This window comes from Ciconia boyciana, chromosome 1 (assembly GCF_034638445.1).
Source record: "Ciconia boyciana chromosome 1, ASM3463844v1, whole genome shotgun sequence".
Lineage (NCBI taxonomy): Eukaryota > Metazoa > Chordata > Aves > Ciconiiformes > Ciconiidae > Ciconia > Ciconia boyciana.
The window spans coordinates 143241477-143385655 of record NC_132934.1 but is presented as its reverse complement, the minus strand read 5'-3'; the positions used below and the strand labels follow the sequence as shown (position 1 = coordinate 143385655).

Genomic DNA, 144179 nt, shown 5'->3' with positions numbered 1-144179 from the left:
TTTCCAGTAGGTCTTGCTCTGTGTAAAAAGGCACAACCGTCCTCAAACAGAAATAGAAAAACCTTGCAATAGTGCTAAACCCACGGATGCTACTATTTTTCATGAGATGTTTATAGAAATACTTTTGTGTTTTGATTAACGCTCTGAGACAGAGAACAGCAGCTTTCTTAATGGAAGAAATATTGTTTATTCTTTACTTTTATTTCCTCATTTTGTCCTTAACTAAATAATAAAGCAATGTAGTATTTCAGTGATGTACCTAATAAGCAATCTAAAATTAATTATCTCTTCCTTTCTCCTTTCCTTAAATAGTTCCTCATTTCCTGATTTAGGTTTCTGTAGAGATATGTATTTAGATTGATTTTTTATAAAAAACTATACCTAAGGATTTTATCATTTACATTTTCTATTAAGTTGTAAAATTTATATAAACTTATATATACATATCACTATCCAAAAAAAGTAAGAGCTGAATGTGTCCAGGTCAGGTGAAAATTAAGAGACTTTCCAAATCTGAGCGTTGTCAGCTGTAAGACCACAGGGTCCCCACTGCACTTCAGCTCCAGTAAAGGGCATTCTACCACCACATGCCGAAGCTGAGGATGCTCTTGAAACAGAGAATCCCCTACCCAAAGGTGTTGAGTAGGAAAGGAGACAGGCATGGACGGGCCACCGTCTTGACCAGAGATAAAGTCCATCCAGAAAGTTAACTCAGAAGCGCCTTTAATTTGTGACAGAGTCTATTTCCATTCTCACTCCTGTCCTTGCTGGAAGTTAGCATAAATGTAATGGAAAGCCATATAAACTTCAGATTGTCTGGAATTCCAGGAGCTGCTTTTGCAAACCAAGCGGTCTCACCCCTCATTTCTGGGGCACGGACCCAGTCCATGTAATAAACTGTGACCCAAAACTAAGCAAAACAAGGAAATCAAGGCGGAAATAGACAAATGAGAAGTGATCATTTTTATTTCAAGCGTCATCAGTAATAAATGTATCTACATATGTGCATATACATAACATCTCTTCAAACTCACAATTACAAATCCTGTTGGTGCAAACAGTAATGTAATAGATATTACAGAGAATGTTTTAAGAAATTGAACCATTATAATTGGTAAAAAACCAGCAAAATGCAGGTAAAGAATAAGGTTTGCTTGTGCTTTTAAATTAAAAAAATAAACTTTTTACACATGGAAAACCAAAATCAAGCCTTCCTCAGCAAGGGCCATTATTCAAAGGACAAAGTATTCTGGGCGACAAGTGCCATCTGCTACTATTACAGCAAGAGATGGAAAAATGTAGTCCCTTTCTACATTGAAAGAGCTTATTCTCCTCTCATTATGCTCAAAGGTGATGATAATTTAGCATTTTTCAGCCTGTCCTCTGTCACAGCACAAAAACACTGCCTACTTGTTGAAAGGGAAATCCAGCACAGGTTTCCAGCAGAACAGCTCTGGTGGGAGGAGGATGAGGCTGGTAGGTGGCTGTAGGGCTGTATGTTAGGATAAAAAAGTGTGAAGATACCATGTCAGAACTGAAATCAAGCGGTAGACACCATCCAGCTGATTATGAGAGCAACGTCTACACTCTTGCAACATTAATACAATGAAAATATTAAGAGAAAAGTAAACGGACTTCACAGTTCAAGCATCTGTTCTACTCATAAAACTGTAGCGCAAAGAGAAATGAAGTTACAGTACCAGTGCAGGCATCACAGGAATGTAAGACACAGGTTATTCACAGGCTTTAGTCAACTAACAGATATCTTAAAAATGGCAAATTAGGAAATACATCTTACTACATAGCTGAAGATGTTATTTAATAAAATATTCATTAAACACATTGATACATGCCCACACTGGGTCACATCGGGTTGTTAAGGCACATCACTATAAATTTAGTAGTGTGCGTCTGAGCTTCTCTTCAAGCCTGCACCAAAGAGTGACTGCCACAATACAGCATGTCCTGAAGTCACGGTCTAGCTCTACACTTCATCTCCTCGCCAGACACTGGATAGCCCCTGTCAGGGTAGACTCTTCTGTCTGCAAAGTGTCTCCATGTGAGAAATGCATCACAAGGGCCTGGCATTCCCAGACTTACCTGTGGTTTGCAAGTTCCCAAAGGATTTGCCTGCCATCCATACATCCATTCATGCTATACTATCCACTAATTTCTTGTTCCAGCTATTATTGAGGTGTCCTGCAAAACTTTTCTCACCTCCCGAAGCGAAGCTACCACCAGTACACCCCACCCAGGATGCTGTCTTTCAGTTAGCCCTCTCCTTGCTGAATCTCAAGAGGCTTTTAGTTATTTTTACAGTTATCACAAGAACCACTTGATTTCTCTAATCATCTAGAGGACCGAACTGTGTAGAATAAGTTTAGTTTGCCTAGTTGACATTCATAAAAATAGCAGTAGCATACCCACAAGCTTATCCAGGAATGACTCCTTTTTGGTATGTACAGAGGTTCTTTGGAGTGCTGATTCTTTCACTTTTTTTAATGAAATCTGCTGAACCAAAGGCACGCATTGCATAGCTATATATTTCAACCATATACCATGAGCATATTTTTTCTCATGAGTGGCAGTCTGCCTTTTAATTTAGCAACATTTTATATAGAACACACATTACACGTTATTAATAAACATTAGTTTTAAGGTCTGTGTACCTCATCAGTCGTTGCCAAATCACTTAAAAAAAAAAAAGAGTACTTGGCTACATGGGCTGAAGAGTGACAAAGGTGGCTGGATGTCATCCTAGCTACATCACTTACTTGGCTGCTACTGTCTGCAGCCTGAAGAAGGAATTAAACCATTTATAGAATCATAGAACAGAATCATAGAATCATTTAGGTTGGAAAAGACATTCAAGATCATTGAGTCCAACCATTAACCCAGCATTGCCAAGTCCACCACTAAACCATGTCCCTTAGCACCACATCTACATGGCTTTTAAATACCTCCAGGGATGAGGACTCAACCAGTTCCCTGGGCAGCCTGATCCATTTATTAATGCATATATGTATCCTCAGAACCAAAGCCTTTGCTAACAGAAATTGGCACCGCTCCACTGAAGTCAGCTGAATGTTTGTAACAAATGAACAGCTCCTCCACAGCAAGCAAAATTTTGCCTTCCTTTATGTATCATCCCACATGCCCATAGGATTTTGCCTACGTGATTAAAAGAGAATGACTCACAATAGCAGCTACAGTGTCTTCCAAGCCTGTTCCCACCTCCTCGGTTGTGCTCTACCTTCCAGCTGACCTTATTAGTAAAGCCAGAAGTAAGAGAAGAAACCCTTGGCTGATCAAAACAGTAATACTGGTTCATAATACTGTCACATGTTTATCCCTGGAATCCGCAGCACCTCCAACACAGTTAAATGGATTTGGTGTCAATGTCTTGGGACAGGAACGGTCAAATATTTAATTCCTAAAGGAAGTAGGTTCATAGAAGTTCTGGAATAAATACATTAGATAAACTATCTATATCCAGTTAATTCACCTGAGTACGCTGTACAATTTTAAAAAGGGAATTGTCATGTGAATTTGATACACAATACAGGATCTTGCTGCTTCATACATAATTTAGCTTCAGAACTAAGAGATCTTTCATAAACTCACCTAAAAAGCATGTTTTCTCTTCTCTTCCACCTTTAATTTAAAATCTCTCCAGGCTTGTAAGCCCACATGAGAGAAAAAATTAAAGTCACCTCAGAAATCTCCAAAATAGCAGTTTATACATTCAAATATGTAAGTGTCTGGGGTTTTTTCCTAGGCTCAAAGTGTTTTTCATCATGATTTGACATATCTTCAAATAAAAAAATCAACTGAGGTATACAAATGTGGCTTTCCATGAGTTTAATAAGGAGGGGAGGCAGTGAGTCTGTGTACTAACGTGAGAGAATCAAAGTTTGAACCCCTGACAACAGATGCACTGCAACTCTCATTTATTTTGGATTTACACTGAAAATAAATACGCTTGATAGCTTAGGCTTGTAATTTTGGAATAAACTTGGGTGTACACTGAAATGTCAGAATAAAGCGGGTCCACTATCACCTTATGAAACTTCCCTGCTCTCACCAGCGCCTGCCCACCATCCCGTACGGCAGGCAGGTGTCGTGGCACAACTCCAAGCACTGAGGAGAAGGCTTTTTCTACCTGGGAAAAAAAAAGCACAATGGCCTTTTGCATTAAGTGCCTTTTTCTCCAGTTAGTATTCTGTTCTCCACCTAAATATAAACTGTGAGTAGCCTAGGCATGAGATGACAGGTTTGATGCTGAAGCGTGCAGTTCCCATGGGATTGTTTTTCTCTTCAAAGCAGTTCACATTCAAGCCAGGCGGTACCTGAAAATCCTACTATACCAACTACCTGTATGGACATTATAGTGAGTGTAACAGGCTTTGTACAGCTGAAGACAAACACAAAGTAAGATAAAAATTGGACAAGATTATGGAAAACATTATACTGCACAAGAGTATGCCCAGCATGATTATATTATAGTCAGAGAGATGTAACTGAATTAATTTCCAGTTCCTAGAAATGTGCTAGAGTCCCCACAGAGGTGTAAGAATTAAACAGGCTATAAGTACATTACGATTTTTGTCTTCAACCTTCAGGCTACTATTATCTTTGATGGCTTCATTCTCCACGCACATACCAGCACAGCTGTCATTCTGCTCTAGTGATGCACTGCCACGTACCACTTCAGCTCCAGACCACGCCATACCCACAAGTGTTGTGTAGGAGCTGTAGGTATAAAATGTAAGGATGGCCAGGGCTACTGAGAACAGACCCCCCCACTCTGACTCAGTCCCAGTTCTGCACCTCCATCTTTTTGGTTTACCTGGCTAGCACACATTAAGAGTTGAGGGAGAGAGTGCATTACAACAAGCAAGCCAGTGCTCATTCCAGTAGAAGACTCTCAAGAGTACATGGTTCATAGGATCATACGATCCTAGAATAATTCAAGTTGGAAGGGACCTCAGGAGGTCTGTAGTCCAATCTACTGCTCAGAGCAGGGCCAGCTTTGAGGTCGGACCACGTTGCTCAAGGGGTCTTGAAAACATCCAAGGATGGAGACTACACAACTTCTCTGGGCAATCTGCCTGACTGTACTCATAGGAAAAAAGGTTTTCCTCACATCCAGTCCAAACCTCCCTTGCTTCAATTTATGACCATTGTCTCTTATCCTCTCCCAATGCACCACTGTTAAGAGCTCAGCTCCATCTCGTTGGTGACCTCTTCTAGGCACGGCAGGCAGTGGTACTATTAGGTGCCCCCAAAAGCCATCCCTTCTCCAGGCTGACCCAGCCCAGCTTCCTCAGCCGCTCTTCACAGGGCAAGTGCTCCAGCCCCTACTGCTCCCTCTACTGAGCCCCCTCCAGTTTGTCCACGTCTGTCCTGTGCTGGACATGGTGCCAAAACCGAACATAGTATCTAGAGGTGGTCTAACAAGTGCCGTGTAGAGGGGGATAATCCCTTCCCTCAATCTGTGGGCTATGTTTCTGTTCATCCAGCCCCGGAGGCTGTTGGTCACCTTTGCCTCCAGGGCACACAGCTGGCTCACATTCAGCTCACCGCCCATCACCACCCCAGGGCTTCTTCCACAGAGCTGCTCCCCAGCCCATCCATCCCCAGCTGGTGGTGTGGCAGAGGCTCTTCCCACCATGGTGCAGGACCTGACATTTCACTTTGCTGAGTTTCATGAGTTTCCTGTTGGCCCATTCTCCCAGCCTGCCTAGGTCTCCCTGAATGACAGCTCTGCCCTTGGGTCTACTGGCTAGTGCCCCCAGTTTGGCATCACCTGCAAACATGAGAACAGTACACTCTGGCACCTTCTACAGGTTGAGAGACAGAGGAAAAGCAAGTGTTGGAGACTATCCTATATGTTGTCACTGAACTGCTAGGTGGCTTTAACAAGTCACCGGATCCCCCCATAGCTTTCTTTCTCCACACATATAATGTGGATGGCAAATCTAGAATGCTCCAGGCAGTACCCTAAGAGCCTTGGAAGAAAATTTCTATCCGGATTTTGGTATCATTAATTGTTATCGTCATTATTGCTACTTGCTTCCTGAGGTCACATGTTTGTTCCCTAGCAGAGGTTAATAGGAATTTACAGGGAATACTCTGATATGTCCTTGTAAAGATGCATCAGAAAGGTTTAACTTCGTCTCACTTCACAGATTGGCAGTGCTCAGCTTCCTGCAAATCCTACGCTCTTTTGTGCCAGAATCCTCCAACTGAGGTGAATACTCAGGCTACAGTGGCCTGAGGGCAGAGGTTGATAGGTGCAGTAATGTGCCCTCTCTCTGCTTCATTGCATCAATGAATAAATGCATATCCCTTAGCTCTTAACTCACGTTACAGTTCGATTATGCTATGTCAGTCACTAGAAACATATACTAATGAGTGTCTTTCTGTATGCTCACAGTGTCTTCCTTTTACCTTCACCGATACCAAGACTTCATTGAACTCCCACTTAGTTATAGTCCCTATTAAGCGTGTCAGAATGGTCTTACAGCAGAAAATAAAAACAAGTCATTAGGATGGAGATGATTGTAAACTTAGTTTTAAGCCCATTTATATATACATATCTCACAAGGGCAGTGACGATAGTATGTTCAGAAGTACATTAATTGAAAGAGCTATATAAGAAACGTGTCCTGCAAGTTAGGTAACTATGTCATATATATTTTGGATGAAGACCACAACTTAATGAAGACCTTGTTCAATTTTTGCTGTAGGTATCATGATCAGTTTGTTGAGTATTCATTTAATAGGGTTCACAGCACATGCAACTCACCACTGAAATGGATACTGAATAGCAAATAAAATTTTCTTCATGTCTCCAGGTTTACGCCAATATGCAATAAATATGGAAGAGACTATTTATACAAAAGGCTTTTTTTTTTCCCCAGCCCTTGGTATATACATTCCCCTGTTCCACGCAAACCCAAACGTTCTCTCAGGCAGGCTTTATATAAAACACCATAATACCCAAAAAGCATCATAATCATGTAGCAGGTTTCACTGTGCGTAAGTTTTAGCACGCATAACTTCAGGGGCTTTCTTTCCTCCTTTGCGCTTCAAGACACAAGTACAAAAGATTTATTACATGAAAGATTTGTACTTTTGTAAGAAGGTGTTGGCTATTACTGTTTTAGCCAAAATACTACAATTCTGCTATCTTCTCTCTGAGATGCTTTTCCTCACATATATTTCTTGGTCATAATAGGTTAATTACCTAATAGGCTTCTTCCCTAGTACATGAGGGCTTTGTCTCTTTGAGGTCAGTGGAAAAAACGAGACATAAAATCTATTTATTAATGTAGCCCTTAAAACCTGAACTCATTTTTTTTTCAAAGTGAATAGAGTGTTAGCATTTTCTTTATAAGAATGATTCATTTATAATTTCAGTGTACAATATCACTCGTGTTTGATCACAAAGTCCTCAAGGAATCATCTGCAACACTATCTTGTTTTAAAGTAAATGCATATTGGGCAATAATAGAGCCAGGTTTCAAGGATGAAGGAATAAAATCATCCATGTAAAGAGTCTCAGCTCATTCTAGAGATGCAGATTTCTAATTCGATCACATAGATTGTACATATGTATGTGGACATATACACACACACATGTATATGTGTGTATATATATGTATATACACTTTCTGTAAAGGAAAGTGGCAATTTTTGTCCTGTGAGCTTAGCATTTTACTCCACATTAGCTGTACTTTTTAAAATTTGAATACTCTGAAGTCTCTCTTCTTCCATCTTGATGTAACGTTCTTCCTTCTTTTCCCATTCCTTTCTCTTTCTTAATCAGTCACAATCAATTTGTTTCCACATCTTGTTCTCAACCGTAATCTAATTCATAATATGTTCTACAAAGACACTCTGAATGTCACCTTATTGGTATCTTTTACATATGATTTGATTTAATTTAATGAGGACTCGTGAAAAAGCCAGCAAGAATCTTAAGGATTCCAAAGTGGTACATCAAAACATTCAAAATAAGGACGTAATTCTCAGCAGCAGCCAGTGTTATGAGCCCCTCCAAGCTGAAGCTCAAATTTTCTCATTTGGGTAAAATTTTGAAAGCTATCGGAGTGCCTCTAATGAGAGCAGATGCTGCTGTACAACTATATGAACCATATTAGCTATGCATATTAAAAGCAGCACGCTAAAATAAAAAAAAAGGCTTTTTTAAAGGATATTTACTAGAAAAACCTAGCTTAATGTAGAAAAACAAATAAGCCAGTGTGTGCTGCTTTCCAATACACTCATCATTTTGTCAGCCCACTTCAGGAAAATCAATTCGTGCAGTTTGTCTACAAACCGCGTTATGTACTAAATAGTCACAGTTCAGAGGATTACCACTTAGGAGAAAAAGGAGAAAACACTCACGCATCAAAGAAAAACTAGGGAAAAAGTCATCTGTTGAGAAATGGCAGCAGAACTTTTCCATACATTTTAATGTCCAGTTCCAGCCATGAAGCCCTGCCGGAGCAGGGGAGGGAGCACGCCAGGCGAGTGCCGAATGGTACGTACGTACCCGATGTGTGCGCAGAGCCTGCCCTTTGGGTGAAGGGCAGACACTCCTGTTCTTTAGAACTCCATTACAACAGCACCATAATACAATGTTCGTATTAACATTACCCACGCAAGATCATTATTCTAGCAAAGAAAGAAGAAAAGAGATGGCCTGCTCATGCTGCAGGTTTAATACAGTTGTTACAGTGACACTGTGTTCCCTAACACTGCCCTCAAATTTGTCATTTAAAGGGCCCTGCCAGTTTCAAGTGTTATAATCATGGCATAAATCATACACTTAATCCCCGCAATCCCACCTCCAAGCTGTTTATAAACATACAAATCATACTGGGTGCTTGCCACATTACCAATAATCGAAGGGTCACAGATTTTAAGGCCACGAGGAACGACTACGGAATCGTCATGCCTGACCTCTTGCGTAAAACAGACAGTAGAAAATCACTCCTACATCGAGCCCTCCACTAAATGGGGCTGGAGCCGTGTAGGGCAGATCTACGTGTCCTGCCTGACAGCAGCCTGAAGGTTACTCCACTTTACACTCACCTGGAGGGGAAAAAGTACAGCTGAGCACTCGTCTGACACAAGGACATCTCGAGGATGCGGCACAGGCCATCCTTGGACCTTGGCTAACCTTTCGTCTCTGCGGAGACCCTCCTACGCTGGAATGATCTTCAATGCTCATTTTAAGCCTGTTGTTTTAGGGAAATGGTGTGAGATGCACAGGAGGCATACCATGAAGCCACTGACTCTTATTAATCCATTTTATGAGGAAGGAACTAGAAAACAAGCAAAGCTGTGATGTTCATTGCCCAGTTACGCTTAGGTGCCACTTCCAGAAAATATTTAATAAACCTTCAGGGAATTTGCCTGAATAGGGATTGAGTAAAGAATGACTTATCCAGAAACATACTGCATGTTTAAGTCAGATGTGACAGGGTTTCTGGGACCATGCCTCGCAGTAGGAATAAATCCATAAAAATCATTACACTTCTGCTGATGAAGCAGTGGTAACTTCTTCACAGTCTTTTTCACACAAAAACACAAAGCTTTGAAATATCCTTTCACAAAATGCTTGAATAGCCTATTAAATTGCTGTTGGATTAATAACACACTTTCAGCCTATGGCATTATCAATTTTTGCAATACGGTAAAGATTTCTCTTGGCTCAGGTAGGAACATGATAACAAGTGGTCTTTGCCTTGAACAAAGGTACTACTCACGATGTTATAACCCATCTTATGGCAAAAAATACTTACAGGTGATCTGTATCTACCTGATGCTATTGTACTCTGTATCGCAGTCGCAGATATTTCAGATATCACCTCTGAAACACTACCATATATGAAGAGAGAGCAAGCTGGTGAAAATTGTTGAGTGGGGGCAGGAGCACCTAATAACACTAAATAGAAATAAAATCATCACCAAACTTCTGAGCAAGTAAATAAATATTAAAAAAAAGGTTTGTAGGCACTCCACTGTAACCGATTTGCCCTTGTTTACTGTTTTAATAGTTCTCTCAACTTCAGTAACATCCTGCTGTTTTAAATTCACATGCAAATCTGTCAATATCTTTCTGACTCCGTCGAAACCAACTGCAAAATTCCACACTGACCTCAGCAAGGCCAGGATTTCATCCTCTTATATCAGGCGTCGCAGCAATAGGAAAGGTGGGTTTCATATCTTTAGGGTTTTGCGTTTGTTAATACACAATAATGAACACACATAGTATCGATCCAAAGCTAGCGAATCTGTGACTTCAACTATAAATCAAATATGATATTGCTAATCATTGCTCCGCTTATTTTTCAGTTGTGCTAGGCTGGAAAATACCCATAAGTGTTTATACAAATGCATATATACATAGTTATATACAAACACATATATATTTACCTTATTTAGAATAAAAGCTGTTAGGAAAAAAAAATATTTTCCATACCTTGTCTCCCAGAAACTATATGTTTAAAATAATAATGAGCCAGCTGGAAACACTAATGGTCAGACAATAACTGAATGGACTGTTTCACCCTTTCTGCAAATATTAAGCCGATTAACGTTAGTTATGATGAGTACTATAAAATACGTTTGGTCATATCAACACTTCAGGCATTTAATCACAGGCATACATATCTGTCAATATGTAAAGTTTCTTGAAAACCATTTTAATTTGCCACGTTCCATCCAGTTCTATAACTAACAGTTTGAAATACTGGTTTACTGCAAAATAATTAAGACGAAATGGCAAAGCCTCTATAACCGTATCACCCGCTAGCTCCTGCCAGCTGGGAGAGGGGCAGAAGGTGCGCACCGCTGTTAATTCGGAAGGAACATGTGACACAACCTGACACGTCAAAGTGTGAAGAGGCTTTTGCCGCTTAGGTAAAAACAAGTGTGCTGCCTGGAGAAACGGCAAAAAAAATTAAAGAAGACAACCTGGAGGTTATTTTATTTCTACATAATTAAACGCGTAAGGAAAACAGAGCCATGGCCATTTTTAAATGCCTTTCAGAGCTGCCCCCTCCTCCTCCCTTCTTCCCTTGCTGTTCAGAGCTGTTGAGTAACAGACATTTCAGAGGGTGCACGGGGGAAGTAAACAAATGCATTGCTACTGTAGTTGCAGGGCAAGGAAACACTGATGTCACTGCTGCTATAATCACATTAGGAGGGTGCGTTAACGGTAATGTCATGTTTGATCAACTAGTCGGGTCAAAAGCCCTTCGAAATACCATCTGAACAGAAGCACAAACCAAAATGGCAAGAGAATTGACTTCCGAACAGTTTCCTTCCAGATGCAGACCCCTGTTGCAAAGGTGAGCTTTCGGTCACCAGCGCTCAATGTCAAATCATCCTGAATCACAAGATTACACTTTACGCTTGGCTAGGTCCCCGTTCCCCCCCTTTAAACCCAAATTTGATTTTCCTCTTATTCCCCACTGCGTACACCCGAATACATCCCCCCCTGGGGTAACCCACGCAGCTAGAGTTTGCTCCGATTCCTGACAGCTTGTCTGTCAAGGACAGGAACATTTACAGCCCAAGCATTTAGGACCATTTTTCTTTCAGTGGGTCTTTTTCACTTCAAACACAATGTGTTGCTGTCTCTCCGCTTTAGCGCACGGTGTTCAATACAACCAAACGATACGAGCAGAAATAGCCAACGACAAATTCTTTCAGGTGGGAAAACGGCTGGGCAGGATACGTCCCCTGTAGCGTCCCAGCGCGCTCGGCACGTACACGTTCATCAGTCGCGTACTTTGTTATCAACATTTTCTGACATTGCCAGGCTTGGGCATGTGTTTAACCCCGGAGCGTTAACCCTTTTGCGGGGAGTAGCGTGTAGGAAATGCAGCGTCGGTGAGACCAGACAAGGACCGCTGCCATCCAGAACTTCCCATGCACGTTTTCCTGCCATCTCCCCCACCTCCTTCCACCAACCTGCCCCTGGGAAGGAGAAACTCATCCCGCTTCGCATCCCCTCCCCGAAGTCTGCCTGCTGGTGCCCGCCGCATACCCGACATCTTCCCCTTCATTTTCCGTTACTTCCCCCATTTGCCCCCGGACTGAGCAGGCGTTGCCTTCCCCCATCCCCTGGGCTCACCTTTCCGCTCTGCCTGGCGGCGCAGCCACCGCCTGCATACCAATGTGGGGCCGCAAAGGCAGCGCGGCGGCCGCCCGCCGCCCCTCCCGCACCCGCACCCGCGCCCGGCCCCGGCCCCGGCCCCGGCCCCAGCGCCTCCCGCGGGGCGCGCTGCCTCTTGCGGGCTGACACCTCGACAAACGCGAAGCGGGGGGACACGGGCACGGGGACAGGCACGATGTACCCCGGCCAGCAGGACGGCTCCTGCTTGTCCCCTGGGGACACGCATGCATGCGCGCAGCAGGCACTTGGGCACGCACATCTGCCGGGCTGGGCGTGCGGTGTGTGCGCGGCTCGGGGCGCCTGTGCCACATCCGTGTGCGGGTGTGTGTGCGTGTGCGGGCGGGTGTGTGTGTGTGCGTGCGAGGGGAGCGGAGCGGAGCGGGGCGGGAGGGACGGACGGAGGGAGGGAGGCAGCTCCGCCGCACCCGCGCATCCCCCGCGCCGCGGAGAGCGGAGACTCACCGGGTCACCCTGGTCTCTGAAGGTCAAGCTCAGGTTGGTTTCTTGATTGCAGTTGTCCTCCGGGCTCTTTCGGCTCGGCTCTTCCCTCTCTTCTTTTCTTTTTTTTTTTTTCTTCTTTTTTTCCTCTTTTTTTTCCTTCCCCTTCCCCTGCTCCGGCCGCGGTGGCGGCGGCTGCCGCCCGGCGGGGCTCCCGCTGCCGCTGCCGCTCCCGGCCCCGCGGGGTGAATCCCGGCTCCTAAGCCCTGGCCCCGCGGCGCCGCTCAGATCCCATGGTCGCAATCCACATCGCGGCAGATGTACCACAGAATCACGTAGAGGATCAGCAGGATGGCGAAGATGAACAAAGCCACCAGGATAGCCTTGGTCACCGGAGAGATGAGGGACTGCATGTCACCCGCGGGCCGCCGCCGAGGACAGACGACTCGGGAACTACACGGGGGCAGCGAGCGCGGACGGATCCCGCGGCCCCGCCGCCGCCCCCGCCGCCGCCGCCGCCAGCGACCCGGCGGGCACCGGCGGCTGGCGCCGAGCCGGTGGCGGTGTGCCGGGGGCTGCCTCCCTCAGCGCCCCCGCTGCGGCGCTCCGGCGGGCGCGGCGGCTCCCCGGCGGGCGGGACGGGGCGGCGCGCACGGACACCGCGGCGCCGCGGGGCGCCCGGCCATGGGCACCGCGGCCCCCGCCGCGGCTTCAAGCCCGCCCTGCGGCGGCGGCGGCGGCGGCGGCGGCGGGGAGGGGCCGGGCGCCGGCAAACTTAGGCGCGGGGGCGGCCCATGGGGGACAGGTGTCAAGCGCCCGGCTGCCCTGCAGGTCTCCGACGAAAGCCATCCACGGGGGAGGGAAAGTTGCGGGTGGGACGCGGCGGGCGCCGCCGCCCCCGGCCCCGGGGGGACCGTGCGGGGGCAGGGGGAGCCGCGGGCAGCGCGGCCGCCGCAGACTGGGACCGCGCCGGCCGGAGTGTTCCGCCCAGCCGAGGTTTTCCCTCTCTTCGCCGCCGCTCCCACCTCCCTCCTCCTCCTCCGCCGCCGCCGCCGCCGCCTCCTGCGCTCCCGCCCGCCCCCCGCCGCCGCCGCGCCGCCGCCCGGGTGCGTGCTGTGGTTGTGACTGCGGGGTGGTGCGAAGGACCGGGATCTCCTTTCCCCGTCCACCCTGTCCCGCCGTCCTCACTGCCCACTGGAGCCCGGGTGCCGAGGAGGACGGCTGAGGCTTGTCCCCGTTTCCTAGGCGGAAAGGTCACCCCCCCCCCCCCCCCGAAATTAAAAGGCTTTCTTTATTCTGGCAGGTCGGGCCGGGTCACAACCTGCCCAGAACCCCCCAGTGGCTCTGTGGCCTTTAGTATATGCACCAAAGGCACCACAGGACAGATAGCGCAAAAACAGGACGGGAAGATGGACATCACATGAAAGACCGTCGCTTGCGTACTCACCCCCTAACAGCAGCTCCGGTGCAGCTTGCAACTCCCCCCAGACTTCTGTAGTGCTAGAGGTGTCCACGCAGCGAGTGTCACGTCCCGCGCACGCCTGCCTTGGCACTCACCGCCTGAAGTGTGTCCAGACGTCTGCCTGCCGGCCTCACACAGCAGGCCAGGACCAGGCTCCCTGGCAAGGAACGAGGTGCCCCAAGACCAGCCCTGTGCTGGGAGGCAACCGGAGATGCGGGCACCCTTGCCTCAGGTCACCCATGCAGATGGCCGGCAAGAGCACGCTCGGTGGGACACAGGCCTCTTGTACGGCCTGAACCGCTTCTGGTGCAATGCGAGGAGTTGTCACCTTGGATCTCTAGTGGGGACGGAGCCAGGTGCATCTTCACAGAAGGGGCTAATTGGATTTCAGTTCTGGGTGCAACCATATCAAAAATACAGAAACACTGAAGAAAGTCGTGGAACTGTGTAAGATAGGGCTGAAAGAAACCTTGAGATATCATCCCCCCGAGAAGGACAAGAGCAACTTTATCAAGAGGGAGAAGGAAAGATTAAAACTTCAATATATATAAACTGGATAAACGATGGATAATCAAGTTGGAGAGGAAGAAGGTAAGATAATGCTATATAGGTATTGCAGCCATAAACACCCTAGAGGAAAAAATCTTATTAATGCTGAGCATGGGTATTTAAGAAAGGGCAATGGAAAGAAAATATGAAAGAGAAACACTAGGCTGTTAAATAAGGAGACTTCTGACACAGTGAAATATCTAAAGGGTATGAGATAATATCCCAAGAGAATGTGTTGCAGGACACATGACTTGACTTTCTGAAAAACCTCAGCTTTTTTGTGCAGGAGGAATGGTCAGCTCCTTAGGGATACCCACCGTGCTGCCTCTGCCTCTGTCTCTAGTGTTTTAGTTCCTCATCTGCAATATGCAGATGACTGTATTTCCTTTCTTTTCCTTTTGGTGTGACCACCTTACACTGCGAGATTTTCACATCTTGGCTGGAGCTGTAATGCTACCGAGGTACAAGCATCAAGTTCATAAAATGCAGCTTGGACTCCAAACAACAACTTTGCTCGTTGGTTTATCCTCCCCATTTCAAAGGAGAGCTATATTCTGGAGGCAGGCGGCTAGGTGCTTATGTCAGATTCTTTGAGATGTCAAAACCATCATATTTTTTCTAATCCTCTTGCTGGACATTAGTGTTTCCTTTGTAGGAAGGTGTAATTCCACGTAGGCTAGTTGTTCAGCTGATTCTCACACTCGAGCATTCGTGCATTGCCATCCATGTTCCTTGGCTTGTCAGCTCTCAAGAAAGTGGTACCAAAGCTAGCAGTGTCAGACACAGCAGTAGCAATGGCATGACGCTGTACCGAGTGATGTCTGATACCTCCGTACTTGTCAGCATGAGAAGCAAAATAGTGCACCATCGTTTCTGAGCCCAAAATGTGACTGATTGTGTAACGTGTGCAATCTGTTCTGAACAGGTTTTGAATTCTGCTTGTTTAATTTGCATGTACTTATGCACAAGGGCATCCCTGAGTAATTAAAAATATATAGCCTCTCCGTGTTTGATGTTCTGTCACTGGCAGAGTCTGAGCCAACACAGAAATCACAAGTTAAAAAGCAAATATATTGCCAAAGCTGTCCTTAGTTGAGAAAGCTGATTTAAACAAGGAAGTAAACATAAAAACCATCTTAGTTTTCAGATGTCTTATTACTAAGTAGTGGGGAAGAAGGAAATCAATCTTTGCCAAGTGAAGAGAGATAACAGCGACAGAAAAATCATTTTAAGTTCCACCTTGTAAGCTGATATTAAATTAAACAGGAATACTAATACATGTAGCTTTTAGTTTTCCCTTTCTCAATTCCCTTTGAAAATGTGTTGCAGCAAGTATACGTTTGCACGGAAGAACACGCAGAAAAGATGGGTGAAAAGACCCACAATCACAAGCTAATGCAGGCAGCTTTAAATGCCCAAATTAAACTCCATGCTAATGTACCGAATGCTTATGCGACATAGATGGCACAAGGAGACCGGGCTGTTTCTTGTGAAGTTCACAGGCAACCTTAGCCAATATGAAATTATCACTGCTCCCTCTGGGCTGTCCAGTCCTCCTGCCAGGGTGTTTATTCAGACCAGCTAGAACCTATTGAAAGGCAGGGTCGGTTTTATATTCCCAGGCTTGGCCAGTTTATGTCACCACAGATTCTGCTAATGGGGATAAATCCTGCCAACTCATGGCACATCCCTGGTCTGGGAGGGATCCGAAGCCATCGAGTCCCTGGGAGTGGGCTGCGGTGTTTGAGAAGGGAACAAGCAGTGGTCTGTGGTGGTGGGCAAGGCTTGTGCCAACAGAGTTGGCTGCTTGGAGAAGTCGTATCTATTAATCCGCTCTCACCGTAAACCTGAGACTGGCAGCAATGCAAACTCAACGTATTTCCCTCTTGCAGTGAAGACAGGGGCAGATGAGGCAGAAGTCTGATGAGTTCAGGTTGAAATAAATAACATTTTTTAATTCCTTTACCAATGAAAACATCCAGCCACCCTAATCCCTTTCTTTTTTAGGGCAGTTGCTTTTGCATTTAACTTCAGGGGTGTCAGTGAAAGGCTTGTGATTGACGCTGGTGTTAGCTGGAGGTGATTCCAGTCCAGAAAGTCAAACACAGACTGATCATTCTAAACATGATCTTTCATTGCATGTCTGGTTTTCAATGGTTTCACAGGAATTTCAGATGCAAAAAAAATGTAAGGAGATATATTTTGGTTTATTAGAATGATTTTGAGAGTCACAGAACAATTCCCTGGAGAACAAGTGTCAGAACCATGTCTAAGATGCCCAGTGAATGCACATGGCCAACTGTTCCTGGAATGTATCTGCACTAAAGAGGGCCACACATGTTAGAAATACTAAAGGCAACTGTCAACAAGCTAGCTTGAGTATGGCAATTTGTCTGGCATTGCTGCATGGTGCTCAATGCATATTAATTTAGCCCAACTCTCCCTCTATTGTCTTAAAAATACATATATTCAGTATTTTTTGCTGTAGAAGTTTTATTACTGACTTCAACAAAACCAGAATTTTACCTAATTACAAGAAAGTACAATGAAATTAGTGAAAATTGGAGTCTAAAATAATAAAAGAGTTCTTGACTACGAGCAGAGTCATGGGAAAATACGTTGTTTAAAGAACTGATATGTTTCAGAGCCTTCCACCTCTATAGCATCTTTCAAATCATTTCCAAGCCAGAAGTGACCACGAGTTGATGGAACGACTGCGTGGCAGCTCACTCTGTAGCTTTAGTGATTTTCTGAGTGGATGTATGTCTGTATCATAAAAACACTGATGCAAGTGGCACTAATTAGATTCAACAAATCCATACATTGCATGTCAGGCCTCAAATACTGCTTTTAAGACCAAAATGTGCTGCTGCCGAGGCAGTATCTGTTCTGTGAAGTAGAAGAGATTTATCAGTCATCTCACGTTTCACGATGCTGGGCACAGCATAAAAGCCTGGGCAGACATGAACATGCGGCAATCACGCAAACAAAACAAATCTCCGTCTCAAAAGACGGAGCCAGAAAACAAGCTCAGAGTTATCAGTGATGTTAATTAACGGACCTCCCTCCGGTCAGCTATTTGGATGACCCAAAGTCATGAGAAAACTCAAAATATAAGAGTTCATAGTCCACCTGCATTATTCAGAAGATGCAGGGGATCTAAGGGGCTGTAAAGGGGGTGTAAAACTTTACAGTTTGGAAAGATTCACAGCAAGGAGAGGTATTGAGTAATGGTCATTTGAGGGGGGGGGGGGAACTCATTGGACACAATAAAGAACAGATTAAATGGGCCCTCGGCACAACACAGTTTTGGAAAAAAAGATGTTCTTTACAGAATACTCAAGAGCAGAAATGCAGGAAGGAGACAGGAGTTACATGTTGTCATGCTGCATCATGTCAGTAATACCCTCCTGGGGTACTGGAGTTCCACTTTCCAGGTTAGTGTGTGGGAAAAAAAAGGCAAGAAAACACAACTAAAACAACTCAAGGCTGTAAGAATGGATCTTTATCAAATCAAAGCCTCAAATGGGGACGGAAAATCAGGTAGCTCTACTTTCCCAGACTCTCTTGAAGCTGAGGACACAAGCCCTCCTACCTTTCCGTGGGAGATGACAAAAGAGGATGGCCAATTCTGTTTGCCTTTGGGTTTACTCAGAGGCCCCCCAGGCATCTTGCTTACGGCACTTGGCTTATGGCACAGGCAATTACATTTGGGGTGCTGTTTGTGCTATTGCCGCACACATTTACTGCCAGGGCTGCCCTTGCGCTTCTCCTGATTCAAACCTGACACCCCTCCCAGGAAAAGAGGGAAGATGGTTCATGTGGTGGTGCAGGAACTAGGGCGGCCTGTCCACAGGGACCATGTTTGCTCTTTTTCCCAGGCTGAATTTCATCCCGTACCTAGCTAAGGCTATGGTTGATGCCAGCTGGATTTATTCTTGATGTCATTGTCTGCCAGAGCGGCTCATGGCGTTACTAACAGACCACGAGAGCAAGTTATATGGCCCTGCGGTTACCGGGGGGTTGAGACTCAGGGAAGTTCAGTGCCACTCCTGCCTGTAGCACTGATTCACTGTCCAAGTTTGGGTAATTTACTTAATTCTGCTGTCCAGGAAGAGTAGAAAGTGGATACAATTGCATTGCTGTATTGTTGTGAATGTAACTTTGCTAAATAGTGCATGTTCTTGAGTATCAGCCCTTTTCAGATTTCAGCCACCTGTTATTGGAGCTCAGTGAGGAGGAACATGTGGTTTGACAGATATGCTTCCCTGACGAAAAAAGTCAAGCTGTTTAGAGAATGAAGGTACTCTTCAAATTGCCACTTGCGCAAACCCCAGCTGCACTTTTGTTCTTCAATTTTATCTATACGAATTTGAAAACATGGAATAAGCTCAGCAAGCGAGTTAAGGAAAAGGAGGGGCAAAGGAGGTGTCTGACCTAATCATCCATCAGCGCTTTTGATACTTGTCTTTCAGATCAGAGGACAGAGGAGAGCTTATGTTAGGCACTTGGCCATCCAAAGAGGTAGTTAATATGGCTCAGCTATATTTCCATCAGATTTCAAAAGATAAGTATTTTCATGCCTTCTCGTTCCTACCTGGTACAATGGTGGAGAAGTCTATAAATAAAAATTTTTCTGTTTGACTCTTTTCAGATATGCTAACCTGTCTTTCGTCCTTTAGTGCAGGAAGAGAGAACAAAGTCAATTAACTAGACCCTTCTCTTCCCTTCCCTTCCCTTCCCTTCCCTTCCCTTCCCTTCCCTTCCCTTCCCTTCCCTTCCCTTCCCTTCCCTTCCCTTCCCTTCCCTTCCCTTCCCTTCCCTTCCCTTCCCTTCCCTTCCCTTCCCTTCCATTCCCTTCCCTTCCCAACTTAACTCATCCTATATGCTCCTACACGAGCATTCTACCATTACGTTGGGTTACGGATTTTTTATTTGCACTGAAGTATAAACTGTCCTTTTATACCACACATTTGGAATGAAAAATCTCTACTGGGAACCAAAACCAGAGGCGAGCTATTTGCAAAACATCTAGGAATTGCCCAGCATCATATTGAGGAGTTCAGTGGAAGAGCTGCAGGGCAAAGCTTGCTGTTCTTGCGTGCACCTTTAGAGAACCACTTCTGGGGTAAAGATTTGGACATTGGACATCAAAACACATTCCATTCAATTTAAAATCATTTTCTCTAGCCAGCAGCCACACAACAGGACTTCAGGACTAATAGCCCCACTCACCTGTACCACGAGATAAACAGTTTTGCTGTGATGGAGATTGGCTCCAACAATCAAGCTGTCATTTAGAGAGCAAAAAGATGTCCTGAACAAAAATGATAGCTCATGTGCAATGTGAAAGAGATTGATATGACCACCAGAAAGCTCTATTGTGGGTCTATTTAAAAGATGAAGAGAGATATGTTCTGCAGGGAGTGAACTAGTTTTGTCTTCCATCTATCTCTTGCTAATAGTAAAGAGAAGTTAGACATGGTCACTGTTAAACGCTGTTACCCTTTAATTGCACTCATATTTTCTTCTACAGAATTCTTCATTTTGCAAGAGTCGCACGTTTATGTTTTACTTGCTCCTCTGTTTCTGTGCAATAAAAAGTCAAACTGGCCAGCTAAGGGAGATGAATCCTAAGCTTGCTCAAGGAGCAGATAAGTACCTCTGGTTTTGCTGGGTGCTTGCAATACATCGTACTGTCTGCTCTGCGTAGCAGAGTGCTGTTGATGTTCCCTCATCAGGGCCCCCATTGTTTTGAGCATTTTTGCTAACAGATAGCAAAAGGCAGTCTGTGTTTGAAGTATAGTCAGAGGAAAGCTGAAATGTGCGTGTAACAAATAAGGCATTGGGGAAAGTAGGTCAGGGCTGGTCATGACAGAACCACTTGTTTAAACAAATGTGCGGGATTACCAGGTTTTGAACAGATCAGTCCTGAGGGAAGCATGTAACTCAGCTGAGAAGCTTTGTTTATCACGGCATCTCATGGTCCTCGCAAAGCACCTACATTTAAGAGCAGATGCGCAGCCATTGTCAGGATGAGGTCTTAATGAAGCTTAATAGGAGGAGACTATTATTAAATAGGAGACTCAATTTATTCAGAGCAAATAAAAGTTTGGTTTTAAGAAATACAATGAATTCAGCTAATTTAATTTATTCCCATAATTATTAGTAGAAATTTCTAACATCCTATAACCCATTGTGAGACTGGGAGAAAATATTTTTTTGGTGATATATAGAAGCCCTTCAGATTCCAGTCTGACCCAAGTATAGCACTTAGAATGCCTGATCTGTCTTTAAGGATTGTGTTAATATTCCTCTTCATTGCTATAGGCTGCACTGTGCTGCAGTAGGGGTGTGTTTTCTGAAATAGATATTCAAAAAGAAACCATATTGGGATACACTGTACAAGCACTGAGCACTTTTCCAAAAGGATAGACAAAGTAGTCAAGAGAAGTGTACTTACGTTCTCTTCAAAGCACCACGTCCGAATCAGGTAAATGAAAGAAAGAGAGTGGTGCAGCAGGATCAGTAACAGATCAGGATTTAGGCTGTGTGAATACTATTCTTTTTCTTATCAAGACCACACTGATTTCCTTCTGAGCCCTGAGCACCTGCACTAGCTGTCTTCTCAGGCTCTCCCTTTGCAAGAGCTCTGGGCGTGTGGGTCAGATGCAAGCTGAGGAGCTACAGCCAGAAGGTTCATGTGCCTGCAGCCACCTGAGAAGCAGCATCCTGCCATTCCTCACCAGCGTTTTGTGAAACAAGCACATTTTGCTGCACAACAGAGCTTGTCACCCACATTTTGACAAAGCTAGTCACAATAGCTTGACACTTTTAATTGAACTTTATGGAAATCTCAGTAGTTAAGATTGATTTTCTGTCTTTTCACCACACTGTACTTTAGCAAAATACTGAATCATGGATAAGAGTACATTCTCGCCCGTTCAGGGGCATGGACACTGGGAAGCTAGAGAGGAATTAGGAGGGCATGTAGTGGATAGCTGAGCATTTGCTGCTGGAAAAACTTCTCATGAAAAACACGCACCTCCTAAAAGCAAGTTCTCAATGGAGAAATTTCAGATTTGGAGGAGCTTTTTGTTTTACACTGGGAAGACTGGCATGCTGCTTCTGCGATGCCTAGCTAGATGAACCTTACCAGCTGTGTTCTATGCCTACAGGACTTGATCAGAGGCTCACCATGTGGCACCAAGTGCTTCAGCTCTCCACCGTCTTGACCCTTCTCCTGCTTGCTCCTCTCAGGTATCTAGGCGAACAAGGTAAGACTGCCATAACCTTCATTCTCTCTCTTGAAGCTTAAATCAGACCTATGCTCATCTGTTTGTGCAATGTCACCTTGAAGTTCACATCTATTTGTGTAACGTCACCTTGAAGTTCAATGGGCAGAGGTAGGATGCACCAGAATCAGGGGCGGTTTCCTGCTCTGCTGCAGGCTCCCTGGATAGCACTAAAGTCACTTAGCCTGAAGGCGTAAAATAGGGATAATAATAACTCCCTCCATTAGAGTTAGGGGTCTAGGGATAAGTACAGTAGAGGCTATGAGTACCCATATATGACAGAGAATGCAGCATATCCATACCATAGATATATAGTATCATCAGAAAGAGGAACAGATTCATAGAGCAGAACTTGAAAACTGCGTACACATGCTGTAGTCATTAAGGCCATCCTGAAGGCAGGTGAGGGGAAGTTAAAAATAAGATGTCCTCCTGAAACTCTGGCTTTTTATGCCCTCTGCATCTGAAACAGGTTGTGGAAGCTACAGCTGCAGCCACCGGAACCAGTGCCTGTTGCCCAGTATGACCAGAACAATCCTGGTCCATGGTGTCAGTGTCAAGAAGGAAAGATCAGATTCTAACCTGTGACAGCTTTCTTATGTCAGCAGCAGGTTTGGGATGGTTCCTGTGGGAAAAATTAAAAGCTTAAAAGATCATCCTGATCACGAAACACTCCTCTGGGGAAATGTGCAGAGCAGAAGAATATGGAAGTGAGGGAGAAACCTTCAGTGTTGGGGAGAAACACTCTTCTTACATTGCAGCAGTCCGTACTAGTAGGAAAAGTTTTCTTTTTTCTTTTTATGTCGGTGAAGCAAATCTGGAGTAGTGTGTAAAATGAAAGCCCGCTAAATAATGAGGCCAACTGATTTCAACACAGAAATGAAGTTGCTAGTTCTCATGTCTCACAGGCACTGCATATTATTTATTTTAGCACAAGGTGCTAAATGGCATTTACCTTGGGCACAAAAGAGTATGGTTTTAGAAAGTCTGAAAACGGAACAGACTTTCAGACTGTTCAGGTGTCTGTAAAAGGTTTTTTTGCAACACCTGGAACTAGACAGATGATATTCAAACAGAAAATAAAAAACCACCTTCCAGCATCATACCTCAATGGTCATGAAATTATCATATTTTTGTATCAAGGATAAATCTAGGAGATAGGCTAAGCTTTACTGAAATGGTCAGTTACAAAAGTGTCACGTTTGCCTTCATAAAAGATAAAACTAGCAGGGTTTAATCACAGCTGAATTGATTAAATTAAGTCAATAATTTCTCTTAAATAAGGCGTAGAGTCTAACAGGAACCAGTTCAGACTCTTTCCTTCCATATATATCTGGAAAATCTCTGCTAATTTCTGTTCATTCTGATAATTGTCTATATAACATTGTTTTCCTCTTTCCCATTTTGCCAACCACAGCCATTTATTTGGCAAAAATATTGACATTGCTGAGTTACTGCACATAATGAACAATTGGTGTAAGAACGAATAGCCATGAAAATATGTACCCATCATTCTGTCCTTTGCTTGTACAGTACTTTACACAGGGTTATCTTCATCCTTCCCCTTGTGTAGGAATTGGGAGAGCTACCCCAAAACTTTGTAAGAATGTATATGTTAAGTACGAAATCAAAACAAGAGTAGAAACTAGAACCAGAAAGCGGCAGAAAATCAGGTTACAAACATTTTGCCATTTCCATTTGTATTATGCCTTTGTGTCTGCATGGCCAATTTTTCAGCTGAATCCTACGCCATTAATGTCAGTGGACTTTTTTCATTAATGGAAGCGAGGTCAAGCACTTGCTGGAAGTTTCTGATTTTTATGTATTGCTCTTAAATTCTTTATCTGCTCTGCTTCCCTATTTCCATAACTATTTCTCTGTCGGTCTGGTTATTTATGTATGTTGACCCCAATGATGTAGCATTCGGCTACCTCCAAAGTTTGCAGCTTGATCTCAGTAATGTGTTAAGCTAATGAAAACCTAGTTGTACAGGCAGGTTGCTGAGTAATAGTAGTTTTGAAAGTATGTAATAAGCTTTCTAGTTGGATACAACTGAATTCTATCAAGAGGAGAGAGCTCTTGGCGGGGAAAAATACCTGCATAGTCCAGTACTAATAATTCCTAAGGGTGCCTGCTGGGTTGGTTTTTTCATTCATTTCTTCTTGTCTGAGAGCTCCACCTAATGGGGCCGAAAGGAAGGTATCAACCTTTCAGATTTTCCATTAACATCCCTCTTTTTATTTCTACGCCAGTGTTTGTGTGTCTTCAGGAGGGAGGGTGTGGGAAGGGGTGCATCGTTTGACTTTTGGAGGAAAGGACAATAGTGAACAGGAATTCTGTATTGCATTGTCTTCTATTTTAATAACGCAGAGTTTGAACATACTGCAATTTCTATGAAGGCAAATTTAATATAGATAAACTAAATGTCTCCCAATTTTTGCACTCAATTTGCTTAGCTACAAGATCTATTATCTTGCACAGACAGGGCTTCTTACCTGTGCATACCACTACTGCGTATCACTGCAGCACTTTTCACGGGTACAAAATACAGCCTGCGAGATCAGGGTCCAAATCTGCAGAGAAAATAAATTAGACCATAGGACTACTCTTATTCACACAAACTAATGGGAGAATGGTATTATTACCGCTCTGAGGACACTGGTGACAAAGCATTCCCAAAGATGAAATTTCCACAGTAGGTATTGCCACCTGCAAACATTCAGAAATAATGAATGCGTGTCCCTTCCCCCCTGCCCCTGCCAAAGTGATGTATGATCATAAAGATCATGAGTCTGCCTTTTATATTAAATTGATTCCAGATTTTCCATTTTTTATTTGTACCAAAATAATGTTTTCAAGCTTCTTTTTGCAACAAGGAGGGGTAGAAATTGCCTCTTTTTGCCATGAAAGCTGAGATCCTCACAGTAACCAAGGTCCTTTAGTATCCAAGACCTGAGGAACATGATGTAGAACACCGTTAGACTTGCAACCTGTAATAAACAAGGCAATTGTGTGTAATATTTTTAATATCATACTCACATTAGTGATGAGGTATTGTTTTGCCTCAGCACAGGGAGTTAAATCAAATGGAAGATGTAACAGGGCCAGCAAGAAAAGCAAAGCAACACAAATCCTTGAAAATGCAATGAGGATGCTGTTTGTTGGGGAATATACCCTTTTTGATACCTGGCAGACTAAGAACAATTTACTCTTCAAAGTCTAAATATAAGCCAAAGGAGGATGCTAGGCTAGAAGGAAGGCTGTGGGTGCTGACAGGTATCTAAGGAAATAGAGAAAAAATGCTATCAGCAGGCAGACAGTTTCTCCCAGTGTAGAGGGAGAGCAGCTGAGTCAGATGCTCTCTTTTCAAGGTTGTAATGAATGGCTGGAGGTCAGGTAAAGGGAAATATATCTAGACATTTCTGTTGGTTTTAAATACCGTATAGGTATTCCAGGACTCATACAGTAGTAGTATTATTGTATTGATATTGTTACAAATATTGTATCAGAAGCCCTGGTAAACTGCTTCAATTCAACAAGAAAACAAGCACTCCAATAAAATCCCTGCACGGCTCAGTAGAAAAGGTAAGGAGGCCACACTAGGGAAAATTCCAACTTCCGAGTGAAATTACTCGATTCTGGGGATGTATGAGAGGGAATGGACTGCAGAAAATGGTAGGCTCACATACTTGCCCTAAATAACATACCCTGCTGGGGTCACAATACTGGTTGGAGGGACCACTTGGGGTAACCCAGTAGGGGGTTTCTTACATTCCTGTTAAATCTTGTGGTTTGTACCTGTGGATAAGTGGATAAATAAGGCTTTGATCTAAAGGTGTTCCTTAGGTGTCTCTGTAAATTTGTACTGTTCTGGGAAACTAAAAAAATGACACATACGGCCATGCTTGCACTTTTAATGTGGTGAAGAAAAATCGTGAGGATGGGAGTCTCCCAGAACACCAATGCTCATGATTGCTTCATCCCTCAGGCTGGGGCTGGGAGCGGCTGCTTGGCTCAGCCTTCCCAGACCGAAAAGCTGTGAAGGAGCAAAAGGCTCCAAGGACTATGAGCTTTCTGCTTGGCAACGAGGCGTAGCTGATCCCTAGAAATGAGTAAGCTGACATCTACTTCTAGCAATACACAAATTTTGAACCATCCTGCACCTCCTCTGCAGCAGACCCAAACAAGCTAGAAGGGGGTTTGCCTTCAGTTTATCTGGTAGGAGTCTTGGTGACTGATCCCACAAATACTGCTCTTGTTTCAGGTCTGTATCATCCATCACCCAGGTATGTTGCTATTCAGCCCATACACGTTACTGAGTAAGATACTGGCCTGAGTGATATGTATCGCAAACATAAATATAAAGCTGATTATAAATGTTAGGGTTTAAATGAGATCTGTATTTTAAAAGTTTAAAAAAGTAAACATTTTTTAATAAAGATAAATCTTTAATCCTGTAACTTAAGTATAGCACATTGCATCTGAAAGGGATGGTTATTGGCCTAAACAGATTGACAGTGTTTCCTGAGGAAATTGATAGTTAAACTACGAAGTAATTACATAAAGTCTCTGTAACATCTCATGTTCCAGTTGTGGTACATCCTGATTTGTCAAGTTAAGACTTAAGAGAGATACTACAAATGCTAGTATTTCATTCATCAGTATTTGCTAGATTAAATGAAAACTGAAACACACTATGGGAAATACAATGCTTTTTTAAATAAAACTTTGATTGTATTAATTCAGCTACAACACATCTTGGACTGTGATAGTCTCATTTCTGGATTACTTTATTCCTTATATAGAGCAATAATGACTGGGCTTCACCTCATTAACTTTAGGTGTCTGTAGTGTTGTGACCGTGTCTGAAGCACATCTGAACGCCCTTTGCAATTAATGGAGGGAAATAGCCACTTTCTGGCGTACCATTCATTTCAGAGAGCAACCTTAGCATAAGATGAGTCACTTGGTAGAAGTATCTGTTTCAGTAAATGATAAATGGATTCTAGACAGCTAGTTCATATGTATATGTCCACCGTTGGTCTGATGAATCACACTCCTGATGCCTACACTAGACGTCCATATACACTTGGAAGAACAGCATGACCGTTTCAGGTGGCTGACTTCCAATTGAGTATAACTGAGAAGCCAAGGGATAAAGCAGTCTCTGCTTGGGAAGGAAAAAGCCACGAGAAGTCTGGAGAGAAGGGATGGTGAGTAAAATTTGCTGAGATTTACTTCTCAGTTGTTCCACGTCCCAACCCCATGAGTCCTACTGTCAGTGGCAGCTGGTCCATGAAGGACCGTGGTCAGGCTGATCCCTTTGCCCTGGCCCACAAGTTCCCCAAGACGCAACGGAGCTCACATCCCAACCCCCCTGTGGGGCTTCCCCTCAAGTGGAAGGTGGAGAGAAGTTTTTGTGGGAAAGGCAGTGTGGTTGACTGCGCTAAGATCCTGATTCAGTGCTCCAGCTGGGGTCCCATAGGGCATACGTTAGAAGTGGCAGATGATGCATAACTTGTTTCATGTGATTCCTGTCATAGCTCAATCCTCAACGTAGCTGATTTGCGCTGTGTTGTACACCTTGCTTTTCATGCGTTTTCCTGCTTCCCTCCTCTTCCCTGCCCCAGCTCCTCCTTCCCTCGGTGTTTGTTTTTCTCCACTGTACTGCATCGCTGCCTGGTCTATGCATCATTTATGCGGTAGCAGAGCCTTTTGGGGTTGTGCTGCGAGAGAGAGACAGCAACTGAAAAATGGGAATCAGCAGCGATTCAAAGGTACATGTTTTTCATGGATCTCAAAGAAAAGATGGTTTAAGGTGCACTGATCATTTTACCTGCTTTTGTTCTACCAAGGATCTAAAACCAGTAAATGCTGTAATCGTTACTTAAGAAAGAGGAAATTAATACAAGTGTGAAGTCAACTGAGTTGTAAAGATTAGACTCGTTCTTTCATCTTCACATAAATTGTTCATCCACTGTTGATTGACATGAAAGTTAGTTTAGCTGTACTTCTGCCCCTAAAGCTTCATCTATGCTAGTAAGTTAAATATGCACAAGATTATTCCCCAGCAGAGGCCAGCTGGCACTGAACGCCTGCACTCATTGAGCTTGCAGACACTGACAGCAGGGTGGGTACATGCACCCGGTGTGTTTGGACCGATCCGTGGCCAGTGCTGACCCTGAACCATGCCTGCAAATTCTTTGGGCACGTGGTCAGGCTAAAACCATGCCCTGAAACATTTAAAAAATTTAACAACCTAAGCGATGCCTTGAAACGTTCCTGAGGTGTGTGTAATGTGAGCAGCCCAGATGTGGCCTTGATGTCCAGCCCAGTGTGCCTGTCACCTGAATGCCCTGCTGCAGGCTTAGGCAGTAAAGGGGTGCTTGGCAGTAAGCAATCATGGGGAAAATAAAACTGTGTAGAAACTATGCTGAAAGCAATTGTTATTGTTACATTCTTAACCTTGGCATTCAGCTCATGAATTATCATGAACTCAAAATTTATGAAGGTTGAACCTTTATAAACAAGTGACACTTTAAACTGAAAAATATATTGTGAACGTTTCTTTTGTATTGATCAATTTTATAAAATCACCCAATTCTATAATAAAATTTATAAGCATTTGGGAATGTCTGCAACAAACTATGAACAACTGGTAGATTGCTCTGCCAATTCTTTATGACAAAGGTGGATGTTTGGAATTGCGTATCTGCTCGGATGAATATTATATATTTTTTGCATAAACTTAGAATTTGAATAATTTTATTATTAAACTGATTAAAAGTAACATTACTGCAACACACTTCTGTTAATTAATTTCTTATTCCTTCTAAGCCAATAGCTTTGTAGGCAGATCTTTTTTAATTGTTTGGGGAGTATCAACTATGCTGAAGACAAAAATTGTCTGCTGTGAGAAGTTAAATTATTTCCCTGGCTTAAGTCCAGAGACAATGTTGTAAGTTTGAAATATGCAGAAGAGTTGGTGAGATCTATGCACCACCCCTCTTTAATTGCACATTGTGAACATCTCTAGGGAGAGCTCCAAGGGTTTTGTACGTGATAGCAGGGGGAAGATAGTCTTACTAGTATCCCATGAGGACTGAAGAGGTGTTTTTGGAGCTATATGCTGTCTCTAACTGCCAAATCGGATTTATAGTATATTTCAGAAGGTCATCTATGAGCTTTGCTTAGCATGTATTAAAGAGTTCAAAGTAGGAAAATGCAAACAAATCACAGTAAAAAATGAAATAATTTTGGATAAAACTGAGGATTCTCCTGCTTCCTGCCAAATTAAAAGTTGAAAAGAGTATTGCTGCCTGGTCAAACGAAACATCTTTCATTTAGAACAAAAGGTTTCATTAGTTTCTGGGACATTTCTGGGGAAGACAAAGGGATTTTTATTAAAAATATAAGTAAAATTCAAAATCAGCAATTTAAGGTGCTATATTGCATGCATATTGACATTAGCTGGAACACTGAAGTCATTGAATGAATCAGGTAATTTGTCCTCGTGGGGATTATTAACATGCATAACGTTCTTCCCATGCTGCAGTGCAGGTTTTTGAAGTTTCTGAAATTTCAGGCCCACTCCCATCTATTTCTCTACCAGAAGCAAATCTGTTCTTTGATGCAAACCTCCATGATTCCCGAAATCGATGGTTCTTTTCCTGCCAGTGTAGCACATTATGAAACACCACCAAAGATCTCATTTACTACCGTTACCTTCAGAAGCATGTCTCCCACTGACTTTACTGGTAGCAAGATGAGGTGTTGCCACAGAATACAAAATTCTCTTATGAAAGCAAGATCTGTGCTGACTTCAATGGAAAATTTTCCTCCTAATGGAGCATAGGATTGAGCCCAATAAGATGATTTCAAGAGTGTGTTTTTCACCTTGATGAAAATAGAAATGATGGAATAGCTTTCCTTAGCTCTTCTTTTGTAAATAATTTCCTATACTGCAATGATATTTACTTTGGGAGTATAATTTAGTAAGCCAGAAATTGTGAAATGTAAATATTAGAGCCTAACAGTCTGATTTACTTTGAATGTACGACAGCAATCGCCTAAGCTCTTCCAACCTCCTAGATGCATCAGAAGTGCTCTTAATTAGACTTAGTCTTTAAAATAAAATAAACAAGTCTGTCTAGTTTTGTAGGGATATAATTTTAGTAGCTAGATGATTATTAGGTATTATTCATACTGTCATTCGTATCATTCTTAGCTTGGGGATAAGATCATGGGTTCACATTCTGTAGTTGTGCTTGATAGTTACTTGCTAATGTTACTGTTATGATTATTAATAGATCAGTAACAGATGCTGCTCTGTGCAGTAGTTGTATGGTGTTCTTAGAAGAGGCTTTTGAATAGAGAGACATGATGCAAATATTTCTTGTTCCTGCCTGAACATTAAAGAGAACAGCACAATTTTTGGGGGAAAAAAAAGACTGAGAATGGCTAGACCCTGGATGGTATACGTTCCTCTACTATAGAAGCCTGCAAGGTGAGAATTTCTTAGGAAACAAATGGGATTTCCGTAGTGGCTATAATAGATTTAGAGAAAAGTCAACAGCAAACACCGCTGGCAGACACGGAGAAAGGAGCCCAGGCAGTTTTGGCTGAGCCTGCCATCATGTCTCTCCCTCATCAGGGCACTCACCCAGTTGACTCCTGACTTGCATTTCCTAAACCCATTAGACACAGCCTTCAGCAGTGGTTTCTTTCCAGCTCCACGGCTTGATGCACCTGCTGGAGGTAGATCTTTTGACCTGCCGATCAGTCGTACGCAGCGTCTCAAGTCACAGAGCGAAGGGAGTGCTCCAGAGCCCAGCTCCCCGCTTTGGGCCCCGTCCCGGGTGGCACGTTCCCCAGCAGCAGCAGAGCCCCTTTCCCTCGCAGAAGGACACGATGCGGCAGGAGCCGCTCCTGCAGCAGTGCCTCCCTTCTTGGAGAGGAGAGTCCCCCAGGCTGCAGCTGCTTCGCTGCATGGAGTAGCTGCTGCATATGTTGGTGGTAATTCAGTTCTGCAGAAGACTTTGGTCTTAAGCAAACTAGTTTTGCAATGTAGGCACTAGGTCGAAACAGGAGATGGCTGTAGCTTTGATGCAGTAGATGACAACTGTCAACACAGAGGAGGGCTCGTGTTTCTGGGACTGTATTTCAGGGTCACAGGTTTTCAGCTTCGGCCCAGCTGGGCATTTTAGTTTTAATGCAAAAGCACTTAGATTCAATTAGGCCAAGCTATAGGAAATCATTAAGAGCTCAAAGATTTCCAAATTAGATCTAGCTGAAGGGTGAAACGTGCATTTTCACAGAGCAGGCACAGCGGCTGCCAGGGGAGGTCTGGCGGGGCCGTTCCAGCTCCCTGCTAGTAACTCCCTTCTGACAAGAGGAAAAAACGTTTAGCTGGCTTGAGGCATTATATAAGATCAAAAATAAGGTTAGAATGAAATTACAATTACAAAGTGCTAATTGAAGCACAGGCGCAGTGACTGCTAGAGCTAATTAGAAAGGGACAGGATGCCTGTGTACCAGTCTCTCACTCAGGATGGGATTTGCCCCAGTTCGGGTTCTTCGCATCCCTTGATTTCCACTCAAAGCAGCTACTGGCAGGTGGAGAGGTGTTTGGCTAATACAATTTCCAATCTTGGCATTTTAACTTAAAATACTTCAGGGAGAGGAGGGCTTACCAACATGCAGTATTCTTCCATGACAGATTACTCAGATTAAAACACTGCTTTATTCCAATTTAGTGCCAGGTGAACGAGAAATGTCCTGCAATTGTACATAGGCGCATCAGAGCTTGAATGCTTCCAAGACAAAAGAAACACAAAGCAAAAAGGTTGTTGGTCAGGCAACAATTAAAGAATATTAACAACAATATTAAGTAATTATTTCAGATGTATCCAGTATGGAAAATTAAGCTTCCCTTCTTTTTTATATACCTTTAGTAGTAGTATAATATACTTCGAACAACAAAATACAACCACTGCGAAACTCATTGTTACGTTTCTAAAGCTCTTTATGCTTTTATTTCTCTTATCATGCAGATACTGTAAAAGATAATCATATGCTATTATGGATGATTTATTCATATTTGTACAGTTCTTTAAAAAGGTAGGAAATGGCTGTGTTATCACTGCAATTTTTGGCTATTTTTACTATTCTTCTACATTTGTCAGTTTCGCATGGAGTAGAGCAAAGCCGCTTGCTAAATAACAACACTGCTCTCTATTAAAAGCAGGGAATGGGAGGAAGGAAAGATTGCATTAGAGGGCTAGCTACTGGGGAAAAAAGAAATCACAGCACAACTTCACCCACTATTATTTAGTTTGAAATAAAACTAAAATCCTTTACCATTCCTGGGCTTCAGTACTATGTATACTTACATAAGTATTATGTATACTTAGGTATGCACAAAACTGAAGCATGTGTTATGTGCCACTGCCTGAGAATGAGACCTAGAAAAATCAATGCATATTGACACTGACTTGGAAGGAGGTGAAAGTGGGAGGAATTTCACCCACTGGCATCATTAACTCTTCGAGCTTTCCAGTTCAGCGATGTGAAAAGTGTTAGAACAGTGTTAACGCACTAAATACTTGTTAACCATTTACACAATTTCTACCAACTCATTTTCTTCCACGTATCACAGGTCTATGTCATTTCTTTTAGCGTGTTACCCATAATTATAATTGATTTCCATGCCCCCTTTTAGAAATCATGCTTACAAAAATAAGGAACTGACTCTTATCCACTTGTTAAACTTATGTGATTTAGAGAGTGGAAATTGCTTTTAAAAGAGGTGCTAGGAATTCATGAGAGGGACGACTGAATGACAGAATGACATTGATACATTTGCCAATGCAGTTTTTATTTCCAATGGTACTTGTAAATATAAAATATTTATAAAACATTAAATCAATATCGTAAAGAAAAACTACCGTGCAGCTTAAGGAAAAATGAGAACAGCTTCTTCTATCAGAGGCTGATTTAACATAGCACCGGTCTGTTGCAGCTCTCCCCAGGAAAAGAACTGAATATAATGGTGTAGCGATGATATCGAGACATGAGCAGAATGAAGTTTTCTAGATATGTATCTTTAATGTAGGAGCCCAAGCCATAGACCAAACTGTGACTAGATTAGGAGCTGTATAGAGTTTGAAGACTGTTGCTTATCCAAAAAATTAGGAAATGTATATGCTAGAGGGGATACAGCAATGATATTAGACTCGAATAGACCTTTTTATGGAATGCCTTGTAAGACAAGTATTTGTAAGATACAGGTTTTTGACTGTGTTAGGCCAAAAAGAGATGACAAAGGAACAGGCAAGAGAGGGATGGTGGAAAGAACAAATGCTGCTTCTTGCAGGGGAAAGGGACCTTGCCTGCGTATGGCTTCATGCCTGAAGAGTGGGGAGAGTTGGCCCTAAGGGCACAGGCCCTTCTGAGTGCTTCTTCAAACTTAAAAGAATTTTAGGAGACTGTCTAAAAGAATGAAAAGAAAGGAATTTTTTCTTTAGCAAGTTTCTTTTAGGAAATTAAACAATGGTAGAAATTCAAGCATCATCAGAGTATCTCAGCATAATTAGTTGCCTCAAGACCTTCAGAATTTATTTGGTCACCTATCATATTTTCCAGAAAGATAGGAGAAAAACCAGGCTTCCTTAAGCCAAGTAAAGGAAATGTTAGGTAGAAGTGTAATTATGAACTTGATCATATTACTTTAAATATACATTGATTAAAAATATGTAAAGTTAGAACAGAAGATCAAAACAGGCCAACAAAATAAAACAAAAATACAGAATCACAGAATCACAGAATCGTATAGGTTGGAAAAGACCTTTAAGATCATCTAGTCCAACCGTAAACCTAACACTACCAAGACCACCACTATACCATGTCCCTAAGCATCTCATCCAAACGTCTTTTAAATACTTCCAGGGATGGCGACTCAACCACTTCCCTGCGCAGCCTGTTCCAATGCCTGATAACCCTTTCATTGAAGTAAAATTTCCTAATATCCAGTCTAAACCTCCCCTAGTGCAACTTGAGGCCATTTCCTCTCATCCTATCACTTGTTAGCTGGGAGAAGAGACTGACCCCCACCTCTCTACAACCTCCTTTCAGGTAGTTGTAGAGAGTGATAAGGTCTCCCCTCAGCCTCCTTTTCTCCAGGCTAAACAACCCCAGTTCCCTCAGCCGCTCCTCAGAAGACTTCTGCTCCAGACCCTTCACCAGCTTCGTTGCCCTTCTCTGGACACGCTCCAGCACCTCAATGTCTCTCTTGTAGTGAGGGGCCCAAAACTGAACACAGCATTCGAGGTGTGGCCTCACCAGTGCCGAGTACAGGGGCACGATCACTTCCCTAGTCCTGCTGGCCACGCTATGTTTGATACAAGCCAGGATGCCATTGGCCTTCTTGGCCCCCTGGGCACACTGCTGGCTCATATTCAGGCGGCTGTCAACCAACACCCCCAGGTCCTTCTCTGCCTGGCAGCTTTCCAGCCACTCTTCCCCAAGCCTGTAGTGTTGCATGGGGTTGCTGTGGCCCAAGTGCAGGACTTTGCACTTGGCCTTGTTGAACCTCATACAATTGATCTCGGCCCATCGATCCAGCCTGTCCAGGTCCTTCTGTAGAGCCTTCCTACCCTCCAGCAGATCAACACTTCTGCCCAACTTGGTGTCACCTGCAAACTTACCGAGGGTGCACTCGATCCCTTCGTCCAGATAATCGATAAAGATATTAAACAGAACTGGCCCCAACACAGAGCCCTGGGGAACACCGCTTGTGACTGGCCGCCAACTGGAGTAAACTCCATTCACCACCACTCTTTGGGCCCGGCCATCCAGCCAGTTCTATACCCAGCGAAGAGCACACCTGTCCAAGCCATGAGCAGCCAGTTTCTCCAGGAGAATGCTGTGGGAAACCGTGTCAAAGGCTTTACTGAAGTCTATATAAACAACATCCACTGCTCTTCCCTCATCCACTAGGCGGGTCACCTTGTCATAGAAGGAGATCAGGTTGGTCAAGCAGGATCTGCCTTTCCTGAACCCATGCTGGCTGGGCTTGATCCCTTGGTTATTCTCTACATGCCGTGTGATGGCACTCAGGATGATCTGCTCCATCACCTTCCCCGGTACCGAGGTCAGGCTGACAGGCCTGTAGTTCGCCGGGGCCTCCTTCCGGCCCTTCTTGAAGATGGGCATCACATTAGCTAATCTCCAGTCAGGGGAGACCTGGCTAACTGGGACCTCCCCAGTTAGCCAGGACTGCTGGCAAATGATGGAAAGGGGCTTGGTGAGCACTTCTGCCAGTTCCTTCAGTACTCTCGGGTGGATCTCATCAGGCCCCATAGACTTGTGAGTGTCTAAGTGGTGCAGCAGGTCACTAACCATTTCCCCCCGGATTATGGGGTCTCCATTCAGGTCCCCGTCCCTATCTTCCGACTTGGGGGGCTGGGTACCCAGAGAACAATTGGCCCTGCTATTAAAGACTGAGGCAAAGAAGGCATTAAGTACCTCAGCCTTTTCCTCATCCTTGGTCACTGTGTTCCCTCCCCCATCTACTAGGGGCTGGAGATTCTCCTTAGCTCTCCTTTTGCTGCTGATGTATTTGAAGAAGTATTTTTTGTTGTCTTTTACAGCAGCAGCCAGATTGAGCTCTAGCTCGGCTTTGGCCCTTCTAATTTTCTCCCTGCACAGCCTTGCTACACCTTTGTAGTCCTCCTGAGTTGCCTGCCCCTTCTTCCAGAGGTCACAGACTCTCCTCTTTTTCCTGAGTTCGAGCCAGAGCTCTCTAGTCAGCCAGGCCAGTCTTCTTCCCCGCCGGCTCGTCTTTCGGCACCTGGGGACAGCCCACTCTTGTGCCTTTAGGACTTCCTTCTTAAAGAATGTCCAGCCTTTCTGGACTCCTTTGCCCTTTAGGGCTGCCTCCCAGGGGACTCTGTTGACCAGTCTCCTAAACAGGCCAAAGTCTGCCCTCTGGAAGTCTAAGGTGGCAGTTTTGCTGACCCCCCTCGCTGCTTCTCCAGGTATCAAAAACTCTATCATTTCATGACCACTCTGCCCAAGGCGGCCTCCAGCCATCACATGGCTCACAAGTCCTTCTCTGTTTGTGAACAAGAGGTCCAGTGGGGCACCTTCCCTAGTTGGCTCACTCACCAGCTGTGTCAGGAAGCTATCTGCCACACACTCCAGGAACCTCCTAGGCTGTTTCCTCTCTGCTGTATTGTATTTCCAGCAGACACCTGGTAAGTTGAAGTCCCCCACAAGAACAAGGGCTAGCGATCGTGAGGCTTCTCCCAGCTGCTTATAGAATAGTTCGTCAGTCTCCTCATCCTGGTTGGGTGGTCTGTAACAGACTCCCACCACAATATCTGCCTTGTTGGCCTTCCCCCTGATTCTTACCCATAGACACTCCACCCTATCGTCACCATCATCAAGCTCTAGACTATCCAGACACTCCCTAATGTATAGGGCTACCCCGCCACCTCTCCTGCCTCGCCTATCCCTCCTGAAGAGTTTATAGCCATCCATCGCCGCACTCCAGTTGTGCGAGTCATCCCACCACGTTTCCGTGATGGCGACCATATCATAGTTTTCCTGATGTACAATGGCTTCCAACTCCTCCTGCGTATTGCCCATGCTGCGTGCATTGGTGTAGAGGCACTTCAGCTGGGCTGTCGTCCGTGTCTCCTTCATAGAAGAACACCCCTTGTGTGCTTTGAAGTGTTTCACTGGTGTTTCCCTCTTGGCTCCTATTGCCTCAGTATCCCCTAGCTCAACTCTGTTCGACTTCGGCTGTGCCCCAGCGTACCCTGCACATCTCAGAGACACAGGCTGAGTGCCCTCGCTAGCCCCCTCTCCCTCTAACCGTGGCACGTCGTCCCTCAGCTTCCGTCGGGCAAGCCTGATATTATCCCCGTCCCCCTTCGAGTCTAGTTTAAAGCTCTGTCGATGAGCCCCGCAAGTTCCTGAGCAAAGATTCTCTTCCCCCTTTGAGAAAGATGAATCCCATCAGACGCCAGCAAACCTGGTGCCAGGTAGGCCATCCCGTTGTCAAAAAAACCAAATCCGTGGCGATGACACCAGCCACGGAGCCATGAGTTGATAGATTGGGTGCCTCTGTTCCTTCTAGTGTCACTGCCCACAACTGGAAGGAGAGAGGAGAAAATAGCCTGGTGCTCCCGAGTCCCTTACTAGCCATCCCAAGGCCCTGAAGTCTCTTTTGATTGCCCTAGGACTTCGTGTTGCAGCTTCATCGCCCCCCACATGGAAGAGCAGTAGGGGGTAATAGTCCGAGGGCCGTACCAGGCTAGGGAGTATCCTCGTGATATCCTTCACCTGGGCCCCAGGGAGGCAGCAGACTTCCCTAAGAGGAGGGTCCGTCCGGCATATCAGACCCTCAGTTCCCCTCAGAAGGGAGTCACCCACAACTATAATCCGTCTTCTCTTCCTTGTGGAGGTGGTGTTAATACGAGAGGTACGTTCTTCTGACCTGGGCGACACCTCTGGCGTAGATGGACCGTCATCCCCATCCTCCATTGACTGGCCTTCCACCTCCAGGGCCTCATACCTGTTGTACAGAGGCACCTGGGGAGGCAAGGTGGGCAGGGAGGGCCTTCGCCTGCTGCCACGAGTGTGGACTCGCCTCCATTCACTCTCCTTTGAGCTGCTGCCTTCAGCCTGGTGGGGGGGGGGATACAGGATCCCCTTGATCGTGGGTTCTTACTGGCTGCTGCTGCTCCTGTTCCTGTCTCAGGGGGGGCAGAGCATGGCACCACCAGTCGATCTCTTTCTCAGCCTCCCTGATGCTCCTTAACCTTTCTACCTCCTCCCGTAGCTCTGCCACCATGCAGAGCAAATCGTCCACAATCATACAGGTAAATATGGTTTCTAATGTCCTCACATGTTTTTAAGAATTATAGATTTCCTTTTGGTCTTATCAGAAAATCAAAGAAAAACTAATTGTCTTAATCAATTTAATCACCACATTTATGAGTTAGGATTTTAAAGCTCTTTTTTTTTCTCATGCTCAAGCCAATAAACAAAAGGAACACAAGCTGGACGATAAGTTGACTTATGAATGCCAGTCACTTGGACGGCATGGGAGGATTTGGCTGTAAACACCAGGTAGTTTGTGGAGGTGAGCAAATGATTTTCTGAACCTAGTTCCTTTGTATCCTGTAGTAATCTCTTGCCAATCTCTTTTCCTATAGTTTTAATGCCACCCTAAATACTCTAAACAGTGTGCTCAGTATCTGTAGCAAGATCTTGGAGCATCATTCATTTTTCCGGTCTGATTTTTAACCAGACACAAAGCTTTCAACCTTTGACGAGGTTTTAATGAGTTACCCCTAGATGGCACTCTGTAAGGATACAACTAAAAACACAGCAGTAACTCTTCCTCCAACTCAGCTTTATGCGTTTTGCTAACCAGTTACTCCAAACTTGTTTTAAAATGAGGACAAAATTACAATTTCCTTCTTCAGCAGCAATAAGAGATAAAGACAAGGAAACAAAATAGTATTCCCAGTGCTTTGCACACCAAATTGGGTTGGAAAGTTCTGCTTCCGCGGTCAGTCGGGAGTAATCTTTGCTCATCATCATATGATCACTGATCATTCCTTTCTTTTTTTAATCTTTGTTTATTTACAGATGATCCCTTCTGAATAGTATCTCGCCACTGGCATAACTGCAACATTTATTGCTGAGCTGTTTTTGCTGCTGCAATCCCACAAGCTGGAGGGAAAGCCACTCACTAACAAAAGTTTCCTGCCGCTATTGTACGTCCTCGTTTCTTTGGAAATATAATATTAATAGAGAGAGATGCTTGATTTATTGTTTCTGACACTTCACCCCAGGAGGTTTTTTTCCCAGTGGCGACAGTGTTACATTTCTATGAATCCCCTCTCCTTCATTTTTCTATCATCCTCTGAATGCCTAGCTCTCAAGCGGCATGCCAAACCAACAAAATTCCAGTTTAGAGGATTAAAAGAGGATGTGGATTTTCCTGTTCAGCCTGATTTTTGAGCATAACCTCGAGCACCATGTGTGGGACTCCAAGTGCATCCTCATGCACACTTGGCTGCACCTCCTGGTGCCCAAAGACATACCCCGAGGACGCCAGCTGTTGGGGGACAGCAGGGCTGCAGGGGTGCGGTGCTGGCACAGCGCACTCAGTACTGCCCCGCAAAAGCCTCGCTCAGAAAAGTGTAGTCTGCAAGATCCCTTCATAGCTCATAAAACGCAGCTCGCTCGTGATTAGAGGTATGTAGCCAGACGTGGCGTGTAAACAGCAAGATGTCCAGAAATCTAGACTTTCTAGGCTTATTTTCATTAGCAGGTTCTGTAAACACAAAAGTGAATGGTTATGTCCAGTGTCTGCTCTATCTTTTATGCAATACAGGACACAGCAATTGAGAAGAAAAGGAAGGAAACAAAGCCTACTACCATTTCTAGGAAAAATCTAAACAAATCCTTGTTTGCAAATAACTTCACCCAGTAGTATTCTGGGGGCTCGAAAGAAATACAGCAGAACAGAAAGCAACAACTCTGACAATTTTTTGCCCTAATCTTGCAAAAAAGGTCTTAGAAGGAGAATCCTATTATGAAAGGGTGAAAGGTGGACGTAAGACTGATTTTTTTGGAGTTCAATTCACCGTCAACAAAGCATGGGAGTTTCACCAAAAACAGAAAAAAAATGCTGTCTCAAGGCCTGGGCAGGGTCTCGAGGACTCCAGAGAGCTGACCCATGTGCCTGCGACAGGTTCATGATGACGAGGTGCCTCACTCCGGGCCCTCTGACCAGAAGTCTACATTGCCCAGAGGACTGCAGGCTATTGTGGGCTATTCCGGGATGGATTTTTCATAGTTGTTTGCATCCGGCAAGGATAAGTCTTTCTAATTTCTCAATGAATTGCTAAGTATCTTTTAAACACTTTTCCACTAGCAGCTCCTGACACTGGGAACCACTAGGAATCATCAAAGGCTTTTGTCAAAATGGGGAAGAGGAGGAAAACAAAAGACAATAGCATTAAAGGTACACAGTTATACAGGCAAGGCCTTGAACTCAAACAAATGGAAAACAACCCACCCGAACAATACTGTAATTCTATAATCCCTCCCAGACATAAAGGTTGGCCCTCAGCTGTTCAAGTCAGTAAACAGGCTCTCAAGATCAAGCCACTGAAAACAAAGACTAGTGCAGTGATATGTTTAAAAGAATTGAAATATGCTTAAAAAATGGATGTTCCAGCTTGTGTATTGTACTTGATCAGCATATTTTTCCTCTTTATCACTTGCAGAAAGCCTGATTGCTGTCTCTTGAGAGGCAAATAATTTAGACTGTGTCTAGGAGAGCTGAGATCTAAGATAAATAGCTATCATCAGTGTGATAGAGCCTGAGACAGCATGGCGCATAAGAGTCAGGGAGCTTCATGATCACAGTCTGATTATTAGTTTGGAGACTTGTTCTATCTGTGCTAGCATAAGAACAAATTTCTATAAATATGTGGTAGAAAGAGTGCAATTTGTTCTTCATATAATACCTGTTTTATGCTCTAGTGGAGCCAACTGAGTCACTGAAGCATCAATGCACTGTTACAGTGCTGTTTTTAAAAAGTATTTCTACAGAATCTGAAATTGTGTATGCCTGTAATTATTTTATCATCAAAATCTGTGAGTGTATATTAATAACCTGCTTCTTGCAAACTGTAGCTGAAAACCAAGAGCTATTCTTTGAATTGCCAATGTAAGGTGCTCTCAAAAAATCAGGCTGCAGAGGTTTCAGGCTGGACTTTCCAAAACAGCGGAAAGATTTTCCCTTAGTTCCTCTGCATCTCAAGTGCTTCTTGGTTAAATGGGAAGGACACCATCTCCCTCTCCCACAGGAACGATGTGACAGTGAATTCATTCCGTCTCCTGAAGCACCTGTATCAAGGAACACAGGAGTCATGGAGAACACATACGTCATGTGAGCTAAGCTGGGATAGTGACCAGTAAACAAGGCAAGAGGCCTCCCACAGAACAGCGCGATGACAAAGAAGGAAGTAGCTGCTCAGGAAGTGAGCTCCATCCCTCCTGGGCACAGAGTGATGCACAGGACCAGTGGGAAAAAACCAATCTTTTTAAGACTTGCATCATGCTGCAGATTCACAAAGGCCACAAGCCAGTGTTTAACAGCTGCAAAAATGTGCACCCCTAGTATATCTTTACTTTTGAGACAGTAGTAGTTTTGTAACCTTACCAAAGTACCATTAAAAATTTGGTAAACATTATTGAAAACCTTTGTCTTATTCACACAGACAAGACAAAACAAAAACTGCAGTCTTCTTAAACTACAAAGATTAGCCTGATTAAAACAAACTTTAGCTTTTCAGCTGTGTTTATCCTGCAAGGCCAAAAATGAGCATTTTCCGCTGTTAGAAAGGTGCTCACAGCTTTGCACTGAAAAAGCTGTGCGCTGTCTTGTGCTACTCTGTCAGCATTAATATAAGTGTATGAAGACTTTGGATAGTTCCAAAGGAAAATGAGTGTTGCGGTTTAGCCCCAGCCAGCAACTAAGCACCACACAGCCGCTCGCTCACTCCCCCCTGGTGGGATGGGGGAGAGAATCGGAAGAGTAAAAGTGAGAAAACTCGTGGGTTGAGATAAAGACAGTTTAATAGGTAAAGCAAAAGCCGCACATACAAGCAAAGCAAAGCAAGGAATTAATTCACTCCTTCCCATGGGCAGGCAGGTGTTCAGCCATCTCCAGGAAAGCAGGGCTCCATCATGCGTAATGGTTACTCAGGAAGACAAACACCATCACTCTGAACATCCCCCCCTTCCTTCTTCTTCCCCCAGCTGTATATGCTAAGCATGACGTCATATGGTATGGAATAGCCCTTTGGCCAGTTGGGGTCAGCTGTCCCAGCTGTGTCCCCTCCCAACTTCTTGTGCACCTGGCAGAGGATGGGAAGCTGAAAAGTCCTGGGTTTAGTATAAGCACTACTTAATTCAGCTTATGACACTGTTTTCAGCACAAATGCAAACCATAGCCCCATACTAGCTACTATAAAGAAAATTAACTCTATCCCAGCCAAAACCAGCACAATGAGATAAAACACACTGAACATTTTTTAGCTACTTCCCAGCCCTTATCTATATGCTTTCCCATGGCGAGTGAGTAAGGGCCCCTTTTCTGTCTTGCATCAAGGACCAATGGAAATTACATTTTACAAAGAAGAAGAGAACAGCGACTGTGAGTGGCAGTACAACAGGAAACATCTATTATGTATAGCTCTGTCACGTTATTTGTGACATTAGAGATCCTGACCCAACCGCCTCCATCTCGTTTTCATTGACAAGGGACTCAGTACTAAAAGCACATAAAACACCATTTCTTTTATTGCTTTTGCTGACTAATGGCATGCAAAGGAGTATCGTTATTAGGTATTCTTACAAATGGCTGTATTGAACTGTAAGGAGGGAAATATTCATGCAGAGGACTTAGCATAATGCTCAGTGCTGCCTGTGCGCTCCCAATGAACTTCAGAGAGAATAAGGCACTTTGTGGTGCCACAGATGCCAATGTTCAAAGTACAAACATAAAATAAGCTTTGTCTACAAGGAGAAGCAGGCAAGTTCCTAACTCTACTTGGAATCTGCAGATCATACTTTTTTTCCTTTAGCTAGAAAGGCTTTCAGTGCCTTTCAAAGGTGAAGAGTGAGTGTAAAATAGCACCCTTTCTTCCTGGCATTACTTGATCTACAGAGAGCTCAAGTTCAAATGTCCTCCTCACAACACTCATATCCCAGGATTGCATCCTGGCCAGTGAGATATGCTCATGTGAGGTTCTCTTAACCTCTTTTGCTGAAGCTTATTTGAAATTTCACTGGATAAGATGGAGAATCAGAGCTAGAGCGATGCAGAAGCCTGCACACTGCATCTGCAGGAGGCATGTGGGGTCTCTTTTCTGAAGACAAGGAACTTTAATCATTCCATATGAAGAAGAAAAAAAAAAAACAAAAGTTCAAAATATGGCAATGAGAGTGTTACCATGAAAGGGTAGCCTCCTGCACACTGGTGAGAGTTTTGCAATGCAGGTTAGAAATGTTGGTTCAGCTTCCTTTGACTGGTCTTCTTCAAACTGTCTCATAAGGAAAGTCAGAGAAGGGAGCAATCACCAGGGCTTTTTCTTCTCAGGTTTCCAGCATATTAAAAAGCCGGTATGACAAATGCTCCATCTCTGGTAGAAAGCATTTTTCCTTTTCCTTCTGTTGGCCCACGCTTCCTTTGCTTTCCTGGCATATATTGAAAGTCCAGGACTGCCCTCCTACTTCAGTTCCTGGATCTCTCCCTGATTTCATCTAACAACTGCAGCATTTCTATGCCTCAGCTTCTCCATGCAAAACACTGTCTTGAGCTATCAGTAGCTGCAAAATAAAAAGAAAAGAATGAGGATACAGGAAGTTGGGAGAGTTGGCAGGGCTGTATGTCTGGACATTTTACTTCAAAGCATTATTAAAAAACTTGCCAGTCTGTCCAACTCATTGGTAGCACAAAGGAATACTCTGAAAAAGGTATTTTACATATGGAATATAAAGTGTGAGGCCAGTTGGGAGGAGGTATCATTGTATATTCTTAGCTAAAGATGAAGAAGGGAGGGAGAAAGAAAACACTGCTGGTAGACTTAGCAAACAATTAGCTATGACGACACTTAGAGTAGTAAGTTATATGGTTTGCAGTGGCCCAGATATGTTTTCTTCCTCTGGAACTACAACCATTTTTTAAAATTCGCCATGACTCCAGTCGGAAGCAGGTGGAGTTTGTAAGACTGGGAAAGCTAATTTTGGAAGAAAGAATTGTGAGTCTTTGGCATGAAGCCAGTTACAGTTTGGAAAGCAGAGGCTGAATTATGGAGTTTTTCTGCTGTTATTTTTTTCATTTAATCTCCAATGTGTAGAGCTGGATCAGGGCAGCTACCACTCAAAAATGCCCCTGAAAAGATGAACAGGACTGTATACACTCTTGCATGCTGATGTCAGCTTCCCCTGCTAAGTTTCTACTTTGCAGCTTCATCATAAAATTTCACACTGGGTTAAATTTTGGCATGATTCAGAAGGAGATGAGCCAGGAATTAATGAAAAGGAAGATTCAGCAACATGATAATGGGAAGCTAATGCTGCTGCTGGAGTGGGCATGAGGAGGGGAAGGGAAATGCTATCAGCAAAAGACATCTGCTGTTCTTCATTTCTTCATAGACCTATTCCTTGGAATTTCAGTTCCCCAAAGAGATCACTTGATCACTCCTGATCATTGTCAACAAGACCAGTTGCTTCAGTGATTTCCTTACAGTCTAGATACCAAAAAACTTGTGAGTTTGTTGAATACCAACTGCTACCTGGAACCAAGTTTTACTTCTGAAGTGGATTAAGTGATAATGCCAGATTCGAAGGCTGAATACAGAATAATTCATGTATCTGTAAGTTGGGCCCATCCATAACAAATGTTAGTAAAGCAGATCTCTTTCCCCAACCAAGAGAGGCATGCACCTCTGTTAAGCTCAGTCTAGCTACATCTCTGCTACAGCTGAATAGTATTAAAAAAATCTTATAAAAAAACCCAATAGTGCTTCCCTTGGCAATATACATTCATTACAGTGCTCGCACAGAACTCTGTGTGTCCTTTTGCTCTTTACTTGTTCTCCAAGGAGTTAGGATGAGTGTTAACATGACATCTCAGCTAGCTCAGCTGCTAGTCCCTTATTATAGGTTCTACACTGCAGCTGAGATGAGACTGCATGTCTTACTAAGCACTGGCCTTATGATGCACGATAGGAAAGTCATAACATTTGTATTTATGAAACAAGGAACAATATCATTATCTTGTCCTGGAGTTCTCTCATGACAAGATTTTGCTGTACAAAATTGTAACTATTATTTCCTCCCTCCATCACTCTTCCAAAGCCTTACCTAACAGGCCACTAAAGTGATTTGTATAAAGACTTGTTAACAGCTGTTCCCTTGCTATGATTTTCCCTTTAGGGCTGTGGAGTGTAATAACTTTCTGTAAAACAAAAGCAAATTAATCATGATTATTTTTCAATGCATCCTCACTCCTCGTACAAGCCATCATTAAGTATTTATCATGTAGGCCCTACAATCGCCAATGGTGACAAATGCAAAGACAATGAAGTCATCACCTAATTTTGAGGCCTGTTTACCTCTTCAGCTCAAGGAAAAATTATCTGGCTGTAAATAGAGGGGTTTTTTTCATTTTATACATAGGACAGGCAGTTGTAGCTGAATTACAACAAAGCCTCAGGGAGGATAGTATGTTAGACACAAACATGGGTTGTTTGTTCCCCCTAATGATGTTATAACACTTATGTATGTAGTAATACGAGGTAACAAGTGAACATTTCTGCATACCCGGTGCTAAAGCAAGAGTGTGTGCACAACTAGTGGTTTCCATCAGTCTTAAATACTCAGGCTCTGCCTATTCAGGTTGTTACAAACTACTCTGTACATGGTTATGTGACCTCTGTACAATGGCTGGCTGCTTTTTTTCCCCAGCAGAATGTCTCTGTTATGTTCAACATTCTTAAGCTTGTTTCCTGATTAGAAATCTAGCATCACCAGCTGTGGCTTCCTGATAACCTCAGCATGCTCCAGGGTCACTGAACAGGTCACATATACATTTTAGACAGCCACAGCTTACTAGCAAAATTCATGTCTATAATGCTTTTTTGCAGCTCCTTTTATTAATATCCATTTAATTACGGCCATGCTAATGGTGATCTCTTCAAGTTACAGAGTCCAGAGGCAGCCATGAGTACATAGTGTGACCACAAATGTAGGGGCCCTTCAAGATCTCCCTTGAAGAGATGTGGGAGAGAGGGGATTAGTCTCCTAGGTCTGTCTTTCCACTGCCCACTCTCTGAAAAGAGGTGCATTGGAAAGGAAACTGAAGCCACTCCTCACGTCATGGACTTGCCATGTCCCACCACTACGTCACAAGTCACCATCCACAGCTCCACACCTCTAGCTCAGCCACATCATGTGTCTCCACAAATGCCAGTCCCCATCGTGTGACTGGAGGCCCCTTCCTTCTCCACCAGAGACCCAGCACAGTCTTGTCATCATCTAACAGCAACTGGCTTGTACACAGACGATTCTCATGTGGGGTGGCTTAGCACCCACTACATCCAACTGCAAGATATCTGATGAGAGACAAGGATACAAGCAGCTCGCTAATCTTCTTTCTTTCAGGCTCCTGCTTCCAGTTTGATCATTTCTTCCACTCAGATGGAAACAAGATGAAACTTTGGAAGACTCAAGTGGTGTTGAATAGAGAAGCAGGGCAGGAGCACTGCCCAGAAGAGACACAATAGGAGGTGCCCTGGAATGGGGAGATGAGGAGGAGGACCTTTGCTCAGCTTCCTTTCTCCTTTCCATGAGGCTTCAGGTCCTCAAGATTTACCTCTATTGGACTAGTACCCTTAACAGGAAAAGTGAAGGACTTACTCCAGGAATTAGGTCACACACTCCAGCTTCCTGGCAATAAATAACGGAAAAGGATCTGAGTGAAGGTATCAGTCAACACATACATGTGTTTTCTTCCTTAAAGCCAGGAAGTCCAAAGTCTATTTTTTTCTACTAGCCTGCTCTTACAATTTTAAGTATCTTGGCACCTTCAGAAACACTGGGAGGTTATCTTTTCATTCCACTTGGCAGATTACAAATTTTATTGTAAAATTTTACTATTAAAATTGAAGGTTTCTTTTTGTTAGCTAGTGTTTATTGATTATAATTTCTGATTTTCCCCTGTTCATTCGACTCTAACACAGCTGTGTCTTTTGGTCAATATACACTTTCTAGTAGCTAATCAGCTTTTACTTCTTAAGTTCAGATTTTATCAAGACTGGCTTTAATATAATATGGTTATTTTCGGGAAAAAAAAAAAAGAGCGTAAACATTTCAACAAATATTTATACACCAAAACCAAACACTCCAAAATCAAATCCAAATTCATCTCAGCCATCCTGGGCACTATTAAATATTAATTACTTGGTGGCCATTAGGCCTGTTTTCATCTGGACTATGCACCTCTGCCCCATGTATCCTGGTGCTTTTACTCAGCCTAGAAGGCCTCTTGAGGTTATGTAGCTCAACAGTACAGTCATGAATGGGAGGGCTGCAAGTACCAGTGCAAACAGAACACTCAGTGGTGCACTGGTCCCATAACGGAGCTACAGAGAAAGCAAGAATATTTGCAGATCTTTCACTTATACCTCTCTCTTCTCAGTATTGTGGAACAATGAATTAGAGCAGCATGAATCTGGAGGGGTTCTGTTTGAAAAAACTTCACTGAAGTCAGAAGAAAACACACAGAAATTCAGATCTTAAAAGAGGAAACTTCTAGAAGAAGAGATATTCCTCTAAACAAAGCCCAAGCTAAGATGTCCTGTATCTGCAAATAAATAGGAGTAGGAAAAAACCTACCAGAAGTAAACCAGTTCTTAGTGAAAAACCTCCTGTAGGTAATCTTGCAAAGTCAGATCAGGTTTACTTTAATAAGGCATAAAAAGCCTTTTTCAAAGTCAATAGCATCTGGTTGAATAGGACCTACTAGGAGCCTTCATTGACACCTGCTGGCAGTTGGCAATGCAATGTGAGATGAAGGAATTCATAGTAATCATGGGAACTTTTAAAACCATGTCGTCCTTCTCAGAAATAACAAGGTATGCTTGAAGAAAAGTTAGAGGAGCAAACCTCTAAATGAATTATCCCTATTGACCCCTGCAGTCAAAGCCAAGCCCATCAGGGGATGTTTGGGAAAAAAAAAAAAGTCAGTCTTGAGGTTTTACCTATTCATTTAATTCTAAGAGACCAACCACTTTGCATCCTTTGGAGAACCTGGATGCTTCATGTCTGCCACATTACTCACATGAGGAGGAAAAAGTTTCCTATCTCCATACATCTCCATAAAAAGACCTTTATGGAGTACTTAAATGAGTAAGGACAGATGTTATTTTAAAAAGCAAGCAAGCATCTTCAGGGTGGGGTACATGTACACAAGGGAGAAAAAATCACAATTATGACAAACAGGAGATGGGTATGAATCACTGAAAGTTATGTGCTGGAAATTCAGATGGCATAAGCAAGAATTTGAAGCTTCCAGAATAGGGAAGCAAAGAATAATTATCAACATTTTAAGATTTCAAAGTAATTCATCAACATTTCTCTCTCCTGTATCATTTTTGAAGCAATCAAACCATATCAAGAACAAGTGGAGTTACCCTGTCCTTAAAAAGTCATGATGGTAGCTGAGATTGGCTATGGCTTCTTCCTAAAACAGTTGCTAGTTTTCATCCCTGAGCTGAGCAAAGCCTGAGGAAATTCTTGGTTATGAGATTCATTCTATTCGCAGACTGGGTAGTTCATTTATAACCACTGCTCTGCTCAGGCACTGGCTGTTCATTCTACTCCATGCAACTTTGCATGGAGTCTAGAGTGGATGTGACATGTAGTTTGCATAATTCAAAAATCTCTGTATATATTTTTTGTCTTAAACTTCAGCTCTTGGAATCATGTGCTTAAGGGAGACTCTCTAGCTTTTTTCTTAATTACAGTTCTCCATGTCAACAGCTGAAAACAGGAACCATGAATGTTTAGTACAGAATACAAATAAGACAAAATGCACTTAGAAAGATTTTAAGCCACTACCATAGTTTTTTTGGTAATCCAATACTTATGTGATGATCAGAATAAGGCTTGTTCTGAGCAGCCTGCTCAGGCTGACCTTGCTTCAGCAGGGGGGTTGGACTACATGATTTCACGAGATGCTTTCCAACCTCAACGATTCTGCGATTCTGTGATTCTGTGTTTGCAATGTCAGACACTTCATTATAATTTTAAAGGGGTTCATCTCATAAACAGTAAAGAGACCTATTGTTTTCTATTGCTATGTGCCAGTCATTTCCCAAACACTTCCCCCTGTGTGTGAGTGCACGCACGCACACTCTCCCTCACACACAAACACACACACAGATGGTCCTTGCTCTTATCTAGTCTATATGAATAATGACTTTGGTATAATAAAAAGCACAACTGGAATTTCCTTTAAATGCCTGTGTCAGAATGATAATGTGGGCCAATATGAAAGTGGCATTTCATTAATTGTGTTAAGTCAGTGACAAATGTGAAAAGTCTGAATGTGCCAGTCTCAGAATTCTCTCAAAAGCAGTTCATTATGCACCTCTGACCAGCCACATTTCCATCCAGGAGGTAGTGAGATCTGAGAAATAAGCCTTCGCATGCAAGCCCACCACCTCCCACTTCCACGGTGATCATGCCTCTCTGTGGATCTGTGAGAGGCACAGTATTTCAGATACTCTTAGGATACTGGCATACACTTTAACTCACCACTTTCCCAAGCAGCCGTGTGTCGACATGGCTTGAGCAGATCACCTATAGAGCCTGAGCATTGTGAACCTGAAACACAGTAAGAGATCAGTTGATTCAATTGCACTATGCGCTCTGTGGGAAAGAGAAATCATACAGTACAACTTGCATTTAAAGTAAGTAATCATACTTTGCCATTTCATGGTGTCTATTAAGTTGCCGAAGCCACTGGCTTCAGCGCTCTAATGCAAATGTAACCAGTGGTCAGCCATGTACCACTAGTTTTAGGGCAACCCTTTCCAGCATTTTCTTTCTGCTCTGAGCACTGTAGGACTAAGAAGAGTAGCTCACTTGCCTTTTATTGGTCAGATTCCATGTATTTTTCCAGGAAGACTCAGATTATTTTTTTTAAAGATAATAGCATGGAGAACTGTTTAGAATGCAAATACCTCTATGAAGCACACTGGAGATTGTAATATACTTATGGAGGACAGTAGAAAGGAAATCTTATTCATATACAATTAAAAAAAAAAGTTTTCTTTCGTTAAAAGATGTTACAATATGTTCAATATACTGACTGCCCAGCAAAGAAATCCTGCAGGAGAGAAAACACTAGGTCCAATCACAAAAAACTTGGAGTTCAGAATCCATAGGTATCGTACTAAATGCCAAGTGCCAAGATAATATTTTGAGAGAATATAATAAATTAATTGAAGTTGTTTCCACCCTCTTTTTATAGAAATCCTAGGCTGTCACAAAACTTGTCCAGTATGTAGGTGCTTTCCATTCATAAAACAGCTGAGTGTCAAGGACACGCTAATGAAGAATTGCTCTGCCAGAACCACAAGCCTCAGGAATGAATGGCTTGCAGGGAGGGGTGAGCAGTAGTCGAGAAGCTGTGAGGAACGTTTTGCACTTTCTGATCATCTTTAATGAATATATTTTACCCCTTCTCTCATTCAAAACCAAGGACACTGTTTCAAATTCTCAAGTTCCACTAAATAACACACAGAAGGAAAGGTCACAACCTGGGACCAAATGTCAGCATCTTTCAGCATTTTCACTAGCAGTTCTCTTTATCTGAAATGCTACTCAAACTGTTTAACACAGCTGCTTGCATGAATATTACTTATTTCTTTGCTATGTAAACTTTTAAGTTGCTCATTGAAGTTGGCCATAAAGAAAATATGTCTATGGCTAAAGGAAACAGTCCTTAGTTTATGGACTGGGTATTTGCAAATGAATGTGTATCTATCTGAGACGTCAAGACTAACATTTCCCTAATGTATTACGCTGTGCATTGCAGTGCTTCAACATCAAAAGTATACAAAACCCACTTAGCTGGTACCTCAGCAGCAAGTCTGTGGCTGCAAATGCTACATTTGTTGAGCCTTCCAATAAACTTTTCATATTTAGCATCTGGAACTGCATCAACTTCATCTGGCTCTTCCAATAGCAATCCAGCAATGTGAATGTAGTAATATTTTTGAAAACAATCATCTGTCAAATGGTACGTTGTTTAACTTGTCACATTCAGTATATCTGTATGGAAAGTCTTACACAATGATATCTACCTAATTTGCCACTCATCTAGTGAGAGTGTTCACATGTTATCATTTTACTGAAAAAACAGAACAGTTCTTCTAGCTGCGAGGATAGCTTTGTTGCTCGAAACCGCTTAAACTCTCTTTGTGTGTCCTTTTTGCTTGGAAAAACAAAGTAGCATAAATGAACAAGGACCGCAACATTAAACAGAACAACCAACGTTTGTCTCTTGTCCATTCACATTAATCAAGTGTTAACAATGCATTCGTAGTAAATACTTATGGAATGCTTTCTCTTGCGTCCTGGGAACACACTGTAATTCTTAACCCATGGCTAAAAGCCAAATGTTTCTCTCAGACACACTACCATACTTCTTCAATGTTTATATCTATGTATGAAGTGAAATTTGCTTTCTGTTAACCAAGAATAATTAATCATAACCAAGAATAATTAATAATTATTGATTATTAATAATCACCACCAGTTCTTTTTACAAACATTTCTTTTTCCGTGCAAATGCAGCTGTAGAATCACTGTAAGTTAGCTGTTCCCTCCACTTTTACAATAGATTTATTTATACTTCTGGTCTATTGACCATCTGAATACACAGATTTCTATTGTAGTACAGGCCAGCTTCCTGAAGAGGCATAGCCACTATTCCCAAAAGTCATTCTGCATTTTACCTAGTGACTGCTTCATGCAAAACACAGAAACAGGCCAAAGAGCAGAAACACCTCCCCTGACCTCCCGTACAGGCTAAAAGCTCCAAACCTACTGACATGCCCCTTCTCTATTCCTTCTAGTTCTTACATCCATGGCTGTTTTGTGGGAAGTTTCATTATAAGGCCTTGAAATATGCTTCTCATCCATCCTACATCCAGGTGGTGAAGACACAGACTATGAGGAACAGTAGACATATCGTGCTAGCTTGGTACTCCTGAACGATTTTGGAAGCAGCACTGGAGCAATGTACAGAAAAAGATAAAAGGTAAGAGAATAAGTATACTTTATTATTCTGCTTTCTTCCCTAACTAGTTAGCAACTGGCATCCATATCATTTTCTCTAGAATTAATTTCCTGCACTGAAATCAAAATTAAGTCTGAAACAAGGTGGCTACATTCTAATTGTGAAAACCTCTTTTACAGGGCAGGAAGGAAATGGGATGATCTCCAGACATCTGTGTGAGTCATAGCACGCTAACGAAAGACAGATGGGCATGCTTATTCGGCACGACTTTTTTAACTTCTCTTTTGGTGTAACTATTCTCTTAGCTTTTTCCTTAATTACACTGACATGAGGTGAAAAAAGCAACAGGTCCCAGGATGTTTGACTTCTTAGATTTGCCCTGATTTGTAACAGATAAATATTTCAGGATTTCATAGATTAGGACCAGATAAAGACAGAGACTTATATAAACCCATGTTTAGGACTCCATTTCCTTGAATCGCATTTTAAGAACGTCATCTTGAGGAGGGGACTAGAAAAGCTTGAAGTCAGTGCTGTTAGTACTGAAAATCTGCTAAAAGCTCGTCTGTCATTGTAGCTTCAAAATATATTTTTCATACTGTGTTTCCCTTGCCTCAACAATATCAACCCACCAGGAAGCTATGCATGCACAGAAGAGCTGGAGGCCCAGCAATAAGCTTTAAATATTATGATTTTCCATAAACTGAAGAGGATCTGACCTATTCCACTGCAGTGGAAATGGCCTGCTATTGCTTAATCCTGCCTCAAGCACCAAGTTTTTGGCTAGCTAATGCCACTAAGAAGCTAGGCTGTTACTTAATATCCTATTATCTAAGAGTGGCATTTTTGTATTCCACCCAGTGTGCTGCATGCTCCTCCCGGAAACACAAAACTAGCTCAGCTCCAGTTTGAGAGAAGGCTGTATCACACAACCAGCAGTCCATTGGGCAACAGATCCCCTTCCTTCACTGGCAAGTCCATATCTGGACACAGATGTTTATGATTTTCTTCTAAACCCGTTATCTAAGGAAAAAAAAAAAAGAAAACTGTGATTTGTCCACATTATCAGGTGGTAATAAATTGATTTTGTTATCTGGGTGACGTCTGGGAAGGACAGCAATAGAAAGCCTCCGCACTGCAGCTATGCTGGTCTTCAGTGCTCCTGACAGAAGGGCTGCTTGCAGCAGGACTAGGGACTTGGACGTTCAAGATGCTTTACAAACCATAGGTGCTGTAGGAGTTAGGGCTTTGCTATACATAAATACCACAGCAGAGAAAGAAAGAGTACCTTCACCCTGGCAAGACTTTCTGGGCTAGGCTTATTTATTTGGACTTCGCTGAGTGTACAGTCTTAAGTGGATGGTCCGTGAATTCCAGTTATCTGGTCTTTTTTAGCCTCTATGAATAAATAAATCATAATCCACGAAAAGATTAGCAGCTGTTCTCACTGATGATAAGTCAGAATCAGTCAACCAGTGTGGTACTCCAGGCTTCTGCTAGTTAAAAGCCTCTCAAAAACTTACACTGATACAAAATTGAAGTCTCATAGTTGCATAAAGGAGCAAATCTCCTTCCAAGGGAATAATATAAACTGCAGTGCTTGGCATTGTGCCATTCAGCAGACATTTAGTCAGTACCAGCTAGGACTCTGGGTGTATTCACTCTTGACTGAGGTTTGAGGTTTTGCTCTGAAGTCTTCTACCAAATCCAGAGCATGCAGAAATCCTGTGAGAAGTTAGGTCCTCCACGCTGCCGGGATAACATGTACTCCAAAGTTGCTCCATTGCTGAGCAAAGCTCTCTGGAGGAAGGGAAGAAAGTTCCGTCTTTGTTCGGCCAGGAAGTTCAGGCCCCTCCACAGACGCAGCTGGGGGCTGCGCACTGCCCAGCGCCCTGCCCCGCACAGCTGCATCTGGCCTCAGCGCGCAGCCAGGATCTGCCAGGGCACGTAGCAGGAGCACAGAAAATAGCGATGACTAACACTCGCCACTCACACCCTTGCATTACTTGCAGTTTGACTTAGACAGGACTGCCCTTTTCTGATATTTTACCTTGCCATACCCGCACTCATTTCCAGAGGGTAATTTTTCTGACATGCTGATTTTTCTTATTTAGCATTTGATCTTTTGACAAAAGTCAGCATTTGGTCCCCAGCAGGCAGTTTTAGGACAGCTGAAGTGCTGTCTTAGCAATCGCAGATGAGCTGGTTATATCACACAAAAGCCACTTTGTGTCATGACTAATTTCAGACCCTCCCTATTTCTTATGCAGAGTTCAGCCTTGTTCCCTTATACACAGAGAATTAAATTCTGTGCATGTATTTCCTTCTGGCTTTTCCACTGGGACACAAACTTACTCAGAACAAGCAAACTCAGGAGGAAACACAAAGACATCACGAATAGCACTTGCCACCTACCCTGCAGGGCCCCTTTGCATTTCACTGCGTGACTCTCCCTGGCACTGAAGGACCACAGGAGCCAATCTTCTTCCCATAACTGCACCTTCAGTCAAGGGCCTTCTTTTTTTCTCCTTTTCCCAAGGAGTTTCCTGCTAGGACAAACTCTGGACTGCAGTCTCCTGCCAACACTGAGTTTTTAGTTTCCTGTGCTTTTCTGCGCTTTTCTGCATGTTCTGGCTTTGGTAGGAGAAGCAGCACCTCTGTCAGGTGTGTGAGTATCTCTACAAATCTGTGTTATCTACAACGGTCCTGACTAACACCTGCTGAAGGATATTCCTCTTCACAAGTGCAGCAGGTGGTGTTATAGACTTTCATCTGGCCTTTGCACCGCTGTAGCCACAGATGTGCAAATGCCTGATAATCGTGAGACAAACCTCAGAGGAGGTAATGGGTAAGTATGATTGCCTGCCCTATTTATAGGTTCGTTATTCTCTAAGCAAAACTAATGTACACACAGATGTCCTGTTCCCAGGAAGTCATACTCATTATGAAACACAATTCAAATATGAATAATTAACCTATTTTATTGTATCCAATTTGGGGCAAAACAAGGCTACAAAGAAGAGATAAACCCCAAACAAATACATAGAACCTACTGAAGCAAAGACCTCACTTCTAGTTTAATTCTGATGGGACAGCTGTCTTGCAACTTCTGCTGCTGTGAGTAAATCTGGCATGCATCTCCCTTCACTGACAGAGTGCTGCTTCTTGCTTTGGTTACAGCTCACCATTCACATGCTTCTTTGAATATTTTATGAAAGCGACATCAGGTGTGTCAAAAGGCACTCTTTATGGCTGCCTCTGCAATTACAAAGCAAGTCTCCTAGGTACTATTTTCTCCTTACTTGTGTAGATGGATTCTTTACATAATAACCACACCTTCAATTTTTTGAGCATCCGTGACTATGTTTACCTCAAAGGACAGACATACTCCACAGCAGGACCACAGCATATCCTTATTCCCAGTCACTCTGATTATGGAACCTCCTGAAAAATGTAACTCCCTCCCATGCCTAACTTTCCAGGAGAGATGGGTATCTGGGTCTTCACCTGACTCAATACTGGGATGGTGCTAAGTGATACATCTGAAGCCAAGGGGTGAGAATCACTCCCAGGCTCCCTTGGTAGAAACACAGCCTGGGAGACTGTTGATGGAAATTTTTTCATCTGTTTGAGAAGAAACTTCTACAAGTAAAGTGGGTTTAAGGAGTTGCTCCCATTGCTCATCAAGAAGTGCATGTTTTCATAACAATTCAGCTATGTTTCTGTTGTGCATATCTCTGTATATCTCTGCTTTCCCAAACAGAGACAGCAAGACTGACAAGATGTACTTTTGAGTCGTGACAATGCAATTTGAACTTGAGAAATTAATACTGCTTTTTCCAGGAACACGGGAAGAAAAGCCCTTGCACTCTGTCTATTCCATATTAAACAGTAAGGGAGAAAAGTGCTGAAGAACCTTAAGGGTGGTCCCCTCTGCCACTGCCTTCTTCTAGACTGGTTTCAGTTTCAGTCCTGTTGCCATTGCTCTAAGTTCCCTGAGACTGCAGCCCTGTAACAGCTCCACTGCCAGTGGTCACGTCTGGGACCCCATTTCTCAAGCAAACAAAAGCTTGCCTTGGCTTTGCAGGTGAGCTGTCAGCATGCCTTCTCAATCCAACACGAGGGCTGGCTTCCTTCCCCAGTCCCTCAAGGACCAAGTGCCATGCCCAAATCTCTTTCAGAGCCTTCTTCCAGCATGCTCTTTAATTCAAATAAAAGCTGGCATTGAATTTTTCTTCCCGATCTTCCTCATGACAGCAGAGGCCAACTTCACTCAGCCAACAGCAGGAACCCTCCCTTAGCCCTATCCTCCTCTGAGATGTGTTTAAGCAACCAGACAGCTGCTTTGAACAACCGCACAACATTAAAAACAAAGCAAATACTTTAAATTCTATGCTAAACCTATAAAAGTAATTAAAGAAGTATAATCAACATAAAAAGTCATGCTGAAGATGACTGCATATGTGCTAGAGAAAGCAAAATCAAAATTATAGAAATTCTAGCACAGAATTTATGAGAGACACACAGAAACAAACCAACCAAGCACTATGGGACTGGCCTTAGAGCTAAAGAACTGAACATTTTTTTGTCTTTAAACCAAACATTTTGTAACCAACTGTTATTTGGGACTAGCTTTGTTAGTAAGATTCACAACAATTTAAGAACAAAGGTGCAATGGCCTGAGGCTGGAATTGCCTCATTTTTTTCCACAGTTCCTTTTTCATACTGCATTTAGTCAAAAGATTACAAGTCCAGTGCAAAAAAAAAAATCCAAATTTTCAGCATCAGTTGTTCACAGCATAAACTATGATAACCTTTTCCAGACAGTTACATAAAACAGCAATGATAAGCAGTAAGGTTCCCTATTAAAATATAACCCATGGCTTTTGCATGTGTGCATGCCTACTTTTTGGCCCACAGTTACTGGCTACACTGAAAAAGATTTTATGAAGAAAAACAACAGATATGATAAATTCCCACAGAAATCAGCTTCCAAATATGAATGGCAAGCATAACCACAGCTGAATCCAGCATTTGCTTAATTCACCAGGGATGGTCTGAGACATCTTTTATCCTTTATACTCAACTCAAACTAGGCATGCTAGTAAAACCCCATTAATCTGTTTCATGAGTCATAGCCATCTTTGTTCTGTGCACTTTGCTGACGGTTTCTTTCATCTAAGGGTGGAGAATGTGCTTTGTATAAAGTTTCAATGTGTGTGTAAGTCCTCTATGGCACAGCACATGTGCCCTACCCAAGAGACTGTGTTTTCCTTTACCACATACTGCTACAGCTGAAATCAGCTGAAAATCTCAAGCAGGAAATTCCTTAACGTGAACTACAGACTTGTGCTTGGGTAGTGTCTATAGACAGTCTAGGTTACAGCTTCCCAGAGATCCTATTGCTCGCATACTGTGCCCACTGCAGATCCTGTTCTGCTTTTCTCAGTTTTTGCAAAGAAATGGAAAAAACTGAGCAGGCCTTTGATTGCTTGGTTTTTAACATACAGGCTAGCGAGTTGTATTTTAACAAAGAAACTAACTAAATCTAGCTTCTTATATTTGCTTGTTGGACCACCAGTACAGTGATCGCAGTTGGGAAATAAGTTATGCTGGGTTTTTGTTAGCAGAAAAAGCACCTTCCTGTGGAAAAGCAATGGCAACCTCTCCTCCACAGTTTGGAGATCAGATTTCAGTTCACTGCTACTCCTCTTGACTTCTCCAGCAAGAGCAGGCATTTCTGAGCCGTTCCCCAAATATTGTATGAGGATGGCAACACGAATGATTTTTTTTTTCTTGAAAACAGACTCGAAGACACAATCAGTAATGCACACATAGCCATACAAAAATGCATCTGCTTCTCCTTGCAAAAAACTGTCCTACTTCAGCTTCTGAAAGAACATACTTGTGAGGATGTATAGTTAATGATTTTCTTCCACTCTTCCATTCTCTACTATGGAAATGCTTCTGAGCTCTTAAATAGCTCCACTCAAAATTAATGCTGCTGAGTAAATCAAGGGTCCACAAGCCAGATGCCTGAGAATTTGACCAAGTGATTAAGTGTTGATTTTTACCTTCCCGTATGACAAACTAGAACAAGGTGAACAAGTGAACAAGGATGTAAACTTAAACTTTTAGTCTTCTGATCTTAAGTGGTATTAGCTGAATAACTGACTTTATACGTATGTATCAAATTCGTTGTGTGTATAAGTTTAACTTTTTATACTTGTAAAATCCTTTATATCATTATATAAAAGCCTCACTGAAGACATGCTGATAGCTGGAGGGAAGACAATTTATGGTATACTGTGAATTACTCCAGTAATTAAACATACCTGGAAACTCACAGGAACTAGGAATATGCTAAATGAAGAGTCAAAAGGTTACAATGCCATTAATCTTCTAAACAAATAAATGCTGCAAGTCATATGACTATCTTCAAGAGTTGTCTAAAAAGTTAAAAGAAGTTATATAAATTATTATTTGTAAATAAACATGAAGAGGCATGGGCAAGAACACCACAAACATGACATTCAGCTATTGCCAAGTGAGGACAATAAAACAGCAGAACTGGTGTGCTGAGCTGATGTTTTCTTTAAATCCCATTGTGTCGAGTTTAAAAAGTTCACTGCAAAAGCACTGGGCCAGAACAGAACTTGTCAGGTCTGATGCATGCTTGTCTGGCGCTTCACTCTCCTCATGCATCCTCTTCTGCCCAGCATTACTTCTGAAGCAGAAAATTCATTACCATAAGACAAATAGATAAGCAAAGCTCGATTTTCCTTCTCATTAGCCAGCTTTAGGATGTGAACACTAGGGCTGATAAGTAGAGTTAATGCAGCAGAGAAAAATACTGTGGATCTGAAGGTGTTTCAAAACATTTTCAGCTGTGCTTAAGACAGTAAGGAAGAGTTTCTTCTACCTGCTGCTTCTCAGTGCTGTCTTCAGCAGCACAGAAGAGGAAGAGAAAGTGGGCTAGGAAGCTATTGTAGAGAGTGGCTGGTAGAGGGTGGAGGAGACTTGAGGTCCCTTTTGTACAAGGTTAAACCTCTGGAAATCAATGGGTTGTTGTTGCTATGTCAGAGAAACAACACGTTGTAAACATCTGTTTTTTCTGGTAGTGTCAGTTTTGTGCCACCCAATCCCCCCAGTACTGGAATGTAAGAAGGCACGGCTGAGGCTCAGTGTGCTGCATGCTCCTGCTAACTGCACAACCTCTGCGAAGATGTTGCAATAAAGTTTTGGTCAGTTTTTCAGCTGTTCTAACTTAAACTGCGAAGGCTGAAACGTAGCCTTCCTGGTTCTGTATCCAGGAAGGCAGAAATTACTTTTATGCCACCTGTGGTCTGCTCAAGTCATCCACTGCATCTGCGTTGGCTGCATCCAAGGATTGCACCCAAAACATTTTAGCTCATTAAAACAATTAGAGCTAAATTTTGAAAGTTTCAAGGGTGTCACTCCACTTACAGAGCTATGGAAAAAAACAAGAGGAAGAGAGTCTGATGTTTTCAAGATCACAAACTAGGAATAGAAACAGAAATCTTGACTACTAAGCTCCCTGTTTGCATCACTAAACAATCCCTATCTTTGCTCAGAATGTGAAAAGTCCTGTTTTGAACCTTTACACAAACCAGATTTTGTGCATTCTGTACTCTAATATGTAGGCAGTGGTGCTCTGCAGGACTTGGCTACTTTAATTATAAAAGGACAGCTCATTCCCCGTAGTCACACTCCCTCATAGAATATTCACAGAGAGAGGCTAAGTGCACCTTTCTCTACTTTCCTGCTAAAGTTCATCTAAACCATAGGCCACAGCTGTCCCTAGTGTGCCATTACACAGTAGTCTCCTATAGGAACCCATGCTAGCAGGATGCATCTGGAGGGAGGGGACTGAGGTGGCAAATGTATATTTGTCACTCCAAGCATAGAAGTGTACCCATAATTAGTTCTTACTAATGAGCAGGAAGAAAGAAATTATAGATTTCTGTAGTATTTTGTACATTTAAAAAGATTCCCCCTGGCATATATATCAGCAGATATCAACTAGAACTGGGGATCGTCTATAGTAAAATACATAATTAAGGTAGAACTGCCCTGGACAGATCCATAAACTTTACCTCTCTTCTGAGATATGATATGATCAACATGATAGGTTCCACTTAGCTAGTTTTAAAATACTGAAGTCTGTCACTGCACTCAACACAGTGGCACCTGAAGCATAACAAACCATCTTAATCATTAGGGTTTGGCCTGGTTTTGCACAAGAAATGAGATACAGCGTAGTCAGTAGCAATGAAAGACCTCATCAATACACACATTCGTGCTTTTGATCCTTCCTCCACATCTGATATCACTGTGTAGTTTTAGCTTATTTTAAATCCTGGCAAGCATAAAGCTTAGATTTCACATTACAAAGGTGTGGGGGAATGGTCTCCACACGAGTCTTATCTCAACATGGTCTCCTCTCTGACTCCACAGTACTAGATGTATCTGGGGGTGCTTGAAACTAAGGCCATGGTGAATTCCTTTGCTGGCTTCTGTCTAGAACTGTCAGCAGACAGCAAGGGCAAGCTTAAATGACTTTTCCAATTACCCAGAGACAAAAGAAGGAGACAAGGCAACAAAATGGAACAGTATATGGGGAAAAGAAGGTGAAGCAATGATAGGAAAAGCACACAGTAATAGCTTTGAGATTTTGGATTTTGAACCTGGTAATAACAAGCCCCATCTGTCAAAATCTGGCCCTATCAGGACCAGTGAGACCTCACTCCAACTCCCCACTCCACCCCCACAAAAAAAAAGGAGGAGGATTTGCTCTCATTTGTTTAAGCTTTCTGATAGCACTCTGGGCACTTAGGAAAAGAGCAGTGTATAAATAAATGAGTCAGAAAAATGGATGTGGAAATGACAAATGCATGAGCTATTTTTCTCAAGTGGCGCTTGCTTTCCACATTTCTTAAATTCTATGGAGAAGTTATTCACAACTAGTGTTCCCAAGGAAGGTACAGTTATGCTAGCTTGTTTTATGAACTCAAATTTTATGTCCTCAAATGGAAAATGCTGTATTGTTTGACTTAATGACTTTTCCTAAACTACATAGACAGGAAAAGGGGGTGTTCTAGCTGTGTGGTTTGTATTTCACATACATACGGTTTTGCTTTGCATTTATTTTCTTTTTTTTTTCTTAATTTTGCAATGCAGTAAAAAAATTAGACAATCAAGAACATTATAAGTTTAGTTTAGTAAGCTGCACTTCTCTATTTTTTCCTTTAGATAATATGAGAAAAATATTAGAAGAATGCAATGTTGTGAATGTTTTTGCTCAGAATTAGTGTAGATCTGTCCCCCCAGATCCCAGCATTAGCAACAAAATCACATATAAACAAGTACATTTTTATTCATAAGATGTTCTTTAAGGAAATAATAAAAGAGAACTTGAATTGTTTAGGCTTACTAAGTGCTTTTCTGTTATATGTGCTTTTTTTCTGTGAAGGCAGAAAGGCAGAAGCGGAAAGGAAGCAAATAATTAATAGAGAATTGGAGGAAAAACTATTTCCCTCTGTAGTATGGAAAAAAACCCTTACAATGTTACTCCTGACGTTCAACTGACTTTAGATCACCAGTTTCAAAAAAAGAAAGTCCAAGTAAGAATCAACTGATTAATTTGTGAATTATATTATCACTCACTGTAAATTGAACCATGGAATAATTTAAACTGCTTTTGGTTTCTTCTCAGCTGAACCACGACATCAATACCAGCAACTCCTCAACTTTTTGCTTTTTTCCACCCAGACAAATATCTAGGCTTCCCCACCGTTACACCCTTTTCTCCACCACTGCTGTACAGACAGCTGCAAGGGAAAGTATACTAACAGTCATCTTTTGGAAACCAAACTCGGGAAATCAACTTTTTTCACCAACAAAGTGCACGAGGACAGCCACACATTTTTGTGTCATGATCCAAAAAAGCCTCTGTGGACTGAGGAGGGAGCCTTGTGAGCTGGCTAATCGGCGTCATTGAGCACAGACACAGACTGTCATCTGCTCCTAAATAGATAACGAGATAAACCGCAAGAAAGATCCTAAAGCAGGAAATCCACTCTAATGCTGGGAATTATTTTTTAAAGAAGAATTTTAGTTTTCAAAAGGAAATAAGAACAATGGTTTCCTACCTGCCTTTTTAAGCACCTACCCATTAGGGGGGTCATTTGCCTATTTGGATTTGTTTGTTCCTAAGACCATGCATGACTAGCAAAGCATTTAGTTCTCCTGTGTGTGAAAGGAGATTGATTCTGGGTATTCCCATATTTAAAGCATAGCAAGTTTTCTGCTGCCATGATTTTGCATTCATTTATATAGCTCTGTCTTTTCGAGAACAGACAGTATCTGCCTGTCCTGGTGCACAGGCACCAAATTGAGTCTTTCCTTACACAAACGTGATTTAGTGACTTGAGCTTCTTCGAGTCACTGAGTCCACAGCCAGGCTATGCAAAGACGGACGCCACTGCACCTGGGCCTGAAGTGTAAATTTAAAAGCTTTAATCAGACAATCATAGAATCACAGAATGGTTTGGGTTGGAAGGGACCTTAAAGATCACCTAGTGCCAAGCCCCTGACATGGCAGGGACACCTTCCACTAGATCAGGTTCCACTAGACTACCCCTTGTCCTATCACTACAATCCCTAATAAAGAGTCCCTCCCCATTTTTCCTGTAGGCCCCCTTTAATGCCAAGTGCAACAACAGTACACTTCATAACACACTGGAGCAGCTGCCTCTTTTACACTGCAACACACAACTAAAATAGCTGATGCCTGTCTTAGACTGTAGACGGCTGAAGTTGCCAACAGCATGTGCCATAGCATCTTAATGAAGGATTTTTATATGGAGATCTAAGTGAGAAATACGGAGATGTTTCTGTTTTATCAGTGCTGCTCAAAAGATTTTGCCCTAATGTGATGCATCTAGCATGCATACACAAAAATCATTATAAACAAAATGCCTTCACAAATGGCTGCTAAATTCTTGCCATGTTTGTCAGATCTGCTGGCCTCTTTCAAGAATCCAGCTACACCCTCACCCTGTTTATGAAACTGAGCAGTCACATAACCTGTGCTACATAACAGAGGTGGAGATACAGAAGACAACAAACCATGGAAGAATAATTAGCTCTCATTAAACCTTAGCTTTCTTCCCTGCTCTAAATCAGTTTTTTCTAACCTGAGCCCTCAGCACAGCACACAATCTGGGGTTATCTTATTGGACAACCACTGAAATTCCTAAATCCTGGTCATCTTAAAGTTCATGCACTTTGGTCTCAAACTAACTGCCCCTCAAGGCAATCAGTCCAACTCACGTCTCTGGTGCAGGTGGCCTTGTGGCCCACGCTGCAGGAGGCTTTGGATGAATGGATCAGAGGACACGCAAGAAAGCAAGCCCCTAGCAAGCCCTAGTTACCCAGGGCTGCATTCCCAAGGCAAGGAAAGGAAGGGGAACACACGCAGTGACACGTACGACTGCTTCCCCCAGTTTTTACAGGAAAGATGTTTTTGGGAATCTTGATTCTGAAACAATGAGACATGCAGACTTGAGCTTGAAAGGAAGATTTTCAAGAACAGAGGAACCTTCTGTCTTTTTTTACTGTCTAGACAATGTCAGTACTGGGAGTATCACAAACATCACACTGTGGCTGAAAATGAAGGCATTCCAACTTTATTTTACTTCTTGTGAATATAACAGTTTATGAAAGTGAGCTACATTTCCTTTGAGGAGAAAATACAAACAGCAACAAAAGTATTAAGTAGGATATGTTCAGATAATATGGCAAAAGGCAACAGTACCTGAACAACTAAAACATATACTTACATGTTGCTGTTTTATAGAATCAAACACCTCTAATACATGTCAGCAGTGCCAAAATTGCATTCATTTAGACTCGGAAAGATGTAGCTCACTCAAAGAGTATATACTGAATGTGGCACTTACCTGTTTAAGAACTGCTTCAGTCAGTTTTCTCCTTCCTTCCTCTCTGAAGAGCAAAGACAAACAGAATTTAACTTCAGAAAAAATAACATACAAAACCAGAACTAAGTTATCATCTTAAAATTGAATTGTTTTGTTCTTAGAAGAAAAAAGAAAAAAAAATTGGACTTCACAGGTTTTTCAAAAGGAAGAAACATTTCATTACTGAAAAGGTCACTTTGCCAGAAACAGAGGAAAGGTATTCCAGGTTTTCTTTTCAGTAAGTCAAATATTTACATTAAAATAGAAGTGACTTAAAATATTCAAAACAAAGTTTCATGGTGAAATGTGGATATAGGAGAAACAGGTTTCAAAAGATATGTAGTGAAACATGAAGCCTGAATCTCAGCAGTTAAATTACAAAGACAGATTTATACAGTTAGTATAAAACTGAAATATTACTAGAGGAATCAAGAGCTCCTATCAGCAGAAGATCTATTTTGCTTTCACTGGATACACCTACACCACAGCATACCTTACAAGGCTTTATCTTTAAAAAAAGCTTTTCACTGTAATTGATAAGCCTGCATAGAGGTCTATACCATTACTGGTACAACCAGACTGCTTTCAGCATTTATACTAGACTAGATATTTTTAGCCCATACTATTATGAAGACAAACTGTTATAAGCGGCTCTCTAGACAGCAAAAACCTCAACTTACTAGAATTCAGTGAAGAAACTATAGTCTACTGAAACAGGAATTAAATAAAATAAAGCTTTAATTGAAGAAGGTGAATACAAATAATTAATAATAAATAATAGAAATTTTAACACACTGCAGTAACTGTAAAAAAAAATATGTTCCAACATAAGAGGAACCCATAAAAATACAAAATAATAATTAAAAAACCCCACATTTGGTATGCCTAGCCTAAAAATACCATAGAATTAATTGTAACAAAGAAGACCTTTTAAAATCCTGCTTACTCTGACATCACTGGATCTTTCAGAGGAACTATTAAAACATCTTAAGAAAACCACTGCTTATGTATGAGTAATTCAATACCCTAGATGATGGGCAGCTAGCTGTTTAACACCTGATCCTAATAAAAGGCTACTTGTTCCAATTCTACTGGTGTGAGTTATTCTGGAAGAAAACAAAATTGCCTTTAAGGGAAAAGGGTTGCAGTTTCATGTATTGAATAAGAAAACTCCTAAGAGAAGGGGAGAAAAATAGTAAAGAAGAGGTTGCTCAGAAAACTGTAGGAAAGTTAGTTCCTCAAGATCTATGTATTGGTTAAGAAAAGACACACAGAAAAGAATTAACGGTGAGTATCTACAGTTATACATATTAAGATTAACACACTTAGATAGCCTGTGCATCACTACCACAAATCTGATTGACAGCCTTCCTGTATTCTACTGATATACGCATAAAAGCATAGCTGAGCCTCCATGTAACCAAGGAAGAACATGTTTAGGGTTGTTGCTGCAGGCTGTATTTGCTTGAAAGGGGTTATGCAGGAAATAAAATATCGCCATTATTAGAATAATGCTAAAAAAAAAAATCTTATAAGAGAAATAAGTGATTTCATTAATCAATAAGCTGCATGTTCTGTTATGGCACTAAACTTTGAATGGCATCCATGTCATATAATATACAGGTACTTTTCAAAAATTTTCACCTAATGTCTCTTCAAATATAGATTAGTATGCAGAAAAATTATCTATAAAATCATATTTCTCTTTATGAACTGTTATGAAAAACCATAATAGACTTTGGACATAGAAAGGTCTTTGGATAGTCTACAGAAAGTGTAGTCAAAGTATGTATAGATGTTACTGGAACATTAAAAAACCCAACAAAACAAAGCATAAAGCTATTTGGAGGGAATCTGAAAAGGAAACAATACCTGGCTCATAGTTACAGGAGCAGAAATCTCTATAGTCGTAGAAATGGGATGAGCTTTAAAGAAGATGGGCTCCTGGTTGCCATAGACCTTGGTACCTTACTATCCATGCTAGTGCTTTAAGTCATGTAGACATACTGCAATAATTGCTGCTACTGGAAGGGAACAAGTGGTACCAACAGAGAGAGGGCATTTACCAAAGGAAAAGCTGAGGGTGACTAAGACCAGGTAATTAGCCTTTGCAGAGGTTGTTCAGGATTGTCCTGCTTTTGGCTGGGATAGGGTTAATTTTCTTCCTAGTAGCTGGTACAGTGCTGTGTTTTGGATTTAGCATGAGAATAATGTTGATAACACACTGATGGTTTAGTTGTTGCTGAGCAGTGCTTACACTAAGTCAAGGACTTTTCAGCTTCTCATACGGCCCTGCTAGCAAGTAGGCTGGAGGTGCACAAGAAGCTGGGAGGGGACACAGCCAAGACAGCTGACCCCAACTGACCAAAGCTGGGGTCATATGGAATATGCTATTCCATACCATATGACGTCATGCTGAACAAAAACTGGGGAGGCTGGCCAGGGCTGCTGCTCGGGAACTGGCTGGGCATCGATCAACAGGTGGTGAGCAATTGCATTGTGCAGCACTTGTTTTGTATATTATTTTATCATTATTATTATTTTCCCTTCCTTTTCTGTCCTAATAAATTGTCTTTATTTTGACCCACAAGTTTTACCTTTTTTTCTGATTCTCTCCCCCATCCCACTGTTGAGGGAGTGAGCGCACGGCTGTGTGGTGTTCAGCTGCCTCATGGGTTAAACCACGACAAGGATCTACACATTTCCCTCAGAAACTCCTTTCTGAAACGACCTTTGTTATTGAACAGGGTGGTTGTAGAGGAATCTAATCTGTTTCCTTAGGAAGAAACCCTTAGGTTGCAGTGTCTTAATGTCTCTTCTGTCCTGCAAAGCAGAGAGCACCAGAAAATAGCACACAACAGGGGAGCCAGCAGAGGTTACACAGCAGATTCTGGAGCCTCTTTGGACTCTGGCTCATTCTGAATATAACCTTAGAACTGGAAATAATACTGCTGCTGCTTATTAAAAAAAAACAACCAACCAAACACAACAACAACAACAAAAACAAACAAACAAACAAACAAACCCCCAAACCTTATGCGGTTTTTATAATCTTTAACCAAAAATTAAATGGGTGTTAACTATGTTTGTAATAAATGCTTTGTATTTCATCCTTTTATAAAAAATTCATGATTGTATTGACTGACTATACCATATCAGTTTGCTTGTGGCCCTAAAACTTCAACTTGCTGCTAAAATATTATGCTTATTTACAGGACACTTTGCTGGTGGAACTAGCCCCTTCTTCTCACAGCTCAAGTAAGAAAACATTGGGAGAAAATAAGGTTTCACGTGTTTAACTTTTATTTAAAAATAAAGATATATGTGAACTTTTATATCCTCACAGCAAGAAGAAACATAAACATCAGAACCCATGCTTCAGTAGATGCCATGACAAAAACCAGCACTGAAACCCTGCCCTTCAGTTTGATTTCCAATTGATTAAAAAAAAGAGATACTTCTGGAAACTACCCTTCCAATACATGCTGTTAGATGAGGCCACAACCACAACATCAACACATCCAAATATACTCCTTACATATGAGTGTTCTTGGCGTCAGAAACATTGCACCTGAAAAAGAGTCATGGCAGAGTATTGCCAAATTCTGGTGAATAGTAAAAGCAAAAAAGGCAACATAATTTCCAGGGTTATTTTCATACTCACTCGTACTCATTACTTTGTAACAGTAACCAAATGCGTGTGTGCATCAAAGAATAGCTTTTTACCATTGCCAATACCGCCCACCTCGTTTCTTTTTTCCCTAGTGCTGTCTTTGCACCTCTGCTTCACCATCCACTGGCAGTGGCTGTGGCCCTCTTCTTCCAAAAGGCGTCCTCAGGGGACAGAGCAGTAAGGTTTTAACTGCTCCAATGAAGACTTTGCTTTTAGCAACTAAAAATCTATTCATCTTTCCTTTGCTTCTTTGAACATCTGGAGAGCTATGCTGTTTCTGGCAAGGTTGAGAGCTCATAGGTAAAAGGGGCAAAAAAGTTATGCCAAGACAGGAAAAGAGCTACAAGGATCTTACTTCAGAAGAGGAACTGGAGGAAACTGAGAAGAAAGGAGCATTTATCTTCATAGCTCACAGACAGCTGCAAAGGCAGCTCTTCAGCTGCTCACATCACTGAGTTTGCTCAAGTTTCAATGGTTTCATCTGGCTTAACAGCTTCCAGCCTTCATTGTGCTGCTGTGTAAGTCATATTTTTCTTCCGGCCAAACCACAGAGCATGCATGTCTTTTAAAGATCCTGCTCTTTAGAAATAAGTCTTAAAGTAACCATCTCTCTTTCCAAGGCATCTTCAGATCAGGCAAATGCCGGAGCTGTTTGCAGAGGCTTCCTGGTAGAGGCTATGGGCAGGACACAGAGTGAAAGACCTGCTAGGACAACCACTGCAGGTTGAGCAGTGCAAAGGTAGGTGTTATCGGAAGAAGTGGGTCTCAGATTATGCATATTACTCACACAATCAGATAACCAGCCCTATTACTAAATTGTTTTTATTTTTACAGATGAATCATACAATCAGAGAATTGCGTAGGTTGGAAAAGACCTTTAAGATCATCAAGTCCAACCATTAGCCTAGCACTGCCAAGTCCACCACTAAACCATGTCCCTAAGCACCACATCTACACATCTTTTAAATACCTCCAGGGATGGGGACTCAACCACTTCCCTGGGCAGCCTGTTCCAATGCCTGATAACCCTTTCATTGAAGTAAAATTTCCTAATATCCAGTCTAAACCTCCCCTAGTGCAACTTGAGGCCATTTCCTCTCACTGACCCCCACTGACCCCTCACTGACCCCCCACTGACCCCCACCTCTCTACAACCTCCTTTCAGGTAGTTGTAGAGAGTGATAAGGTCTCCCCTCAGCCTCCTTTTCTCCAGGCTAAACAACCCCAGTTCCCTCAGCCACTCCTCATAAGACTTCTGCTCCAGACCCTTCACCAGCTTCGTTGCCCTTCTCTGGACACGCTCCAGCACCTCCGTGTCTCTCTTGTAGTGAGGGGCCCAAAACTGAACACAGTATTCGAGGTGCGGCCTCACCAGTACTGAGTACAGGGGCACGATCACTTCCCTAGTCCTGCTGGCCATGCTATTTCTGATACAAGCCAGGATGCCATTGGCTTTCTTGGCCACCTGGGCACACTGCCAGCTCATATTCAGGCGGCTGTCAACCAACACCTCCAGGTCCTTCTCTGCCAGGCAGCTTTCCAGCCACTCTTCCCCAAGCTTGTAGCGGTGCATGGGGTTGCTGTGACCCAAGTGCAGGACCTGGCACTTAGCTTTGTTGAATCTCATACAATTGGCCTCAGCCAATTTGCTTTATGCGTGAAATGACAAAGCCTGGGTTTTTTTCTAATCAAAGTTTCACACGTAGAAGAGCTGGTAACCACAAATAATGAAACTCATTTTCACAAGATGTCAGTGAAATCTTCAGATCAAAAGATTAGTAAGATCAAAAAAAATGACCTGATATTCATAAATCTGGAAAATTTATTAGCCATAAAGTGGCTAGTGCCAGCAAACTGTACCCCTGCCTCAAGGACTGAACCAACTGGAAACCACTATGACTAGTGCCAAGTACAGTTATCTCACATCTTTTCCAACAGAAGGTTGCTTTTACCTCATCTGAAGGTGGTAACTTTGACAAAGAGTAATTTTGGAAACAGGAAGCTACAGCGCCCTGATCTGACATGGTAATTCCAGTGAGATAACTAGGCTTTCTCTGTTAGTTCTGCAATCCTGGAAAAAAAAGTGGTTTGGTACCACGTGATTAAATAGAGAAGTGCACAGTACTCTGAGGAGTACCAATTCCTGTTCATTTTGTCAAGAGAGCAACTTCTTAGATGATGCTTAACAACAGCTATAAACAAACACTCTGCTAAAGGACATCCTTTGAGCAACATTAATAATTTCCTGTGTTGTGCACATAGCATTAATGACTAGATCCATACTGCTGGATTACACAATGCACATGCATATATTCAATCTTACCTTCTAGGCTTGGAGCTCAGAAAAAAGAAAGCTGCTAACAACGATGTAATGTTGACTCCTGTTGTGGTTTAACCCCAGCTGGCAACTAAGCACCACACAGCTGCTCGCTCACTCCCCCCTGGTGGGATGGGGGAGAGAATCAGAAGAATAAAAGTAAGAAAACTTGTGGGTTGAGATAAAGACAGTTTAATAGGTAAAGCAAAAGCTGTGCATGCAAGCAAAGCAAAACAAGGAATTCATTCACTACTTCCCATGGGCAGGCAGGTGTTCAGCCATCTCCAGGAAAGCAGGGCTCCATCAACGTGTAATGGTTATTTGGGAAGACAAACGCCATCACTCTGAATATCCCCCACTTCCTTCTTCTTCCCCCAGCTGTATATGCTAAGCATGATGCCATATGGTATGGAATATCCCTTTGGTCAGTTGGGGTCAGCTGTCCCAGCTGTGTCCCCTCCCAGCTTCTTGTGCACCCCCAGCCTCCTCGCTGGTGGGGTGGGGTGAGGACCAGAAAAAGCCTTGCCTCTGTGTAAGCACTGCTCAGCAATAATGAAAACATCCCTGTGTTATCAACACTGTTTTCAGCACAAATGCAAACCATAGCCCCATGCTAGCTACTATGAAGAAAATTAACTCTATCCCAGCCAAAACCAGCACAACTCCATAAATGCTTATGACTGGAAAAACTAAATCTTGCTGTTCAGGCCCTCCTGCCTACAGTCCTCAATGGACCCTCCAGTACTACCCTGCAAAACTCAGATATTTTAAAGGAAAAGCTTATCCTTAATTTAAAATGCAGCATAATTTTATGATTAAGTGTGTTTAAGTTTATTATTACAGTTAAAGTCTTTGTTGCCTCAGGTTAAAGCTAAAAATTACTTGACTAGGCCCTGTCAAGGAGGAAAAAATATTACCATCAATTTATGAACTGCTGACAGTGATTCACAAACTCTGTGACTTTCCACTTTTCCAGCTGGCAAGGTCCTAGAAATGCTAGAGAAGAGGCATAGATCTCTCTGAGGACGGATTAGGCCTACGACCAGCGAATCCAAGTCAGCCACACATCTCCGGTTACCTTCTAAATCACATGCTGTGTGTCACCGAACTACTTATTATCCAGTCAATAATTGGTGCATACTTGGCAAGTGGAAAACCAGGATTTGGGAGAGGTGTTTTTGTCATACGTGCCCCTGAGCAGAGCTCAGCATGACTGCGTCGTCACGGTTCCCGCTCCAACCCGCAACAGCAGTGCTTCAGGCTGCTATGACAGCACCTGGAGGACCGAGTGGCCCACAACCGAACGTATCTGATAGAGGACATGGAACGGCCATTAGAAAATGACTTATAAGAAAACAGGATCTTTAACATCCATCTTCCCACACCAGCAAAATTAATTAAGAAAACTCAGTGCTGTACTGCACGCGGGTTTACATTTGTACCCCTCAGTCGTGGGTCCGGTGTGGCATTGCCTGCAAATACAAGACTTAAAGCTTTTTTACCAATTTTCTGTCCGACCAGTGGAAAAGCCTGTTATGGGCAAGATTATTAGGTGTCCTGGCGTGCTTAGTGTTGGGTAACTCTTCCTGAGGAAAAGCAGGAAAAGAGAGTGCCTGGGTGAAAAGAGGGCAGTGGTGCAAGAGCTTGTGTCTCTGCTATTAAAACCTGTGGCCAGTGTAAAGCCCTGGAGCTCATTCCATCCAGAAAACGGGGCCTTCTTTTGGGGCTCGTTGGTCCGGTGCTCCCTTTTTTCGCAGGCAAGCTGCACAGGAGCAGTCGGGCTGAGGAGCATCAACCCGCACGCCCCGAAGCCCTGCTCCTTCTCCAGCTTGCCGGAGCCGGGAGGACTCGCCCAGGCCCACACGGGAAACCCGGCTCCCGGCCTCAGCGCAACACCTCCAGCCCGCCGGGGAACGGGGCTCCGCCACCGCCCGCCCTTCCCGGGGGCGCGGCTCGGGAATGGCGTGTAACGGCCGCCCAACCGCCGCGCCCTGAGGGGAGGGGCGGGCGCCTCGCCGCCCCGCCAGCCCGAGGAGAGGCCCGCTTCCCGCAGCGGGGCGGGCTCCGCGACCCCCGCCGCCGCCGCGGCGCAGTTAAGACGGTCGCTGTCCCGCCGCCGCGGCGGGCAGGAGGGGCTTCCTCTGCCCTGCGAGGCGCAGCCCCGGCGGAACGGGCCACCCCCGCCCCCGGCCTCGCCCTCTCCTCCCCCCGCAGCGGGGGGACGGCACCGGCCTGACAGCGCGGCGGCCTGGGCGTGTTCCGCGCGGCGCACCCAGCCCCGGGGGGCGGTGCGGTGCGGTGCGGAGCCGCCCTCCGGCCAGGCGGGAGCAGCTGCGGAGGGTGGCGGGAGAGGTCGTTAGGGAGCGGGCGGCGTGTGTGGGGCGGGCAGCCATGCGGCGCTGGAGGCTCCTTCCCTTGGTGGTGCTCCTCGCCCTCCTGGTCCCCGTCAGAGGTGAGGAGGAGCGGGCGGCGGGGAGCGGTCCGGCCGCGGACCCCCGCTGTCCTGCCGGGCTTGGGGAGGGACCGCTCGCCTGTCCTCCGTCCCCCGGGTGGGGGGCCGAGCACTGCCGCTCGGCACGGAGGCGGGCGGGTCGGCGGAGCGACTCTGGGGACGAGAGGAGCCCGGGAGAGGGCCGGGCGGGTCCCCGGGCGCCGGCTGCCCTTGTCTGTCCGGGGCAGGGAAACGGCGTTCTCTCCCTCCAGCCCTTTTTTGGGTTGTTTTTTGTTTTGTTTTGTTTTTCCCCTTTTAACTAACTGGAAAAGTATTCCTGAGCTTTCTGCCCGCCTCCCGCGCTGGAAACCCTGTCATGTTTTTAATGTCTTCGGTGAATACGTGGTACTCGCCCCAGTAGGGCCCTTGGGTGCAGGGGGGTCCTTGAAGGAGGCTTGGAGGGGGTTTCGGGGCGGCGGGGAGCTCTGCTGGAGCTCGGCTTCCATTTTAGGAAAGAAAGCGGAGTTAGGGCAATTCCAGGGCATCAGATAGTTACTCACCAGAAAGCCTGACGTCACACGATACCCTCTTTTAAAAAAAAAATTATGATGGCAAAACTGCAGGGTAAACCCCACCAGTGTATTTTCTGAGAAGCTTCTCACGGCTTAAGTGTGTGTCAGGGACGATTTTCTTGAACCCTGATCAAAACGGTGTGTATGTAATGGCATGTTGGTATTTGGTATAAGGAAACAGTTTGGGTGGTGGGGAAGAGTAGCAAAGTTCCGAATACCAAGTTTTTTTCAGGAGGAAGACTCCTGAACTGGAATATGCAGTGCAAACTGTTATTTCCCATTTATATGACTTATTTCTAAGAAACCTTTTTTTTTTTACTATGTTAATAAGCATACTCGGTGCTATGCCTATTTTTTTTTCGGGTGCTTTGTAAAAGTGCCACTTCAAAACTTAAATATCTGTCTCTCCACTGTAAGAGAGAAGGAAAAATACCTGTTCCTAGCTTTGATTGGAAGCTGTAGATACTGCATGCAGGATGCCAGAAAACCAGTTTGGTGTCAAGCCTGTTTGAATTCAGTTCTTCTGCTGTGGCCTTATTGTGGTCTTAACTGCTAGGTTAGCAAAGCTGAGTTCTTGGAAAAATAGTACAATTTTACAGTAACCGCCTTTAAAACTGACAGATGATTCAGGCTGCTAACATTTAGATATCATCTTACTACTTATGTGGAAAACTTGCTCGTCTACCTCTGCAAGCAGTCCTCATGGTCATGGACAGCAAGATCTTTGGTGTGATGCTCTTAAGATGTGGAAGTATTTGGAGTCACTCAAAAATAGTCTTTCTAAACTTTCTGCCAAGAAGTTTGTAGGTGAAGAGAGTCTGTCTGGTTTCTGCTTCGCCGGAGGGAAGGTGCACAAAAACTGCCTTCAGGGGTTTTGTTTTGAATTCTGAGGAAAATGAGGCTACATTTTTAACAGATTGCTCTTAAAAAGCTAGTTAATTTATCTGGGTACTGGTTAATGCTGATAATATGAACCAAGTTATAATTAGTCTGGAGACTTTTTCCTTAAAATGCATAAGAATTCGAGAACTCTTGAGAATGTCAGCCTGGGGAGGGTGGGGCCCTTCAGGGGAATTTCAGATTTGTGGTGGTGCAATCTTAAATTAAAATAAAAGCAAAACCTGAATTACATACTTTTGAAAATTTCAATTTCACTGTTGGTAGGCTATCTGTAGTCTGAATTTGCAGAACTGCTATAGAAAGTTAAGGATCTTACCTTATAAGCAGTTCAGCTGTTGTGCGATGGTTTGGAGGTGACTGGTTTCACTGGGACTGCTTGCTTTTGCAATTCAGGCGGACCAGTCTGTGCCTCAGGACTGAGAACTTCTTATGGGATCATCCATTTTAGGCACGTGAAAGCTGTTAGTGTTAAAACAATATTCAACATATCATGAGGATTTGAATGTATTATTAAGCAAGGGTGAACTTTGTTATTTGAGCTTGCTTAGAAAAAGAGCTTGCAGTTTTAACCTCAAAACTAGTATTCAAGTGTTGTCTCATTTGCCAAGTATGAGCTCTGCAAGTCAGGCAAAGCTGGAATTTAGATATCATTGGGGCTGGATCCAGAGGAATGTCGAATGTGAGTTTTTATATAATCGGTTTCTATAGGCAGTCTAACAGCTTGCCCCTGCTGAGGAGTGGGATCTTTCCATTTCTCTCCTCCTGTGTTTGGTCGCGTGCCCATCGGGGCCTGTACTGAGATGATTCAGCTTGATAAGTCAGCAAGTGACTAATCTGGTGCATTGAGTTTGCTCTGCGGAGTGTTTGATGGGTGTCAGAACCAGCGCAAGGGAGTGGCAGGGACGAGCATCCGAGAGTGGAAGTGAGGTGGGGGCAGGAAGCTTCCTGCTTTGGCTGGCTGTGAGGCATGAGACTGGCTCCGCCATCTCACAATCTGCAAAACCATCAGGTTAGCCCAGCGTCTGATCTTGGGCATCTGGTTTTAAAAATGCCACAAAAAGAAGAATTAGGCAGCAGATCTTTTGTATAATTTATATGAAGAGCACAGCAGAAGGAGAATTAAACAAAAAAATCCATACATGATGAGCGTCAGAAAACTGCTGCACACAGACACAAGGCTCAAAAGTTTCCCTTGTGTACTGTAGAAAGACCAAGGCATAAAAAGCTGTCTGCTTACTGAGGATCTCAAGTTTGGACTCAGGAATATGTGCTTTAAGTATTCTTTGCAAGAATTAGGTAGAACTTATTGATTGAAACACAGTTGCCACACGAAGCAGTTGTGGTAGTGAACACCGGGAGGTGAGCAAAATACACGCTGGAAGCTGAGGTATCTGTGTTGTAAGATCCATAGCCTAAGGTGAATTACATGTGGAGATCCCTTATTCGTAAGACTGCTGTAATTACAGGGCTATGAGCAAAGGGAAGGAAACACTTGTGCCCCTGACTTCTTGTTGAGGCAAGTCAGTGTTGAGAAAAATGACTTAGTTGGATGAAAGACAGTGAAATGAGCCTGCCTGTAATGTAAAAGAGCTTTCAGCTGGGGCAGGGAGGTGGCGCAGGGACTCCTGGAGGCTGATCTCTGCTTTCTGGGCTCTGGAGTTGTTTGCCTTTTAAATCTGATTAAAAAACCAAAACAAACAACCAACCACACAACTTTTTTTCAGATGAACAATTTTAGTAGCAGTGCTAGAGTGCATACATGGCAGCATGAACTTGAAAAGTGCAGCACATGTTTCTCCAACTTTCTGTCGCCTCTAATTTGAAATGGGTAAGAGAGGTTTTTTATGTGTTGTTATTTATATAAAATGGCCACTGCACTGCTACATCAAAATGACATCACTGCAACAGTCCTTAAGCTTTCCGTAGTTACAGTGATTTAACTTGGCAAGAGTTAAGTGTGACTCAGCCTACTGCCATCCAGCCAAGACCAATTTCAATATTTTCCTGATGTTGCTCTGGTGCATGTGATGGGGTTGCCTGCACTTGAGAAAGGACTCTGCTTTAACTCTTGCTGTCTTGAACCTCTCACCGCAATCAACTTGTATTTCATCAGGTGACAGTTGTGTTAGTGAAATGCAGTAATAATAGTAATCTTCATCAGTTAAGATCATCTTGCCAGGGGCAAGCCTCTTTCTTTTAGCCAAACTGCTCGGGAACCTACTCTTTGGAGTCTAGTAAAAGTGTTTTGAGAGAATGTTATGAGCAAAACAGTCTCAACTTGGGGAACTCAAATTAGCTTGCTGTCAGTTAACACAAACTTCTAATAATGGACTTGGAAATTGAGAGAAAGAAAATCAAACTCCTAAGGTCCTTCCCCTTCCCTACTTTCAACTTAAGCCAAACACCCTGACCCACCCCATCTCGGCTTCCCTGGTTTTCACTGCAGATTATACTCAGCCCATCCCCTGCTCCTTTGGTGAGGTGACGGGCAGAGCAGGAAGGTCATATTCCTAATGGTTTCTTTCTGCTGCTCCTCCTTGCTTCCTGCTGGTTTTCCTCTGCTCTTCTTTGCTTCTCAGTGTCCCTGCCCCAGCGAGGGTCGCTTACGGTCCCTCAGGGCTGTCTCTGCCCTGGTGTGGGTGGCCCTGGTGTGAGTGGCCCACAGTTGCAGTCCCTCAGGGGTGTCCTTGCCCTGATGTGGATAGCTCATAGCTGCAGTCCCTCAGGGGCATACCCTGTTGGCATGGAACCTCTCCTGCCCAGAGCACGTCTCCAGCCACATGTCCCCTCTGCAGTCTCTCCCTCTGCGAGTCTCTTGGAGCATCTCTTCATGTATCTCCTGTCCCTGCTGGCTGATGTTTTTTCTTACGTGTGTTCAAGAAGAAATACTCTGTGCTCCTCTGACCAGTTGAAGGTTTGGTGCACACCGTTGGTGTCAGTGCCAATGTGACATGACTGTAAGTGGCCTGGGGCAGTTCATAGCCTCTTCCCACACAGGGCATGCTGCAGCCCTCTGCTGCTGAAACCCTGCCCAGTTCATGCCCCGTACATTCTTGAGCAACATGTACCTAGGAACTGTTTGGACATACATCTTGTCTGCAGAGATGTATGTCTTGTATCTCCAAAACACACGGCATAGTTTATGAAGTAAAGTAAGGTTATTTATCATATGTAACAGCATATATTTAATTTCATTATCACTTTTCCAAAGGCCACCTAGTAGGTAATTCCTGGTCCTCAAGTGATAAGTACTCCTTCCTTAGGGATTTCAATTGCTGTAGGAGAATAGACATGAACTTGTGTCTCAATTCTAGTGTCCTCAGGGCTGGCTGGTACTTTGTCACCCAGCTGAACTTGGGGTATATGGTTTTCTGCAGGGCTGCTATGACAGGTTCCTACTTTTATGTTAACTAGCTCCCCCCCCAGCTTCGTAGAGGTGAGATTCCCTTTCCCTGGACTGCAGTTTCAAGTAAGCCATTGTACCATTCTACCTTTCCAGATGCCTGGGGATTAGAGGGAATATGATGCACCCACTCTGCTCCACAATCTTCCCCTCATTCTTGGACAGCTGTGGTTTTGAAATTATTACTGCTGTCTGAGTCTAGCCAAGGCTGCATTCCATCATGCCAACAAATAAGTTTATTTGTTCCATCTAGGGTGCTGCCTACGTTTTCTTTCCAAGTAGAAAAGCTTCTAGCAACCCATTGCTAGCTTTGCCACTCTGAGGACACAGCACCTGCTGGTGTTGCTGGAGAGAAGGGGACTGATCTACTTGCCAGGCTTCTCCAAATTTCCCTTTCTCCCATCACACATACTGGTTCATCATCCGTATTTTCCATGTGTGTTGTATTATTACACAGATCTCACACTGCCTGGTTGCTTGCACTATGACTTCCTGAGACAAGTCTAAGCTGTGTTCTCTGCCCCAGTACATGAGCAGCAGTTTTGTGGACCTACCTGGCTAAAAATAGCTTTCCTTTGTGCTCACACCCTAAATCTATGCTGGCAAGTTGAGCTAACTGGTCAGCCTGGTTATTATGTTTCTCAAATTGCCTTTGAATTTCAGATATGCACATTAACACTGTGTGTTCAAGTAGATGTTTCTCCGAGTAGCTGTTGTATTACTTTCCATTCTTCTGCTGCTGAAAGTGGTTTTTCTCACTGGTTATCATGATTCCGATCTTTGAGCCATTTCTGCACCACATTAGTGATCACGCAGGAGTCTGTGTATATGTATACTCAGGGCTACTGATGCTCCTGCGCATGTTCCAAGGCGACTCCAAAGGCCATTACTTCTGCAAACTGATGGCAGCCTCTTCTCCCTTTGCAGGTGCCAGCCTCCCCTTGGAGCCCTGTTTCCTGCTGTGATTTTACAGGATCCATCAGTAAACAAAATCCATTGGTTATTTTCAGCATATAACTCATGCTGGGGCATTTTATGGCCAGAGAAGTTCAGTCTTTCTCATATTGTTGATCTGCTGGCCACAGACTAATCAGTTCAAGTTGGGAAAGATAAAGGTTACCTATTGCCCATTACTTAGTACTTCTTTAAGACTTTTTCCTGTAATCAATACATCATCAAAGCAGTGGAAAAATTATCTAGAGGTATGTTGCTTTAAGGTTTTGTGGGTGATGCCGTGGCAGATGGTAGGGCTGTGTTTCCACCCCTTGCAACAGCCAGTTCCAGACATATTGCACACCATTGCAGGTGAAGGCAATTGAGGTCTTGCTTCTTCAGCCAGAGGGATTGAAAAGAAAGCATTTGCAACATCAGTTGTAAATACCAGGTATATTTTTTGGCTTCTGGCTCATGCAAGAGCTGCAGCACGCCTGGAACTACAGGCGCTAATGCAGCAGCTACGTCATTCAAAGCTCTGACGTCTGTTGTTAACTGCCATTCTCCAGTATGCTTCTCAACAGGCCGAACACGCCTATTGTAAGGTAAATGTGTTTGAGAGCCTCCCTCCCCTTGTTTTTCCAGGGAATCAGTTACTAATTACTTTTTAAATCTCACTAGCATCCCCTTAATCAGTTCAATACCTCTTTCAGCAAATTATTTGGGTTGCTAATGGAAGAACAACTGCGTCTATCTGAGTGCATGCAACGTTGCTGGGGTCAGTAAGAGTCCTGTAGCTGGTTCCCTCCTGTACAAAGCACACTGTCTATACCAAAAGCCCAATGCCTTCCTGTTTCATCTGTCCATCTACAGTGGTCAAGAAAGTCAAGCCCAAGGAGGGCAGGGGCAGTAGGGGCTGTGGCAACAGGTAGGGGCTACCAGTGTTGTCTATTCAAACAGAGGCTCCCTTCCACTAGAGGCACACGTGTGTCTTCTCCACTTTGTGAATAACTACTCATTCATCGCTGCTGCACAAGGGCAATAAGGTGCAGTGAGCACCAGTATCCATTATGGCACGATGTAGATGAGGCCAGGTGGTGCCTGGCCACCTTACCCCGAATGCCCAATAAATTTGGTTGTAAATCTGGTAATAAAGTGCAGTGCAGTGAATTCAGGTGGGTTGTCAGAACAGTATGCGGTCTGGAGGCTGGGGCAGGAAAAGGCAATGGTTGAACCAAGCTCCGACTCTGCCCTGTGCTCACAACTCCTCAGCTGGCAATGCTGCATCTCTGAAGGGCCTTCTGTTCAACTCGGTCAAACCCTCTCCTTTTCCGTTCAGGAGCATCCGTAAGTCCTAGGATCTAGGATAGGGGCATGCAGAATTCCCATTCTTGCCGGGCTTTTTTTCCCCCAAGATTTACCATACTGCCGGAATCTTGGCATTATCTCTGGCCTTGCTGTGAATCCTATGGCATGCTCCCTCCAGCATGGTACATAGCAGGTCATTCCTTGGTCAACAGGGGTGCCACCGTGTTATCAGACCCTGCTACCCAGGCCCTGCAAGTTATTCCCGATACAGAGAAGCAATGTTCCAGCTTATGTGTCTTGCCCTTTGCCTGTCTGACTGTATCTTAGTGGCTGCCGCAGGAGGTCTCTGTGCCACCTTGCAGAAGAACATAGTGGCAGCAACAGTGCTGAGTCAGCTTTTCTGAAGACTTGGGATCAATAGTGCAAAAGCTTGTGTTTGGAAGGTTGCTTGCTATAAAAACTAGTTTTTGTTTGCTTTTTCATAAAAAAAAAAAAAGTCTTGCTTTCTCTATATGCATGCAAATTCTAGTCTGGGAAAGATTTCCCTGCTTGCTGCAGGAAAGAACATTTTTCACATGTTGAAAGTAAAAATTACTGCAGTTATACTCATCACAAACTCCTTTTCAATTGGTTTAGTCTCTGCATTTGATGTGACTGGGGAGCTCAGAGGAGTAGGATCCAGAACATTTTCTACAAAGAATTCCAAAAAGTCATAAGGCAAATTCCTGTGACAGTCCAAGAACTTAGTTCTTCATGGTGTAATGCCTATTTACAATAGTTTTTCTAAATATAGAACAGTTTCTTTAAAATACATAATTAACACATCAAATGCAGGAATCATTCTAACATGGTTTGGGAAAAGGATAATTTTAAAAGAAAACATTTACTTTTTAAGTCAGATCTCATCACATGACATCATTGGCTGTATAACAAATGCGGTTGGTTTCCTTTATACAGATTTCAGTCACCTGCGAAGAGTCCACATACTATAAACATCTAAGAAATGGCATCTTTAACTGTACTTGTAAAAGAAAAACCTATTGACTGAGGCAACTGTTAATTAACTACAGATGTTTATTCCGCTCTACTTTCCTCATAGCTTGCGTCCTGTAAAACTCCCGTTGGATGTCATATCTTCAAAATTTTGCACAAGAAATTGTATTCATTTCTTGGTGTGTGTAAAGTATCCATAAAGCTGATTTCAGTTTGAGCCAAAGTTTTTTAATCTAGGTAAAATCAAACTTTGTTTTTAGGATAGCAGTTGTTCTTTCATCAGGTAATTGTTATGACTCGGCATACAAGTTAATCTTTCCATGAAGCAGAAATTATTTTTTATTAAATGCCCATCGATTTCATTGCTAAAACTTTCATTGGTAAAAATCTATTCAGGTTTTATTTATAAAACTATCTTTGTATGCTTGTTTTGCTTAACCACAGAAGATATTGCTTGCATCTTTTCTCTTTGTTAAGTCACCCAGTATTTTGAAGGAAAAATAAAGTTAAACATTTGTTAAACTCTGATATTTCCAGGACAGCCAATTCTGCAAGTCTGGTTATACTTTGCAATATTGGCAGTATTACTGTTTTTATTACTGCCACAAAAATACTACACTATAAACCTTTTATATCTTGAAAAAAATGGAGTTATAGTGTTTAGACTTATACTTTACCACCACTTGTTTCTTCCCTATGATTTGGAGGAAAATATTGAACCTGTGTGAAGAGGGAAGGGGCTAGTGGTGATAGTAGTAGTAGTAGCGTGATGTGGTGAATTAAAAATGAGACAAATGTGTTGGGTAGGATACAGTTTTTATTAGAGCTGATACTATTGTTGGACAAAACAGACATCTCTGGAGGCACACAAGTCCTTGTTAAATTTAGAAACAAGAAGTTTCAGCATAAGGCTTGGGGGAAGGGTTTGGGGAAGCCTATGTGGAAAGCTTTTGGATAAGGCTATCTTTTTCTATATTTCTGTCTTTATCTTTCAGTCTTCTGTTTCCTCCCTCGCCTCCAGCTATCCATGCCTCTCTGTATTCGCCCTCTTTGATGCCAGAAATCTCTGCCTGCCTCTGTGTTTCTCAGTACATCCTAGATGCCAGGCATCTTGCGATTAAATCCCAAATTCAGTAGTTACTTCACTAACTGTTCCCTGCCCTCTCCCTCCCCAAGTGTTGCAAATGGTTACATGGACATCACTTCTTCAGATCAGAGCTGTCCCTGCTTGTCTTAGCCAGCAAGTTTGCAATCTGATTTATGACATCCCTCCCCCTGCCCCTTTTCACAAAAACTTCCAGCTTTCCTTTTTTGCTATTTTGGCCTTCTGTAAAGGCCAGCTCTTTACTGTGCTAACTAAGCAGAGATGTGGACCTTTTTCCCCAAAAAACTTCAGGCAAGAGCTGTGATTCTGAAGCTTGTGGCTGTAGCGAGTTGACAACTTCTCTGCATCCAGACCTCTCTGATTCTCTCCTTCTTCCTCTTCCCTGCGCACTGCTTCTTTCCCTTGGGTGTTGCCATTGCATCTTTGACACTGTCTCCACAGCCAGTCCTATACCCAGGCATGGCTCCCTTCAGCTTGCAATTCTTACCTGTCCTGAGGACAATTTTTACATCCATTCCTGTTGCTTTCCTGTGGTGTTCTACAAAATGAGTAAACTTATAGTGCAGACTAAGGTCTGGCATGAGTAATGGCTGCCTGCAAGTGATATCACTAGCATATAAAATCCAGTTTGCGTTAGAAGGTGATACAGAATCAGAGTGGAGATTATGAAACTATTTCTTAGGGTGGACGTGGAGAATTCTTGATAAACGTTTTTGTCTAAATATAGCAGAATAGAAGTGTTTTCACAAGATGCACTTGAACTATAAATGCTTAAGGTTTCACTGTGAACACGTTCCAGATGTTTTGTTGAGCACGTGAACACGTTGGAACGACTAAGAACATAGCCTTGGTACAAAAGGGAAGATTTATCTTGGTCCTCAAGTAACAATAATGAAGGATGGGAAGTAAAAAAAAAAAATTTTTCTTTGAGAAACAAAAAATAAGCCCTCATCTGACAAAACCTATGCCACATTTCTGGCTTGCCATGTATCTGTGGCTGCCACTTAGTTGGATTCTAACTAATCTATTTAGTTTTTTATCTGTCTGGTTTGGGCAACTAAAACTAGTCACATTGACCTGGGTGTATGCAGTATCTCTGTGTGCATGGCTGTCCTTCAGAAATATTTTTTAGGTAGTAATTTTGCATACATGATACAAAGTTAGTTGGAGTAGGAGAAATGAGCCTTCTCCTCCAGTGTTCCCCATCGCCCAGAGAAGCAGGCTGCTATCACATCACACGTCCTGTGGCTGAAGCTAGTCTGCATGTTTCCAAACCAATGCCGGTGTGGTGCAATGGAGCACAAGCTGTGAAATCCTGGCTCACTGAATTGTCAGTTAATGCAACTCTGTCTTGATTAACCCCTTAATAGTAAATACTTGCAGGAAGAAAAGTGTCACTGGTGCTACTGAAACATGTCAACGTTTGAAGTTTAAGCAGAATGATAGGTTTTGTTATAAAATGAGTTGACTAGTGCCAGAACTGATTCAGTCTCAGAGCAATGATTAAAATATGAGTTGAATCATTGCAAACCACTGTACTGGGTCTGGTTTCCTCTACCCCAGCCTTCCCCACCGGAAACCCTCATTGTAAAACCCAAAGTCTTCCTCTTCTTTCTTTTAGCAAAAGCTGTAGTAGCTATTTTTAAGTATGCAGATTGAAAAGACTGAAAAAATCTTTTTAGCCATAGATGAACAAGAGTCTAGATGAACACGATGAAAAAGAGTCTAGAAAAGCAAAGTCAATTTTACTATTCAGTTAATGTTTCTGACTAGATTACAGATTTTGTTTGGATTTTGCTATTAGTATACAAACCCTATTGAACTGGTAAGACTTCTGGTGAGGAAGGTAAAAGAAACAGGCTGTGAAATTAATTGTCATCTTACAAGTATCAGCACACATAAAACAGTCCTGCTTACTATGAGCCATCATTTTGGTGTACTGCTGTAAAAATAGGAGTATTCTTGACTTAGTTCTGTGCACATTGCAAGTGTATAATTCAACTAAATTTTATTTTTAAAGAAGAAATTTCTAAATGGAAGACCAAGTTCCATTTACTTGTTCATCATAAATTACAATTTAAATTCTTTTTCCTTGATCAGAGTGAGGATTATTTACCACTAACTGTTGAGTTTTTGGAGCTTTTACTTCACTGGCTGCCAGATCACAAATCTTGTTTTCTTAGTACTTCCTTCTTCCTTGTGCTAAAATCATACCACCTTTCATCTCGTGCAGACCTCCCTAACCTTTCTGCAGCTGAGCCTCGCTGCTGCACTTCCCTTTTCCTCCAAGCCCTCTCTGGGACCGCTCTTCCTTCCATCCCTCCCTGCCCCGATCCAAGAGGCTACCAGAGGTGTGGAGTATGAGCTAATAAGGATGGAGACAAAACAAAATGCTGAGTCCTGACCATTTGGTGGGGAGGGAAGCCTCCAGTCTATCATCTTACACACTTTATCGCTGTGTAAAGTGTTTTACTGAATATTGGGATAGGTAGAAAAAGCGTGCAACTCTTGAAGTCGTGGCTCAAGAGATCATACGATTGCCCTGAAAGCAATTCTCCCTTTCTCTGCACAAGGCTGGGCAGGGTACCAAACCGTGCAGATGCATATAGAGGTTTTCAGTGCAAACAGAGTTTAGAATGTTATTATCTGAATAGGAGTGTAGATAAACTTCTGGTGATGAAATAGCATTAGGTTACTTGATGCCAGTTGTAGTTACTTTCAAGAGAACCAATGAACTGATTAAATTATACAACACTGAAGAGTTCGCAACCTGCTTGGATAAAACAGGTTTCTTAAATTCGAGACTAACCTTTTGATTAACCACCATTGTAGTCTTTCCAGTGTATTTAACTGTTAATTTTTGGTGCTGGCTGCGATTTGGGTTGTTATCCCAGTGAGGCTCAATGTTCATGAATCTGTTCATGAATGTGAGAAGACTGAGTGTTCAAGGGGCCTTGAATGCATGCCCCTTCCCAGCCCCACCATCTCCTCTGGTGTCCATCTTAGTACCGTCAGTGTGTATATTGCTCCACAGTTGTCAAAGTATAGTTCTGACTGCTTGTGATACGCCCACTCTTTTGAAGTACATGCTACAGAGCAAGAGGTTTCCCAGAGGTCAGTCAATGGTGGAAAGGTTCTTACTAGGAACTGCTGAAGCTATTGCTATTGCTAGATGTCTGCTAGTGAGAGGCTAGGACCGAAATATAGAATTAAAAGGTAAATATTATGCATGTGAGGTGTCCCAGCCAAATTGGGGCACCCCAAATGCGGTTTTCCACAGGGTTCTTATACCCTTCAAATGTTCTGGTACAACATGATTTGACTAATCACTAACACCCACATTACTAATTGTCCTGGTTTCAGCTGGGATAGAGTTAATTTTCTTCCTAGTAGCTGGTATAGTGCTGTGTTTTGGATTTTGATAACACACTGATGTTTTGGTTGTTGCTAAGTAATGTTTGCACTAGTCAAGGTCTTTTCAGCTTCCCATGCTCTGCCAGGTGCACAAGAAGCTGGGAGGGGGCACAGCCGGGACAGTTGATCCAAACTGGCCAAAGGGCTATTCCATACCATATGACATCATGCTCAGTATATAAACTGGGGGGAGTTGGCCGGGGGGCAGCAATCGCTGCTCAGGGACTGGCTGGGCATCGGTTGGTGGGTGGTGAACGGTTGTATCACTTGTTTTTTTTCCTAGGTTTTTTTCCTCTCTCGCTCTCTTGTTGTTTTCCTTTTCATTATTATTATTATTATTATTTTATAGAAATTCCCCCCCCCCCCAATTATTAAACTGTCTTTATCTCAACCCATGAGTTTTCTTACTTTTGCTTTTCTGATTCTCTCCCCCATTCCACTGGGGCGGGGAGGGTGAGTGAGTGGCTGTGTGGTGCTTAGTTGCCGTCTGAAGCTAAACCATGACACTAATCATAGTAAAACTTTGCAAAGCAACTATATTTCTGCAGCATTCTTGCTGCTTATCTATTGATCCAGACATGCCTGGAGTCAGTCTTGCTATAGTTACTTATTTATGATGCCAGCTGACGCTGGGAGGGTTTCAAAGAGGTGTTAGAGGGGCTAGGATGGTGGCATTATCTTGGTTGTCCACGGGTATCTTCTATCCTTCATGGACAGCTCAAAGGTTCCAAGAAATAAAGTCCTTATTTACAGGGCCGAGCTGTCCTTTGGTTTCTTTTACTTAAACATGAACAATACCAGTCTCCAGTAAAATTCCATTACCTCACTACATTGCAATGTATAATGTGAACTAATATATATTAACAAAGTTAATACACTTTCATACTATGAAGACTGACTGATACAATAGTTAGGGAAGGGAGCTTTCGTAACAAGAGTAAACGTGAGCCTTGTGGCAAGAATGCACCTTGTTATGGAAATTCAGGCTATGTGAATAGTAGCTGCAAGGCTTGTCAGCTTTGTGAAGCCTTAAAGTCCTGCCTGTGGAGTAGCTTAAACTTTGAAGCTGTAGACTGTGAGCAACAGGTACTTAGAGGATTTTGTTTTCTTAGGCTTATAAAAAAAATAACTACTGACATTTCTTATGCCAAGACAGAATTTCAAAAGTGGCTGAATGTGAAGTAGGTACACACTGCCTGCTTGATCTTGGTGAGATTTGAGAACAGGATTTCCTAATACTGCTTCAGAGCTCCCAGTCCAGCCCTGGCACAGGTTTCTGAAGAGGCAATGGTGGAGAGCAAAGGTGTCTCAGCCTACTGTGCTTGCTCCATGGGCCTCCGTGGGGGAACGGTGATTGTGCTGGCACCTGAGACTTGGGAAGAGGGGCAGGGTGTGCTCCTTGCTTGTCCCAGGGGCGGGAGGACAGGGCTGGCTTCCGTAGATGCTGTGTTTGAAGCAAGAGAAGGCAGTGGCAGCGGTGGCCCCAGGTGTGGAGTGACACTGCACAGCTGGGGACCAGCGTTGCTGACATAAAGTAACTTCATGCTTAATGCACAGAGTGTGACACCTCTGTGGTTTAGGGCTACTACGAGGAAGAGTACCAAGAACTCAAGAGCAGTTACCTAGAAGGTTGAAAATTTCAGCGTGCCTAGCACTTGCAGGTACAAGTACCAACATGCAGGCTTTAAATAATGTAAAGCTAGGCAATATTTAATCAAACACCTGCAGCCTTCTTCAAGGGTATGCTGCACTTGAATGCAGACAAGACTATGCTTCTGTCTGCCGGTCGTATTTTGCCTTAGTCCCTGAATTTACATGAGAGGAAGCTTAGCATTTTCTTTTTAGAAAATACTTTATTAAAACACTCACTAATTTTAGTAATGCATTTATGCTTGGGAAGGTGAAATAGCAATAAGCATAGTATATGGCATTTGCAGTCTTGAAGCGTGGTCAGGCCCTCCTGAAGTTACAAGTAAGAAGAAATGAGCAAAAATCAAATAAATGTCTCCAATATCTTTTTATTTGTTGCCATCTGGATTCAGCACCTTTAATAAAGCACCTATTTTTTCAAAAATTTCCCATCCTTTTTGATTTAGGAAAAAACCCCACCTTTTTTGCAAAACCCTTTTCCTCTCTTCCCGCTTCCTATCCAAGTGGCCCTAAACTTGTAATTTCTTGATGCAAGTGCCATGCTTCTGTCACCCCAATATTCTTCTAAGAGTCTTTGTTAATGTAACTTAGGTTTCTGCTTACAAACTTCATGAGACAGAGCAATGTATTTCAGTTCGCATCTGTAAAAAGAATTGCAGAGGGACAGAGTGATTTATTTTATCTGAAGTTATATGAGTTTTGTAGCACAAGGAGTTTAGTCCAGGGACTAGAACTGGCCCAAGTCACACAACCACAGGGTGCTGAGGCTGGAGGACACCTCTGGAGACCTTCCAGTCCCACTCCCTGCTCCAACAGGGTCAGTCACTGCAGGTTGCCCAGGACTGTGTTCAGACGGGTTTTGAATATTTTGAATATGTGGGGGAGGTACTCTCTGCAAGAAACAACTTTCCCCGAAGGACAGAAAATCCTTTAGCTCTTTCTAAGCTGCTGTTAGGGACAGTCCTTTGGAAGCTCTTTTAAGCTTAAGGAGGAGATCTGGGACCTGTGGCTCTGCCATTTGATGTTTGATGTTGGTTTGCCAGCGAGGGTTGTAACCAGAAGAAAATCACCAAGCGTCCAAACCATTGCTTGGAGGAAAAGTGATCACGTTGGTTGTGGACATGCAGAATTACAAACTGTAAGAAAACAACCAGACTGTGGTATACAACTTGTCACTGGGCAGGTTGTGATTAAGATGCCAAATATTTGCTTTTATCTTCACTACTTGATTGAAGGGACTCACAGGAGTTCTTAGACCTTTTGTAACTATTGTGTAGTTCTCTTTTACCCCCTCTCATTTCTGGATAAGCAGCTCAGTATTTGGCAGGACTGTTGTCATTGTGTTCATTCTCTAGCTTCGTGGTTGACTCAGTTCTTCGGTATGCTTTCTGCGGATTTAGAGCTATTCATTCTGTCCTTGTGTTCCTACATCAAACCCTCCCTGGAAAATTCTGCTTATAGCTAATGTTTAGAGCCCCATTATGTTTTCTTCCTTTCTACCACTCAAAGGGGCAACAAAAGTTGCCCAGTGCATGGGAAACTTTTAGACAAGCAGAATTCCCCAAACTGTGCTTCAAAATACGTGGTTTTCTTCTCCAGTAAATGGCTTGTTTTACCATGTTCTGTTAAAAAACCCTCACATGCCTACAGTTATTTAAGTAAATAGTTTTGAATCAAAATGTCACCTTGTCAACTTTTTTCCTTGTTTATTTAAAATATTAAATTGCCATTTTTGGGTGGAAGGAATACTTAGTAATTCAAATATTAAAATAAATCACAGATTAGTCTCAAAACTGTTTTCTAGCAGTCAGATCAGATAAAGATTAGGCCACATAATTGCCTAACTTTTTCTGTACTGTATTTTCAAGATTGGTGCAAATAAAGTAACTTTTCAGGGAAGTAGCTTTTGGATCACTGGAAAAAAAAAAAAAGAAAAAAAGAAAAAAAAAGATAGTTATTAGGGTAGTCTTATGCATCTTTTTGAAGAGGAAATAAATCTTTTTATTGGTTGCAGCGGAGACTTAGCTGACTTTATTCCTGTCAGATACATTAGTGAATGCTCCAGATGTGTGGAAAGCAGACACTCCCCAGATGTAAAAAATTATCTTTGTTTTTTGGCTGATTTACAGTTGTTATTTGTGTTTGGACCATATTTATTTTAGGTAGGAAGGGGCTTCATTCTTCTGAACAGAATTTTATGCAGAGCTTTTTGTTTTCTTTTGCTCTGCAGAGAAACTAAACTTGAAAAGCAGCATCGATAGGTGGGTGCTTATAGGAGGAACGGGATTTGAAACCAACTGTGTGGGATTTAATTTCATGAGACTCCAGGCAGGGCTAATTATAAACTGCTGCTTGGCAGCGGGAGTAAACATCCCATCTGCGTTACCTGACGCAGAGGGATCTTGCCTGCAAACTTCTGCCCTAGCTGAGAGGAGGAGTACAGTTTTAAGTATGTTCTCCACCTGCAGCGAGTGGTTTCCATGTTCCAGGTTCTCCATTTAAAACTTTAGAAAGGCAGTTCTTACAGCAAGGTATGGAGAACGAAGTCACCTTTCTCCTAGGCTTTTTGTGGTTAAATTGCTCCTCTTGGACATGTTGGAAAATAACTGTCAGAACGTGAGCTGAGCAGTAGAGGTCTTTTATTGTAGGTAGCTAATGGTGGTGGGGCAAAACCTGGATTGGAGTCAAGTGCTGGTAAGCTTAAAAAGCAATTGTAAGGGATGTGATGGCTTTGCTCTGTTATTTAAAGTGTTTCATGAACAAGTTTCAATGTGTTGGCCTTCCTGCATTTTCTGTAGCTTGTGTTATGACTAGGTGTTGAATATTTCTGCTCCTCCTGTTTTTAGTCCCCCAAGGGGAAAGAGTACAAGACATGGGAGTATAAAATCCAGTTTCCCTGCTGGAAGTTGGAGAAGCTGCTTTTTGCCTGGTTGCCCAAGAGTTTATGCTCCTGTGGCTACCAGCATCCTCATCCCCCAAGAGGGCTGCCAAACCTCGTTTAAACCCTACAGAGATGAGAGGCCTCCTTGAGCTCAAGATTTTTCCAGATTTCATGAAAATGAGCAGCGAGGCAGCAGGACAGACCCAAGTTGGACAACGACCAACCATATGAAATTTAACAAGAGCAAGTGCCAGATTCTGCACCTGGGATGGGATAATCCTGGTCATACATACAAACTGGGGGACAAAAGGCTGGAGAGCAGCCCTGCAGAAAGAGACCTGGGGGTTTGGTTTGATGGCAAGTTGAACGTGAGTCAACAGTGTGCCCTTGCAGCCAGAAGGGCCAACCGTGTCCTGGGGTGCATCAAGCACAGCATAGCTAGCCAGTTGAGGCAGGTGATTGTCCCCCCCTACACTGCACCAGCAGAGCCCCACCTCGAATATTGTGTGCACTTTTGGGCACCGCAGTATAAGGACATCGAATGGTTGGACTCGATGATCTTAAGGGTCTTTTCCAACCTAAATGATTCTATGATTCTATGAAACTATTAGAGTGCGTCCAGAGGAAGGCGACCAAGATGGTGAAAGGCCTCGAGGGCAAGACTTATCAGGAGCGACTGAGGTCACTTGGTTTGTTCAGCTTGGAGAAGAGAAGGCTGAGGGGTGACCTCATTGCCATCTACAACTTTCTTAAGGGGGGCAGCGGAGGGGGAGGTGCTGATCTCCTTTCTCTGGTGACCAGCGATAGGACACGAGGAAATGGAATGAAGCTGTGTCAGGGGAAGTTCAGATTGGACATTAGGAAAAGGTTTTTCACTGAGAGGGTGGTCGGTCACTGGAACAGGCTCCCCAGGCTCACCAAGCCTGTCAAAGTTCAAGGAGCGTCTGGGCAATGCTCTTAGTCATATGGTTTAGGTTTAGGTAGTCCTGCGAGTAGCAAGGAATTGGACTTGATGATCCGTATGGGTCCCTTCCAACTCAAGATATTCTGTGATTCTATGATTGTAGGTTAGTTGGCCACTGACAGAGTGGCAGGTAATGTCCAGCGGTGGGACAGGGACAAGCTGACTGCTGTCACCTGCTCTGTAGGCCTACAACTGGAAGACCAGATGCAGCATGCAGGCTCTGTGGCAACCCATGGTGTGCAGGGCACTGGGGAAGGAGGGAAGGAGGAGAGCACCAGCATTTTTAGAAAAACTGCTGCTCAAGTCAGAAAGTTATGTTTGTGGTGATTCATCACAAGTCTTCTTTCTTGGTGTGTCGCCATACACGTGACGGAGGAACTTTCCAAAGCTTGGGTCAGCTTCTGCAGTGGAATGTAAATATGACTAATGTAATACCATAGCAGTAAGTATCTGAGGGTGGTGATAGGTCTTTGCAGAGGACTCCTATTTGTGTAGTTACTTGGCTTTCTTGAATACCTTCTAGCTCATAATATTTTCAAAAGCTTATGTTCACTCTTTTGTTTTACCTGCTGTTTTTCCCCTGTCTGACAGAAACTATGCAGGTTACTGGGGACAGCCTGCTGAAGATCTTTCTCTTGAGATCCTGGTATTTGAGTTACGGACATGGAAGGAAAATATTGTACACACTTCTGAAACGTTCCTGAATCTGCTTGTGCCCATAGCAGCCAGAAATACCTGCTATATTGTGCTTTATACACAATATAATATCTGCTTTATTTGCAGTTATCTTTGCTTAGACTAAGAAAATGCTCATAAGCTTGGTTACTCTGGGTGCTCCTTAAACCTGTAGGGAGTGCAGCATATTCTTGCTGACTTTTTCGTCTTGCATCCTGCAACTACCTTTATTCTAGTTCTGTACTTTTATCTCTTTTGTCCGATTGTTTCTTCCCTGGAACCAGCTGAATCCCTGGTTCTGAGCCTCTCCTTTCAGGCGAAGTAATTGAACTTCTAGTTTAGTTGTGCCCACCCATACTAAGAGCTGAGTGAGTACAGTTGTAAAAGCAAGTGCTTTAGACACGTATGAAAGTTTGTCATGAAGAGTGGAGCAACAACCAGTCTTTGCTGGGAAAGGAGACTGCCAGCACTTCAGGGTGCATATTATTGTAATGAGTTTAATAAGCTAGGTTTTGACGTTTTCTGCTACCATTATTGAGATGAAGAGTTTGAAGTGTTTGAACGCTCTTCTTCACACCTGAATCTTTTAAATTCTTGTGAATTGGAGGTGTGCCCCTGCTCATTTTGTGGTTCAGTGGAAAGAAGGCTGGGAAATAATATGCTGTGGATGGCACTAAGAAAGCATGCAATAGCAGTGGCAAGAATAAAGTATTAAGTGCATTATATTGACTGTAGGAATGTATGTTCTGACCCTCTGGATCCTTTCTATAGGAGATTAAATATATATATGGGGTTTTTTTTTATATATATATATATATATATATTATTTTAGTGCTGTTCCTTTTTCTCCCAAAGAGATGTGTGGATGGTGGCCTGGAGAAATAGAGAAGAATGTCTGTCTTCATCCCTGACTCAAAATATTCTTCTGGTCTGACGCAGGAAGCAGAAAACATACCTCAGGATAGATCAAAGACATGTTTATGACTGTAATAAGTGTTGGTTTTGAGTAAGAAAAAACAGTGTTCTTACTGTTGCTTTCATCTTCTACAGGCAATTTAGACGACCTCAGCTTACAAGATGCACTTGGTAATTATTACAGTCTTGCAAATTTTGGGAGGTAGGCGGGAAAATAGTGGCTGCTCTTTTGACTTGTTTATTTCCGACTATCGCTGCATGACCAAGCATGGCACATATGGTTTGTTTAAATGTCAGTGGAACAATTCAGCTATGGGTATGTCAAAATGTGGACCGCATAGAACTGAAATTTCTCTTTGGGAACACTCAGGAATTCCTCTTAAGGGGAAAATGTCTTGCTGTGTAGACTTAATCTTGGGCTTTTCATTGTATAGACATAGGCTTACATTTGTCCTTCGTGTATCTTCTGAACAGTGTATTTAATAGTATTAACTAGTATTTAAACTTTTTTTTTTCTAACCATCCCTGACAGAAACTACAAAGAAGCCTCCTCCATCTCGGAAGCCACCAGCATCAGGTAGCGGTGAGATCTAATTGGCTTGTGATTCCTTTTACTGTGAAGTCAAGTGTAGTTGTACATACTAACTTGAGAGCCTGCGTTTTTCAATTTAGTGGCACACAGAGTTGTGCCACTAAACGCACATTATGTATAATATGAGGGAAGGTACTCTTTCTAACGCGCTTCAGCTCTGCAGCGTAGGCGGCAGTAGAAATTGCAGTATTGTTTTCACTCGGCCAGTAAAAGGTGCATCCAGTTAGGCAGATAATGCACAGTAGCTGTTCGAGTACCGTCACTAGACCTGTGCAGTATAGACAGCTTTCCTAACACAAGGCATACAGTTGTAGGACAGCAGCACTGTTTGCTGCTCTGTTTGATTTAGCCCTTTGAAGTTTTGTATCTCTTAAACCAGTCTGTTTCCAACTGCTGACATTTTTGAAATCAGAGTTGGCTAATTGAGAAACAGTTGGCCGAATGAAGCGGATGGTTCAGGTAAGTGAAGAGAGAGGATCCTTTATAGGATGCAAGCGTAAGCTGGGGTCTTAGAACTGTGCTCTGGAGGTGCCTGCCTCTTTACTTTGAATATACAGCGAGCCTAAGGAGACCTGACCTCACTTGTGCTAGAGCTGGGAGGAGGCAAGACCATGCAACATCAAGGAGGAGTAGTATACCGAAGAAATGGGCCGCTGGATTGGTTCAGCTGTTGGTGAAAACAGTTTTAGAAAAACCAGTGCTGGTGTGTTAATGTGATGTGGGCAACAAAGACTGTGACCAAAGAGTACAGAGATAATTACTAAGGTATCTTATTCTCCTATTTTGTGGCAAGCTAAATGAAGTGTCATTGTGGGGACCATCTTTCTAGTTCTGTCGTGTGTATCTTGTCTTTTTCTATTTTTTAAGTGAGGTACCAGCTGTTATTATTGGTTGAAATCTGGTAGTTTTAAAAGAGGAAACAGCCAAGTAATCTCTACCTGGTAAAAAAATTTAAAGAAGTTCAGCGTTTGAAATCAGATGTGCAAACTAAAATGCTGCATAACGCTTAGTGAGATGTTCTGTATACGTTCAGTTATAGCAAGGGTCTGACATACAGGCTAATATAGCAGAAACACTGTTAGTTGAACAGTGGAGAAACTACCAGTCTTTGCTGGGAAAGGAGACTGCCAGCACTTCAGGGTGCATATTATTGTAATGTGTTTAATAAGCTAGGTTTTGACATTTTCTGCTACCATTATTGAGATGAAGTAATGTGTTTGAAGAGCCTGACATCTTGGAAAACAGAATTGTTGTTGCAGAATATTGAATAATTCCAGTCAATACAGAATGATTTTTTTTTTCTTTTATTAACTTTCAAATTTGTTTATTGCTCTCTCAAAGCATGTCTTATGTGAGATTGGCAGTCAGCAGTCTCATCCTAAATTATTTCTCCATGAAGATCATGTGTGAAAACAATCTCTTAAAATACAATATCACTGAATGCACACTCTTTTACACTGGTTTCCTCCTCTCGAGGGAAACCATTGCAGCTGGAACCATTCAGAGTTCTCAGACTAAGTTTCATGATGGCAGTGGGAGACTCTTTAAATAGCCTCTTTTCTGCTTCATGTAAAACTTAAGCTGCACCAAAGCATAATGTTGAGTATATGTGCTTGTTTTTCCCTCTGCCTCTCCTCCTACAAAGAAATAGTGCTCTTGAAATACAACCCCCAGTGTAACATTCATTGACTTAGTGATATATCTTTAACCTCGAGACAGATGGTGTTAACAGATGATGGTGGTCCATCCTTTGGTTGCTACTCTGGTAGAGTGTTTTGAGGAGCATGCATCTACAACAGATCCTTCTGCCTACCTTCTTAGAGTGAGACTAGCAAGTATCTGAGCAGGTCCTGTCAGATATTCTGTCAGATAGGCATTCCTCCTTGGAGGACTGTAGCCTGAGAGATGTATGTACTTGACAACACAAACAAACCAGAATTCAAGTTTGAGGAACAACTATGCAAATACCTGTTTAAATTTCTCTTGAGTGTTTTGACCTTTCTTGACTGTTAATATGGAGTTTTCTTTGTGCAGTCTAAACAAAGGGGTAACTTCAGAGGTAACTGAGATTTGGGTCTTAGCAACTGCTCATTTTACTGAGGTTTTTAAGGTTGTATTGCAAGAGGCTTCAGATAAACAACCTGTGAATGTTTTGCATTACGTGAAACAGTTTTTGATGGGCTAAGTATCTAAAAGAGCTTATGGTCTCCACCCGGAGTGAAGAACACCAAGTAAAATATCTTCTTGCTTTCTATCCAAGATCTATACCTAATGACTTTATCCAGGAGGTTCTAAACACACTTTGGTCGTGCACCACAATAAAGCCATGAATTGCTTCTGTTTCCATGAAGGGGCCTGTCACTGACCAGGCAGTGCTACGTCCCTACTTGGCTGTGAGCAAGGTGGTACTCAGTTCAAGTGTTACAGTATGGGAGTCGCTGCTTAGACTTCAGATTTCAGTTTCTGCTGTAGCGGTTCAGTTGGCCAGACTGAAGACTAGCTTGATGGATGTTTTCAGGAAACTGCAAGCTTGCCTTTGATTTTTTTATTCCAGTTGTCATTCCTGGCTTCCATATTAAAAAAAATAAAAATGTATCTTAGTCTCACTTCTTCTCTGGAAAAAAAAAGGTGCTATTAGTGCAGTTATCTGAGAAGGAAAAATTTTGACCTCAGTTGAGATGAAAGATGTCACCATATATATGAGCATCCGTCATTCCTGGCACTAGACTTGTGAGTTGTCCTTCTCTTAACTTGGGCTGTCATGTAAGCAGAAGGAACATTCTGCTTGTGGTTTGATTTTTATTGTTTGCTTTTTATTCCTCTCTTCAGACTTTGCAGTTTTGATTCCTCTTCTGTAGCTACATTCTTAGAGGAAAAGCCAGACACATCAATGCTTTATGCGTGTATCTTCGGAATTAAGGTAGCTCTGGCTGGAATTAAATTTTGCTCTGGCTGGCTTGATACTTAGTAGGTAGGAAAAATCTGCCAGCTTCTTTGGGGCTGGAGCAGTATATTTGGATGTCTTTTTCTTGAATAGCTGGTATCTACTTTCATGTCTTTTTCATGCTTCAGTGAAAGTAGGAATGATGAACTACCAGAAATATCCCAAGCAGTTGTTATAGCTGTCCATTTATCTTACAAGCCTCTGCTGCTGAGATCACACTACTATACTCATGCTGTGAAACCAGTTTATATCATGAATATATTGAGTTAGTGTATTTGCAGTTGGCTGGGTAAGCAGCAGTAGCTCTAGCAACTGACCTAATAGAGCAAGAGAGAATGTTCTTTTCCTAAGGGCTGAAAATGAAACTTAACCTACCTGGAGTGGAGAGCCCACAGTAGTGACAGCTGCATTTAGCTGTCTTTTAGGAAGTTGAAGAGACTGCTCAAGATCATCTGTGCTAATAACTTACTTCATACTGTTAAGCTTTATTAGGGGAAAAGATAAGTCCTATAAACCCATGAAAATCAGTTTTTAATGCCAAGGTATTACATCCATTACCCAATCATGTAACTTTCATACTGGCCTTTGTGCTCCAAGGCTCTTCTTCACACTTGAATCTTTTAAATTCTTGTGAATTGGAGGTGTGCCCCTCCTCATTTTGTGGTTCAGTGGAAAGAAGGCTGGGAAATAATATGCTGTGGATGGCACTAAGAAAGCATGCAATAGCAGTGGCAAGAATAAAGTATTAAGTGCATTATATTGACTGTAGGAATATATGTTCTGACCCTCTGGATCCTTTCTATAGGAGATTAAATATATATATGTATTTTTATATATATATATATATATATTTAGTGCTGTTCCTTTTTTTCCCAAAGAGATGTGTGGATGGTGGCCTGGAGAAATAGAGAAGAATGTCTGCCTTCATCCCTGACTCAAAATATTCTTCTGGTCTGACGCAGGAAGCAGAAAACATACCTCAGGATAGATCAAAGACATGTTTATGACTGTAATAAGTGTTGGTTTTGAGTAAGAAAAAACAGTGTTCTTACTGTTGCTTTCATCTTCTACAGGCAATTTAGACGACCTCAGCTTACAAGATGCACTTGGTAATTATTACAGTCTTGCAAATTTTGGGAGGTAGGCGGGAAAATAGTGGCTGCTCTTTTGACTTGTTTATTTCCGACTATCGCTGCATGACCAAGCATGGCACATATGGTTTGTTTAAATGTCAGTGGAACAATTCAGCTATGGGTATGTCAAAATGTGGACCGCATAGAACTGAAATTTCTCTTTGGGAACACTCAGGAATTCCTCTTAAGGGGAAAATGTCTTGCTGTGTAGACTTAATCTTGGGCTTTTCATTGTATAGACATAGGCTTACATTTGTCCTTCGTGTATCTTCTGAACAGTGTATTTAATAGTATTAACTAGTATTTAAACTTTTTTTTTTCTAACCATCCCTGACAGAAACTACAAAGAAGCCTCCTCCATCTCGGAAGCCACCAGCATCAGATAGCGGTGAGATCTAATTGGCTTGTGATTCCTTTTACTGTGAAGTCAAGTGTAGTTGTACATACTAACTTGAGAGCCTGCGTTTTTCAATTTAGTGGCACACAGAGTTGTGCCACTAAACGCACATTATGTATAATATGAGGGAAGGTACTCTTTCTAACGCGCTTCAGCTCTGCAGCGTAGGCGGCAGTAGAAATTGCAGTATTGTTTTCACTCGGCCAGTAAAAGGTGCATCCAGTTAGGCAGATAATGCACAGTAGCTGTTCGAGTACCGTCACTAGACCTGTGCAGTATAGACAGCTTTCCTAACACAAGGCATACAGTTGTAGGACAGCAGCACTGTTTGCTGCTCTGTTTGATTTAGCCCTTTGAAGTTTTGTATCTCTTAAACCAGTCTGTTTCCAACTGCTGACATTTTTGAAATCAGAGTTGGCTAATTGAGAAACAGTTGGCCGAATGAAGCGGATGGTTCAGGTAAGTGAAGAGAGAGGATCCTTTATAGGATGCAAGCGTAAGCTGGGGTCTTAGAACTGTGCTCTGGAGGTGCCTGCCTCTTTACTTTGAATATACAGCGAGCCTAAGGAGACCTGACCTCACTTGTGCTAGAGCTGGGAGGAGGCAAGACCATGCAACATCAAGGAGGAGTAGTATACCGAAGAAATGGGCCGCTGGATTGGTTCAGCTGTTGGTGAAAACAGTTTTAGAAAAACCAGTGCTGGTGTGTTAATGTGATGTGGGCAACAAAGACTGTGACCAAAGAGTACAGAGATAATTACTAAGGTATCTTATTCTCCTATTTTGTGGCAAGCTAAATGAAGTGTCATTGTGGGGACCATCTTTCTAGTTCTGTCGTGTGTATCTTGTCTTTTTCTATTTTTTAAGTGAGGTACCAGCTGTTATTATTGGTTGAAATCTGGTAGTTTTAAAAGAGGAAACAGCCAAGTAATCTCTACCTGGTAAAAAAATTTAAAGAAGTTCAGCGTTTGAAATCAGATGTGCAAACTAAAATGCTGCATAACGCTTAGTGAGATGTTCTGTATACGTTCAGTTATAGCAAGGGTCTGACATACAGGCTAATATAGCAGAAACACTGTTAATTGTGTTAAAGTACAGTATTTAAAGTAAAATAACCAAACAAATACAGCATTAGCTAATGAAAGGAAAATGGCACGGGGAATATAGTCTTTCAAGGTCACTATATACTTTGTTTTTGGTCTCTTCACATGAGTAACTTTGGTCACTTTATTCTTATTTGTCTACAGATGTCGGCAAGCAAGGTCCACCTGCACATCCTAAAGACACTGGTAAGGCTTCTAGCACAAACTCCTGAATCTTGACATGGTTTTACTATATCAGGTAAACTTATAATAATTACACCTTGTCAGTTGGCTGCTATGTATGTCAGATGTTGCACTGGATAAACACTGAGGATTGAGGAAAAAATGGTCTTGCAAATAAGCTTTGTAGCAGTCTTGAAATTCCATAGCAAACCTGTTTAGTCACTTTCCTTTCACTTAAAAGCAGGATGGTATGGGGAGGAGGAAGGATGGCACAGAGTGTGTGCGTTTGGGGCAGTGCTGTTCTTGGCTGCCTGTGGTAGAGCACCCATGTATTGGATCGAGTCATTTTGTCTTAACAACCTGAGTCCCTGGTAGTTGTGCTAAAAAGTCAGTAGGAACTACTTGTGAACTGTATTCTTAATGCATCTAAATTAAAGGTAAAGCTCAAAGTTAAAGGGTGTTGGTTTTTTGTTTGGTGGTGGTTTTTTTTTTAGTTTTTCTTTTAAAGGCCCCAGTTAAGAAATACAGTTCTTTTGTGTTTGAAAGGTAGACTTAAAATACATGTCATTCCCTGCCTGTTGTGCTTTAGAGGTCTTCTCTGTCTTTGCCTAACTCAGAACAAAACAGATTCAGATGGCTGCAGCTGTGATGATGCCATTATCCAGGAATATGGTGGTAAAGAGTCCTTACGAGAAATGCAAGCCCTGGTTCTTGTTCATTCTCCTGCCTGATTTGCAGCAGATATTTGAATTCAGGTTTTGCATGCCTCAGTAGAGTGCTTTTGCCACCCAAGTAAAACATCCTCTGATGCAATGCTTTTAGTTTTGCTGCTTGAAACAGATTTGCTTTGCATAAACTAAAGATTTGTTTGGCAGCAGAGGGAAGGAGGAGAACTCAGGCCCCATGAGGTAGGGTCCAGTGGAAATGGAGAGGGACTGGTTCAATGTCCTGCAATCAGTCAGAGGAGGGAATTACATTTGGATCTTCCCATTGTCAGAAACCCAGCTCTGAAGAAACATTCACAGCTGCAGCCTTGAAAAGAAATGGTCCTTTCCTGTCCATCTCCTTTCTCTGCTTTAACAGGATAGTGAGACTTGGGCTGTTCCACTTAGGTAGCTTACAGGGCTTCTTGCTTGCTTAGCCTATGACTTGTGCAGTACTACCTGCTCTTGGACACTGAATTCTCTCAGTTGTTCAGGAAGTCCAGAGGCAGCAGTGCTGCTATCAAACTGTATAGTGCCGAGCTGAAGGGACTTGAGATTGGGAGGGCTTTTGAAACATGAACATATTGTGACTATGATGCTGAGCCTAAAACCACCACGAACTCAGATGAACAACTAGAGACAACTTCCATGTCATTGTGTGCCTTGAGGTGTCTTTTTACTGAACTTAAAACATGTAAGATAATATTATTTTTATTTTGCTACAGGCAATCTTGATGATTCAGATCTATACGATGGCAGTTTACCAAAAGGAGGAGGTGATGGTAGTGGCGGCAAAGGTAAGATAGTAGGTTGTGCTTCATATTGATCCTATGGCTACCTGAGCTTTTGATAAAAGCTTGCTCACAAGCTGGTTAACATGGTCTAACTTGTAACACCTTTGGTTCTGGTATCTGCAACTTAAGAGCGTACCTTCCAGTTCAAAAGCAATGTGTTCTGTCTCTGCCGAAACCCCCCAGATAATTAAGAGGTAAAACTGGTCTAGGAACCTTCAATGATATTCACTGTTATGCCAAGAAAGATGGGTTTTAAAACAACTGAGATGTGAATGTGGTACTTATTTCAAAATTCACCACGAATATAGTTTTTAAAGGCATCCAGGTGTTATTTTCAGATCTTCTGTGACAAGCTCTCAGTTTCCTTTAGTTCTTGTGGTTAGGAAGCCCAGGGGTGGGCCAGAAGAGGGTCCACCTTGTGTTCTCAGAGATTTCATCTCTCCCACAGGATGAATTGATTCTTAGACTTCCAAGTGATGTAGGTTATATCTACTCTGAGCAGTATAAAAACCAAACTTGTTTTGAGTAATCTGCCATGTCTAATTGTTACAGCACAGCTCAGTACAGAGGTGGTCATTGGGACCAAGCTGCAGTAATGGTCATCATTAGGATGGGGTTAGTCATTCCTGAGTGCATTACTGCAACTTTACTATTTCCAGGTTAGAGTTAGGTTAAGTATCTTGACGTGATGTTGAGATGTGCTGCTGATTACTGACTTCTTCAGAGAATTGTCCCAGACAGAGATTACTGATGCTAACTTCTTAGGAAGCTTTCACCTTCCAAGGTTCCTTTGGGGCAGTAACTTGAAAATTGGCAGGGCCAAGAAGCATCGGTTGAGACTTGTGTGGTGTTTTCATCTGTGCAGGTTCCTGCTTCAGTGGTGCAAGTTGCATAGTGCCAAATAAGGATAGTATTTACAAAACTTCTGTCTCGTTTGCTAAGAGAATTGCAAAAATACTTAGTAACTGAGGCTGGGATTTTAGGAAAAGATAATTGGTTCCATGGAAATACAGTTGAATGCTACCCTGAAATTATATGCTGTTCCTCTTCACGGAGTATTCTGTGGTGGTGGGCAAGTTGATTAAACCAGATTTCACAGGTGTGCTGCGCTCATTTTGTAGAAGTGCTGAGCACCCGAGGCTGAAGTTGGCATCACCATGAGCTGTGCTTTGAAAATACAAAGTTTGAGTGCCAGAGAGCTTAGCACTGTATAGATATAATAGATGGCTTGTAATTTTGCATGATTAATTGACAAAAAGGTTGTCAATTACGATAGGACTGTTCTGTAGACATGTAAAATCTAAACCTTTTGTTCATTTTTACAGAACGAAAGGGCCCAAGTCCAAATAATGGTGAAGAAGCTGAGGGTAAATGCATAAATTTACGTGTATGATGGTGTCTGCGTGTCTGAAGCTTGTTTTCTGGGTTTTTCTGTATTGCTAATATTCTGCTAGAATGGTCACTGCTGGTAGTGAGTTTCAGCTTAAAAACTTTTGTGGAATCTAGACTTCTTACTTTCAAGCTCTGCTTTCATAATTCTTTAAAATCTCTCTTGCAAACGATTCAGAAGTGTTAAGGTGTCAGAGATGCTGGTGCAGTGATTGCATGCATACAACTTAGATTTGGCTATGAAAGGGTAGCTTTTTTTAATCAGTGGAACTTACAACAGGCATGCTTAAGTTGCTTAACAATAGGCATTGCTAAGAAATCAACGGTTGTAAAATTAGAGGATTCACTTTTCATTATTCACAAAGACAGAAAGAGTTGATTACTACAGTTTCATGTAATAATTTCAGTTTATTGTTTTTTAGAAGTGTTCACAGGGTTTACTTTGAGACAATACAAGTTTGACATTGCTTTCAATTCTGCAAAATGTATACAAACCTCTTTTTTCAGCTTCTCAGGGAGCAGTAGCTGGAATTGTAAGTGCTGTGGTTGCTACTGTAATTGGAGCAGTATCTAGTTTCATTGCTTACCAGAAGAAGAAACTCTGTTTCAAACAAAGCGGTAAGAATTCTAAATTAGTTTTGTTTTCTACTGTCTAAAGAGATGCGGTTTTTTATTTATATGGGGGCTAGAAATTGTTCTTATGCATAAGGTAGTTTTAATAGCACAGTGAATTTGTGTTCACAGGGAGTAACCTCTCTTACTAGTCATGTAAGACAGGGTGTCTGAAGAATGCCTCGCCCAAAATTTAGACCTTTAGAAGCAGACAGACTTAAGGCTTTGCATTTCTTAAAATAAAAGCACTTCCTGCAAAAGAGTAAGCAGGAGAGACTGCAAGAAAACATCTTTTTAAGGAAAACTGAGTGGAGGTTGGGGGTTAGAGAGACTATTTTCATGCTGAAAAATACCTTGTCATTTCTAATTTTGTAAATCTTGCCTTTGTGTTTTCACAAGATGCTTGCTTACATGTTAGGTTTCTGACAACTACCCAGATGTTCATCCCCAAATGATTTTCTTGTGCAGTTGTCTATTGCTTGCTATCTACTTCCTTTCCACCTAAATAAGATATAACATAGATCAGAGAACTTGGGGAGTACTGTGAGTGATAGGTGGGGCAGAAGCTCTGTTTTTGTCCTTTTTGTCTTTCTGACTGGTTGATGAAGGGAGATGACAGAGCAGCAATCCAGCCAGGCACTGCTGTTTCATAATTTGTGAAGTTTGGAAACTGAGTAACATCTGCCGTGCACATTAAAATTAACATGCAGGCAACACAAGGGAAACTCAACTACTATCAGCAGGCCAGTTTCTTCAGTGCTGTTTCTTCTCTCAAATTATCTCTATTAATCAACAACTTTGAAGATAAGAGAATTTGAATGCTAAACATCTTTGTTTCCCAGCAGATGAAGAGAATGTGAATATGGAAAGCCATCGGGGAGCACAATCTGAGCCACCTGGTAAGAGAAGAATCTAGATGGCAGATCAACTTTTTGGTGGGGATCCTATTAAAGGCACTTTATTGACATCTAACATAGTGGAGAAAATTATTTGCACTGTTTTGTTTTGTTTCATAAAACGTGTTTGTAACTACCATGACAACTAACTTAGAACTGAATCAAGATTTCAGTTCTGATAATATGGCCACTCTTCTCTAGTTTTTTATTCTTTGAACAGATTGGTTTATTGCCTTGAGGAGTCCTTGCAATACAGGAGCTTAGAGAAAGTAAAGAATCGAATTTTCTCTGAAAACGTATTGTTAAAGACAATTACGAAAACACAAGCCTGCTCCTTTAGTGTGATATATAACTGCAATTAGGTGTTTTATTAGTGTATGTTGTGTCTGATTGGAATCTGATACCCTTTTAATTGTAAACCCATCTAGAACTCTGCAAGAATGCATATTAAAATATGTTAATAGTGTTTGGACAGAGATGAAACTACACTGGAGGCAAGGAGGACTGAACATACTGGCATGTTGTGTAACTAAAACGTTCTCTGTTGTGAAGAGAGAATGATTCTTGTATGAAAGAATCATCAAATAACAAATCTTTCTACAATGGTGACAGCTGTGGAAGGATCTCTTTTAAGGCAACAAAAACCCTAACAACCTCACCCTTACAGGTATGGTTGTGTAGGGTACTTGGCTGATGGAACAGGTGATTATTTCCAGGAAAGCCACAGATAGATTTGAAGGAAACAGTATAGGTGAAAACTTGGCCTTCTAGCCCTTATGACTGGTCAACAAAGGAAGAAGCAGTATACCCTCGTGCTGAAGTTTATTGAGTGTCTTTGAAACACTGAATATTAAAATCTCAAAGCAGTATAAATTTGCAATATATTCTTCTGTGAGCTTAATCTAAAACCCACAGAACTAGTTCTGGGGGTTTTTTTATAATGTAACAAAAAAAATTTTATACCTTATTTCTTTCAGGTATTTCATCAGTTTGCTAAAAACTTCCATCTGGCTCATGATCATCTTTATAAACATTTTTCCTTTAAGCTGTTAAATATATAAAACTCTCAAGGAGAAAACATTTTCTTGTGACTGGCTGTTAAGTCAGGACTGGAGATAGGCAGGTATCCACAATTCAGCTATGCATTAGTGAAGCAAGCAGTATTGTTCAAAGACCTCTACTAAAGGCAGTTAACATGAGTTGGAGTCAGGATATGCTAAAATTTTGGCCAAGATTCACCAGAACTCAGGTGTGAAATGCATCAGTGATGCATACTTTATTTTAACCGACAAAGTCAAACCTGGGATGTTGTCATAAATGATTACTCCTGCCTACAGATTGATGTCATGTTAAATCCCAAATTTCATACCTCTGTTATATTTTGCAGGCAAGCATGAGCATGTTTTGAGCCAAGAAACTGGGCAACCATGGTCAGCATGGTGCTACTCCTGATCTAAGTTCTGGGAGTCAGCAGACATTAGCTCTGCTTTTGGTAATATAGTGTTGATGTACCTACATGGCTTCTAGTTAGAAGCAGTCTTGCATTAAGCCAGGTCAGATGGCAAGGCAGAACAGGTTTGTGTTTTTAAAATTTTATGTAGACTTATCTTTGACTTCCTGAAAATGTAGATAACCTAGGCTAGAACTTTCTTTCAATAACCCACTTTTTCCATCAGCTCTGCAGACTGTACTCCATTTTATTTTTGCATCTGCAAAACTGCAAGTCTGAAACTGCATGTTGGGTTATACTGCAAGTGTAGATGGCTACACAGATCTAGTATGATGTGGTTATTTGAGTGAGAAATCTGGGATGTAATACCCCTTGGTATGCAGGGTACTGGCTACACAGAATCAAGCCTTTGCTTACCTGAATTTATCCCACAGTTTCGAATGCCTACTGAAAAAGTCTGTTGTCCACATACATGGTTACACAGCAATATATAACTTAAAATGTATCCTAACTTAGTGTACTAATCTTGAGTTGTTTTTCACTTTTTAGTTCAGCGCACACTTCTGGAGAACTAAAGAAAACATGATGAAGAACAGACCATTGAAACTGGATAGAGAGCCTGCATTCTGCCTGAAAGAAAAAAAAGGAAACAAAAAAAGCATAATAAAAAAGCAGAGTCTGAAGTTGCATGAGAAAACACCTCTGGGAGAGTGACTTAGACCTGAGTACTTCTGTATGGTTAGCCCTGTGAAGCATTGTTGCACACCAATATATGGCCTTAATGACAGGAGTGTAGAAGTATGTTGTGTCTTTACATTCTTTCCTGTACTCCTGTGACAAATGGGTGTGTCTCAAGTGCATTCAGTATGTTTAACTTTTCCTTACCTCTCCAAAAACAGTAAGCAATTAATGTTTTGTTACACCATTGCTTTCAGGCGGTGCAAACATTTTTCTAATATCCTGTACGCAGTGAGTGTACCAACCAAACAACGTGGTATATGGTGTGGGCATCTGAAAGCAAATTGCTCACTGTGTGTGGATAATGGATCTGGGTGTGGGTGCTGCCAATATAATCTTGTAGCTGCCTGGGTCAGCCACCAAGGAAGAGATACTTGTTCTTGAGCATCCAAGAGAAAAAAAATTCAGAGTTTTGTTTTTGCATTTTTTTCGTTGCATCTGTCTGGTACAGATTCATAGCACCCAAACCAGTGCGCACAGACCCTTCATCCTTTCTGGCTCTTCCTGCTTAGCAAGTACTGAGCTGGTCAGATGTGGAAAAGCCTGATTTGCAAATCAGAACCATAATTGCATTGAGATTGATGTTTGGCAGTTGTTTGAACAGTTGTGAATGAAGTATTGGGGAGTGGGGATTAACATCTTCAGAATTCCATAACCAAAAACTTAACAGAAAATAATGTGATACTTTGAATTCGGAAGGCTTATCATACGCACTTAAAAGACAGAAACAGTACTACAGTTTGAAAGTACATAATAGCAAGACTGACCAGAACAACCCAGCCTCACTTCAGAAGCATCCATTGAACAGTATAAATAGCATATGTGTGAAGAATGCTTTTGGACTTGTGAAGGATTGCCATCAGGATGAGGACCTATGATTGCATCCTCAACTGAAAGCACTTGTATGCTTTACTGTGGCTCTTGAAAGCCACAGGAAGGTTTCAAGGATCTGTGGAAACATCAAAAACTGTGCAACTGGTAACAGTTAAAGGACTAAGTCTGGAATCATAACCAGTTCTGTCTAGAAGGAATAGTCTGACCAGTTCTGTTGGCTTTCATTCTAATTGTTTCCAATTTTCATGCAGTTTTACAGTATGTGTCTTACTAATGTGCTTCAGCCACCTGTCAAAGTTCTACAGAAAGATGACATTTCATGGAACATCTTAAAAGTCATTATGAATTTGGATATTAAACATGTAAATATATCTGTGCATTCAAATATGAATGTATGCCAAGGATAATTCATTTAAGAATTTCTTGTACATGTTTCTTAGCTTGCAACAAAGCTTTACATAGATTTTAGTATTTTGTTATGGAATTAATTGACAAACCTCTTTTTGCCCCACTTCTGCTTTTAGTATAAAAGTGCTAAAACCTTTAAGTGCGTTTGAGAGTGGAAAATTGATTTTTATATAAACATTTGATCTATGTAAATACAAAGAAATGAAATGTACTGCTTACCTGCATGAATAAACAGGTATCTCATATCAATGCCAAGTGTAGAGAAAACAAAAATAAGCCAGTGTTTGTTAGGGATAGAATGGTAGGGGAAGCTCAAACTAGCTTTTAGCTAACCAGACTCTCGAATCCTTCTTCAGCTTTTGCAAGCCTAAAAATTACTTATTAAAACCTCCTATCAATATTGTGATTTTTCTAAAAATAAATTAAAAAAAAAAATGAAAAAGTTTATGTATTTTCCTTCTTAGTAGCTCTAGAAATACAAAAATTTTGGTGCTCTGCCAGAGAAGCAGTCTTCAAAGGGAGTTTGTCTTCCTGCTCCATCAGCAATTCAGGTTTATTTCTTACAGACATTTTAATCATTTTAGAAGGAAGTTGGCCCGTAGCAACAAAGCTGTAAGCTGCTTTCACAGGGTGCCTACCAGTGCGAAGTGCAGAGAAGACATCTATCTCTGTGAAGGACAGGCATGGCTTTTGAAGAACACCACCTGGATTTGGTAACACAGGATCTACTGAAAATATGCACAGGAATAGAAGGCTTAGTATGGACAAACTTAGTCGTGTTTGTGTTGAGAAGGAAGAAAGGCTGGCTGCTGCCACCTGGGAAGAAATGGTTAAAGAGAAGGCTTGAAATTTCAAGCTGTTCTTTTGCAGTGAGCAAGAAACTGCCAATTTATGGGTTTCTGTTAGTTATCTGTGGATAAAATGTAGCAGTTTGCTTATTTTTCAGTTATCGGGGTATTAATTGCTATGTTGCTATTTGCCTCACTACCCATTGAGACTTTGATCTTCTGTCTTCCTACCTCAACTGCTCTTGCATTGCATAACTGAATATCCTAATTCATTAGGTCTCGCATTCATTGGGTCAAGAAACATGATCAGTTAATAATTATTCATCACCCTACTGAAGTATTTTTATGGTCATCTTCCACGGATCAGCTGCTGCCCATCGTGGCCTTAGGGGCTGTCAGTGACTTTCAGATCCCAATTTGGGAATTAACGTTCTAGTTTCCATACAGGTTTCGATCAGACTGTGCAGTGGGATGAAAAATTACTGGCCTTTCCAGGCCCAAACTGCAAGGTCACTCCTGGTGAGCCATCTTCACCATTAAACTGAGTTTAAATGGATGGCAACGAAGAGCTCTGTCCTGTACCTGTGGCACACCCTCTTCAGTTCTGTTTTTTCTCCAGTCTACATCCTTTGAGGAGGAGGAGTTACCTTCAATAATAGGAGGAAAAAAGCAAAGCAGGATCTTCTTGTAGAATATCATGTCACTTCAGCTTCTACAAGGGAGCTGAGGTGGCAGTTTAATTCATCCTAACTATCAGTGAAAAGGACTGCTTAAAAAATGTTTTGATGGTTTTCAAATGTGATGTCCATTTCAAATACTTACCTAAACTTATCCAAACGGATTCATCGGGCTGTGGAAATGAAAGCAGGCAATTCTTAAGCATAAAATTTGGCAGCTTTTTACTGTAGCTCCTATTCATGTTCATTTCAATATCTGTGCCAAATTTGGAATGCTAAGGAAAACTCTTTTTGGTGCACTCTGCTTTCAATGTACCTTGGGCTGAATTACGTTCCCACTTGTGCATTTCAGTATTTTTCTCGCTAATTATTTTAGGCCACTATCTAAACTGTACTATTCTCTGGGTGTTTTTTCACTTGACGAGATTACAAAACAAACCTTAACCTTTTCATAAACTGAAAAGATTATTTTCTTTTTGCTCTCTTCTGTTACGCAGATATAAAAGACACATTTGAAAGAAAGTAAAGAGATGATTAGGAATAGGAAAAGGACATGAATGAAGCAAAAATACAGTTTTTTCAAACCCCTGCATTTGGAGTACTTTAAGAACCACAAGGGTAAAATACTAAAATACATGTTCCTCTACCTGCTTGTGAAAAACCATTGAAGTTTTAGCTAGCGTGTAGTAATTGTATTCTTCCATTGCCAAGAAATTGTATCACTGATTCACTTGTGTATTTGGCTTATATTTAAATTACTGTCTAATATTACCAGATGTTTCAATATTTTAATTAAAATACTTCCATTTTTAGGACAAAAGATGAATACTGTAGGGTATTAGTGGCTTTCCCCAGTAGTTCTAGTGTATAATTTGGTTCTTTCATCTCTGATAGACTCATATAGCCGGTCACCCATGCCAAAGAGAGCAATGTTTAACCTCTGCCCACAGGAAGGATGGGGCTGCAACTGTGGTGAGTTGTGACTGTCCTGTTCTCTTTTAGCTTGTCTCATAAAAGAGGTCTGATGGGCTAAAAGTATATGGTGTAGAGAATAGACAGACACACTGGCTCCGTTTCTCCACCCATTTGCTATTTCTTAAATATATGTTTTTTTCTTGAAAGAACAAGTAAAAAAAATTAGGCAAGTCATCCACCTTGTCAGGTGAATATTGGGCACAACTTTGTTTTCCCTTTAAACAGAAAAAGATGAGCCAGTGCTTTCTCAAAGTGATAAAACTGCAATTTAAGGTCAGGTGTAAGGCCTCTTTTTTTTTTTCATATATAGTATTGTTTACTTGATATCTCAGGCAGTCACTTGCACGTCTTTGACAGAGGGAGCTAAGCTTAAGAATTTCCTGCAATGCCCCAAGAACAGAAGTGGGATAAGTATTTGAGACATCCCGACTCCAGTGCTAGGTCCACTCCTTCAGTTTGCCCTTCCTGTGCCGCCTTCTTATTGTTTTTATTTAGCTAGGCAGAGCAGTAGCTGGCTTCAGAGGAACCAGACAAGGGGTGCATCGTCTTCAAACTTAATTTAAGAATCTTCAGTATCCCAATGAACTAGTAGCAGCAGACAGACGAGATAAAGCATTTTGGGAAGGCTTCACTTACAAGAACAACTGTTTTGAAGTAAAGCTACTGAACGTTTGTGAGCTGCTTGGACTTGCCCGGGACTAGTACATAGCCTTGCTAACTTTCCTGTTCCCTTCAGGCAAATTCATCACTGATACAGAGATTAGCACATGTGTGCCTGCTTTTGTTATTCTGGAAAAAAATAAAGAGTGGACTTATGGGATTGCTCGTGTCATGGTATAATTCTTGTTTTCACTGGCTGACAAAGTCACCTCTTAAACCTAAATGTCCTTAACTCTTCTGAGATTGAGCAATTGGCCCTGACAAGGAGAATAATGATACATAAATTGAACTTTAGAGCTTCTATTACTAGCTTAAAAATAGTTAAGCAGTGTGATACAATAAGCCAGGCCTTTAGAAACCATTCTGCTGGTTCAAATTTGGAGGGGGAGTGGGGAAGCTGACTTACTTGAACATCAAGCATCTTGAAGATCTAATATCACCGGGTTTTATCAGTCCAGTTTATGTTGTTGCATCGGTTTTCTTGTAGTTCGCATAAAAGCATGAATTCAGTGCACACACTGAATCGTATATTCTGGGTGACTCAACAGAAATGCGCTTGGGGCCAGCCTGTGCCCCACATCAGACTGGATCACCCAGCAACACCACGAGCGTACAGATCGGCCATTCACGGTAGCAGAGTATTTTTGCCCCAGTCAAAACAGCGCTGACAAAAACACCCGCGGCTTACCCCCCAGCAAAAGGGAGGACGCACACCAGGCTCCTCGCTGGCGCCAGGCGCCAGTGCAGTCCAGTTCAACAGACAAGTGTGCTGGCACACGTTTGCTAGAGACAGGCTATGGCAAAGCGATTTAAATCACATTAGTGATTTTAAAGTGTGTTCATGGATGGATGGATGCATGATTTTTGTTCATTTTCCAAAGCTTTGTGTTCTCACGCTCGGCACTATCCGAGATGTCTCTCCGTGTAGGATATGCATGGATATTTATATTTAAGAATATATCTAGATCAATGGAAAAGATCATGACAGACAACATTTACTTTGTGGAGATAAGCATCCGCCAGGGAGCTGAGCATGCTTCAGTTCAGTAGCCCGACATCACATTTTAAGTTTATAAAATTAGGGGGTTTTGTCATCCCTCTGTAGACAATTCCCAAGTCTCTGCAAAGCAGATTCTCGGCCTCCACGTCCCTCACTCGGCAGCTTGACTTAGCGGTTAGGACTCTGACAGGAGTGCCTTTATCAGCAGTTATTGCTCAGCCAAAAACTGAGCAGGGAAGCAGCACTTGGAGGACAGAGTATATCTGAGAGATTTTTTTCAAGTACACTTCAGAGAAAGACGGTCTCCTCTCACAAGCTACTTGAGCTCCCGCAGCACAACGCCCTGCTTTGAAGGTGGGGATGTCAAACAGGTTGGCTTTGCCTCTGGGGAGGAGGTGGATTCAGGGCGTGCTGGCTCCCTCCTCATTGGGTGCTGCTGCTGGTTCTCCGGCTCTCCATGCTCCCTGCCTGGGCGATAAATAGATTTCTTAGAGGGCGGGTGGCACCTACGGTGCTGCTCACGGCTTGGCTGTAAAGGAGTCGTCTGCTTTTGTTACTTGTCTTGTACTAGAAGAGGTTTTTAGGGACTTCTCTCTCTTCCTCGGTGCTTGAGTGTGATGGTGAGGGAACTCTTTGGACAGAGCCGCTGATTCCAAGTGTCTCTCTCAAACCTTGGCACTGCAGTTGCAACGTCTACCGTCATCACTTGGAAAAAAACAACCAGTGCAATCAAGGCACTGCACAGAAGACCATGGGGAAATTCAGAAGTATCCTTCTTTTGTGCCTTGGCTTTCTTCTAGTCCATGTAAGAGGTAAGTGACCTTTGCCTTAGCTTATTTCTAGGGAGAGATTATTAAAAAAGAAAAAAAAAAAACAAAAAAAACAAAAAAAACCACCTAAACCCCAACCCCTAAAAAAATATGCTTGTTTATTTAGAAATTCTTGCTGGCATTATTTTTGTTGCTACTGTTTTGTGAGAAGCATTCAAGAGTGTTTACATAAGTACTGCTGCAGTTTCTAAAGAGATATATATCTTTTGGATGATTGCTCATAATAGCCATGCTAGTTGGAGTTTGTTTGTTATCATTTCTTATTTTCTCTTTAGTGTTGCTCCTCTAAAATTATTCACAAGCTTGGACTTGAGTATAAACTTTCTAAATGGAAGCTGTAAAATGAGAGCTTCCAGGGGAACTTAAAGTTTCCAGAGATCCTTAGTCAAATACTAAGTTCAAGTTTTTAGAGCTTTTGTTGGTTATTGATATTTTGAAACATATTAGTTACATTGTAAAAACAAATTCTGATTCAGTTTAAAGATGCTCATGCTTTCATATTGGTGCTCCTGCTTTAATAATTATAAATTAATAACTTATTAACCTTAGCCAACATATTCCTGAATATATAAAATCCACACACAAGCATACATATTTTTGTTTCATGTGGGATTAATGAAGAATTGAATACATTTTGTACGTATTTTTTGATGAATGAATAGCAGTTGGGAAAATGTAGTCCTTTCATATTGAGTTGTTTTTCTCTACTCTAACATAATTTTCTTTTAGCAAAACATTGCGTAAAACTTTTCGATATCAAACCAAATAGGATCATCCTCATGTGCATCTGCCATGTAGTGTACTTGTAACCTTTTCTTTTTTTGTACATTAGCATTACTTCAAAAACTTGTAGCACAGTGTTTGACTGCAGGAAGAAATCAGTCATTAACCACTCGTTCCACAATAGCTGCTGCTGCTGCTCATCCCCCCACCACCCTGATTTAAATGGAGTCCTTAGGAGATCTTGCAGTGATGGGCAGTGAAAAAACCTTGCCTTAAATTAGTGCCATAGTTCCATTTTAACAAATGAGGAATTACCTGGAGGTCTCCAGCTAGTAACACGGCATAGAAACAGCAGAGCAGTAGGACCCTGCTGGCCTGCCCTGGAGTATGTTGTGAACAGCGATGATTCACACAGTCTCTCATCACTGGCATGCAGACTTTCTTGTTCTGGGAGACTCTCTTATGTTGGATATTTCTGTTCAAACAATCTGAGCATGGGCAAGCCAATTTCCATACACTCTATCACTTTAATTACAAGGATAGCCTAACCATTCTTGCTTTACATGTGCTAATTTAGAGCCAGTTCAGGCCCTGCTTTGGGGAAGAAGTCATTGCTGAAAGCTGCTGTGGGTTTGGGGCACAGTCTTATGACTCTGGAAACTATTTAATCCACTTTGAAAACCAGGATGAATTATTTTAAGTCTATGGCAACAGCCACTGAATTTTATCATCAAAGTATTTACCATGGTTCAGGGGACACTTCTCAGTCCTAATCAAGACATGCTATGAGAAGGGCTTGGCCACGCTGGTGAAAAGGTGGTCTAAGTCCTTATGATAGGAATGTCTATAGCATACTTCACCTTTTTATATACAGCCTTAATTCTTATCTAAGCTGTAACCATCTGTGATAGCTTCTAGAAACTACCATGCCACCACGGCCAGGCCAGATCACATCACTCCCCTTACCATCTAGCATCTCTTTTATGTCTGGCTATCTTCAGTTAGTTGGCTAGACTACCTTGATGGACACATCTCAACAGAAGCGTGGCATAACCAAAGACCACACTGCACAATGGAAGTGAGATCTGATATAGTTCAGAATCTTACATGCTCACTGCAGTCTTCCATACTTTTATCCACACTCTTCGGCTTTTGTTATTTCCAAGCTTACGCAGGTTACGTGAGGTCTCCCATAAAGTTGAGCTACAACAACTAATTGTCTGAGTGGCTCTTAGCCCAATCCAAATGAAAGAAACTTCATAGAAACTTCTTCCACTGAAGTTCATGCTAACATCCCACGTCAGTGACTGCGGCTCGGCTCACCTGTGGTAATTCAGCTTTGGCTGTGTCTACACTGCCCACTTAGGGAGTGGTAAGGCACAGCTTAGGTCCTAGTCCCCCAGTAACTGAGATCATGTACCTGTTTGAAACATACTGCAGGTCCCATCTGGGCCGTACGCCGGTGTGTGTACCTGTAGTGGGGAAGCAGTGCAACTTGAGGGCTCTCTCCTACACGGAGCTGGAAAGCAGCTGAGATTATATCCTATATGGAGCTGGAAAGCGGCTCACTCAGACCTGACTGCTCAGAAATGCTCCTCAGGTTCCTGATATAGATATAATCTCCATATCCATGGTCTTTAAGACCAACTGATAGATCACATGTTTAGTCAGTAACAAAGACAGCACAAAAGTTGATGGTGTTTAAGACACACTAACTTTACTGCATCAAGTATTGCATGCTATGCAGGTAAAAGGAATAGCATTTATTGCTAGCCAGTAAACCATGAACCGCTGTCCAGCTAAGGCTTACAAAGATGTTGACTCAAAACTAACTGTATTCTCGGTTAATTAGCTAGGCACTTTATGGGGAGCACATTACAGACCTGTTTGGATTTGAGACACTATGCGACTTAGTTTTATCAATAACGTAGTTTTCACTGGAGTTAAAAGACAGAATGGGAGAGATGAAAAACACAGTCCTGTTTTTCTTATACTGCTCCATCAAGCTCCAGTCCTTGCTGTCACTCCATGTGAGGTCCCTGTGTACGTGCCGAAGCACTCGCGGTATCAGCAGGGATATATCAGACAATGAATTCTCCTGTTGCTGGGTGCCAAAACTATTTCACTCCCAATACCAGAGCTGTTATCATCTGTAGGCATGTCAGTGCTATCATCCAAGGTTCTGATTGCAGTTTGATAAACAGACATACCTGAACTGGTTGAAACACTAACAGCAGCGCTGTTGCAATATCAGAGCTTGGGAAAGAGCTAACAACCAGTGTGGTTACTCAGCTTCTCGGGTTCACTTTTCAAACATTGCTGCCACATTGCAAGCCTGGTAGAAGTGCCCAAACTGCCTATTTTCAGTATGTATTTTTCCCTCATTTGCATCAGCGATTGTCAATCCCTTTCCATCCTATTGAGGGTAATAAATAAACAAATAAATGTCATAATTCTTTCAAGATTAAAAATCAATAAAAATATGCCTTTCTGTGGCATTTTGCCTTGTAGTTAGGAGGAGAGAGATTCGGATTGTTTTGATCAGAGACTTCTTTCTTTTCCACAGGGGGGCTGACATCTATGAATGTTATGGGAAAATACTGTCTAAAATCTGATCTGTAGTACAATATCTCATGAAGGCAAACAGGACATCCCAACTGAAAAAAGGGCTTGAATGGGTTATGAAAATATAAGTCTCACTTCCACTATATAAGCTTTGCCTGTCATCAATGCATTTTTTAATTCCTGAGGAATTTATTTAAAAAGCTAAATCACAGCAAAATATTTTCAAAGGGCAACAATGCTCCAGATTAAATGAAAACAAAGACCAGAGTAGGCACTAAGATTAGCAGACAAATTAAAGCAAAGTCCCTCCTTATGTCCTAGGTCTTATAACATTAGTGGTGAAGGAACCAGGAGCATAAACTTCACACCAGGAACAGTCCTGAGTTAACAGCAACAAAGCCTCCCAGACCACAATCTATACCGCATCAAAACCTTAACTCTACCTTGCCGATTACCATTGAGATATGAGCCAGATACTTCTGTTCGCAAAGATCGTACAGATCATTTGTTTCCTGAGCATAACAAAAAGAACAAAATGGTAACAAAAAGAACAATGGTAACAAAAAGAAGGCTGGCTCTTTGTTCAGAAATCCAACCCAGATTTGCAGACCATTCTGCATGCCAAGACTCTTGATTTCTGTTCCCTCCGAAGGCTAAACTGCCAGATCCTCTTCTGAGTCTCCTGCTTTTGAAGTTCAGATACCAACTGATGCTCCATCACCCTTTGCCCAGGGTCATTCAGAGAGGCTTCTCTCTGCACTCCAGTGGCATGTGCAGAGGCTTCTTCCGCTCTGCAAAGGGAACCTAATTGCTTTTCTCTTTTAATCCAAATGAGATGAGAGGTGGCTCCTGAGATTCCGCAGAGACTTTGTTGCCGAACAGACCTGCTTGCTGACATCCAGCAACTCTTTCCAGCATTATTCTTGTCCAGAAAGCACATTCTTAATGGCATAAAACAGAGAAGATGCAGGCCTTGCTTCTTTGCTGTCTTGCATCTTAAACACACAAGCAAAGAACATGTATGAAACACCCTGATCATCCACTTCAATTTGGCAGTGTCACTAACCCCCTTGGAAGCAACATAAATAATCATGCCAATGGGCTACCGTGACTTCAGGGGGCACAGGATTAGTTATACAACAGAATTTCTGAAACAAATTCAACTCGATGTTAGTTACAGAATAGCACTACTGAGAACTGTGCTACCCATACTGAAGAGATAAGGTATTTTGCGTGTATTTTACCAGCGTACTTGGGATGAAGGTGGGATGAGGACATTAAAAGACACTCTGTGAGCAACAGAAATAACAAAGCTTGGCATCTCCCTGACCTCCCGCGTTATCTTCAGCTCCTTCTGTTGTCTCTAAACTACCAGCTGGGGAAAGTGTGGGTTAGCCAGCTGGTACTTAGGCAGTGAGTGGTCACTCAGAGAGCCCAACACAGCTGTTGCTTGTGCCACACTATAGGGTTTCAGTAGGAACACTCATATATGTCTCTTGTTTGAGCCTATCTACGTGTACAGTTCTCATGTAATGTGACTGTCATTAAGCCTGACACGCTCAGACCAAATAGCTGAAAAGGGCTGACAGCTTCACGAACCACACAGGGACAGAGAGAAGTTTTGGCTGGACAGCCCAGGCCATGGCCTAAGCTCTGCTTCCTCGTGGCACAAAGCTGAAAATCTGAGTTTCAGTAAGATGTGCAGAGATATGGTGCTGCTTCATCGGAGATCCCAACTCCTTTGCTCTGCCTGTAATTTTACAGCACACACCAGCTTCTTCTGCACTCACTCTGAAGCAAAATATAGAAAATTATATATGTTTTATTTTATGTATGCAGGGCATATCACATAATAAAGAGCAGCAGCTACCTTTGAAGAGCTGTTGTTTGTCCACAGCAAAGCAAACACCATCGAACTAGAAGATTTTCTTTCATGTTTGATGAGACCGTGCTGCACAGACCTAAAGCAGTACTGCCACTCTTGCTTTATTAGTGCATCTTATTTGCTGGTAATTATTTAAATGTGTTATTGTATGAATAAGTGAGAGAGACCTTTTAATTTCCCTTGAATTCAAACTATAAACAGAAGTGGCCTAGAAAAAAACATGAAGCCAATAATCAGGTCCATATGCTCTGGTCTATGGACTGGAACTTAGTTCTTAATTACAGATTTTAAAGCATACTCATTTTCCACCCCAGCATCAAGGGGTTGTAATGGCAATCATTGTTAATGGAATGAAAGGGCCACGATGGAAGAAAAAGCTACAGTAACCTCGTCAGGATATATGGATCATGAGAGTATTACGTCAATGAAATAGTACCCACTCATTGAGATTTTGTCCAAAGTGTCCACTCTGGGGCGTAAACCTTTATGTTCTCCCACAACTTTTCTTACATGAGTAATTTCCTTTAAACAAACATAATTGCTTCCTGAATAAATTTGGACCAGTAAACGGGTATGTTCTGAATCACATACCTGGGAGAATACATCCTATTTTCTCATTACAGGGGAAATATGTCTCATGATTGTGTAATAATCAGAAATTATCTAGACAAAGAATAACTTACCATTTCAGCTAAAAAGAACATAAAATGGGTCCCATGAGCGATTTCAGTACCATATTGTTCCTTTTTAGAAAATTTTTGTTCTCATTTGTGAGTCACCCACTTCTTCCTCAGTCTCTGCCAGCTTCATAATGTTTTAAGCTCATTGTATTCACAAAACAATTCTTATTTAATTACACTGAAGAAATAATTTCTGTTCTTGTTTTTAAACAATGTAAAATCAACTTATTTTCCCTTTCTGTCTAGCTCACATTTCTAAGTTAGTTGCTTGCAATTTATTCGTAACACAGGTAATCTCATCCCAATAATATAACTGCTAGCAAGGCACTCAAAGCCCATTAATTTAATGACATAAATGACAAAAGGATTTATCTAACATACATGTGCATATATGCATTTAAGATGTATGTCCACACACATGTATATACACATATAGACACATTTTCTCACAGATCTTAGCTTCATTTTTAATACTAGACTATGCATATTAAATGCTGGAGAAGTTCATTTCGTTTGCCGCATAACCTGACTCTCATTGAGCAAAATTCATACTGTCTTATTTAAATGTGTGTCATTTTAATGGCCACAAGCTTTGTTCATATGGATCAAGCGCAGGACTGAGCCTACTTATGGAGATTAAAAATTGCGGAGTGATGCCATGGTAGCCTTTTGTCAGAAAACTTCTGACTACAGTCGTAATGACAAACAGGTAACATCCACCTGCAGAATCCAGCCTTGTTCCTCGTAAATCCTCCTCAAAAACGGTGGGACCTCAGACCCTTGTGATCAATCAGCTCACAGTTAAAGGGTGATTGATCTGTTTAACATTTAGGTCACAAATTCAACCATAGGCAAAAGACGCTGCTGTCTGCATTTTAGTGACTGGATATTTGGGTCATGTTTTCAGAAAACCAATATGGGCAAAAGTTTGCGAACACTAAATGCGCATGTGTCCGAGGACACGACTTTGCAGGGGACTGCCTTGGTGGGGTAAGATGACCTCAGCTCTGTGATGGTTCAGCAGAATGTGTCATATATTCAAGGGAACTTACTAAAAGCTGGCTCAGTATCTCTGTGGCAGACAGCAACCGTAACAGTCTCCATAGTAGAGCAGGTGGACTAACAAGGATTTTATATCACCAGCCTTCCACACATTATATTTAAAAGGCTCATAGAAAGTATGGGCATTAGAGAAAGCAAATGTCCTACCCGAAAGAATGATGCCTGTAAAAATAAATGTAGTAACTTTGAAATTTAAGCTACTATATTTTGTTGCTCGACTTTATGGAGTCTATTCTCTCCAGTCTGGCTGCTACAGAGAAGTCTACTGTTAGCTGTTTAGGCCAGCTCTACACTTCAGATTTTTATAGGCACAGTTACATGTGTTGGGTGGAGACGAGGGAATTACATCCCAAATAAGACTGGCAGTGCCAGCAAAAGTCCTGCTGGTTGTATAGATCATTGTGTTTGAGCAGCTAGTGTAAACATAATTAAAACAGGTCCTTTTGCGATACAAACTGTATATCCATCTGGAAGGCTTGCTTTCTTAGCTTAGCATTTTCTCATTTGCAGATAAGGACTGTTCTGTGGTGTCAGGTAGGAGCTTATAAGCATTTTCTCAAATTCTCTGTTATGAATTGTTGTGGACCACCCAACAAAAAGCACTATTACAATAACTGTATTTCTATGTAAAAACAGGGATACTCCCAGAAGAAAGGCTAGAAGTGATGCCAAGAAATAGCATACCAGCCCAAAGCAGTAATAACAGAGATAGCTCTGAGATAATACCTCCTGCATAGCTGAATCTCTTCATAACTTTATCCAGGTTAAAAAAAACCCAACAAAAAACACACACAAAAACCCCCAACCACATAAAAAACCCCAAAGAACAAAGCTGTCTTCTCCCCACTAAAATTTCTTTCGTTCTCATTTTCATCAGTATATTTCCAGCTGTTTCTATTATGGAAGCTGGTCAAAAAAAAAGGCCATTTTTACATGTGGAAAATGAATTTCTTTCAGTCTGTTTGTTCTGTGAAGAAGCTTGACTAATTTATTTCCGTTGTCATTTATATTCAGAGTTCCCTGAAGTGACTGCAGTTCCTATTGAGCTAAATATTCTCCGAGTCTCCAACGTGTTTTTTTTTTTAGACCCACCATTTTGCGGGTGAAATCTAGGCTGTTCAGCTATTTAACCATCTGTTATCCTTCCAAATTAGGTTCTTAAAATGTCTAGGTGCAGTCTCAGAAATGGTAACGAGCACTTACAATTCTGCTCCACAAAATCTTACTCCTTACAGTCATTTGATGTTATTACTGGAGGACGTCGGGATGGAAGTCCAAGCAATATTTTGGTTTATTGGAATATCATTTACCATGCTGCACAGATGTCCACATACAATATGCCCATCTGTCAAGGTTTATATTTACATAGCCAAAGAGATTTCAATGTAGATTCCTGTCTTACTCCCAATCAGTCATTCTGTGTTGGTGTCTGTTTATTTTATTACTTGGTTTATCATGAGAAATAATTTAAAAAAAACCAATCTGAATAATTTCTGCAGGGGATTTTCAGGCTTCTTTTTTCTCTCCTTAAAATTTCTGTAGTTGTCTTCTATTTCTCCCTTGCTGTCTCAAAAGAACACCTCTTGTCTTTTCCCACTTTTTCTGATAACAGAGCAGACATACAAGAGGAGAGGGAAATGTCAGTATTGTCCAGAAGGGCAGATGTTAGTAACTATTTCAGTATGCTGGTTTGCTTTGGTTCTCATGCAGTTGGAAGCATCTGCATCACCTTGTTTGAATTCCATAATCTCTTTTGATTAGATTCCTCCTTCTATTTTTTTCTTTTCCCTAACTTCAAAGAAGTACTGTACCTGGAAGTTTTCCAGAGCCGTCCTTCACAAGACAATTTTGTCACATTCTCGCATTAGGACTTTGGTAGCTGCTTTCCATATCACTAGTTCTGCGTGTCAGGACCTGTAACAAAGGAGCTGGTTTGGCCAACAGCTCTTCGGTGTTACAGAATTATTTCTGATGACTCACTCTGACGAGAAATGGTTTGAATTCTGCCGGCAGTATCCTGCAGCAGCAGGGCTCAGGTCAGACAGCCTCTTTCAGCACTCAGGATGCCAATCAAGAATGAAGATTTATCCAGAGGACAGAATCAAAGGACAGTCAAACTTAAGTTGCTCGTATTGTTGGCACTGAATAAATGCTTCAGAAAAATATAATTTGAGAAATAATATAATCTGAAAAAAAAAAAAAAAAAGGAAGTTGAGGCAAAGCCAGGATGTGAGCCTGTGGGTAGGGGTCTGCACTGGCATGAAATGGTCCCATGGCTGAGCAGCAGCATGGCAGTGACAGCCCATGGGCAGGGGCTCAGGGCCAGTAAGGGCTGGGGCTGTCCTCAGGGCTCCGGCAGGGACTATCTTTTGGGGAAGCCACTTGTCAATTTTATGTATTCATGTATTTTAATGGATTCATATAAAAAAATAACCTGTCAGGGTCTTGGAGTATTGTCCTTCTAAGGACCCAGTCCAAAGGTTACTGGACTTAGCTACGTTGGCTGAGTGGCCAGGGCAGGGGAAGGAGAGGTGGTCAGACGAGGTGACACTCCAAGATCAGTTCAAATAAGAGATAAAATGCTACTCTAATAATATTAATGGGAAAGCTTTATGCCGTTATCTGCTTTTCCTTTCCAAACACAGGTTTGTCATAACATTTTATAGGGGCAGTTTTGCTTTAGAAGCCATTCGCTATTTTGCATTCCAGCCTTGTTTTATCTTTTCCATCAGACACCAGCTATAATTAAGTTCACACTTACGTGAAAATCGTCATGGGAATCAAAACGTTTCTACTTTATGCTCCTGCGCTGATTTTTATCTGAGGATCACACAGTGTTTTACCACTGATAATTAATCTTTCCAGTAGCTCTTTGACACAGGCGAGAGCTATTATTCAGGAACAGTAATTAATGTGAAGAATGCCATGAAGATGGACAGCACCTGCCGAGAAGAGAGGGCTGAGCTGAACTCAGAGCTCTGTCGTGCTGGAGAACCTCTGATGGCCTCTCTCTGTTCCTCAGTTTCCCCACCTGAACAATGATGCCTTTCTTGCTGTGAAGTGTTCAAGAAAACACTTCATCGAAGAGTTAGGTATTAAGGCTTTCAGACAGGATAATATATGCAGATCGAGAGGCTTACTCGATAGAGCACAGTAAAACATTTCTGCTTAGGGAAGCCATGGCACGTTGTGACTTTTTGCAGGTTTGTGCAGGCTGATCTTATATTTGGTGTGCAAACATGAGGATGGTGAAGTTTCGGTCTGGATGAAAACTAATGGATACATACTCTGCAAAGAGGTGTTTCATGAAGGCTGTATATTAAAAGGAAAGTGGCAGACTGTAGAGAGCGGAAAGTAAAACTCACATGAATAACTGTGTGTGTTCAGTTCAAAGTCGTACGCTTCAGTTTATACATTTTAAACATTTTCCAGTTTTATTTACTTGCTAACTTCAAAGGTCAGGATGCTAATTGCCCTGCTGTGACATTTAATGACATCATTGTCACCTAACACAGAACAGGAAGGGTTCTTGTCTCCCCTTCCAGATTTTTGAAGGTACAGCATAAACTAAATTAGGCAAACACATCTTTATATCTTTTACTGCTGGCACGTTACAGGAAGAATTAAAAAAAAAAAGTTGATTCATGTTACAAGTGATCACAAGGCATGCTTGCCAGTCAAGCTGATCTCTGAAGCTGAGCTAGTAAAACAATAATGGAGATGTTAAATGTTCTCACCTAATGATTCTGGTTTGCAAGCAATGCGCTGAATGCTGCTTTCAGCCGTCTTCTGGCAATAGCCCCTGTGCCCTGTAACAGGCAACCTGTGTTCTTCAAAGGCATGTTTGCATGGTGGCTGAGTATGGGTAACATGAGAGAGCAGCTTTGCGCTACCTGAACGAATAGCTTCTTTGAATTACATGAGCCCATCTCGCGTGGTCATTCAGGACTGCACAGGGCAGGGACAACAGCTGACAGCTTGCTCTGCGACTGCTCCTGTTTGGATGGATTTTTCTTTTGCCTCTTACTGGTGTTCTGGCTCTGTCCAGAGCCCTCAGACCTGGAGGTCATGGAAACCCGCCCACTGACTTAAGTCTCTTCCCTTCTGTCACCTTCCTTCTAGGTCAACATGATTTTGATTTAGCTGACGCTCTTGATCACCCAGGTAGGTAAATCTCCTATCCTTATTTTACTATGGCATTTAGACCCAATAATAAATCTTAAGTCCTTTTCCTTGAGGCCTGGAATATGAAGTGGCTAGTACTTAAGTTAAAGATATACAGAACTGGGAAATGTTGGATTTCAATGTTTCTGTCATAAAATTGAAATTTTCTTTAAAACAAAACAAAAAAGGCTTCGAAAACATATCCCTTCATTTTTAGCTTCTGCCGTGATACATAAAGATTTAATGAATGCAGCTTTCTAGATTTGCAGATACCTTCTTTGGATCAGTTGAAAAAGTGTAAGCTGTTGTTGTTTATTGGCATGTTGTTGTGTCCCACAGAAGACATAATTACCAGGAAGCCTACAGTGATCAGAAGACCCACAAGGCCTGTGCTGAGTGAGTAACGAAGACAACGGGTCATAGCTGATTTTAGATATGTAGAAACTGTCTCCCATGAGATTCTTGATCATATTTGCTGATGTGCCATAGCTGAGATCATTTATGTGAATGCTAGCTGACTTCTGTATGTAAAGTAAGTGTTTTTTTGACAATTACCAATTACATGTCTTTACTGCTTCCAGTAAGGCTTTAGAGCATGACTGGCCACTGATGGCATTTTATTTCCTGAAGATCTTCTTCACACTTTTCCAGCCTGTACTGAACTCCCTCGGGAGTATAACAATGGGTGACTCTTGCTAAAAATGGGTAACTGCTCTTCTACTTTTTTTTCCCTTACCTTTTCTTTTAGCATAAATATTTATGATGATTGATAATGGACTTGGAAAATAATCAGAAGGTATTCTGATTCTTTCTTCTCCCCATGTATTTACTTAATATTCTCTAGTATTGATTGCCACAAAGACCTGTGTCAGAAAGGAAAAAAGGCTCTGAACAGCGGAGAGGACCAAAAGGTTTTAGCTGTAGTCCTGAGGATGACAAATGAAGATTTCCAATGAACACTCATTATTGCTGGAAAAACCAAACCCCAAACAACAACAAAACCACACATGCATTTATGATGGAACATTTTATGATAACATAGAGATTTTCCAGCTAAACTACACTGAAATAAATTTCTGGCTAGCAAACAAAATGCTTGAATCAGGAAATGCTGGATAATATTAGCCCACACAACAACTTTCAGTCTGTTTCTGGATAAACATTGCAATAAGTCTTTAGGTACACGAAAGCAGTTACATTTTCCACACAATTCTCTGGCTCCCTCTTTGAACAAACAGGGCAGCATTTTGCAAATGTGGTAGCTACTAAATCCTTTAACGGTTGCATTCTTCCTTCCCACTGGATTTTGCAAAGAAAGTCTGTGTCTAGCCTAGATTAGAAGTGTCGGTTGTAAAGTACTGCTAAGTCACTGCCCTCTACTTAGCTAGCTGTCCTGACTTCCTTTAAAGTCAGTGGAGAGAAATCAGCATGTCTAGGGACGGTTTATATCACCCTAAACGTGGATTTGTTCTCATCCTAATACAGACATTTCTAGTAGGTTACTTGGATCGTGCCCTAAGAGACTCTGTCCTCAGTCATGTTTAAAGGTAACCTCAGGATGCTGCTATCTACAGTGAAGCTGCCTCAGTCAGGTGAAAGGAATTTGATTTTTAGGGACTCCTAAATCTGTTAGAGATATGACTGTTGGATGGTTATCTGCCCTATCTGAGTCAACTTCACTAATTCTTGGGAGTGAAGAACTCCATGTTTTTCAGACCATTTTAGAATCTCTTTCAGCACTGAAGAGGATTGCAGGGATTTTAAAAGCAATTAAAACTAATTTTTTAAAAGTGTTAAAAATCAATTACTGGATTTGGAAATATGTGCAGAAAGATGATACTAAAGTATGTCCTAGCATCTGCCTGATGCTTCGTCTTAACCTCACGGTTTCCTCTATGTCTCATTCAGCCAGTATCATTGAGAAATGAGGCTGGCTGAGATGATGAATTTGGTTGAGCTGGGGCCAATTACTGTACAGGCCATGTCCTCTGGGCATCACTTCCCACACAGAAACCTCTGCCCGAGCTGAAGCTCTCCTGTAGGCACCTCCCATCTAGTGTAACAAAGTTCAACACAAAACTTAATGGAAGGAGAAGGTGATGTTTATTTACAAAATCTCTAAGTTGATTTTACCCACCCACATTCATCCTGCCATTGATTTAATTCAGCCACACACTCAAACCCACATACTCGTGAGCACCAAGATGTGTGTGCTCAGGTGGTCTGGTGAGCATCATGTGCAACATGGGACAAGGTACGCCAGCTCCTGAGTCCTTATCCTGTCTTTGTGGTTCTTCTTGATCAGAAATGACAAGCTAGTTTATGTACAAATCTTTTATACCCTTTAGGAGTCATCAGCTATTATGGACAGGTCCTTTGCCTCATAATCTTACTTACTTCATCATCTCTGAACCCTAGGCCAGGTTGCTGCCTGCTCTCTGATTTTGCTTGTTTGGGGTACACAGACTAAGCCTACAGTTTATTTTCTGGGTGGGCAAACAGGAACAGTAATGGAATAGGTGATAAGCTGCAACCTTTGGTTTTAGAGTGCCCTTTTGCTTTTCCTCTGCTGACAAGTCATCTGTGCTGTTGTCTTCACAGAGCACGGGTCTGCTGGTTTTGACAGAAACAACACATTCCTCAGTTTTACTGCTGTGAACGATGACCTTTAGTGTCTGTTCTTTTAACCCTTTGCTCTGCTGTTTCTTCTGGTCCCTACAGACACACGCATTTCCATTTATGTTTCATTCATATCAACCTTAGCATTTCTGCAACAAATCTCTGCATGAGTCCTCCAGAGTGGAACCCTGCATTTTACCTGAATTCTTCATCTCAATAATAAGTCGAATCCAGTTTGCAATTTATTGCTTCTTACAGTGTTAGTATTTGACACATAAAGGTATTTTTGAAATGCAACTCTCTGCTGGCCAGACACAGACAGGATCAACACCTGGCTTGACAAGAACAAACCGAGTCATGAATTTGATTATTTTCCTGCATGATTTCCTGGTGACATCAAAGCATTTCTGAGTCATTACACAAATGATACTAGATACTGTGCAAAAGCAGCTTCCCACTCCCTCTGGATATAAAGAACACATGAAGGCAGACTTCCGCACCATGATGCGTTTGGATGGATTTTCCTGGGTTTTGGGAATTCTGATACAATTACAATGAAAAAAAATATATTTAATTGAGTGTCTATCTAATTTTCTGTGGCAATAAGCATTGGTATCAAAATTTGGGTAGATTTTGCTGCCCCTTCTGATTCATTCCAGCACTCCACATTTATAAGGAGAAAGAAAGGGATCCTTGGAGTTCTAACATCCATCTAATATATTTCTGCTTATTACTCAGTGACCTTTCAGAGCTCACCGTCATTCCATACACACCCTAAAATATCACCCATATACTCATATCCACACCGGCACATTGGAAATGGGGTTCCTCTTGTTTATACATCTGCAGCTCATTGACAAATTGTTTATTGGATGGAAAATTCCATCCCAGGTACAGCAAGACACGTGTATGCTGCTGGGAGAATGGCGCTAGCCTGTTGATTCACTGCATAACATGCACATGCAGATATCTAAGTATATTTTTAAACCTTTATAGCTCAGCCAAAGAAAAACAGACTGTCACCCAACCTCAGACAGGTGCCTATGATTGCTTGAAGCAAAAATGTTTATGTCACCATGACCCTTACATAAATTAGTTGATTCAATTCTCTCTCCCTAAGTAGGATTATTACTTCCCAGTATTTGTTCTTGAAATGGGTATTCAGTTTTTGCAGTTCAACAAATTACACTTAAGCAAAGCATGCATATAACAGTTTTAACCACAGATATAAATGCTAATAAATAAGTATATTTAAAAAATAAATACTTTTCAATGTTTTAAAATAGCTAATTTTATTCATGTACTTACACATACATTAAAGAGGTACTGATCATGATTCCACTATGAGATTTATTCTGAGCTTATTTAAAGCAGGAATAAATCCTTCATATTTTGAGTGGAAAATATGATCTCTTTTGTCAATTACTTTGTGGAAAATATTACATTCTATACAAGTTTTCAAGAAAAGTGGAATACCTTATTTGAATTTGTGGGCCTGACCTGAAAAACAGTTGCTTGTCAAACATTCAGTTGTATATTTTCTATTAAAAACTAACATCTCACTTCCCTCAAGAATGGTGTGGTACTCACTTCTCTACATCTTCCTCCTTTTAATTTTTAGACAATGATCTGCATTTGGGAGATGCTTTTGGTGGGGGTGAGTACTCTCTTCTTTTCTCAGATATAATGGTTGGGGGTTTTTTGGTAGTCTTTTTCTGAAGTCTGCCTAATTTGTGAAAAGAGATTTCAAGACTGTAGGAGGAACTGTAGTAATGGGAGTAATTTCTACTCATGTACACGTACCCCATTTCTACCCATGTACACGTACACAGCAGGACGGGCTGTGTCTGGTTGCCAGCTATGGGAGCTTGCAGGCTGACTTACCTGTGTGAACCAAAGTCAGCTACGGTTTACATTACCATGCCAGGCTACCACGGTCATGGCTGGGGAGAGGATGTACTGCCCATTCAGCCGTGATGGTTCAGGGTGGTGGCCTCTGGCAGAAGGCTGAAGACAACAGCTGATGGCAGTAGTTTCTCCAGCTACCAGAAATGAGTCTTCCTAAGATTAGGAATCAGAGGTAACAGTGGATAGAGAGAGGTGTGAGCTTGTTGTAGCTCTGCTGATGCCAAATCAGAAACGCTGGAAGGAATGTTTCAGAGATGAGCACTGATGGATATGATATAGCTTGGGCTTGCAGCAGTCAAGCTGTTGTAAACTGCTATAACTTCCAGGTATTTCTATAACATCCAGACCTGACCCAGGAAGTATTCACCGTACTGCGCTGAGCTGTGTAGACATATGAAATCCTTGACTTTGAGAATTTTTCCACCACATTTTGTTTAGCGTGTTTGGAGGTATAGCAAGGATGTGATTTACTCTAGAAAGGTTCTTGCACACTGAAATTGTCTAAAGTGCAAGTAGTATTCAATCAAAGCCTAAAATTCCACTTGAATCAAGGCTACACAAAAGAAAAATTACTTCTCAGGCCATTGCACAGAAGCTCTGAATTATGACTCCAGTCACAGTGGTCTGGTTTACTCAGGTTTCAGTCTGAGAGAATCATATCTTTTGCATTGTTCTTTCCCATTTCCAGGACTTTCCGCATTTCCAGGTTCCCCTGTGGCATTTCATGCCTGTGTTTGAATGACATGTTAGTCCACACTTTAGAAAGCTGAATCTAATTTTGTTTATAATTCCCATGTTTATACTGTCATTTCTTCCTGCCCGGACTAATTGTTCCATTCCTGCAAGTTTTTAATGAGTACTTTTATGAGAGGAAGGGTTTAGTATGTTGATTAAATTATTAATGAGTAGCCTAAGTATCTTCACTAAACCCCACCTTTTCATTCAGAGGATGGCAAATGATGTTTCCCTCAGTTTTTGTTTCTTTGTTCCATTTTCACTTCAGGTTCTTAATTGACATTCATTCATGGTATATGGGATTAATGATATGTACCTCATTATCAATAGTTCTGAAGACATTATTTTTTCACTAGCTGTGCCATAGAATATATCTTGTTATGCTTAGAGAAGACTGAATAAGTGCAGCATTATAACAGAAATGAATAACAGGATCGGTAGTTTTCTGCTTTTGTGCCATGGTGAGTCTTAGTTCGTTACACACATTTCTGGAACAGAACAAGTCTCTTCTTCTATTGAATAAAATTAATTGGGCAAAGTTTGATTCAGCAAAGCTTTAAGACTCTACCTAAAATCCACTGACTGCAGTAGGTTAAACTTGCCTGAAGTAAGGCATATACCTAAATAATTTGCTGAATCAGAACCGAAGCATTACTCACAAACAGAAGCATTATATTTAGCAGCTAGGCAAGAAGAAAACATGATAAAAGGTCATCTGGCATATATTGAAGGTGAAAGAAAGGTTAAGGAGAGGAAGAGAAAATGGTATTTATTTCTGTGACCTAACTTCGATTTATTCAGAGCTAAATTCACTGTCTGGCTATGCGAACAGTTAAATATGCAACTGAACTGGTTGGAGAAAGGGTGGCAAGAGGGGACCTACTCTATATACGCAGAGCAACAGCCTTGGGCGTTAACTTTGGCAGGTTTTGCCCTGAGTCACCTCTTGCTACTCCAGCACCATGTGTGCAGTTTGGAAACTGCTATTAGTCATCAGATCTCCTGCTCTACCCAACGCATCTGTTCCTAAAACTTTGGCACAAATTAAGGTCAAATACCAGCACAAAGTCCAAAACAACAAAGCTGAAGTCTAAGTTCGTTTTGCATTGTTCAAGAGTAGAAAATTCATCATGCGTTAGATGAATTCGGCATCTGTTAGATGAAACTAATCTCCAGATCTTAGTAATACCTGCTGATGGCACAGAGATAACCTGTTGCCTCCTGTCCAGCCCAGAACACCAGCTTCTCTGTCGGCTCTGCGTAACTGCACCACTGACACCTACAGTAACACACTGTGCTTCCCAGCTGCCAGCATTGTACAATGTTAGCACTTGCCAGAAAGACATGAAATATTTTCCTTCAACATTTTTGTGAATTCTTCTCCCATTTTCATTTTGAAAATATTCCCTTTTCTCTTTCTAATTAGTTTTAGTAGCTAGCTGTTTCTTGATACAGTGCTTGAGACTTTTTAACTAGTGACAAGGTCTTTTTCTTAATTCACCAGAGGACAAATTAGAAATAGGTATAAAATCTCAGGTTATCATACTCTTTATTCACAGCTCTCAGTTTTGCCTGTCCAACCATCTAACAATATTAATTATCAATAGGTGACATCCCAAGAAAACCTTTATACCCACGTCTTCCACCACGACCGGGAAGCCATAGTAATTCTGGTAAGAATATTTTCTCCTAAGAAAATCTAGCACTATGAGCTGTTCAGAGCAGATATATTGAATAGTTTACTCTCTTATTTCTTTATTAATAGTTTTTATCATCCCTTCCCTCCATCTCCCTTTTGTAATCACTGTTCCTGACCCAGTGTTTGGAAAGATTTTCTGAGTTTTAGTGTTGGTACGATAAAGCTTTTCCGTCTGCCCAAAATGTGGGATGTTGACTCCTAAGTGGCATGAGACTAACACTCATCTTGTTTGCCTTTTCATTTTGAGTATGTATATACTGAACCATGCTAAGGTTCAAATTTGACATCTAGCCACAGGGCGTGGATAAGCCTATGTTCAAATCCATCCTGAGATGTGCATACGAGATGGCCCTGGGGCATACCACAGGTGGGACTGGGGAGATGGATGTAAGCCTGTATTGCTTTTCAGTGTGGTCCCAGACACCCATTTCAATAAAGTGGAAGTGGCACATCTATCCCAGCTACCACCATGTATCCCATGGTATGATTGTAGTGATGAGCCGTGGACAGGTCCTTCTGGAGTCCTTCTGGAGTCTTTCCTGGAAAGGACCCACTGAATGCCTACTCCGGGAACCGCTGGGATTTGAGATGTCCATACTATATAAGGACTTGTGCTACCCAGAGCTCAAGCCCACACATCCCACAGGTGCCAATACAGATGCAGAATGAGTAGACACCAACAGTTTTAGTACTCCAGCTTCCAGGTGAATTTGAATAGGTGACCATTCAGTGCAAGACACCTGTCCCATCCTCCATGTCGAAGCTGGGATTTCAAAGGTCCCTCACCCCTCCCTAATACATTACAAAAAGACTGGACAAGGGATCTGACGGGGTTACCATTGTTCAGATAATTTTGCAACAGAAATCCTAATCTTTATCTTGCAGGAGGCTTTGATGACTCAGATCTCCTTGATGGGAAGCCTTTACCACCACACATAACAGGTAGTATTTGCCAATTCTCCTTGCAGCTTCCCCGAGCTGCAGGTAACTCATAACAAGTAACCAGTAACTCCGAGCTGGCTGGTAATCAGCTTGCTTTAGGTGTAATCTGTTTGTCGCTGAAGGTATAGGACAAGACTCTGCTATTTTTATTTAGATTAGTTATCCTTTTCCACAAACCATGGCTTTGAGCCTGAAGCTCAAACTTGAAACATATCCCTAAACATTTTGTAGCATTCTGGCATATGCCAGAACCTTGCAGGATTAATCCCCTTGAATTCAGCTAGGACAGTCCCAAAGTATGGGGCTTCTGCCAAGAACTGAAAGTAGATGCACCGGGCCTATGATCTTGACTTAAGTTATTGATAAATCATCTGATTATCTGGCAGTAGAGAATAGCTAGAGTATACTGGCCTCCCACTCCCTGTGAAATCAGCTTGATGTAGACTGCTAAGTATTATCCTTTTTTTAGAAGATAATATTCTTCAAAACCAAAGTGTCAGGAGGATGGACGGTTATTCCTCCGGCCAGCACAGCTGTCAGCCAGGACTGGAGGGGGAGCTCCTCTCTTGCAGTCCTGCCGAGCCACCCCCTTTCACCTTCTGTACGAAATCACACTTTGCTGAGTAAAGACTTTGTTCCCAAAACAAGATGAAAAACATTCATTGATGAAACGTCACCCTCTATTCCAGGAGACGAGGAGCATCATTTCAATCATGGAGGAAACACGGGTATAGTAAATAATTTATTCTATAATTTTTTTCTGACCATCATAAAATAGTAAGAAAATGTTAGCCTTATAAATGTCGTACATATACTAAATCAGGCTTTAAGACACCGTTTTCACACCAGCTGTAATGTAACATAATTACTAGTCTTCTGCTTAATTCTATTTAATGAATCTCCAATGTTTCACCAAACAATTCTCATAGTTTGGGAAAAGCACACCTTAGTAGAGAATATGCTTAAGTCAAACCATTTCAGTGCCTACGAAAAAAATCTTTCTCTTTTTCCACAGATTCAGGATTAATAGCTGGAGTTACATCTCCCATAATTTCTGCTTTTGTAATATTAATTGTTGGATCGATAGCGGCCTACTCCGCTTATAAGAACAAGAGACTTTGTTTCAAACCACATGGTAAGACCAAATTGGTTTCCAGCTTTCCGAGTTGATTTAGCGCTGGAGCAGATGGGAATTTTACAAACAATTTCAGTGGGGGCAGAAATAGGTCAGGGATGAGGCCATTTGAAAGATCTTGTCCTAAACAACCTCACTGGTCTGTAAAAGATACTGGTAATGAATGTTCTTCATCAAGGACAAGTATAGGAAGCCATAACGTGCCCAGAAGATGGATGTACGTCACTTTATGAAGGAAGTTACATAATGTGAGGTCTCTGCCACCACAGAGGTGACTGGCTGTCATGGCCCTGTGTGTGGAAACCAGCCTGTGTGGCCCAGATCAACCTCACCTGGGCCATCCCCACGTATCCTCTGGCTGGGGCCTCCATTTCAGCTCTGGCCTGGGTGGGTCTTCTGCCCCGGCCTGTGCTGCATCCCTGCACGCCTGCCCCGGCCATGAGCCTGGATGGCTGGCTGGGCTTCCGGGCTTGGCCTTGGGCCAGGCTGGTTGCCTTGTTTTCATCTGATGATGGCTGGCTCGTCCATGGGGCCCATTTGCCATCACCGCCCCTCTGTGCGTGCCCGCCACTGGGGAGGCGATGGCTCGGGCTCCCCTGCAGCTGCCCTTGGCTCCCGGCTCTTCGGGAACAGCCCGGCCCTGGCCTTTAGCTGCCACAGAGGTCAATTTAAACCTCTAACTCATGTTATTTGTTCCATAACGGGACTAACGACTGAGACATGAGTGAAACGCAGGAAGTGTGTGGAGAAGCTTCACAGGCATTTCTGAGAGATGTGGGATCCCCTGGCACTTCAGAAAGCCTCGGCCTGGGGCTGCCATAGCGGGATGCGGGGTGGCTGCTGCTGGCCGGGCGGTGGGGGAAGGCTTGGGCAGGGTTACACTGAGGAGATCCAGCTGGAGCACAGCCCGGGATGCTCTGCAGGAGGCCAGTCAGGGCCGTGAAGGCTGTTTGTGCCCTCAGGGTCTGAGAGTCGCTTATTTTCCTCTGTTTCTATGGCGGGGTGTAACTAAAGCATCAGGTCAGTGCTCCTGCAGCCTTCTGGAGATGGGGAGAGAGGCAAACGGGGAAGGCTGTCTATACCTCTCTGGGAATACGAGGTTCCCACCTGGTGCCTCAAAAGGACTGGGGCAAAAAAAGCTGAGAAGAGCTGGCAAAGGGCATCCGTGGTGGAAAAGCTGAATGTCCAATCTTCATTTTTCAGGTGGGGCTACAGTGTAAACCGCTGAAAGAAGAGTTGCCCTCTGATCACAGGCTCCTTTGGTTGGTGACATTCAGCCCACAGATCCGACAATTTTTTTCTACTTTATCATCTGACAAAAGAAAATCTTCCTCTAATGAACATTTTGTTGAGACGTTGCAATCCTACTCTCTTTCACCTGACGTCGCTCTCACACCTTGAGATAACTTTATGTCATCAAAGATGTGTTTAAAACGTCTGGGGAAGGTATTGAACTATCCAACCTGCATTCATAAACGTTGGATACGCATTTTGATTCAGAAGTTATTTTAAACAACAAAGAAATCAAGTTTAATATAACCTAAAAATGGAAAGATTTTGGTTTGTGAGCATTTGAGTCACTGAACTTTTTTTTTTTTTTTCTGTTTTCAAAATTAGCCAAAATACTTAATCCTTCTGATAGAATAGGAATAAGGAAATTGCCATTTCCATTCATACATGTTGGGACTCTTCAGTATATTTCTGTATTGTCTATAATGTTTAAGGAAAACTTGAAGTTGTATAAAGGATTACAAATTTTAATGCCTTTACTTTGTATTTATGTCTGAATTCTAGCAAAGTGAAAGGAGCTATAGATGGAAAATTCATTCTTAATTTTAAAATATAGCATGAAAAGAATATGTACATTGACGAACCACTGTTTAAAAAAAAATAAAAATGAGAGGAACACATACTGATTTTATTTATTTATTTATTTATTTATTACTGAAGTGGTGTTTAGCTCTTCTTGGGAACTGGAATTTGATGTAAATTTTGTTTCTCTTCTTGAAAACTTAGGTCCTGCTCTAGAAGCCTTTAAAGGCATTAATCTGGCAGCCTTTTTTTTTGTAAAGACCCATATTATTCATAATTTCTGTAAAGGGAAAATAGGTACAAAGTTTTCAGATGGTTAGAAAGAGTCTGTGACACTTTGTTCTATAAAATCTATGCCACACCAACTTTCAAACTTCATACATATGCAGAGGTACGGTTGATACAGTTTTGCTAGCAAGGCTGTTTCATCTTTTTCCCTTGTTCCTGATCAGCCTTGCTGTGCTAACAAATGTCCTTATGTAGACAAATCTATCAACAAAAACTAACACTTTTCCAGTCTCTCTGCCTTCATTTAGCTAACTGAATCAAAATACTAGCAAATGAATGAAATGCAGATGGGAGCTGGCAAAACTAGTAGTTTATTGCCATAATTCTGCAGTACAGCCATTTTAGATAACTCTAAAGTGTAGAGGAAATCTGTGTGGTTTTATCTCATCTTATATGTGAAGCATGCTTTTTCTTACTGAAATTCCATTGAGATGGAGGTAAACATTATTTTGTGTTTATTAAATTGTTGAGAGAAAGACATCACCTGAAAAAGTACTCTTTTCATAAAATAAAATACTAAAATTTCAAATATAATTTACTACCTAAATTATATTTGAAATGGATATATATCAGTTGCTGAGGAGATTACCATAATCTTTATTTTCATCCTGAAAGTAAGAAATTGTAATGTACATCACTTTAAATATGGAAACATCTTGACAATACACAAATGAATGAGCGCCTTTGTGGCTATCACTTTCAAATTATGAATGATAACGTATTTTTAATATGGTTTTCAAGGATGCTTGGTATTTCTTTAAAAATACTAATTTTCCATGTTAATAGTTAAAACAGATTGATATATATTTTGCCAGGTAGACATAAAGTTTCGATTAATGAAAGGTTAAAGTGTTTTGTGGTTACACCTTCAGTTGTTTGTTCAACAATGAAAATATATATTTTGCTTCTTTCTCTTGAAAATTTTCAATAAACACATACTAGGTTTTATCTAAGATGATCTGTGTTTGTTTTGTTTGTTATTTTCTGGGACATATGCAGGCTGATACCTTTTATATATGAATTCATCTATGTCCTGCTAGGGAAAATAAAGAAATGCTTCAAATTAAAGACTTTAGAGAAAAAAAGAAAACAGCTTAAGAATCTTTTTTTTTCAGGAGCAGTGTTGAGAGAAGGATCTATGTGCATTATTAACATTTTTGCTTTTGAAATACCATTACAATTTATTTAAATTTTGTTCATAGTATTTTCAAAATAATTTCTTACTTGTGTTAATATTATTAGCCAAAAAGCAGATTTCACCATAGATAATTTGAGCAAAACACATGACCCTGAATTGGTAAAATCCACCCACCCAAGTGTTTAACCCTCTGAAGCTCTTTGGTCTAATTACATCAACATACGACCAATATACTGGTGTGCAGGCACACTTTTCAGTGTTAATTTCCCTTTTAACTAGTACAATGATGATGATAACAATAATTTTATAATTATTGTAATAATAATTATTATTTCAGATAATTGGGGGTTTATGTAGGGAAGCTCTAACATATTTAAATATGGAGGGGAAGGAAGGAATATAAACTGACTGTTAGACCATCAGAACTCTGGCTTGTATTATTGGCTCTGACATTTAAAATCTATTCTATACTGTAAAAAAGTTACTGGCACACAAGTAAAACAGAAAATCATCTAAATGTAGACATCACTTTTATTACCAAGAAAATGCTTTTGTTGACTATAAAGTCCCCCAACCGAAATAGATCTGCCAGTAAAATTATCTACAATAGCAATCTTGCTACTCATAAGCATATTGTTTAGTTGACCCTTCTGTATAAGCAGTTGATTAACACATTTCCCTGGAATTTTGTTTCTGTGGGATAAGTAAAGCTTGATTTCCTGTGCATTTATGTCCTTCCTTCCTTAAACACCTTGCCACTACCAGAGCAATGACATCCTCTTCTCCGGTGGACCTTTAGGATACTCCCAGTATGTCAGAGAACAATGCTGCAGCTTGGCATGGCAACACCGATCACTTGCAAATTGTTGGAAATAAAGGTTGAAATGGTTGAGTGGTATGGGCATTTTCTTCGGTGGCACACTGTCTTAAATCGTTGTCCCCTGCTAAGTAGTTACTGATGTTCACAGAACAGCTCGTTGCAAAAATGCCTCGGCTGAACCACGTCAGCCTAAAACTACCTCGCAGAGACATTGTGTGGCTGAATTACGTACAGCTGTTACCTCACTTCTAAGTTACCAGCAAAAACACGCTGTGCGAATGTATGTGCACTTGTATATATATTTGTGAAATATATATAGCCCTCTGAATAGCACAAACTCTCTGAAAACATTTATTTATCTGGGTGACAAGTTATCAGACCGTGTGTATCCATAGGGGTTATGATGGCTCCAGAGAAGTTAACAGGTAGACTCCCTCAGCTCACGGTGAATGCCATGTATGGACTCCCTCAACTCACGGTGAATCTGGGTTACCGTAAGCCAGGCTGGAGTCATGGTACTCGTGCTCTTAAAATCTTTTTTCCACCCTCTGCAATCTTCACCGTCAAAGGCGTTGAGGTTTTCCTCAAAGGGCTCCACGGTAGAGTCTTCCCCAGCTTTTCCTCTGCGTTTCTGCACGGGAGTGCGTGTGGCGGGGAGGCTGTGTTGCAATCGAAGGAGCACGGGTAGGGGGACGCGGCCCACACGTGTTCTCACCCTGCCGCCGGGACCCTCCGGCCCCCGCAGGCCGCAGCTCTCCGCACCGGCGGCGGGGCCGGGCGCTGCCCGCTCCCTCCCTGCCACAGGGCTTGCTCTTCTCCTCGATGTCGGCCTCACCGGCCGCGCAGCCTCGCAGGGGCCAGCTCCCTTCGCCCGGGAGCCTGGAAACAACGGCGGGGGGTGGGGGTGAGGGGGTCCCTCTCCTTCCCCAGCGCCCCCGGGCAGCGGGCAGGCAGCCTGCCGGGCGGATGTCCCGAGAGGAGGCGCCTGAGGGAAGCTCTCCGGAGGCGCCGCTGAAACCCACAGCCCCGCGAGAGGAGCGCGCAGGGCACGGGACGGGATGGACGGGGAGGGGCGGCGAGGGGCGGCGAGGCTCCCCAGCCCCCGCCACGGCGGGCGCTCCGCCGGGCGCCGCCGCCCGCACCGGGCGGGCGGGCTGGGCGCTGCCTGCGCGGCGGCCAATGGGGCGGGAGTGCCGCGTCGCGCCGCCAGGAGGCGCCGCGGCGCCGCCGCCGCGCGTGGGGGGCGCCGGGCGTGAGGGGCGCCGGTCGGGCGGGCGGGCCCGGGGCAGCGGGCAGGTGCGGGGTCCGTGTCAGGCGGCGGCTGCCGGGGCCGAGCTCCGGGCTCTGCCCTGCCTCGGGGGCAGGGCGCTGCAGGGGCGCACGGCGGGGCGGGGGGCGAGAGGAGAATGGCCCCCTTGCAGTAAAGCCAGCGCCGGGAACGGGGGGCGGGGTGGGTCGTGCCAACCCTCCCAAATGGTCTCTGCCGCTAATGCCGTTTCTCTGCTGCTGCGCAGGAGTCCCTGCGAATATAATTCACCTACGACTGTCTTCAGCAGGAAAGAGGCTAATCCCATTTCGCGATTTACCGGGCCCGCCGCGAGCAGGTGAGGCGGCGGCAGAGGTGGGCGCCGTGGGCCTGGGCCGTGGGCCGTGCCCCTGCCCGGCTGGCCCCCGCCTGCCGCAGGATGTCCGGTGAGTACCGCGGCTCCGGCCGCCGGGCTCTGCCTGAGGGCTCTGCCTGAGGGGCTGCCGTCGCGTTTCGCAGCACCCTGCTTCGTCTGTGCTCAGCTGCCTCGGGGGGACGGCAGGGCTGCACCGGCGGCGCAGGTCGGTTCCCCCCGGGGCCTTCTCCCTTCTCCACCCCGGTGCGGGCGAGGGTCTCCGCTGCTTCGTTATGGACAGAGTACTGTGCTGTAATTAGCAGTCTCAGATTAGGATTTAAACTGTCTGGCTGGTGGGATGAAAGAGCTAAACTCATTTATGCGTTCTGCTTGTACGTACAGATTGGCCTACCCAGGCCTCTGTGTGCTTTCCTGGTGGATCTGCAGGGTGACGGACTGGGGTGGGCTCCCTCAGCCTGAAGCAGTTTCAGAGAAACCTTTTCTGGGTCCCTTCTTACATAGCAGTGGTAGTCATTTGTTCAAAGTTATCCTTGAAGCCATGAAGGACTGGTTTAGGGCTAACTGCACGGGGTGGGTGCAGGTGCTGTTTCATTTCTTGAATGTGCTCTTAAAACTGAGGAAAAAAGTTGGGTGGCAGCCCCCTGAAGTTGGGTTTGTTGAACCATTGAAGGGTGTCGCAGACGTATCTCGTCAGGCATTAGGCCTGGTGGATCCCGAGTTTGAATTCATGTTTGTGGCACGTCAGCGCTGGAGGAAGATGCAGAAAGGGAGTCTGCAAATTAAAGGATTAGAGGATTGCGGTTTTGCTTGCTTGGTTTGGTTTTGTTTTGGTGGTTGGGTTTTTTTTTGTTTTTTTTTTTTTGAAAGGAGGGTGGAAAGACTGGAAACATCTAACTTAATGTATCAAGTCCTCTGCTATCTTTAGATTGCATAAGCAATTACTACTATTTTTTTTCAAACTGGTACGTTACTACTTTGGGACTAGTTTTGGGTGCTATGTATTATGCTTACTTGCATATTATAAAATTGTTGCATTTGATTTTTCATAAAGATCATTTACTATCTGTTGAATAACAAAATTGCAGGGTCTTGAAGCAGAATGTAACTGTTTTTAACTGAAAGATATTTAGTAAAAGCTACACAAAATGAGAAACAAGTCCTCTTCTCTAGCCTTCCAACATAACAGTTGTAATCCTGTCTACTAAGATTCAGTATTGTTTTAATAAAGGATAAGAGAGAGTCTGGTTTTGGATCAGGCAGAACTTCATTAGACCAAGAGAAATATTGCATGCCATCAAACGTCAATTTATATTCTGTTATGAAAAGGTATGTGTAAAGTGTTGGTTGTGCCACCCTCATCAGTAATGTACATGTCTCTACTGTTGGACCCAGACGGAGGAAGCATGGGAATTATAATTGCCAGCTGTCATTTGATTACTATGGCAAGAACTGCATCTTTGCTGAAAACTTGCATAATAACTTCTGGTGATGCTCTGACATCATTACTCATTTTACCTCCTTATAACAAAATACTTCTTGACTGCTTTTAAGGTTCTGGGTGTCAGCTGGAGCAGAGCTTTCTGTTCCAAGTGCTTCTGATATGGTTGTGCTAGGACAGAGAAGTGAGGAGGCCTGTAGCTTTCCTTATCTTTGCAAGTAGTCTAACACATCTTCACTGAGACATGCTTCTGGGGGAGGATGCATAGGGACCTATGTGTGGGAGGGGGAGTAACAAAATTGTTAGAAAATGTGATGTGAGCTAGGGCTGTGTTATGTCATTGTCACTTGGGATTTCAGAAAGGTGCTTTCAGCTCAGGTGGCACAGGTCCAGACTGCAGCCTGTGTCTGAAGTAGTCCTGCAGTAGTCCTGCAGACTGTGTCTGAAGTAGAAGGGGGGGAGTGACAAAAGAGCAACAGATGATACCAGGGAGGAATTTAAGAAAGCAATGACACAATGTTGGTTCACCTGAATGGCAGTACATAGTTGGGACCTAACCAGCCTGTTGGAGGCTTTTAGCTATTGGTTTATCTAGTCTTATTTTTATGCATAAGACGGCAATGTGTTATTTAGAATATACTTGTAGGGAAGTTGTAGCGTGAGTGTCTCTGGTCTCCTGTGGCAATTTTGGAGCGGGCAACTTGGCAAATTTTTGTTACTCTAGGAGCTACAGCTATAGCACATTTATCCTTTCTCTGTCAGAAGAAAGACCAAAATATGTTTAAAAAGCTATGTCTAGTGGATTATGGAAAAAAACCCCACCCTACTTAAACTTGTCTTGAAGCTGTCAGGTGGATGTGGTTCATTCAGTGCTTGTTATTATGAGTCACTCCTGATTCCCAGTGCGTACCTGGTGTTTGTTCATTCCCCCTCTCTTTTTTTCTTGAACATCAAAGTGAGCACCACCCTGTCTGCTTGCTGGTGCGGGTTCTAAGTAAGGCTTTTAGCTGCCCAAGAATTGGTTTTCAGGCCTGTTGAAGAATTTTACCTCTGGTGGTGTTGTCAGAGGTACTACTGCTACCAGTAAGTAGCATAAGAAGTTGGTGATCTTGGCTAAAAAAACTCTAACAGGTTTCACATAAAATCACCCTGACTGCAGTGATTCACATTACTTTTGCTGTCTTTTCTGTGTTGCTATCTGTAGCTGGAGAGTGGGTTCTAAAATAACTCACCAAAGTTATTAGCTTGAAAATCCTTGGTTTGTTCTGAGAAACTATTGTTAGGTATTAAAACTGAGGAGCTATTGCTGATGATAATGATTTCTAAATTTGCACTTCATGTGCTGTGTGGTATTCCAGACAAGAGAAATGAGCAGATGTATAAATTCATACAAAATTGTTTTAATGTGATTCTAATCATACACTTACTTGTCTCATAATTCACTGAGAGTCAGTGGTATTAGCCGTAGGGTTCCACAGCTTGAAAACTATTTGCTTGAAAACTTAATACTATTCACACTAGGTGTTTTCCATGAAAAATCCTATTGTCATTCAGCACCAAGAATTGAAAGTTATGCATAAAGCTGCACTTGACACTTAAATTCATTGAAACAGGATTTTTTTTTTTTTTAAATACCTACACCCTTGGCATTCAAACTTAAAAGATCAAATCTTCTTTTGCAGCCTAAAGTCAGTGAGTGAAACCCTGTGTACATTAGAGTTAATGCAGCATTGTCCTTGATTTCAATTAAGTGGGAATTTTCAGGTAAAGGGCTTACTTTCACAAGTTTATATGAAAATCTGATCCTTAGTTTTCAGTTATAAAAATAAAACATTTACTTACAGGGGCAGAGTTCCAAAGAACTTTCTAAACGAGGCAAGTCAAGTAACACTTCTTCCTGGAAAACAGAGATTAGATGAAAGAACAAGTAATGATACAATCTTTTGATTTTAAACTCCCTACGGATTAAACTCCTCCTTAATGGATTAGTGATGCCCCTGTACAATTTTAAAATATCTAGGCCATGCTTCTCTCTTTGCACCAGAAATATTTTAATGTTGCATGGTTTCAGTCAATAGTTTGATTATCTATTTAATTATCTCTGTCATGATTCATGCTATTAAGTTGTCATGATTCATGCTATTAAGTAGGCCATACTATGTATTCCACATCTGATTCTCAAAAGAGACAATTGGTTTCTTTTCTGTGTGAGATATTAGCAAGAGTTTCTTAGAAGCTGTATTTGTTTAGCACTTTGCTTCTTTGTGGTTCTGACCACAACTTTAGCCTGAGAGGTACGGGGCATGAAAGTGTATGTAGGATGTGGTAATTTGCCATGCCAACTTGCTGAACTATTTGATGAGTAGCTTGTGTATTTTCAGATGTATTACTTATGTAAAGATTCAGCTTCTGTAGCTAAAAGAATTTACAGAAGCAATAAGAAGATTATGTGTTCAGTTTTGTGGTTGTTCTTTAAAACAGTATTTTAAGATTTAAACTCCCACTCATTTCACAGTTTGCTTTTTTTATTAACCTACCCCCCACGTTCCTCTCAGTAGTTGTTTTATTACCTTTACTTGGCTAAAGATGCCTGTTGCCTGACACAAAAGTGCTTTTCTTTGCTGACTTTTTGTGTCTTTTAAGAATAATTTTATTGCCGAAGTAGCCTTCAGTGGTGTTTTGTTTTGTTTTTTATGTATGCTTGTATTTATTCGTTTAACCTTTTGGAAAATTGCAGTAGGAGCAGTTTACTTGCACAACTGTCTTTTTAAACCACTCCATGTAAGCAACTCCTTATGAATAAGGAGTTTTCTGGAACACCCATAACTTGCTTGCGCTGTTGTAATAATGGGAGATTTGAAAGCTCTTTTTTTCATTTGCTTCTTCTGGAAATTATGATTTAAAAGTTATTGGAGTTTGCTTAGCTGCAAACTATTAGCTAATTAACTACTTAGCTGCAAACTATATTTGCTACTCTGCAAACTATTTTAAGTTTGGATGGATGATTCAGGTTTTTTTGGCCAAGTTTAATGCTACTGGGATTCTTCTGAGGTGCAGGGATCTGTTGCAGTGTCATCAAACGTAAGGTGTACGTGCTTGATTCAAATTCAGGTCTGGCTGGAGATGAGTGGGAGGTAGGGCAAAAAGGGGGGAAGAAGACAGCACACCAGTGGGTCTGCACTTTGCTCTGGATTTGGAGGACATGAAAAATGAAAATACTTAGTACCTGAGAGCTTGTCACCGGCACCAACCATACTTCATTGCATACCTTGATGTTAGGTTAGAGGTTTGAACTCATTCATTTTGGCAGCCTCTGGCTGAGGCAGCCATGAGGTCATTTGTTGGGTTCTCTTCAAGTAGTTCTGTGAGATTCTTTCCTTGTGTCTCTCACAGAGCCTGGAAACTGTATGACAGGGTGTTTTTGTTGTTGTTATTGTTTGGCCGTTTTAATTTATTTAACATAATTGCTTGTCCCTTAAGATTATGGTGGTTTTAAACAAGTAGTTCAACACAAGTATTTATTGAAGCTCTGTAGAGCTCAGTGGAATTCCCCTCATCTGTGTGACCTGCTCATCTTGTTCTGGTTAATTTTGCAGCCTAGAAAGCTGAGGTCTTCCTTCTGCTCTGAGGATGCTGTTTACCTTGCTGAATTGTAGGTTCTGGCTCTCCCCAGGAGAACCCTGATAACAGTGGTTCTGTCAGAGGGCAGAGCTAAAGAAGCAGCCCCTGGTGATACTGCCACAGGCCTGGTATCTCTACAGAATACATTCTGTCTTCTATTGTGCAGGAGCGTAGCTTGCTTGCTTTTTTATTGTAACTTTTTTCCCATGTGTTTCTTGACAATGAGAAACGTTCCTAATTTTCTTGGAGTTACTTGAGGTAGCGATCCTTAGCTTCTGGGAGGTGTACCAATCTCAGTAGCAATTTCTCTGCATTTGTTCAGCCGGCACCAGTTACTCCCGTACAAAGAGGACAGAGCAACGAAGAATGCCTGTTAGGTTGACTCACTGAGGTCATGGAAAGAAGGACATTTCTGGCTAGTACTTAACATCCTGGTTTTTTCCTTAGCTTTTGGTACTGTATAAACAGGAACATTTTCCTTATGTGTTGTATTATACTATGTTAGTTAAATGTAAAATCTAAATACTTACAAATTGGCTTTTTTGATTGACATTATGTATGGGCAATAAGACCCGGGGAAGTATTTGTTAAAGGCTAGTCCAAAAACTTCATACCTGTTATTATGTAAATCAAGCAAACAAAAAATAACAAAATTCAGAAACATACATTCTGCAGTCATGTTCACTGGATTTTCTATTCAGTTGTGTCTTCCGGGGGAGTTTGGAAGAGAAAAGAGCTTATCGCAGGAACTGCAGGTTGTTATAAGCCGCAGCCTGTTGGTTAGCTGGAGGAGGGAGATTATAGGAACCTGCCAAAAGAGCTTATGTTAAAGCTGTAAAGTGACTCTTCTGAATATTTGCTCACAGTAACGGATCAAGCCTTTGTGACCCTTGCTACTGATGATGTGTACTGTCAAGGCGCTCTGGTTCTCGGACAGTCGTTGAGGAACCATACAACATCTAGAAAACTGGCAGTACTAATTACACCAGAGGTTTCCAGTGGGATGAGGTAAGGATTCATGTATTTTTGGAGGTTGATAATATGGAAGAATAAACAACAGCATGAAAGATTTTAATAGCATGAATAGATTTTTAACATGGATTTCACAGCATTATGTCTAGAAGTTCCCCCTCGGCTAGCAATTTCTGAGACGAGTCCCAGATAACATCCATGATAAGATTGTAAGCCTAATAAGAGTTCACTTGCCAAAAGTGAACTGGAAGTTGTCGTAAGCCAATAATTGGGAACGTAAGCTGAAAGTTTAGGAACTAAGGTTTTAGTGTCTTGCTTTTGAGCTGAAATAAAGGCACTACTGTTTTTTTCCCCAAGTGTTTCTCTTTTAGAAAGAGCAAGATATGTAACCACCTGTGACATCAGAACTCTCCAAAAACCTTAGCGGCTCAGTTTCAGACGACTAATCTTCTTAAAATATTGATGCATGGCTATCATGATGAGAAATTAATTTATTTTTGCTGCTTTTTTTAAATCACATTCCAGTTTGGGTTGTGATTCTACAGGCACTACAGAATTGCATGTACAGAAATCTCATTAGATCTGTTGAACTCAAGCCCTGTTATTTGGAGGACTGTGTGTCTTATTAAAAGGAACATGACATGCCATAGCTACTTAAACTCTTAGTTCAGCTATGGCTTAGGAAGTGTGCAAGCTCCTGGTTTCTGTATGCCATGTGAAAGTATTTGCAGTGCATCTGGCTCAAGAAACATATTTTCCCATTTTTGCTGTGATTAGATGTACAGAAATCTGTTTTTACAGGTTTTTTAACGTATGAATTTTGTCAGAACGCTATAACCTTCCTGAGAGAATACTGTATACATTTGACACCTGGGTAGATACTAAGTCCATCAGTTTTTTCATCCCTATTCAGTGGGGGGAAAAACCTTTACAATATATTTTTTTAATCAAAAAAAATGGCATTTAAAATGTCCATCACTGAACTATGCTTCTAAAAATCTGTACCTACTCTTAATTCTTTCCCAGTTAATTCCTGTCCCTTGAAGATCAGTCAAGCAAAAGCTGATGACTCTGAAATCTGGATAATCAGCACAGGCTTTTCTTTTTCTGTGTTTGTATGACATCCAGGATTTTGTAGTTAATAGTGTAATGTAAATAAATAAGCTGTGTTTAAAAGACTTTTTTATTGTGTCTTGAAGGAAAATTACCTACTTTGGTATCACCAATAAAATTCTTATGAAAGAAATGCATAGAAAAAAGAAGTCTTCCTTAAAGTCT

General features: G+C 42.2%; 3 protein-coding genes and 2 long non-coding RNA genes across 10 annotated transcripts in view; 3 read left to right on the top strand and 2 right to left on the bottom strand.

Moving 5' to 3' along the window:
* Positions 1 to 1097: 1097 nt before the first annotated feature.
* Positions 1098 to 12745, bottom strand: LOC140646122 (uncharacterized). Its single transcript, XR_012040341.1, has 3 exons — positions 12662 to 12745; positions 9106 to 9251; positions 1098 to 1492 (listed from the first exon to the last, which is right to left on the bottom strand). It is a non-coding gene; the product is annotated as an uncharacterized lncRNA (long non-coding RNA).
* An 18797-nt stretch (positions 12746 to 31542) lies between these two features.
* Positions 31543 to 74186, bottom strand: LOC140646118 (uncharacterized). Of its 3 annotated transcripts, none has more exons than XR_012040338.1 (5): positions 74063 to 74186; positions 63836 to 63878; positions 51695 to 51843; positions 49361 to 49429; positions 31543 to 31755 (listed from the first exon to the last, which is right to left on the bottom strand). It is a non-coding gene; the product is annotated as an uncharacterized lncRNA (long non-coding RNA). The 3 variants fall into 3 exon arrangements; XR_012040340.1 differs by lacking the exon at positions 74063 to 74186 and adding an exon at positions 66451 to 66642; XR_012040339.1 differs by lacking the exon at positions 31543 to 31755 and adding an exon at positions 41761 to 43366.
* LOC140646117 (CD99 antigen-like) lies at positions 71867 to 105310 on the top strand. 4 transcript variants are annotated; one of them, XM_072849540.1, is made up of 11 exons: positions 71874 to 72295; positions 92123 to 92158; positions 92520 to 92570; positions 96597 to 96632; positions 96994 to 97044; positions 98301 to 98342; positions 99748 to 99819; positions 101142 to 101183; positions 101713 to 101823; positions 102660 to 102716; positions 104713 to 105310. In XM_072849540.1, exons 1-11 carry the CDS (start codon positions 72235 to 72237, stop codon positions 104736 to 104738), a joined length of 585 nt encoding a protein of 194 aa, XP_072705641.1. In that variant the 5' UTR covers positions 71874 to 72234; the 3' UTR covers positions 104739 to 105310. The 4 variants fall into 4 exon arrangements, with proteins under 4 accessions (XP_072705643.1, XP_072705644.1, XP_072705641.1 ...); XM_072849541.1 differs by having other exon boundaries at positions 71878 to 72295; positions 102663 to 102716; XM_072849542.1 differs by lacking the exon at positions 101142 to 101183 and having other exon boundaries at positions 71867 to 72295.
* Positions 105311 to 110981: 5671 nt separating this feature from the next.
* XG (Xg glycoprotein (Xg blood group)) lies at positions 110982 to 132562 on the top strand. The gene is made up of 9 exons (XM_072853119.1): positions 110982 to 111055; positions 122111 to 122152; positions 122492 to 122548; positions 126393 to 126428; positions 129022 to 129087; positions 129999 to 130055; positions 130745 to 130783; positions 131071 to 131190; positions 132394 to 132562. The coding sequence occupies exons 1-9, from the start codon at positions 110995 to 110997 to the stop codon at positions 132408 to 132410; spliced, it is 495 nt and encodes a 164-aa protein (XP_072709220.1). The 5' UTR covers positions 110982 to 110994; the 3' UTR covers positions 132411 to 132562.
* Positions 132563 to 136820: 4258 nt separating this feature from the next.
* The window catches only part of GYG2 (glycogenin 2), a 16162-nt gene continuing 8803 nt past the window's right edge, over positions 136821 to 144179 (top strand). The window contains exons 1-2 of the mRNA XM_072853109.1: positions 136821 to 136940; positions 142796 to 142937. Of these exons, the coding sequence (XP_072709210.1) occupies positions 136934 to 136940; positions 142796 to 142937 (149 nt within the window). The 5' untranslated portion in view covers positions 136821 to 136933. The remainder of the gene's footprint in view (positions 136941 to 142795; positions 142938 to 144179) is intronic.

What these genes read in the sequence shown, in the direction of transcription:
- LOC140646117 (XM_072849540.1), top strand. Translation starts at nt 72,235, where the DNA reads ATGCGGCGCTGGAGGCTCCTTCCCTTGGTGGTGCTCCTCGCCCTCCTG. An exon ending in GCCACCAGCATCAGGTAGCG is followed by an intron (nt 92,571 to 96,596) that starts GTGAGATCTAAT and finishes CATCTTCTACAG; the next exon opens with GCAATTTAGACGACCTCAGC. An exon ending in ACTCTGTTTCAAACAAAGCG is followed by an intron (nt 101,824 to 102,659) that starts GTAAGAATTCTA and finishes TTTGTTTCCCAG; the next exon opens with CAGATGAAGAGAATGTGAAT.
- XG (XM_072853119.1), top strand. Translation starts at nt 110,995, where the DNA reads ATGGGGAAATTCAGAAGTATCCTTCTTTTGTGCCTTGGCTTTCTTCTA. An exon ending in TCTTCTAGTCCATGTAAGAG is followed by an intron (nt 111,056 to 122,110) that starts GTAAGTGACCTT and finishes CCTTCCTTCTAG; the next exon opens with GTCAACATGATTTTGATTTA. An exon ending in TGACGCTCTTGATCACCCAG is followed by an intron (nt 122,153 to 122,491) that starts GTAGGTAAATCT and finishes TGTGTCCCACAG; the next exon opens with AAGACATAATTACCAGGAAG.